This window comes from Nelusetta ayraudi, unplaced genomic scaffold, assembly GCF_046127955.1.
Source record: "Nelusetta ayraudi isolate G7.1 ecotype Tasmania unplaced genomic scaffold, CSIRO-AGI_Nayr_v1 ptg000135l, whole genome shotgun sequence".
Taxonomy (NCBI): Eukaryota; Metazoa; Chordata; class Actinopteri; order Tetraodontiformes; family Monacanthidae; genus Nelusetta; species Nelusetta ayraudi.
The window spans coordinates 4,828,011-4,972,189 of NW_027466185.1; the positions used below are offsets into that span (position 1 = coordinate 4,828,011).

At 43.0% G+C, this 144,179-nt stretch overlaps 3 protein-coding genes and 1 long non-coding RNA gene across 12 annotated transcripts in view; 3 read left to right on the top strand and 1 right to left on the bottom strand.

Annotated features, from left to right (window-relative positions):
- The window catches only part of LOC142877058 (uncharacterized), a 5,888-nt gene extending 1,638 nt beyond the window's left edge, over positions 1-4,250 (top strand). Inside the window, exons 2-7 of one of the 3 annotated variants that reach the window (XM_076011405.1) lie at positions 1-148; positions 239-308; positions 425-515; positions 1,744-1,880; positions 2,801-3,021; positions 3,073-4,250. The exon at positions 1-148 is cut by the window's left edge and continues 73 nt beyond it. In XM_076011405.1, the coding sequence (XP_075867520.1) occupies positions 1-148; positions 239-308; positions 425-515; positions 1,744-1,880; positions 2,801-3,021; positions 3,073-3,189 (784 nt within the window). In that variant the 3' untranslated portion in view covers positions 3,190-4,250. Of the gene's footprint in view, positions 149-238; positions 309-424; positions 516-1,743; positions 1,881-2,800 lie in introns of all 3 variants that reach the window. The other 2 variants (XM_076011403.1, XM_076011404.1) reach the window with 2 other exon arrangements.
- An 888-nt stretch (positions 4,251-5,138) lies between these two features.
- On the top strand, positions 5,139-6,198 carry LOC142904996 (uncharacterized). Its single transcript, XR_012929484.1, has 2 exons — positions 5,139-5,768; positions 5,865-6,198. It is a non-coding gene; the product is annotated as an uncharacterized LOC142904996 (long non-coding RNA).
- On the bottom strand, positions 5,860-12,624 carry LOC142904993 (etoposide-induced protein 2.4-like). Of its 4 annotated transcripts, none has more exons than XM_076051443.1 (11): positions 12,485-12,624; positions 12,041-12,351; positions 10,238-10,383; positions 9,306-9,366; positions 8,828-8,894; positions 8,613-8,737; positions 7,292-7,411; positions 6,931-7,042; positions 6,727-6,838; positions 6,516-6,548; positions 5,860-6,437 (listed from the first exon to the last, which is right to left on the bottom strand). In XM_076051443.1, exons 2-11 carry the CDS (start codon positions 12,182-12,184, stop codon positions 6,275-6,277), a joined length of 1,083 nt encoding a protein of 360 aa, XP_075907558.1. In that variant the 5' UTR covers positions 12,185-12,351; positions 12,485-12,624; the 3' UTR covers positions 5,860-6,274. The 4 variants fall into 4 exon arrangements, with proteins under 4 accessions (XP_075907558.1, XP_075907557.1, XP_075907559.1 ...); XM_076051442.1 differs by having other exon boundaries at positions 5,867-6,437; positions 6,516-6,590; XM_076051444.1 differs by lacking the exon at positions 12,041-12,351 and having other exon boundaries at positions 5,870-6,437; positions 6,516-6,590.
- An 8,212-nt stretch (positions 12,625-20,836) lies between these two features.
- kcnc2 (potassium voltage-gated channel, Shaw-related subfamily, member 2) lies at positions 20,837-98,158 on the top strand. 4 transcript variants are annotated; one of them, XM_076011565.1, is made up of 5 exons: positions 20,837-21,811; positions 85,727-86,660; positions 88,401-88,571; positions 95,077-95,171; positions 95,640-98,158. In XM_076011565.1, the coding sequence occupies exons 1-4, from the start codon at positions 21,254-21,256 to the stop codon at positions 95,136-95,138; spliced, it is 1,725 nt and encodes a 574-aa protein (XP_075867680.1). In that variant the 5' UTR covers positions 20,837-21,253; the 3' UTR covers positions 95,139-95,171; positions 95,640-98,158. The 4 variants fall into 4 exon arrangements, with proteins under 4 accessions (XP_075867680.1, XP_075867681.1, XP_075867679.1 ...); XM_076011566.1 differs by lacking the exon at positions 95,077-95,171; XM_076011564.1 differs by lacking the exon at positions 95,640-98,158 and having other exon boundaries at positions 93,829-95,170.
- Positions 98,159-144,179: the final 46,021 nt, after the last annotated feature.

Genomic DNA, 144,179 nt, shown 5'->3' on the forward strand with positions numbered 1-144,179 from the left:
TGAAAACATGCAGCAGATGCAGAAGCTGATGGAGCAGGAGCTGAAGAGCGACAAGTATAAAACCAACAGCAACAAGGGCTACGTGTTCACACTCATGCCTCTCTACGCTATCGGCGTTGGAGTATTTGCAGCCTACAAGTTCCTAAAGGTGAGTGCGTATGTTTGTAACCTGTTCCCCTGACAAGTAGTGATAACTGAAGCCAGAATCAGTGTTTGAAGTTTTCCTCTGTCTTCTCAGATCAAGTCTGCAGACGATCAAGCTCAAAAAGACACGTTCACAAAAGGGGCCAAGAAGTCGGTGGAGGCAGGTTAGTATCTGTGCGCTGCCAGTTCTGCTTGCATTTTTTTTTTCTAACCATTTATTTCTTTTTAATGCGTAGTTGTTTGGGTTATGGGTGAGTAATGAGTGTTTGCGCATCTGCAGAGAACCAGCTGAACGAGCTGGAACAAAGGTTGGCGCAAACTGAGAGGATGCTCAACTCCATCCTCACGCAGCTGGACCCGCTCACCAACTGGTAAGCACGGGCAGCTGTTGTTGGCTTTACACGCGGTGTGGTCTCCAGGGAGATGAGCGCCACGCCCTGTCATCACCACTCTTGTGTAAACAGCGGCGGCGCCGGAGCGCCGCTCCTCCAATGTCCTCTAATGTAAATAACGCTCACGTTTCGCAAATACGTTTCGTCTTCTAACCGCACAAAAGATTCTGCTCAGGCAGCCGCGTTGGCACATTTCCTGGTTGATAAAATGTTTTCTAGATGGCAGACGTGTTTCCGTATTCTATGTTTTTGTGCCTTGTTTGGAAAGCTAAGTTCAGATTTGTTGTTTCGTCTCGTTATTTTAAACTTCCTCCCTTGCTGTTTAATCTGTCTGTGAGCGAGTAGAGGGACATATTTCACCCACAGATCGAAATATTTTTTGATACTCTTTCATAGAGACTGTTTATGCACATATGTTGTTTCGGTACAAATGTCTCAGTTATGTAGATACCAGCTGTCGAGAGGTTTGCACTCGTTACAGATCTCAACGGAACGACAGTGTCTTTCTGTGTGGTCACAGTGAGCTATTGGAATTGCCACCTTCTTTTTCTTCTTCTTCTTCTTCTTTATCAAGTTGGGTTTTCTGCCCCTGTGGGTAAACGGTGCTTGCTGTTTGGGTTTGAGTTTAAACCAATCAGAATATTCACCACAAAAGTAATTGAAGCAGCACTTCTTCCAATTGGAGCGAGAGCTAGAGGTGATTTGGAAATAAAATCATAAACAGACGCAGCACAAGCTGTGGGACAGTCAGTCAGCTGTATCTATGGCAACACTGTAAGACCTCTGGACTGTAATGCTTCCCAGTCCTGCTCTCGTGGAGTAATATTGCTCTCAGCTTTGGTTTCGATCAATGCTTCCTCCCCACACAGAATTGTAATTTCTAAACACTGAGCGTGCCTAATGGTTACAATCTTAAATTCGGGGCACTGCAGTTTGAAGCATTAAGGTCTGCCGCAGACCCCTTCCTGAGCATGTCGCTTGGAATGCCGTTTGGGTGCAGTTCTATAGCATTTATTTTTCTTACGATAGAGTTCTTGTCTGTCTGATGGCCCATGATGGACCTGATGAGATGCAGAATCTGATCCAGTGTTTGCTGGCTTCTATGTTCACAAAAAAAGATGAATGCATTCTGCATGGTAATACATACAAAAGTGTATAGATTTTTCTTCACCCTCGTGTTGTTAATCGTCGATTCATTCCTCTGCAGTGTGAAGTCAGTGGCCCAGGAACAGAAGACTGAGATCATGTCTCAACTCCAGACGATCCGGTACCTGATGAAGAAGAGAGGGATGGAATGCCCCCCCCTGAACAGCGGTGAGGTCACTGGCGCCGACACACTGAAGGGTTCTCGCCTCGTTCACACTGGCACTTGGTGTTCTGCACTCACTTCGAGTTTAAAGTTTAAGCGTGTAATATTTGGAGATTTTTAGATTAAACGGTGACATCAAGTGGTTACATTTTAGATTGCAGCGCCATTTCGCTCAACCCTCCCTCCCTCAACCTTGCCAGTGAACTACGGTGGCCTGCGCACCCAAACCTGGATAACTTGTCCACTTTCTTCTTTGTTGCTTTATTTGACGACGCCAGCGTTCACCTTAAATACGAAGTGCGCTGTCAGGCAGCTGGATTGTCCACACCAGGCTTCCTTAGACATATGGCGATGCAAGAAGGCAGCTGACTGGGAGCAAGAGCCTTGATCTGTGTATGTTGTTATATATAAATAAGAACCGTTGCAAGGGTAGGAAAACTAAATGACTTTTATTGTACTGTGAGTATACACATTTATTAATGTATTTATTGGCGGTATACATATAAGTTTTCCCAAATGAAAATAGTATATCAGGCTAAATTTTCCACACTGGACCTTTAACAGTGACAACGACGAGAGTATAACATTTACAAACCAGTCGACGCCACAACAACACCTGCAGCCAACTTCTGAAAAGGATGTTTGTTAAAAAAAAAAATAATAAAAAAACATACAAAAAACAAACGTGTCTAAAGTTTAAACCGTCACAGATTGCAAACAATGTGGCTTGCTGCTGGCGCTGTGTGCCTCCACGTCAAAACCCACAACTTTGATATTCAGACCGAGCCAGCCACGTTGTCATATATTTCTAGAGGGGCCTTTTGCATCTAATTTACACATGCCAAGTGTGGTAGATGTTCAATTTGCAAAAAGGCAGCATGCACGACAGTGACTGCCAACGAAACATTTAACACAATATTTTTTGTGTTTTGCATTTTCTTTGTTGGACCTCCAGAGTCCTCTTGCGGGCGTAACCTCGACGACCTCATTCAGTCGCTCGGAGCGGCGTCGCTCTCAGCGGAGGAAGCTCCTCCGAAAGAGGCGAAGGGTCTGGAGGAGCCGGAGGAGAAAGCTGCGGCCCAAGACGAAGAGGTGAAGGAGCTGGAACCAGAAGAATCAGACGAGGAAGAGGAGGACGAAGAGGAGAAGGAGGAAGAGGAGGAGGAGGAGGAGGAGGTGGTGGAGGAAGAAGAGGAGGAGGAGGAGGAGGTGGAGGAGGAAGAAGAGGGAATGGAGGAGTCTGAGCTCATGCCCTCACTAGAGGAGGAGGATGTGACAAACATTGAAGAGGTGGGAGCCGGGGAACCTGCCTCGGGTCTCAGGCGGCGCAACAGGCCCGAATGAACTGGTGCGGAAACCTTTGCTCTCCACAACCACAGAAACTCTTGTACATTTTTATTACGTGAAGTGGTTTCTTATTTATAAAAAAAAAAAAGCATTTGTCGAAAAAACAAACAATAATGGCATGAGGACAAAACACAGACTGCAGTCTTGTCACGTTCAATGCTCATCGGTCAGAAATAACTGCACAAGGACAAAATCAACTAGGTTTTGTCTCTCGCTTCTCTCTCTGTTCGTACGTCCTCTACCGATTGCTATGCAGACTGACAGTAAGGCAAAATCCACATTTTCCACTTAGGTTTAGTTTTTGCTTTCAACTGGAAGATGGAGCCTGGTCCTGCTCCTGTCCCCAAACAATTTCCCTCAAAACATTCTTGACTCTTTGTGAAATATTGCTGTTTGGTTTCTCACGCTTCATTTCCACTACGGTGAATCCAGCGCTTTCTATGCCAAGGACCTTGCTTAAATCACACACATACTTCCCATGAGAAGATTGTTTTATTTTTTTTTGCCACATGCTATAAAGGTTGGCCTCTATTTTATTGCAGGAAGTTTGTCTCACCTTTTGCCAAAGTAAATATGATTTTATTTATTCTAATGGTTTGCAGATCATTTCCTCAGCAAGCATAAAGTCAATTTTATAGTTGGTTAATTGTTAATCATTTTAAATAGCCAATACTTGTATAAACATTTAGAATTAAGAAGAAAAAACAACTAGACAGTGTTAAAGACTGAATTAAAATCTTTTCTTGAATATGGGACCCTAGCTCTTTTTTATATAAAAAGCCTGCAATCAAAGAAAACTTTTATTTTCACTAATTTGCACTATGAACATTTGGCTTTATCTCTACTTGACAAACAAGCTGTAGAAAAACTGATGACTGACATGACTTTTTTTTGGCGTAGCGGGGGCCTTAAATGGAACACTATCATGCTTTCATGTCCTTCTCCCTGAGCAGATGTATTTATTAGCTTTTATTCTTTAAATAGAAGTCTCATTGTATACTGTTTTTCCCTTAGCTTTATTTATACATGACAAAATAATGAGTTTTTCAAAACTTTAATGCATGCTTTTGTTTTTGTCATGATACTTTTAGTTGTAGATGTTGAAAACACAATATCTTAATGTGGAGTATGTTTGCTTTTGGGATAGAAAAAAATGCCCAAACACAGACCATCTTTGTTTCAATCGTTTCCACCTTCACATTGTTACATGTTGCTCAATGTGTTTTTCACAAGTCTTCTATTGAAAAACTGATTATCCAATCAAGAATTGAGGGTGAGAGTCCCCCCCCCCTTTTTTTTTTAATTTTATTTTTTTACTGAGGCTCATTGTCTTGCATCAATTTCACGTTGCTATCTGTTACATGTGAACACTGCACATATTTATACATTGAATTTATTGTGAACTCTATTTTAAGTGAAAAATGAGCTGCCCCTGAACTCTGACTCTACTCTAGTGATCATAAAATATTCCTCCTGTAAGTCTCTGAAAGCCTTATCAGTAGGTCACTGTTAGAGCTGCGCCTACAAGGTGTTTTGTTTCAGCCTTTTGTACCACAAAGCTTTGCCTTAACATAGATGTCACTTCCTCCTCCTTTATTCCTAATGGTGGTTCTGTTTGGATTGATGTGTGTTTTACGTTGAGGTCTGTCATCTGAGCTTTTGTGTACAACTGAATACACGATGAAATCATTTATAATAATAAAAACAGTTCTAGTAATCTCAAGCGTGTTCAGTAAGTTTCTTAGGATGGCTGAATACTTCAACTTGACTTCAAAATGACACTATACAACAGTCTGCCGTCTTTTTTTCTTTTTTCAATTTTAAGATGTGTTGCATCCTATCACTTTGATAGGACGGTCATTTCTGTGACTTTTGGGTGGATTAAAGTTTTTTTACATTTTTTTTGTCTTCGACAAAAAACAGCATAATATAGTATGTCGTTTTTATTTATTTATTTTTTGTACTTGAGATATTGCATTCTACCTCTCCGTCTCATGCAGAAGTATGATTGCATGGTCATTCTGGTAAGTTTTGGGCTGATCTGGGAATTTTCATCTCCCCTGAAGATGACTTTTATTCTGATTTTGGCATGATTTTGTACTCTTTCCCTCTTTTTCATGCTCGGCTGTTCTAGAACAGTCATCCCTGTGGTTTTAAGGCTGATCTGTGTTGAGATGTCGCAGCCCCTGTACAAAAAAGAGTATAGTATGAATTTTTCTGATTTTTGGATATATTGAGATTTTGCCTTCTACCACCTCGACTCGTGTTTAAACTATAATAGGACCATGATATTTCGGTGTGAATTTCGGACATGTTTTGCATGACTTTGCATGGAACAGCTCCGTCTCATCCTGTAGTATGATAGGAGTATGGTTTTGGTGCATTTTGGACTGAATAATTTTTTTTTTTTTTTTTCCAAACTATCGTATGTCCCTTATGAAGAACGTGACTTTTTATTTTTATTTATTTATTTATTTATTTAGATTGGATCCAAATACAAGACCAATCTGTCACTTTTTCAAGCCCCTTAGAAGCCCCCCTGCACCTACAGGAACCGAGGTTGCCGTCACTGTGAGGTCGTCCATGAATGCTGCCGAGTGCCACATCTTGACATGGGGCCTCTACATTCTTCCTCAGCTGATAAGAGATGCGACCACTACATTTTTATCCAGGTTTGCTGACAGAGACACCACCATTTTATTTAGCCTGCAAATAAGGAAGGTGACTTGCAGTGTCACAGAAACAACATGTAGTGTAGTTTAATAAGCGCTACAAAAAAAATCCTTCAGCCCAAAGTTTGCTTTGACATTAAGCCTGTGAAATATTCAAGGGGAATGATATATGGGTGCTATATGTTTTCTTTCAATAGAAGAAAACATAGCAAAATAACAGGTCACAAGCCAAGTTTAAAGTATGTGAGGAACCTTGCTGATGATTCTGTGTCCCAGTAAAGGTTTGTTGGTTGAAAGGAAAGCGCAAAAGGCCTAAGGGTTTAAATACTGGCCATCATTTGAAAGAAAATAAAACACTGTCATTCACAGAAATCACAAGATGCCTCTTCCATCAACTTGAAGCGGCTCCGTCACGAGGTGGACGAAGCTCTTTGGCGGACTGGGGAGGAGTGAGGGGACGAAAGCCTTTCTGAGGGGGAGGAAGGTGTGAGAGCCGACTGCAGGTGGACGGTCTTGTGGAAGATTTTGTTACTGATCAGAACCACAAGGGAGAAAAGACGCAGCTGAAAGTGGCTGAAAGAGCGGAAAGCACAAATGAAAATCTGGTCAGTTTGTTCAAAAATACCTGAATGAAAACCATTTTGGACTTACTGAAGTGTTGTTGGGGTCTTGGCCTCATAAGCGCTGATTATGAACAGTGGGAAGAGGATGGAGAACAAGGAGCAACTTGGTGAAAACAACAACAACAACAAGATACCATTAGTGAGACAATCACTGGAAGCAGTATGCAGTAAAAATAACTAGGTGTGCTTTTATGCTACTTTATCTGGTACATATTGCCAGTTCAAGGTTTGAACCTTACCTGATGATGTAGGAGGAGGGCTGGGCAGTCAGCAGAGCCATGGGCAAACCAAAACCAAAGTAGTATGGCCAATTCCTCTCTATATTGGACAGCCGTTGGTGCATTTCAATACCTGAAACGGCAACGACAGCAGCAACAGCTTGAGCACATCGATCAGAATTTGCTAATTGCCGTGGCTAAAGAGATTTCGTGTCAGAATCTCACCGTGGTTGAACCAGCGATACTCAAAACAGTACAAAGAGTAAAGCAGAGACATGTGGAGAAGACCAACCACCTTCCCAATGGCGTCGATGGGGAACAGGCTGACGACCATGCCCTAGAAAATATAAAAGAGAGAGAGAGAGAGAGAGAGGGAGGGAGAGGGAGAGGGAGAGAGAACCCCCTCCACCCCCACACGCACACGCACATACACACACACACACACACACATATTTACAGGCAATTTATAAAATGTAGACCCAATTTTGTGTCGCGGCTTCATGGGCAGCCACATTGTGAAGTCTCTATGAATATAGGATAAGACCGACAGAATTTCGGCCCAATAGAGACAGTCACCCGATTGTACCTGAATTAGGAAGAGTGCCTGCAGGAGCAGGTTGAAGAGCATGTCTGCGATGTTCCTGCTGACGCTGGGGAATGGCTGAGCTCTACAGCCCGACACTTCAAACGCTAGAGCCGCTATGTCCTGCAACAGAGAAGTAAAACATCTACGTCTGTGTGACTGCTTTCAACTTCTATTGCCATTTTACCGTACGGTGGCTTTATGACAGCAGCACAAGACGTCAGCAGGTTTTAAACATGAATGTGCTTCTGTATTTTAAGGCAAAGAACTGGAATGTTACACAATGGCCAAGTCAAACACTCGACCTGAATCCGATTGATCATGCATTTCTCTTGCTGAAGACAAAACTAAAGGGAAAATGCCCCACAAACAAGCAGGAAGTGAGGACAGCTGCAGTGGAGGCCTGGCAGAGCATCACCAGGGATGAAACCCAGCGTCTGGTGAAGTCTATGCCTTCCAGACTTCAGGCTGTAAGTGACTGCACGGAATTTGCAACCAAGTATTAAAAAGTAAATGTTTGATTTATGAGTGTTAATTTGTCCCATTACTTATGGTCCCTTAAAAAGTAGGAGGCACATATACAAACTGTTGTAATTACTACACCATTCACCTGTAAATACCCTCAAATTAAAGATGAAAGTCTGCAGTTAAAGCACATCGTGTTTGTTTCATTTCAAATCCAATGTGGTGGTGTTTGGAGCCGAAAAAGATGCTAACTGTGTCGATGTCCCAATATTTATGGACCTGACTGTATGTAGCGTTCTCTTTTGAAGTGAAGTCACAATCCTTTCTGTCTAATTAGAATTTCATCAATATTGGTGGCGAAAAGTTTGTTTCAAAGCTCTGTGTGTGTAAAAAGCAAAACCGCACGCGCAGAACTGAGATCCATAAATGTTTTTTTTTCCACAAGTAATTCACAAATACATTAAAGACTGAGCTTCCAAACGCGTGTTGGAAAGTTGTGAATGTTAGGAAGATCGTTTATTTTCCAATTTGTTTTATATTTGCAAAAGATTTTGTGTGAGTTTACAAATCTTTTTTTTTGAATGTGCGGAAGATGTTTCAATGTGCAGATTACACATTTACATACAGACAGACGATCTGCTCACACACATCATTATGAAACAAATCTACCTCCATATATTGGGCTTGCATCAGAGAGACAAACTTTGCCACACTTACGGAGATTCATTTTTAGTCACAAAAGTAAAATAAATAGAAGAAAACTTTGTGTGTGTCAACTGTAAGAAGATGGTGTCAAAGCATCAAAGCATCGACTTGGAATTTCTTCATATCATCACAGTGTGTAAAAGCGCAGCCTTACCTTGAACCAAAAGGCATTGACTATCCTGCTGATGGCAAACAGAGGGAGAATCCAGAGGGCACTGAAGACGGAGGTCAAGAAGAACTTCAGCCAGGACCAAATGCTGTGATGAAGGGAGGGGTCACCTTTGTTTAAAAAAAGAAACAAGTTTGTTTACTGACTGCTTAGGTAGCATAGTTGGGTCTTGTTGAATTTCTACCAGCAGGCAAACATACTGATGATCTTTGCTGTCTGAATGTGCAGCCAGGGGATGAACAGCTGGTTGATGACCACAAGACTAAGCTGCAGGGGGGGGGAATGAGTTACTTCTCAAGTCATGCTTTTACACAATTTATTTTATAAATTTGACTTCAAACTAAAAAAAGAAATACTTTTTTTTTTTTTTTTAGAAATGGTTAAAACATTTGGGAACGTTTGTCTAAGAAAAGACAGCCACTGTATAATGATGTAGAATCATTGCATGCCGGCCCATGACCTACTTCTTCACCTTTCAGAAGATTGAGTATAAAGGAATATTGCTCATTTCAATATCTACTCTCACATTTATTTGCATGCATGGTTTAAAAGAGTGGGGAAGAAGATGGTATTAGCAGGAAATGAGTATTATTTGTGTAACTGATACTCACAATGGACACATAAGAATTGTAATCTTGTATCATAATGATGAAAATGAATGAATGATGAAGATCTCACCCAGACGACTCCTGCATTCCAGGCACAACAGTAAAACACCCTGCGGACGATGCTTGGCTCGCTGAAAAAAGAAGAGGAAATTGAAGTCACGTCTTTGAGGTCTTTAACAGTCATTTGGAGTGCCTTTGTGTGAAAGAACGGTCATAGATTTTTTTTTGACCAGATGGCCAGACGGCGCTTTGCCAAAACAAAAGTAGTATGCTGGGAAAATTCATGTATCTGAAATTTGCGCAGAGGCGTGATGTCGTCACACAGGCTGTGTAGATACAGCACATAGCTCAGCTATGTACTATAGCTCCATTTGGCACCGTTCTGCATTGCAAAACGGGGAACGGTTTTGTTGGATGACCTGTGTTCAACGATCAATGAAAGCATGCGTTTGAACGAATGTGAACAAACTTTGTAAGCAGTCTATTTTTCCATAAACTGAAACAACCAAACTATTTACCCATTAGCGGCAGAATCAGAGGACCTGGCTCCATGGCACTCAATGAGTTAAGCAATGTGAACGAAAACGACTTTGCCTCATTGTGCATCGTTTGCTATCTAGGAAACTGGCTGGCCCACTGAAAATTCCAGTTTTTGGTGGCAATTTACAAGCATTGTGGTAAAAACATGGATTTATAGAACTTTTCAATTATAACCACATTAAGACAATGTGGCACAATGACCAAATACTCCTACTTTTAGCAGGTCACAGAGCCACAGCACATGCAGAGTGAAAGTTTAGTTGATGAGCCTGAGTCATTAATTCATTCAAATTCAATAGCAGTTTCTAATCTAAGAGTAGATAATTTGGTTGCTTAAATATGTGAAAAATATACAAGAGTATATTGTCCGTTGTTATAAAAGAACCACTACTAGATCAGACATTGATATTCAACGTTAATGTGTGTGTCTGGATTTGATCAGTAGACTGTCGTCTGGCCTACTTTTCCATGTTGCGCTTTTCTCTCTTTGCCCGTCTTCGTGCCAGGACCCCATTGACCCTTTTTTTCCGCTGCTGTTCCCTTTTCTGCTGGATACGGGCATCCAACTTGTAGATTGTCCCAATCCACAGTATGGAGTCCTTTGCACCCTAGAAATTCAGAAAATAAAATGGAGAGAGGAGAGAGAGGACTCTTTACAAGAACACTTACATAATCATACACAATTAAAAAGATGAAGAGATGATTGAAAAGATCTGCAACCTCTTACAGGACTTACAACAACTTCAGTGAAAGAGTCTCCTCAGGCCAAGTAACATCTGCCTGGCACCGCCTGGAGAAAGGCATCATCACTGCACAATCTCGGTGTTACTCTTCTCCTCTCTGCATTGAACATGACTGTTCAGTCTGCCGATGCGGAATGCAGAGGACCATAGTCAGCCCCCATAAGAAACTTCATGGACGACTTTAACAGTGATGACCACATCTGTTCCTGGGCGCAGGTGTCTCCTTCAGGGGCTAGAACAGCTTATCTCTTGGGCAAAGATGAGCTTCAAGCCAGCTAAGTCCAGGTCTCTGGCCTGCTTTACTCTGGAAAGGACCAAGATTCCAACAGTGACCGAAAAACCTGTCAAAAGCCTCGGCATCTTTGACTGCTCCCTGAAGGTTGCAGCAGCACTACAGCAGACCAAGAGCGACTTGTCATCTTGGCTCACAGCCATTGACAAATCTGGACTTCTGGGAAAGTTCAAGGCCTGGATGTACCAGCACAGAGTCCTACCTAGAATACCACTATGCCCCTGTTGGTCAATGAGGTACCAGTGACAACGGTAGAGGTACTAGAGAAGACCATCACCCAGTTTCTTAGGAGATGGCTGGGGCTCCCTCTGTCCTTGAGCAGCATGATCCTGTACAGCCATCGCACCAAACTGCACCTCCCTTTCAGTGGACTGACAGAAGAGTTTAAAGTCACCTGCTCCAGAGCGGCGATGATGTACAGGGACCCGTGAAAAGTCAAGGTGGCCTCAGCAAGAATCCTTGTGAAGACCCGGAGGTAGTGGCTGGCACAAGAAGCTGAAAACAGAGCAGAGCCACAGCTGAGGTGCAAAACCTTGGTGGCAACCGTGGCAACAGGGAGGGCAGGCCTTGGTAGCTTTCCGAAGCCACGTTACGACCGCGCACATGGAAAGGAAAAGTGCCAACTGGTCCTAGATGAGATCTGTGCAGAGGTAGAGGAAGAACATTGCAGCAAGATGGTCTGCATGTCCAAGCAAGGGGCGTGGACAAGGTGGGAGCATGCGGAACTTCGCAAACTCAAGCCCGGCCAATCTGCACACCCGGGGCCTGGCAGACATTCCTGAGTGCAGGTGTTCCAGAGGAGGGACACCTTTAAGCACATTTTGAGCTGCTGTCCAACGGCGTTTGGAGATGGGCGGTATTGCTGGCGACCAAGTTTTAAAATCCTTGGCAGATTACATCTGCACAGAGATACAGAACAGCAAGAGCCAGGTTGCCCCGAAGCAGTCAATCACCTTCTTCAGAGCAGGGCAGAAGTCAAAACACCGGTCCAACTCCCTTCAGGAGGGCTCCTCGCCACCGCTTGGGACTGGCAGTTCCAAGTTGACCTGGAAAGGCAACTCATGTTCCCAGTCAACATAGCTACCAGTTCACTTCGCCCAGATGTGGTTTTAACATGAGTCCACCAAGCAAGTGGTGCTACTGGAACTGACTGTCCTGTGGGAGGACCAAATCGACGAGGCAAACGAGTGCAATACGCCGGCCTAAAACGGCCTAATACGCCGAGTTCACCACTGAGTGCCAGAAGAATGGCTGGAAAGCCTGCTGTGAGTCAGTTGAAATCAGGTGCAGAGGATTCGCTGGACACTCACTCCACCGTGTGTTTAAACTCCTTAGAGTGAGAGGACTGCAGTTGAAGACAGATACCAAGAACATCCTTGAGGCCGCATAAAAGGCCCAAATGGTGGCTGTGAAACCGTAGGGGGGACACGTGGGGCGCCACTTGGTCACAAGTCGGAGACTGATCACCGCCGGCTGGGTCGCCTGGGTGAGGGTGTATGATGATTAAAGACCCGAAACACCCTTTGACCCAGGGTTCATCACTGTAGACGTGAACAAGTAGCACCGTAAGGTGTATTAAAGTTCATAAATAAAGCTGGAAGATATAAAATATTTTAAATCTTATGAATTTCCTGTCTTGCATTCGAGCTTTGTTTGTGTGTAAAATCTGCTGACCATCATGACACTGCGGAGGAAGGGAACAATGCTGTCTGCCATCTCTGGACCAGCTACAGCACCATCAACTGTAGGAGGAGGGCAGTGTTGTGACCTGGTGCTCAGCTCTCATTGCAAAGCAGAGCTCACCCACGAAGCAGCTGCAGGCCAAACAACAAATATAGACTTAAGAACTTAAGGACAAGAACAAAGTGGTAAAATTATAAAAGCACATTAGAATAGAATGGGAGAAGATAGAAGAAATCTTTATTGTCACTGTGCACAGCAGTGAAAATAAAAGTGTAAAAACGATTAACACGAACAGACATAAAGGCCTAAGAAAAACTAGCTGGGTGACAGAAAGAACTTTGTTTTATAATAAATGGTATAAATAAATAAATATAAATATATGGCTTTCATCCAATCATATTCCTGCCGGCTTGTCTTGTCAAGTTCTATGAAATCTGCCTTAGGCCCTCAGAATCAACACTGCAGGTGAACGGACTACAGTCTGTTATGATAGCCAATCAGATCAGCTCGCTGGCCTTGCGTCTCACCCTGAACTCTTATTGGATAAGCACCTACGAGAGGTCAAACAGACCAAACTAACCTCAGAGGTCCACCACCAATCAATCATTTTGTTTTTGTCTTTTTGGTGTCTTAAACGGAACGGCAACAATGTGCAGTTTGATTGGAAAACCTGTTCAAGCTCACATATTGAGCTTTGCTGAAATTCTTAAAACTTTGTTAACTAAGGTCTCAGAATTGGCGTTTACTTTGGAGTTTTGACAGTGTTGATGGTATCATGAGGTGTATTAATTTAGGCGTGACTAAGTATGTCAATAAAGGCCTAGAAGTGCGCCTGCCACTGATATGTGTACACACACACACACACGCGGTTACTCATGTTTATGTCTTCTTGCCCCCTTCAGACAACTTCCTTTAAGATTCCCTTTAATTGCATACTTCTAAACATCTATTGACATGGCACAAATTACTCCTTTATCCATTTGGATCACACATCACCTACTTTAAACTTCCCAATGCCCCTCAATCTACACGCCCTCCTCGTTGTTTCTCATTATTATTACATATTATCATCAAATTCCCATCTCTTAACATTTTTTCAGCGTTCTTTCAACAGGTGCCATTAATTAAGCTAATGAGTCTTCTGACGTCCTATCCAGTGTAGTGGATACTGGTTACAGGGAGCATTCCTGAGAATAAGATATGCTAAATTTGCACAACAGGAAGATTTACCTCATTATTTTGAAAGAAAGATGACGTTTCGACCACTGCAGTCTGCTCCTAACAAGTCGCTTAACGTTCGCTATGTTTCCTGCAGATGGCGACACAGGCACACTTATGCGGAAGCATGAATTAAGTGAAATTGTTCAAATACTTTGTAGCGGGTGGCCAGACTCTATCCCCATGTAATCAAAGAAAACTTTTTAATACTCCCATTTCAGATATGAGTGATGGAAATAGCTCAGTTGATAATCATTCATTTTAAATTAACACCAAGCTAAAGATCAGACCCCTCTCTTGCATTAACTCCCGAAAATGGATTTTTTTTTTTTTTCTTTCTCTTGAGTTCTCTTCTTGTCATAACTTCTAATTACACACGCAGACTTCATTAAACTTCCTCTTATGCAGCGGTAGAGGGAGGGAAAAAAAGATCAGGGATTCCTCTCAAATTAGCTTGGCTTTCTCAATTAGCTAAGCAACATTTAATCAGCTCAATGTCACTCCGCTGGGATTCCTGTCTAATTCCATCCATAGGCCCGTGGTTAGTGCCACAGTGTGAGTTTGTGAGTGAACTTTAATGCTTGCGAACAGAACTCAGTGTTATTAAAAGACAATAAATAAATGAAACAAACAAAATTGTTGTGGAACAGTGTTTAAAAACGTTTTGTTTTTCTGTTGTTGTTTTTTGTCTCTTAAGTGTGACGAGAAAATGGTACATTTAAAAAAAAGAAAGAAAAAAAAAAGACTGTTGGTTTGGTTTTGCATGCTTTTGTAATAAGGTTCTGACAGAATTTTGACACAAGCATTTTGACCATCTTATACCTTAACCCCTTTACTGGACTTCCTGTTAATCAATGTCTAATGTTTTGTCTCTGGCAACTTTTAACAAAAAAAATCTTAAAATAATGCAAAATGCAATTTAAGACACTTTACTGAAAATCACGCAACAACATTGTCTTCCAGATCATTTGATAAAAGCATCCCTGCTTTGATGCCAATGATAAGAACTGATGTTTTCACAATGTTTTAATACAACTATTTAAAATGCAAATGACATCCGAATTTTAAACGAGGGAAGGAAGACATCTGATTATAGACTCAGAGGCAGGAAAAAAACAACAACCTTTTATCACGACTACGCTTCAGATTTTTGCATCAAAAATAGTTTTCGGAGAGAGAGAGAGAGAAAGCAAGAGAGAGGTTATTCCAGAGTTTATTCAGAGTTTAGCTGTTAATTGCAGACAATTTAAAGTGTAATTTTAAATGCACAAAGTCACAAGTACAAGGATGAAAATGGAGATTGCATCTAACCAGAAATGGAGACTATGCGCAAACAAGTATGCATTATGAATGGAAATGTACAGATACAGATAAAATGTCTATATAATGATTATGTAATGTCATCTATAACATAATGTCATCTCTCTTTTTTGATTTCTTTTTTTAGTTTGAAGTCAAATTTATAAGAATTTGTGTAAAAGCATGACTTGAGAAGTAACTCACCCCCCCCTCCTGCAGCTCTTGTGGTCATCAACCAGGTGTTCATCCCCTGGCTGCACATTCAGACAGCAAAGATCATCAGTATGTTTGCCTGCTGGTAGAAATTCAACAAGATGAGAATTTACATCGGTATCCCTGGGCAAGGCACGCTGCTTCCCACATGCTATTACCCTTTTTTTTTTTTAGTTTGTTGGCCAGTAAAACATGAAAGGCCAAAATTGATATTGAGTTATGACATTTACATGGGCCCTGCGATGAACTGGCGACTTGTCCAGGGTCTGCTGGAGCATCTCCCAGCTGTTAGTGCGAAGGCAGGGTGACACCCTGGACAAGTCGCCAGTTCATCACAGGGCCACATAGAAACAAACAACCATTCACACTCACATGCACACCTACGGACAATATAGAATGTTCAATTGACCTCACATGCATGTTTTTGGAGTGTGGGAGGAAGCCTGAGAACCCGGAGAGAACCCACGCAGACACAGGGAGAACATGCAAACTCCACACAGAAAGGTCCCAGGCCCGGGCTATAAATAAATTGAAACTTATAAAACACAATCATCAATCACCAAAAATGAAAAGAGTTTAATTGCACATTCCATACTACATCCATAAGGATCCATTCAGTGACTATGAGTAAGACAAGAAAATGTTGGTTTCATGCCAGAGCTATGGCAAGAGTCATAGGAAAGCAAAGGCTCAAAAACGCTGCAGTCAGACAACCCTGTGAAAATCCACCATGCAAGCCTTTCACTTTGCACCATCACTTTGTTAGGAAAGACATTTGAAAAGACTGTGGCTTTCATTTTAGGTTTTAATATAGAACAACAACTAAAAACAGGTCTGTATCTTCAAAGTCAGCAGGATTGTGTCTTCAGAGCTCTGGGAGCAAGGCGGAGGAGGCATTCTGCTTCATCAGATATACAGCCAGCAGACAGACAGCCTGCACAGGCAGAGCAAAGAGTTGGGAGTTAAGAGGCAGCAAACTCTGCCCGGCGCAGCCTGACAAGGTCGCCGCTTTGTTGCTCGCTGAAAGAGTGTCTTACAGGCGGAGGGGGATCTCTTTTGTCCCACTGTCTTAGCGTGTTCTGGATCACTCCAATGTGACTTTGATTAGCTTTCCTTTCACAAGCTAGTCGTCGCGTGTATTGGCAATTGTGACGTCTCAAAGGGAAACTGATTCATGAAGTCCAGATGTTTGTTTCGCCGTGCACCCACTTTGCCTCCTTCCAAATGACATTAAATAAAACAGCACAGAGTCTTTTCACCATTAAACCAAGAGTCTGGAATGAAAAAAATTTAGCTCGACAAATGGGTATCACAAGATGTTCAAAATGAGACATTAAAATGGATTTTCTGAGTTTTCTGAGACCTTCTACTCAAGGAATTATTTTCTTAGATTTTGAACTTAAAGTAGAAAAGTTGTCTGTTTGGCCTTCAGACCCCACTGGGATTCATCTTCATGCTTTTTTTTTTTTTTAGGGGGGGAGAGAGGGTCAGGCTGGGAACCCTGGCTCTCTAATAGGCCTTTAAAATGATATTTTTTAAAACCTACCCTTACCGATAAAGATCCGCAGTCTGCCTACTTTTAGCGAAGATAGCATGTACTGTGTAGAAGAGTGTGAGAGACCAGCGAATCCCACATGGGTCAGTACAAGGGTGGCTGTTTATAGGCAAAGAAGCATCGTCTTGACCCACTGCAGTCCCCAATACTTCATCTCCTGTGATGAATGGCCCCATTAGTGAAACATTAAAAGGACCCAACACCCCAATTTTAAAAACTCGCCAGCTGCTTCATTTTAAATTGAAATAGGACGCAGCAGCTCGTGGAAAATGAGTAATGTCGCCACAGTAGATGCGTCTCAAAGAGTTGGTCTACCCTTTGACTGATAATTGACCTCCGCTGCGGTTCCAGTGACATTGACGCCCTGACAATGTAATAGATGTAGACCACTTTATTTTTCATAAGGCACCATTCAAGCAGGGGCTTCAAGTACATTAGATTTGGTCTGCCAGGTGTCAGGTGAAGCTGAAATCCAGCATTATACATGACTGCAGTTTGAACAGTAAACACGATGTTGCGTTATTAAAGCTACCTGAGACGGCCGATTACACTGTAACATGCGGTTTTCACTTGCTTTGGAACAGAGATGATCTCATAATTTACCGTGGGGGCAAAAAAATAGCTGGGAGGAAAAACAAAATACAAACCAACAAAGTCAACAACAACTATACTATACCAGAGGGTATTTTGGAGTTGAGGGCCAGGTCTCTTTTATCTATGGCATCCCTAGATTCTGTAATTCTAGAAACACCCCTAACTCAAGGTTGACAAAACTGCTACGTTTCACCTAAGTCACAAGGATTTCAAGTAACTGGTCATTTATTTGTGACTGCTAACAAGTGTAACTTGTTATCCAGGAAATAGTGTAACGTAATCTTGGGACGTCTCATTGTCATTATGCAGAGGACAATACTGTGACTGTAGCTAGAATATTAAAACTATGGACGTGCGCAGACAACCACAGCAGCTGTATATAAAAGTACAATTACAACAAATATATATGTGTGTGTACACACACACACACACACACACACACACACACACACACACACACACACAGGTGGGTGGTGCCATTGATCTTCTTGATGAAGGTCCCCTGTAGGTCAAATACAGTGAGGGTGCTGCTATTCACTCAGAAAAGCTCTGCAACCTAATAGATCTACATGTATTCTAGTTTGGTTGTTCATGCAGAAATAGATATGAGGCAATATAGAATGTGAAATTACTTCCTTTCAGTGCTGAAAATTCTAAGTCTGTGTGTTTTTGGTGTACCTACCAAATTATAAAAATGCAAAAACAAAACAAAAAAATATTGAACAAACAAACAAACAAACAAAAAACCATATGGCTGCATTGTTACATTGTTTTTCTGTCAGTTAATCTTTGCATGGTATTAGTATACCACTATACCATTAATACTAATATTAGTTTTCATGCTGTTGGAAAAATGTAGTGTCACTGTGTAATGGGGTGAATGAGCAGCCGCTAAAAGAAAACCCCTCTGCATCACTGTCATACACTATAAGACGCTTCAGACACTTTAGATTAATTAATCTAAAAAGTTAATTAGCTTTATTCCAGGTGGGATTGGAGACCAACTTTCTCTAACAGTTAAGACACAATAATTCAGTGTAAAGAGATAGATAGATAGGTGGATAGATAGATTTGTATTGTTCATTCATATTTTCCCAACCAGGGACATTTGAAAGACAGAAAGATGCATCTTAGCAGATGTGGTTAAGGCAAATAATGAGTTTTACAGAACATCATTACATCAGGGAATAATGATGCATGTAATTAAAGGCTAGCTTCAGGCCTGCTGTGCTCACCCAGCACTGCATAGACAGACAAACTGTGTCAAGGCAAATAGCAGTGGAAAGATACACCATTTAATGCACTTTAGAGTTTCAGCAAACTCTGTGTAACACATTTTTACTTAATATTAAGTTAATAGCTTATCATTCAGACCTTTACTCAGTTTTTTGTCCAGTGTTACCTAGTGGTTACCGTCTGCATTGCAGTGAATTCCTTTTTGGGAATGACAATTTAATAAAACATTTTCCATAAAGATGCAAAAACTGGTCAGTCAACTCAAATGTAAACTTCCACAATTTGTAGTCATTTTGATTTATTATTATGTTAAGTCAGTGCATTGGATAGAAACTTGCAACGGAGACCATATATTGTTACTTTAAGAAGAACCAGATGATGCTTGGATTACTATTGCAGTGAAAGTTAAGTGGCAACATTCTGAAGTAGAATCATTAAGGTTAAAGTCCCAGTGATTGTCACATCCCGAAGGATGTGAAATCCGTCCCCTACATTTGACCCATCCCCTGAGGGAGCGGTGGGCAGCAGCGGTGCCGCGCCCGGGAATCATTGGGTTATCTAACCCCCCAATTCCAACCCTGAATACTGAGTGCCAAGCAGGGAGGCAATGGGTAGCATTTCTACAGTCTTTGGTATGACTCGGCCGGGGATCGAAACCACAACCTACCAGTCTCAGGGCAGACACTCTACCACTAGACCACTGAGCTGGTCTAGCGGTAGTGGGTAGTCTGTGTGCTGCAAGGCCTTCTTGATATATCAACATGCCATGTCCGCACTGCTGCTAAATCTACAAGATTATCTCGCACCAGTTTATTTTTTAAAAAGTTTTCTAGCAATGCCTTGGTTAGCACTGTTGCCTGACAGCAATGACCCAATGAGTTTGCATGATCGCCCCGTGTCTCTGTGGGTTCTGTCTGGGTTCCCAGGCAAACTGGGAACTCCAGGTTGTCAGCAGGTACCACTGATGGCGTTCTACATGGGTGGCCCTGTGATAAACTGGCAACTTATCCAGGGTGTGACCCCCAAACCTGTGACATCAACAGTACACCTCTGCTCCCAGCAATCACTTCTCCATGCTGGTATTAATAGAGCATCGGGTTGGCTCCAGCAGAGTGCTCAGCTCACACTCACACTTCCTTCACACTTCACCATCACTGACTCACTGGTGTCCTGCTTTGCTAACAGCTGACTTGCATGGTTAAATATTATTGATGTAGGTGTGAGGCCTGGCCTTGTTACCTGACGACTTGTTTCTTTAGGTTCAAGTACCTGCGAATTTACCCACCTCGGTCTCCTTCACGGCCTGGATGACGAGCGTTAACCCAGTGGTTCATAGGGATAAAACAACTTTTGCCAATAAATCATGAGGAAATAGTAAGAATAATGTTCAACATCTCAAACCTCATTATAATATATCATAATATATCTTAGCAACTGTCCAATAACCACATTCACAGTATTTACAATGATGCGGGAGATTCAGTTGATACGATCGTGATGTTTCGCTTATAATGTTACACAAGGAACAAAAGCCACTTTAAGTTAGAGCAGCAGCGAGAACTGGTGTCTCCGGCATGAGAGATAGAGAAGGATGCGCTGATGGCCAAACTGGAAGATTCATTTGCACTTTCAAACGGCGTGTGAATTATTTATGTGCACTTGAAGAGGATGTTTATTCTCTGCAATGCTGGAAGGGGGAAAAAAAAAATCTTTATCCTCTGTCGCAAAAAAAGAAATCAATTGGGGTGTTACAGTGGAATGATAAAAAATAAACCAGTGGAAGGATAAAGTATAAACCAGAGGATGTTATCAATGCGTTTAATGCTGCCTATTTATTTAAACATTGTTTTTTCTTCCTAGAATCAAAGTCAACATTTACTCACTCCTCCCAGCTAAGACAAAATAAAACCTCCGTCATCCTCTTGATTTTGCTTTTGTGACTTTTATGACTTAATTTCCCCCAACCAGTTCTCCCACACCCACCCTCCAATTCCCTTCAACAAAGAAACATCCGCATCGGGGTGTGACTCCTGTGACGGAGTGATGAGTAAACCGACCTTGCGTGTTTGTTTGTTTTTTCCTTTTTTTGTGAAAGGGCCGTTACGTTTTGGGTTTTGTTTTTTGTTTTTTGGCTGGGTGGGGTCAGGGGTAGTGGTGGAGGTGGGCTGGGATGGAGTAGCGCGCTGACGAGCGGCTGCGCGCCTTGGCTAGAGGCAGGGACGCACAGCCGCGGCAGACGCGCGTCGGCAAGAAGAGGAAGGAGGCGAGCAGCGAGCAGCGGCGGCGCAGTCGGTGCGGAGCCAGGGCATCATCCACTCCTCCACTCCTCTTCAGGCTCTCTCGGCGGAGCCAGCGGGGATCCACGACCGGGCGGAGGAGAGAGAGAGAAAAAAAAAAAAGAAATCACGGCCGACAGGCAAAACGATGGACGCGCCTTTCGCATCAGCTACAAGTCGCGGGTGCGACGGCTGAGCCGCTGCGCAACCCTGAAAAGAAAGGAAGGAAAAAAAGAAGAATCCTCCTTGAACCAAGGCTGCCCGCCGCCGCTTCCTCCAGGACCGCCGCACTCGCTCAAAGTTCATCCACCCTCCCAGCCACCGCCACCCCACCCCCGCGCGCCACCGAGTCATGTCTGATACAGAGCGATGGGCAAGTTTGACGACAACGAGAGGATAATCCTCAACGTCGGCGGCACCCGGCACGAGACCTACAAGAGCACCCTGAAGACCCTGCCGGGCACGCGCCTGGCCCTCCTCGCCTCCGACTCGGACATCGACTCCGTGCTGGACCAGCTGCAACAAGTCCCCGGCTTCATCGAGTACAACGCGCGCACCAACGAGTACTTCTTCGACCGCCACCCGGGCGTCTTCGCCTACGTGCTCAACTACTACCGCACCGGGAAGCTGCACTGCCCGGCGGACGTGTGCGGGCCGCTGTTCGAGGAGGAGCTCTCCTTCTGGGGCATCGATGAGACGGACGTGGAGCCGTGCTGCTGGATGACCTACCGGCAGCACCGGGACGCCGAGGAGGCGCTGGATGTGTTCGAGCTCAACGTGGACAGCGGCGGCGACGAGGACGAGGAGGTCGGCAAGCGGCTGGGCATCGAGGACGTGGCCGCCGACGGCAACGCGAGCCTGTGGCGGAAGTGGCAGCCGGTGATCTGGAATCTATTCGAGGACCCGTACTCCTCCAGGGCGGCGAGGGTAAGGAGGGCGCACCGCCGCGCCGCGCCGTGCCGCGCCGCGCCGCGCCCGGTGCGCGCTGCTCACGTCGCCTGATGGCACGGCTACTTTTAAACACTCGAAAACAACTTTATGCTTCGCAAGTCAGTCAAGTTTGGTTGGCGTAATAATAATAATAATAATAATAATAATAATAATAATAATAATAATAATAATAATAATGACCACAGTGACAATCTTCTTCAACTTCTGATTTGTAACATTCTCACATTTCATCCCACTGATTGACTCTAATCTGCGCCTGCTGTCTCAGCCAGGTGTCAGGTGTAATCGTGCAGTTTCCAGCCTGTTCTCGAATCAAGGCGCAGTTGTCACCTCGGGGATAAAAAGAAGCAGATTTTTCCACTTGCCAGCAGCAAAACGAGGTGTTAACGCAGAAGTTCTCAGCAGCGGTGTGTTTTCAGTGTGTAGGCCTGTGCCAAGACAGAGGCTGCATAGCCTACATTGGATGCTGCTTATTTTAGCCGGGCGTCTTCCAATCCACGCTGCCGCTGCTGCTCCTGTTACTGCTAAAGATTTATTGTATCGTGGTTCTATAAAGTTCACATTTCTAGATCTCATTCCTCATCCATCATGCCCCCCCTCTCCCATCAGCTTCTGAAACATGCCGACGAATACAAAAAAAAAGTGTGTGGGACTTTTATCTTTCCAAAATTAGTGCAGCGCCTCATGCTGGGAATAGGAGAGATGTAAACTCAAAGGCCACATGTGGCATCGCTGTCGTTTCCTTTTTGATCAGCCCACTTTTACTCTGGCGCCGTGGGAGGCAGTGTGACCAATACGTTTTCTCAGAATGGAGCACAGGCATGAGATCACAGTTGAGACAGATAACAAGTGTTGTTGTTTTAGTTTTTTTTTAAGGGGGCGAGGGGGGGGGGGGGGGGGGGGCGTCTTAAACCTGACACACTTCAGATCTTTGTCTAACAGCCAAAACAGCGGTGAGTCAGACCCCCCCCTCCCCATCACAGTGAGATACACAGGGTCTCTAAGCTTCAGATGAGTCCGCACGATTGATAGGCAGTCAATCTCTGATTGGCCTGCTCAGGCTTTGGAGGCATGAACAGTCGCAGGCCACGTGGTCAGCGCATGCAAATGGAAAGCAATGCCCGTGACGTCACCCTCAGTGATGTCATAGGCTGGAGACGCAATCCACGGACCTTCCCAGACGGCGAAAGGTCAAAGTGACAGGCACAAAACAGCCATTTGAAAACCAGTGGAGGATCTGGCATTGTGGGAGATCCAGGTCTCAGGCCAGAAGGAGGAAAAAAAAAACTATGCACAAATATCTCAATTTTTGTTGTTGTTGTGACACAGAAAACTTCAACTTCGCAATTTTAAGTAGCGAAAAGCACTGCCCTGAAGGACCCACAGGCAGTGTTTGACACAGACTGTAAGAAAATACAGAACACAAAATGTGTTAAGAGGGACCAGAAGCTTGATGTTTTATATGAAAAGCATGTGGCAGTGCATGCAATCCTGATTGGAAAGTCAGAAACTTCAGAACCTAAAAACAAAAAATGGCTTTATTACTCGGACTGGCTGAATTCCAAGGACTCCAATTCTGAGTCTCCTGATCATTTCTACCTCTTGCCTGTGTTTGATAACCAGTTAAGTCTAATGTTTAAATGACAAAAGTATTTTTGAATCTTTTAGCTTGAACTAAACATTCACTGTAAATAAAACGTAAACGACAGATGGTCCTGAAGGCAGCGCCACGCAGAAACCAAAGTGTGTGTGTGTGTACAAAGAACAAAATTCTACCTTTTCATTTTTTAATTTGCTGTACCTAAATTATGCCTCCATCAGGGCAATTATAACTGCACTCAGTTGTCATTTAAGTCAGTGGAATTATTGTCCCACTAGTCTCTTCTTCTAACAGCAGACCTTATTTGAAAACAGCGAAAGAAAAAAGAGAGAGAGCATAATGCAATTTCGTGACAGAAATAGCACTGGTTTCATTTCTGCTGCGGTTACATCATTCCTCCTCTTCATTCATCTTCATAGGGGCGGCAGCTTTAACGGGAATACGTGCTCTTTTACACCAGATCTCACTGTTTTGGAGGTGAGCTGAATAGCGAGAGAAACCTAATATTCTGCGCTGAAGCTTCAAACCTGTTCGTTGAAGTCACAATGTGGAATCAAGCTGGAATCACTGCACTCCCAGTGTTTTTGTTGATTTGTTTGTTTTCTAGCGGCGTCGGTTGCTCCTGGAAATCTTGTGGTGAGTCAGACTGACTGGCATCAGTGATCAGTTTGGCCCGTCAGTCCAATCAGTATTTGATTCTGTCCTCGGCTGCACAGTTTGTTACTTTAGTACTGAATGTGTGTGTGTGCGTGCGTGCCTGAGTGTGTGTGTGCGTGTGTGTGCGTGTGTGTGGTTGTCTGACAACCTCCACCAGAAAACTCCCCTGCAAAAGGTCACACAGAGGTGAATATTAAGGGCTAAAACAAACATCACAGCAACTTAAAGGTCCAGTGTGTAATATTTGGCTTGATTTGTGATTTTTATATTGTTAAAAAAACTTCATATACGGCCCATAAATACATTAATAAAAGTGTGTAACGTACAATAAAAGTAATTTGGTTTTCCTACCCTGAGAATGTTTCCCATACATATACAGATAGATGTACAGGCGTGTCCAGGTTTGGGTACGCAGGCCATTGTAGCTCACTGGCAAGCTCAGGAGGGGGAAAGAGAGTGAAAGTAATCAATTGATGCCTTCAAAATCTCCAAATATTACACACTTAACCTTTAAACTGTGACACGTTGATTCTCGGCGAGGATGGACCACTAAAACCAGCTGTAAAGGGAGCAAGTGCAGTAGTTCCCTCGTCTCCTTCAGGCTGCAGACCAGGTCGTTAACCACTTCGCTGCTCCAAACAGGGTTACATTTTCAGCTACTGGCAGAAATAAAACTGATGTGACCTGCATAAGGAGCTCCTATAAACCTCCTCAGCTCTCATGTCTGTGATGATTTGGCTTCTTTTTTCAGGAGAAAGTGACGCCGTGTCATCCCCTCTATATTTACGTCAGAACTTCACAGTCACGGCTCACAAGTGCCTATTTTTAAAGGACAAGCTGCCACATTTCTCGGAATTTGTTGCCTTTTTTCACATTTGTTACCCAAATATCTCTCACTCTCTTATTTTTTTTTTTGGCGAGTCCTCAGCTGACAGAGGCGTGAGCTGAGATGGAATGGAGGTAAATATTGAGTTGGTTCTGGCGAAGCTCCCTGGCAAACGGGAAAGCCGCTCGTTGTTGGAAGGCTCCGCGTTGCTCCGTGTCTCCGCTAGCCAGCAGAGGTGGGAAGTAACTTAGTACAAATACTTTGTTTCTGTAGTTGAGTAGATTTTTCAGGTATCTATACTATACTTGAGTATTTCTTTTAACAATGACTTTTTTAACTCCTAACATTTGGACACAAATATCTGTACTTTCTTCTTCTTCTTACATTGGAACAACATGTTTGTTACTTTTCTGATTAAAATATACAAGTTCTGTTTAAAGTAATTCAATTCTTCTTATTTTTTTTATTATAGTTTTTGCTAGAAGTGGAGCTATTTGAACTATGTGTAGTTCAGTATAAAAGTTGATCATCTATTGGAGGGAGGTTGTTTTAGAGTACCTCCTAAAGTTTAGACTACTACCTTTTGGGTCACTGTTCAGTACATTTTCAGTACAGAGAAAAATACCTCTGGTGAGTTCAGTCCAGATTATTCTGTCACAGCTTTTTCATTTGACCAAAATTATTAACAAATTTGTTGAAAAAAATATAGTCTTATTAATGGCAAAAAAACCAAAACATTTTTACTTTTTACTTAAGTACATTGAGCCTGTACTTTCTTACTTTTACTTGAGAAAAGGAGTTGACCGAGTACTTTTACTTTTACCATATATTTTTACCATAGTATTTTTTATTTTACACAAGTATTCATGCTTTTACAGAATGTACAGAATGTGAATACTTTGCCACCTCTGCTAGCGAGTAGGACACGAAGACGAGCATTCGGACGTCGCTTCTCCAGGTCAAAGGTGTTTCACCCACGGGATGACAAAGCTCAGTTGCAGTAGTGTTTAAGTACAAGGTTCTGTGAGCCAACGGTAAGTTCAGGCTGTGAGCTTCCGTTCCCTTTAAAAAACAAAACAAAAAAAAACTGGAACACCCAAAAACTGCGCGGGATCAGCTGTCAGCCGGAGCTGTGTTACTTTAGCGGAATTTAAGCAAGCGAGTTTTAATGAGAAAAACATCAAAAGTCTCACTTGTGTTGGTGCTGCTAGCAGTCCGTGGCAGCAGGCGTATTTCCCAGAGCCCCGCCCCCTCGCTGCTTCCACGCCTCTCCTTCCACCACCCCGCACATGGAGACGCAGTTCCTGCACGATTTTCCTCGCGTACGTGTCCGTCTTTGTGGAGAGTTTGATCCTGTGTGTTGAAGCGTGTGCGCGCAAGTGCTCTCTTATTGTGTTAACCTGTCTGTTTGTCCCCCCCCTCCTCTCATATCTCTGTAGTTGGCCGTTGCTGGATTGGGATGGTAACACAACGCAAGGTTTTCTTTAAATTGAGAACAAAAAAAAAGAGGCAGAAACACACAACACCCACCACCTTCTTGCATTTCCCATATCTGTGCTCAGAAGCAATAGGTTTAGCTGGTGCCTGACTTTGTAGTCCCACAACCCCACCCCTCCGCCCCCGCACCTCACCCACGCACTCTCCCCGCAACCCGACCCACGTCCCCCCTCTCACCCTGCCCCCCCCCATTGATTCCATCCGAGACTGCAGCTTGCTTTCTTCCACTTAAGAGGTTAAAAACCTCAAACCGTCTGGGTGCCGCCTGCCGCACGCCTGAAGATACCAAAGCCAGGCTGCACGCTCAGCCCGCCTGTTGTCATGGCAACATCATCGCTCATCGCCACGGCCTGTTTTCATTCAGATTTGTCCGGTCCGTGAGACTGATTGATTTAGGGACCTGCTCGAGCGTGAGTCCTCATTTCTCAACTAACCCCTTGCGTGCCAGCTTTGTCGGCTCTGAAACGGGCCGACTTGCTGTCGCTGTCACGGCCGGTTGATGCTTGCATGTTTTTTGTTTGTTTTTGTTTTTTTTAAAAAGCCGCCCTGTTCAAGGTGACACAAGGTGATGTGCTCGAGAAAGTTTTGACCCCCCCTGTTCCACTCCCCACCGCTGCCCAGCTGAAGCTACAGGTGCTGGGTTATATTTAGTAAATGGTTTGAACTATGAACTCATTTTCCGTTTTTTTGTTAAAAATTCTAAATATTCACGTTTCAGTTTAAACATGGAGAGCAGACGCACAGTGAGGCAGCAGCGAGCAGAGCCTCACCTTGGATTGCGCAAACCCTCACACTGTGAGTGGGTCCCTGTCTCTCTGTATGTCACCAATCAAATGTTTTAAACAATTTTACTATACCTCAACTCTCAATAGTTTAGCTGATGTTTATAATATATGTAGTAACCTTTCACGTATGCTCAGCGATCTTACAACGGCAGTAAAGAGGCATTGGGTGAGGTAGGCAGTTGTCTTACTTTGAGGTAGGGGGCAGTCACGAGTCCAGATATTCTTATGCTACTCTGCAACTGCGGAGCAAGCAGTCGTCATTGTTGTATTGGAATTGATGGAAGTAACATTTTCATCTAGTGATTTCTTCATTCATTTGCAAGGTTTTCATAATGAATCTCTCAACATCTGTCTCAACCGCTGCCGCTGTGTGGGGCAGCTGCCACTGACTTGCGGCAACTGAGATATAAATGAAGAAAACCAAGTGAATGTAGAAATCACATTATGAAATGCTGCTGCCAGTGAGTCTAATGCAACACTGAAGACTGTTTTACAAAATAAAAAAAAGGCAACAACTGATGCCCATAACAGCACCAGTAGTGTGGCAGGTCAGTGGTAACTGCCTCGGACACCCGCAACTAGAATGAAAGTCAGGAAGCAGGAAGTGCCACAACTAGCTGCCACTGCCGTGAACTGACCCAGCCCCTGCTGTCAAATGGTGAATATTGTCCTCTAATGGTTTCAGATACATTTGTAAATCTGATTCTGATGGGAGTCAGTGGTGCCTCGCCAGCAATGAGCCTCACCGCACGTCACTGGTAAACACAGTCTGACGTGTAAACAGCAGCAGACCTGACACCGGGTGGAGGAGCGCGGCGAGTAGCTGGCCAAACGTGGGCGGTGAAGACGCACTACTGGGCATGTTTGCAGGCGCTGCCAGTCACGTTAATCTCGCCCGCCAATCACCACCAGTCGGTAGTAACTCGCCGTGTCGAGGACCGGAGAATCGCAGGCCACGCTCATTAGAGGAGCGATTAGGTTGAGGAGCAGCTCCAAGATCATCATCATCGCCTCAGTGCAAGGTCCCTGGAAATGTTTTGTTTCTCTCACAGGGCAGGAAAATATACGTGAATCTAAATATTACATTGCATTATTCAGTTCATTTAAAAGTTTAAAGTAATGTATAAATATTCTTGCAAAGGCTAATGATGGTCAGGAGTCTTGTGAATAATCACAAAAAATAAAATGCTCGCATGATTTATATATATATATACATATATATATATATATAAATATATATATATATATATATATATATATATATATGTATATATATATATATATATGTATATGTATATATATATATATATATATATATATATATATATATATATATATATATATATATATAAATATATATATACATATATATTTTTTTTTTTTTGGGGGGGGGGGGTTATTTATTCATTTTTAAATAGATGCCCCTAGTACACATGTAATGTCTCAAATTATCTCAATTAATTTAGTAACGTAGCATCAGAGAAATGCTGAAAATACCAGGTAAATTCAAACATATAGCATCATGCACTTGATACTGTATCAGTATGTGACGCTGGCTGAGCCACAGCCCTAGTGTTTGTGAGAACAAAGAAAGTATAAGACGATGTTGGTTGTATGATCAAAACAAAAAAAAATATATAAGTACGAGTGCGCAGCAGCCATCACGACCAACAGGAAGAGGCTGAAATACCTGTCAATCATGTGAACATCTGCCAAAACAGACTTCTGTTTGAGGCTATAATACAAATGTCCAATTCATTAGGTCTCTTTTCCATGAAGGAAATCAATACTGACATTACTGCACAGAACTGTTGTTCAACTAAGTCAACTAAGCCAGACTCCAGTGGAGCAGTCTCACATGTTATTATTAAAAACCTATATAGATCTGCAGAAAAAAAGCACCTTTAACCTTCTGTTTACAGAACCTACATCAATGTTTGAACCTCCTGATAAAACTGATGCATTTGTAGCATTTGTTGAAGGGGATAAAAACAAAGTGCGTTCATCATTTAGGGCAAACTTGGCTTTGTGAGTAAGTGAGTAAGCAAATGTATACTTTTTAAAAATGAAATCATCCTTTGTTGCTGGAAGCAAACAGCGATATGTAACTAGGGTTTTCCTTTTTGCATAATCCCCCAGTTTATTTTGAATTTTAGCTTTGTAATAAAAATCCAGTGGAGTTGACTTAAAATCAATTCAATGTGGGCAAAGAAGTCTGTTAACATCCTGGCAATTGGGTTGTGAACCTCGACAAAGCCAAAACTACATGGCAAAATAAAACTGAGCCCTGCAGAAGCTATACGTACATTTGTGCCATATTGACAGTTTCAGCAGGAAGAAAAGCCACAGACTAACCAATATATAAAATACGATTCCCATCCTTGTGAACATGAAGACGTGGATCATGGTGCAATTTGATTTCCATGAAACGACATCATCTCGAAATCCATCGCCCTTTGAATTCTTGATCTCTTTGAGTTTTTCTTGGGAATGATTAAAAAAAAGTGATTGAAAACGCCACAACTGGCAGGTGACTAACGATGCTGCTCGTTTTTTTTTGTTTGTTTGTTTTTTTTTACCCGTGAAAGACTTTTCTCTTCCCCTGGCGTGGTTGGAACAGAAACCTTTTTAAGTGGCATCTATGCTTCAACACGGCGAGGGGGCAACATCAAGCGCAACAGCGGGATGGCGGGGAAAGCATCATTGTCTGCATACGGAAGCAGCCGAGAGCGGCCTGTTGGATAGTTAATAAGGTGGAGACGCTCAGTATGCATGATTGGAGCCCCAGCGTCCCAGCCAGCTACAACACGGCATCCCGTCAGGCCTCGCCCCCTTCTCTCTCTCTCTTTGTCTGAGTGTCTCTCTCGCCCGCCCAGAATGAAGAAAATGCTCTTTCTTTGTCTCTCCCCCTTTGACTCGAGGTGTTTTAAATTATTACGCAGCAGATTAAAAGCGCCAGATCCAACATACATGAAGCCGCTGACAGAACCTTAAACTGCTGGAACTACTGTGCCGGGCGACTTTATTCCCTTTTCTATTTTTGAGATAGAACTGTATTGGTATTTTTGAAACCAAACTTTTTTGCCCTCTGGTTACAAAAAAATCCCTGTCCACTACAATGGTGTGATAAAAACTCTCTGTCCACATGAAACCACAAACTCAACCCCAAGCAATGTAATTCATATGCCAAAGCAGAAGGTGGCGATATCACTCCTTACAGGAAGACCATTTAGGCCAATCACAAGGCTGGAAACACAACGACCCCGAACCGAAGCAGGGTGGATTCTTTCGTACGGACTGACGGCGAAGTGGAGCTACTGTTCACAGTATAAAATCAACAGAATTCAGCAAAATGTGGATTGGGAGTCGTGTCAGTCAAAGTATGGCGACGTGCAAGCTCATAAGATACACAAAGCACTAATATGTTGCTAAATAGCACCAGTGTTTCGGCGAACACCTCAATAACAGCAACATCGTCAGGTGGTCACGTCCACGGGTCTCAGTTGAGACGCCTCACTGTTTACCGTCACACACCGTGACACCGTTTAACAATGCAGACAAGAGGTTATTGCGGTTTTCCTCGGTTTTCCTGTCCACACATGGCTGCTGCAACCAGCCCGGACTCCAGATGCCAAAAAAACTCCAAAGGAGCCAACAACCTTGTGTGTTACATGTGTATGAAAAGCCTCACAGGAAGGAGGTTCACTCTGCTGGTTGGGAATCAGCTCTAAGTCAGAATAAAGCTCTTTGACTTCAGGTGTGTCATATTATATTATATACATGATATATATTTGCCCTTGGTGACATGCAAGGAATGGAAAGTCCTCTCTTCTCCTCCCCCCACTACCCCTCTCTAAAAAGCTCAGTTTTATAGATGTGAGGCAGGTTTGAACACCAGTCAGCATGGTTTGCCTTTGACTGATTCAAGCATTTTGAAGCATGAGTGCATGTACGATTGACCGCAACGGCAATGTTTCTTCTTTTTCTTTTTTTTTTAAATCTGTATTTATGTGTATCAGCTCAGCGTCCTTCCTCTCCTTCCTAATATCCTGGTTAATTGTCAGGAGTGATTCCTCGGGTGCTCCTCAGTTTTAGGGAATCTCAAAGTTTAAAAGCATGTAAGCAGATAAACTGAGGTGCTCCGGAGGGGATGTGCAATTAAAAAGCTTTTATTGGAACGTGGCCATCGCTTAAAACCATGCCAACGTGTGTTGTTGCCATGGTGGCCTTCTTCAGGGGAAAGCTTAAAAAAAGTGGCTTGCAGTGTGAAGCATCTCATAAGTATGGACGCAAATAAAAAGCAAACAAACAGGTAACCACACAGACAGGTGGGCTACATGACATTAGCAACACAAAGACATTGATGTTGGAGAGGAATAGCTGAATTGGAGAGCATTCAAGATCAGTATTTCATAATGGAGAAATGAGTCCATTGAGATTTTTAATGCTAGTGTGTGATACACAAACACACAGGCACACACTGACATATATACACATATGCTGTATGTTGGAGATGGGTAACATCTACTTCATCATATGCAGTTGCAGTCATGATTCACCTAATTGAAAGAGCTTCATTGGTTACTGCAGCAAAAAAACCCAAAAAAAAACGAAAAGAGGGACAGATGTCACCCTCGGTGAAGAAGTGCTGCCAGAGATGGAACAGATCAAAAAGAGGAGGGCAAATAATCTTGGACGTCCATCAGTGCCGAGTCTCCAGCCGTGCACTGGATTATGCAGCGGAATGGACACGCTTCGGAATCACTTAGGATCGGCCCAGATAGGAGTTCTGTATCTATGCATTTATGGATGCTGTGGCCGAAGGCGTGCACCATCCGTAACCCCTGCACGCCACCTGCCGGCCACCAGGAGGAGCCCTGACGAGGCCCCCCGCCCACCGCCGCACCCTCACACCCACCCCGGGGCCACGTGAGTTCTAGCAGACGTGCCGTTTGCCGTGTGAGCTCAGTGCTGAATAATTGATGCTCATCCAGTCAGTCTGAAAAGACGGAGCGCTTCCCAAGGACAACGGATTGACTCCAAGTTCTTTTGTCTGGCACCGTTTGTACAACCCTGAGGTTCCTGCATTAAAAGGTCATTAATAAAGCCCAGTTCGAGGCCTAGCTCTTCTGCTCTGCTGAGTCGCTAATGCTAGTTCAGTGAAAGAAAGTCAATTATGCTTTTAACTAACTGGCCCCAGCTAACAAATGATGGGCGTAATTAACTGGCCTTGTTTACCTCAAAGGATATTTTCCCCTCTATTGTTTATCATGTTAAAATGTGTTGTTGTATTTTTTTTTTTGAAAAATTGGAGCTTTCTTTAAAACTATGACTGCCTTACTTCTTAGCCGAAGATTTCGCTACACTGTCACTTAGCAACTTGAGCCTGGCATAATCTAATAAAATGGCATGGCCTTCAAACCTTTCTCTCCTAGTGCCATGTATTGAAAGAATTCTTCCACACTGCACGGATTAGCATTTGGTTTTGTATGCACTCCGGGAGCCTTCGCAGACTTTACAGGCAAAAGGCCAGGCAGCGCTTTCGGCGAGGCGTTTACTGTTTCCTCCAATAAAACTGTCGACAGCCACATTTAAAGTGCTCGTGGACACAGATGAGGGCGAGAGGGAAGGAGTTGTCATCGTGTGATAATTCCTGAGAAGTCGCTGGCTAACCCCATTTGACAGCTTTGGATGCAGTTGCAAGGTGCAAAGAAAGTGACGGTTCCGGCTGTTGCAGAGCGCCGGAATCCAGCGTATCCTTTTGCCAACATTAGCGTGCGGTCACCTCACCAGTATTCAGCCGTGGATGCAAAGGAGTGCAAAGGGGGAGGCATTAAAGAGGATCCACCGTTTATAACGTCGGCATCTACGCAAGAGGTTTGCAATTACAGGGCAAAGTGACACAGTCGATGGAAACAGTGCCGGACGGAGATCAGCTGAGGATCTCTCACTGCTGTGAAAGGCCCAGTGTGTAAAATTTGGCTTGATTTACAATTTTTATTTTTGGGTTGCAACCCACAAGTTGAGGGCGCTGCTCGAGATGTAGTGATTTTAGTTGTTGAGCTGATGGCTTTCAAAATAACAGGGCATTGGATCTATTTTTGCTCATCTGTAAAAAGGCAAAAACAACGGTGATGTAGAACTACAATGTAAATCAGCCCCCGCCCCACACACACACACACACACACACACACACACACACACACACACACACACACACACACACACACACTTTGAGACGATGTAAACATAAGTGGCCTCGCCTGAGCGACCTATAAAAACTGTCAACTTCCTTCACTGAAGCCTGCTTCACAGTTTTTTTTTCTCTCTTTTTTTCCTCTCCCGCGGGATCCGGAGTTTGTTTAATTTGAAGAGTATTGTTGGGTTAGTCTTCACGTTCCGCTGAACATTCCTTCACTCCCTTTGAACTCCTTGAAATGGTTTGGCACATTTCAGTTTCCAATTGCTCCGGGATTTGCGCCTTCCAAGGAACAGTTGAGAAGTCCTTTAAGTTGTGTCGATGATTCTTTCTTCTTTCCAGGGGTTAACAGGGTTGAGGTACCTATATATCTATTTACATGTCTATATATATATCTATCTATAGATATATATATCTATAGATAGATAGATAGATAGATACACTATTGGTTGTCGTTTACCAAGGGCAATGCAAGGTGTCGCAAGGTGTTTAACTGCAAAGCTCGAGTGTTAAAAAGTTTCAAACAATTCTGTAATAGTTTGGGGTTTATATCTGGAGCTAGTTGAAGACCTCGCACCCGAAAATTGAGGACCTAACATGTGAACAACTAGCTATGAGTCTGCACAACATGTGAAAGGCCCTGAGATAACTCTGTTATGACTTGGCACTAGAAAATAAAGTCGAATTGAATCGAGTCAACTTGATTTAGGGGAACGATCTGTTTGCTTGGTTAAGGTGAGACAAATGATTCTATAGAAATCTTTTCAGGTGATTGCATTTGTACCACTATCGCCTTAGGATAGAGACGCCGAGGAGCAGTAGCCCTGCTGCTTCTGAGGATGCAGCTGAAGCTAGTTATTCATTTCCTCCAGGCCCTCCTCCAGCAGTAGTCGCAGTGCCATAAACTCAAAGGAGTTAAATCCCCACTGTTACATCAGGAAAGTAGGTTAAGCAAAGCCTGATTCTCCCAAACTTTTCAGATATTTATGGAGAAAAATATTATTATTATTATTATTATTATTATTATTATTATTATTATTATTATTATTATTGTTATTATTATCATTATTGTCAACAACAACACATTAAACAGTAGAGGCATGCATCTACAGATGTTTTTTGTACTGTGTGAAATTTAAAGCTTAGATGCGCACTGCACTGTGTGGTCATCTGCCATCAAACCCCAGTATACTGTAAAATAATTTTGTCTGGTTATATCATGAATTATTAAAAAAGCAAAAAGTAAAAATGCATGACTTGAGGAGGGAACAAGCAAAGTGGGTGTGACAATTGGTCTAAAGTCCCTGAAAGTACATTCATTAAATTCTGCATGTCCAAGGCCTGCAGAAGAGAACAGTGTGTGCTGGTGGAATGAATAAAAGAATATGTGGCAGATATATTTTTAATTGAAGCCTGACATGCTTCCGCATTCCCGCAAGTCTTGGGGAAGAGGGGAAGAGGGAGGGGGGGGGGGGGGGGGGTTGAGGCTGCTGTCCATCCTTGCAATGGTAGAGAGCGGTTTCAAAAAGGAAAGGAAAAAGTGTGTTTACCTTGAAACATAACTGTGAATCCCTGAAGACTTTGACTTAAAGGTTAAGTGTGTGCCCTGCGATGAACTGGTGACTTGTCCAGGGTGTCACCCTGCCTTCGCCCTGAGACAGCTGGGAGAGGCTCCAGCAGACCCCTGTGACCCTGAATAGGAATAAGCAGGTATAGAAGATGAATGAATGAATGAATGAATGAATGAATGAATGGTTAAGTGCAGTGTCTTTCGCTCTCTCTCCTCCTCCTGCACTTTCCCGTGAGCTACTGAGGCGTCCACCTTCTTCTTCATTGGTTTGCTTGAAGATGCGAGCAGTGACCCTAATTACGAAACGCGCTGTCAGGCTTTAGAAACATGGCGGTGAAAGATGGCAGCTAACTACTTATATTGTTAAATATAAATAAGAACCGTTCTGTGGGTAGAAAATCAGATTACTTTTCATGCACTTCAAATACACACCTTTATTGTATTTATGGGTAGTATATTAAGTTTTTACCAATAGAAATCATAACTCAAGTCAAATATTACACACTGGACCTTTAACACTGTGATTCCTGTTGGAGGAGTTGGGGCTTCCGTTTTCAAACGCCTTGATTTGCACGTTGTGTTTGGCCTCACGGAGCCACTGGTTTGAAAGCGAGCTGACCCACAACCTCGCAGCATCTCTGCTCCGAGACTCACTGTTAAGGTTCACCGACGGCGACCCGGCAGAAGCTGTCCTATTAGTAATTCTCTACTGGATTCACTCTCCTGGGAAAGCAGCCTACAGCTTCCTACTTTTCTCCGGGCGTGCAGACAGCAGGATATTCACGCCTGAGTACATTTTCTCTCTTACAAAGACAGTGTCCTGTCTCTGAGGCACAGAGGTTGAAGGCCTGAGAAAACCCTCACTTTTTTTTTCTGTACGCAATTACTTTAAAAGCTGACAAATGCAGACGGACAGATGCCTCGCCTGTCTGTTCATGGAGGTCGATCAACAAATTATAAGTTGGCTACAGTGTCATTCGTCCTGCATGCTTCTTATAGTGAAAATCCCCAAAGACTGACCCCCTTTTTTCTGCAAAGAAACCTTTGCCAGCATTTTCCCCCTTTCCTGTCCAAGATAAACTCCGCTTTTATGTTGTCTTTTGAGAATCAAAAATTGTGTAGCTCTTTTTACTTAACTGTCATGAGAGAAGACAAAATGCGCAGAGGAAAAGACAAAAATAGAAAGGGGTTAGTTTATTAAATATATACATTAAAGAGAGAATAACTTAGAATGAACACTCACCACATTAGTACTTCTCATTGTTGTAAAAATGTCATTTTGGAATCAAGTTACACTTAAGCAATTGTCCTTCCCATGCGGCTAGATCATCAGAAATATCGCAAAACTCTAATATGGTTGTTAAGTGTGTGAATGCTGAATTCATAACTGTTACCCACTAGTTTGTTATTGAAATCAGCCATGAAAAAACCTTTGCCATGCAGTATGCTAGTTTCATGTGCAAACTGTCATGTAGCGCGCAATAGCCACCGCTAGTAGCTAACAATGATGACAACAAGAACAAAGCATCTGTCTGTATTTTCTCTCTTTTAGATAGGCTAGTCGTGACTTTATGTGTGTAAGGGTTTGGTTTGGCTTCTTTGCAAAAGGGATGCAATTTTTTCAAAGTCCGGTCATTTAGCTTATTGTGGAAATCTAAAGTCTAAAATTGTGGTAACACTGTGTGCTACCGCGGCACGCCGCACATTAAAAAGATGAGGCCCGGAGTTTGAATAAGAAAATGACTCGCAAAATCTCTCTCTTACACTATCAACATTCAAACTGTCCAAACAGTGAGACTCTCCATTATTAACTTTCACATCTGTTTCTGCGCCGGTATGACTCACGTTTCTCAAAATGAGTGTCTTCCTTAATATCAGCTCTGGCAGGCGAAAACCCTCAGTGGGTGTTGAGTGCAATCGTTCATTTTAAAAATGTGACTGGGAGAGAAAAAAAAAGAAGGATTTTTTTGAATGCAGCCCCGTCTTGGTGCAAATATTTTTAAACCCAAAGTGGTAGAAAATGGAAAAGGGGGGAGGAAAAAAAAACGTGGGTACCAAAGTGAAATGGTGACTCACTCCCACACGGGCAATTTTGTCATTGACTCACGCATCTTGAGCAGATGAGAACATTACCCCGGGCTCTTGATTTCAAAAGGTGTTTATTTTGGTGTTACTCTAATAGTCACTTTAAAGTGCAAATGGCTGAATCTAATCCAGTGACGTCTCACCGCAGAGATCAGCCTTGTGTGTCTGTCACAGGCCAACACATTTATTTTGGATTCAGGAAAATTACCTTCCCGTCACGTTGTCAATGCGCGTTTGCGGGGGAAACGAAATGACTGATGACTGATTCATTTGATGTGAACTGTGTCCTCAATCGCGTTAAAAGGTGCTTTATTGTAACCGAAGCAATAAGTGCATTGATGGGAAATATGTGCATAAAGGGAACAGCGCAGCAGAAATAGAAACAAAGGCAAAGTGAGCCCATTTTAGCTCGTCACGTTTTGTTGACATTTACGATAAATTCATTCATTCATTTTCAATACCAGCTGTTGTTTGGAGAAGGCAAGGAGTGTTCAATTCTATTGTAAAACGTTTGCATTGGGTTTTAGCACACAGTGATTTTCATCAAATCGCCTTTCACGTCGGAAATGCAAAGTATGCTCCAAAAAAATGGGGGATAAACTGACAGTGATGAGGCCTTTTGCCTTAACAGTTTGCAGGTGCAAGAAATGACCATACAGCGTCTGAGGAGTCAGGAGAGAAAATTGCATTATGGTAACCTTGCCGCAAATTACCCAAGACCGAGAAAGAGTATTGAGGTTGTGCCGAGACTGCGTAAAAGTGGTCCCAGTAGTGTACTGAAGACCAGGAACAGTCTCGAGTACTACAGTGCGACTTTTTCATTTGATAATTATTAATTTTTTCACTCTCGCATCAAGTGCATGAAAATTCTAATTGCCGATGTTACTCCAGTGGCTAATTCCCACATGAACGTCACCCTGTTTTGGTATCAATCGGGTCGAGGTGACTTTCTGTCCAAGCTTGCCCACCTGTTCGTTGCCACCCTGCGACTGTTGACCTGAATGTCTGGACAAATCAGATGGTCCCAGTGTCGAGGGTAACCAGGCGAGAGGCCATTTTAAGAGCGCGGCTTCGGAGTCGATCGGACGCAAGAGACGCTGCCTCTCAGGAGTGAGGCCTCGTTGTTGTCCATGGACGTTCATGTCTCTCTGAGGCTGCTGCGAGGGAGGGAGAGTGTTTGGAGTCAGAAGCGGGTCTAAATGGTTGTTAAATCCGCCGCTAGTCAAGTGGTCCACCTCACCTGCAGCTAGAAGCCTTTTTGTGCTAAAAGCTCAATTTAAACAAAAGTCCATTGGGAGAAATTGAAAATGGTAACGCGGTATATTTGCCTCGACGCAAAATGAAGTGGAGGACCCAGAACCGCAAAATTTATTTACTGTTGAGTGGTCGTTAAAAAAAAATGCATCAACCACTTAAAAAAAAACAAAAAACATTTTGCAGTAGCTTATTCCATCAATAAAATATCAATAGAAGTCACCACTGAAATCACACATTGACAGCTTATTCCACAGCTGTCCCGACTTACTGACTTTGAAGGTGGTGCTTACGTTAAATCTTTGACTTCTGACCGAACCAACTCAAGTAGATTTGCTCTGTTGGCCTCTCTAGAAAACCAGCTTTTCCCATTCACCTTCTGTCATTATAAATGCAAATTACATTAGAAGGGATCTCAAAACAAAGACAGAAATTCTCTAAAGTCAAACATAAAGCAGTTGCAACAGAACACAATATTTGTGTGTGTCAGAATATCCAGTGGTAAAAAATGCCACCCAACGACTATACGCTGTATAGAAAGGACTTTCTGTGCTATACTTTTAGCACATGTGGATATATTTTTTGTATAAGGTAAAAAAAAAAAGAATGATCAATATTAACAGGAACAGGCAATTATGAACAACATCTCAAAAACAAGACACAGTCATATTTTGATTCCAGAAAATTACAGTTGTTGTTGTTGTTTCTATTTAAAATCTAAACATTACGGTTAGATATTGGGCTTTGGAAAATTGTAAATTTTAAGGGCTTCTCACTTTTAAATACAATGTGCAGGGGGTATACAATAGACACTGGCATCAAAGTACAATTGAGAAGAATTGTGATGGGATCAGAGTCAAAACACAATATTCAATGTCCTCAGAAAAGTGAAAAAGAAAAACCTTGAAAAGTGTTGAGCGCAAAAACGATGCAGTGTCTGATGATGAGCTTTTGCCATTGTGTAAATGTGAATAGTGGCAGAGAGAAAGAAGAAGGTCTGAGTAGCGTGCAAAACTGCTTTTCATTCTGCTGATCAGCTCACTGTGTAGACTGCTGCAGGCTTTAAAAAAATGAGTGGGAAGAAGTGCACGTAGTAGCAGCGAGGCGCTTTAACGCACCAATAAATAAATAAATAAATAAAAAGGGCGGGGTGCACGCAGATACTGTGCAACGAATAAGCAATAATAAGAATGGGAAGGGGTGCCTGGAAATGTCAGAACACTGGTGAGAGGGGATTCTTCCTCGAGAAGCATCAACACGGACAAATGCAAATGCAAGTGTTAACAAACACGAGTGCACAATGGCATTGTAACACTTATGTGGTGGAATACCAGGCGAAATCAGCTGCAGAGAAGCACTGTTGGAGGCCGTCCAAGGCGCATACACACTCTGGAAACAAATAGTGCAAATCGATAAAAGCAGAGGCTGAGATATTCCAGCCTTCAGCACCTCAGGACTCCTTCCAGAATGCAAAGCCAGCAGCGTCGCTCACCCGGGGCCTCGCTGTTCTCAATCTGCCCTCGGAGCTCCATCTAACATCCGCTGATGATGTAGAGAGAGAAAATCTCTCTCTCGCAATCAAAACAAAAAAAACTTTGAAGGGTCAGAAAGGAGGCCGAGCGGCACTCCTGCAGGTGATGAGCCGACGTGAAGGGTTTCCAGGACGGCGGCGTTTCTTAGAGGAACACTGACCTAAAACTTTCAAAATGTTTCACCTCTGATGGTGGAATGGAGGAAAGAAATGAAAAAGATATTCTTTTCCTCCAAAACCTTGCGCTGAATCCAAATGAGAGGACCTTGACTCAACTTTCTGCAAACTTCTTCAAAGTCGTTTTGGGTGAGAGAGAGATTGTGGATCTTATCACTGAGTGGGAAAGAAATAATAATGAGGATGTACTGTCTCTTGTATGCAAGCAACATACGCACCAATTACAATCTGGGCTGTTTGTTTTTTTTCAAGCCTGAAATCTTGCACATCCGTAGAACATTTTCTATGGGCCCTATTTCTTCTTCTTTTTTTTTTTTTTTTTAATGAAATAAAGGCTAAGAACACCGAAGGGAGACTGAAGAGAGATGTGGTCTGTCAGGTGAGAAAAACTGGAGCTCAAACAAAATCAGTGTGATGGATTTATCGAGCCTGACAGTGTCCGCATCCCGCCAAACACAAACACACAAACCAAAAAAATGAAAAACTTCTGCTTCCATAATAAAGGGAGTCTTTTAAACAGAGGCAGACAAGAACTCGTGTCTTACCTCTGGCAGTAGACGTGGGCCAATTTAAAGGCACACCTGAACACTTACGTTTGTGTGAATTTTGTGATCTCCAGGTGGTGGAAGAGGAATTTCATCCATTCGTCCTTAGGAGTTATCCTTTTGAATCAATTCAGTTTAAAAAAAAAAATCCAGATATATTTTGGAAATATGAAGGTGAGATTCTGTGCCAGTTGTTTGAAAATTATGTTTTTGCTTTGGCAAAATTTACAGCAAAGGCCTGGTGGTATCAGCGTATTTTGTATTTTGTAACCTATGTGACAAACCATTTTTAATTGTATGTGTCCCTACTTTCATAGGTCTGGCTATGTTTTGCTTTTTCTGTAGTCAGTGGCTATCATGAATGTAATTGTGGGAATATAATTTGACAAATTATTTGCTTAGTAAGTATTTGCTTTAATAAGCCCATGATGGCTGGGCACCGATCATAGTGTTTGACACTTGACTAAAGTGTCTATTAATAAATCAATTAATCATTCCAAAGAATATATATTTTAGACTTTTTGTTGTTTGTATCCAAAAATAACAACATTACCCAGGGAGGCAGGTGCTTAGCAAACGCAACGCAATTGACCTGACAAATGAAAATAAATGATCCTTGATCAACAGCAAAACCCTGTGCGTCGACATCTCTGGAACTGTCTTGTTATAACATTTGAAATTCTAATCAGCGGCATAATCAGAGATATTAATATTGCAAAATCCCAATTCCAGCAATCAGCCGGCACTACATCTTCAACTGACTGTTGAAGATGTCAGTGTTCTCTGATGGCAGCCCAGAAGCCACGCTCTCATTTGGAGCATATTTCACGAAAGCAAAAGTCGAGGGTTCAACGTCCTTAAAGGTTAAGTGTGTAATATTTGGAGATTTTGAAGAAGGAACAGTGATATCAAGTAGTTTCATTTTAGATTGCAGCGTTTTTCACTCCCCCACCCTCTTCTGAACTTGCCAGTAAACTACGGTGGTCTGACAACCCACACCTGGATACATTGTCTACCTTCTTCTTCGTTGGTTTATTTGAGAACGCTTACCCGTCCAGACTGGAGTTAAAGGCCCAGTGTGTAATATTTGGAGATTTTGAAGAAGGAACAGCAACATCAAGTGGTTACATATCAGATTGCAGCACTCACCCTCGATCTCCAGTGCTTGCCAGTGAACTACGATGGCCTTCACACCCAAACCTGGATACCTTGTCCACCTTCTTCTTTGTTGGTTTATTTGAGGATGCCAGCATTCACCCTAATTACCAAACACGCTGTCAAACAGCTGGATTGTCCACACCAGGCTTCCTTAGAAATATGGCGGTGCAGGATGGTAGCTAACTGAGCGCAAGACCGTTATTGCTCAATGTATATTCTCATATATAAGTAAGAACCGTTCTATGGGTAGGAAAACCAAATAATCTTTTATTGTACTGCCAGTATACACTTTTATTAATGTATTTATGGGCAGTATGGTAAGCTTTTACTAATATAAAAATCAAGTTAAATATGACACACTGGACCTTTCAATGCCTCCTGTCCCCTGGTCATGGTAGGAGAGGGAAGGGAGGCGAGAAGAGGTAACCCCCCTGACCCCCCCCCCCAAAAAAAACAACAACAAACAAAAAAAAACAAACAACAAAACAAAACAGCGAAGTCACCGTGTTTAGACTTTTTATCCCGGCGACCTGGAGTATCACTTTTCCCTCTCCCCAAACATGCTGGACTTGGGCCTGAGCAGCTTGACTTTGGGAGGATTACATTTTGAGCTTGCGGTGGTGAAAAGCAAGAACTCTTGCGAGAGCCGAAGCTGTGCTCAAGTGTCAGCCAGCAGGGCGGGAGGAAACAGAGATGAGGATGTCTAGGAATGACTCTTCAAGGAATGACGTAAATAGACTCAACCTGCCACTTGATTGTGCAAAAAGTCAGCCTATCACATGGCAGAACTGCAAACGCACCTAGACATGCAGACGTGCTGAAGCTCAAACTGAGCACAATGTGGATTCACACACAAACATGCTGTAACAGAGGAAGTTTGTTTCAACAGAAAAACAAACGACTTTGTGATGGTTTTTGGTAACGATATGTACATTATTTAACGCAACATTTTTGGGTGTTTTTTTCTTGAAGTTCACGAGATGCTTTAGTTACTTTCTGAACATGTGTCTGTTCACTTACAGCAAACAGGAGCCTGTAATGTTGATTCTGCTGGTCTCAGGCAGATTCCACAGATTCTGACGGCACAAGCTAGCTGAAACTAGCTTGTTGGTGTTATTTGATTTAAAAAAGAACAGACTAAGAAGAATAACTTTATGATCACTTATGTGTTCACATAATAATCTTTTGATTTTAATGTGCCAGGGTGCCAGGGTTTACAGGGTGAAATATCTCTTCAGAAAACAGCCACACTCGCATACAACCCACACAATATTCAGGTGTGTGTGTGTGTGGTTTCTGATCAATGTGCGAACTCCTGTATTGAACTGGCAACCTGTTCACCTCGCCAGCCTCCTCCCGAGTGATTTCAGCGCAGGATTCCAAAAGACGCGGCTCTTGGGGGGGAAAACCAATTACGTGAGACCTCACTTTGGAAAGAAAACAAAGATGGTTTAAGAATCTCAATGTTGCCAGCTCGCAGCGCGGGAGTCAAGGACCTCTCCTGCACCCGCATACGTGCGGCACGTATATTTCCAGATGACACATCCCGAGTGCCGCTCCAGTATCATTCTACTATTTATGCAACAAGCGTTTTCATCAGAGCGAGGAAAACAATCGACGCGAGCTCTCCTGCTTTTCCACCAGCTGCGGTGTCGGATTTAAATGCCGTGGTGTGTCTGCTCGCGCTCGCAGCCCAGCATGTAAATACAACCCTCTCCTCTGCAGCGCGCTCGCCTTTCCCGCCCTCCTTAGCACACACGCAAATTATGCTATTCACTCTGTGCCAGTCTCTGCCTCCCATCCATGACTCTCTTTCTATTAGGAGCCACTTAAGCGACGTTCTGGAGTGGCGCCGTGAAGAGGCTCCCCCTCACGCAAAGCACACGCATGTGCATTTGACTTTTCTTTTTTTCTAATTGGGCCTTTTGAAGGCAGCAGTCTTAACATGAGCAAGGGACGCTGATGCTCCATCCTTTGCCCTCCACGCTTTGTCTGTCAGCACCTGGTAAGGCAGCACGCAAGGGCATTCAGATTGAGCGTCCAATTCCTCCAACAGGAGGAACTATGTTACCTTTAACCAGGCTTGGAGTTAAAGGCCCAGTGTGTAACATTTGGAGATTTTGAAGAAGAAACAGCAACATCAAGTGGTAACATATTAGATTGCAGCACTCACCCTCGATCTCCAGTGCTTGCCAGTGAACTACAGTGGCCTTCGCACCCAAACATGGACACCTCGTCCACCTTCTTCTTTGTTGGTTTATTTAAGGATGCCAGCATTCACCCTAATTACAAAACACGCTATCATGCAGCTGGATTGTCCACACCAGGCTTCCTTAGAAATATGGCGGTGCAGGATGGCAGCTAACTGGGCGCAAGACCCTTGATATGTGTATATTCTGATATATAAATAAATATATGTACAGTCAAGACTCAGTCAACATTACAGTGACAGATATTAGCGGAAAATAATCTAGCATTTGCTGTTTTACGCTCTGTTTGTGACACCCAGAGTGACACACTCCCTTATTCCTAGTTCATTTATTTTTTTAGAATTCTATGAAGCAGAGTTGGTTTTTTTGAAAATGGTTCAAAATAGTTGGCAAAGCAGTAAATTGAAAATTATTAAAAGATACCTTGCTGAATAGAGGTGCTGCTGTTCCATTTAGAAGCAAATTTGAATTTAAAAAAGATTCTGGTATTTTTTTTTTCTGTTTTGTTGTAATTTTCTTTGATATATAAAATCTTGGTCTTGTCTCGATCTCGATACTCTCTAGTCTTGATAATGTCTTGGTCTCAGTTGGTGCGGTCTTGATCACAACACTAGTATGTTAAACATTTACCAATACAAAAATCGTAAATTAGGAAAAAATTTACACACTGGACCTTTAATGAGATCTGGAAAAAAAACAAAAACAAACCAGGAAGCTAAAATAGTGTCCCTACAAAATCACATGACAACAAGCAGGAAACGTGTCACTCCTTCAAGAGAGTCTCGCAGACTCAGCCTCAGCTTTGCCGTTTCTCCCATGACTCAGCCCTGCGCCGGCTCTGTCGTGGGTGATACACATTTTGGTTTGGATCCAACGTCGGCGCGCTACAGATGCCAATAACTCTGCATGCCGTCCGCGCTGGGGGATGCTTGTTTGTGCTTGCAATAGAATAAGTAGGTATATTAGCGACTAATGGATGTGTACCGCCGAGCTCGAGTCTCTTCCGGCTGCATCTGCACAGCTGCCCTGTAGAAAAATATCCGTGTTGTAGGAGCCGGATGCTGAGAAAGTTCACTGTAAAAAAAACCCTATCATGACAAGACAACGGCGTGAAGAGTAATTGAGATCTAACATGGCTTTCACTCTTTCCTCAAAATTGCTTGTCAAGTAACCAACAATAACATTTGAAGGTTAAAATGTGAATGACTTCTCTACACTTGCATCTAAAAGGCTGGAAAACTCAAAAATAATGTTTTGTTAAATCCATAGAGTTTTATTCTCTTAACAAATGGGATTAGATCACAGTGTTGAAATAATAATAATAATAATAATAATAATAATAATAATAATAATAGTAAAAACAACAACAACAACAACAACAACAACAACAAATAAATTGACCAATCTTTCCATTCAGAGTAAAGTGTTTAATAACAGAATGTGGAGACTGAGAGTTGAAAGACAAAATTCAATCTAAATGATTTAGGCTTTCCACCGGTCATATCGGCTATATCGGATCGGCCGATATTTGGCATTTTTTGAAATGTTCGTGATCGGGCGTCATGTCATAAATCACCGATCCGATCAATGACGTCACGGTCGTGTTGAAACTTTTTTCCTCTGTCTCATTTACTCCAAAGTAGTTCCACAGCATCGACATGTTTATTTGTTTGTATCCGAGAGCTAATGATTCATGATGCAAAAAACTTCTCGTCTTGGTGCCTCTTCCTGTTTTGAGGACTGTCGCTATGTGACGGACAATAAAGTTTCTTTGAATCTTCACAACAGCATCATCCATGGGCGACACAAACAAACATGTCGGAGGTGTGGAAGTTTTTCAAAGTGAGAGAAACAGACATAGCACAAGTTATCTGCAATATATGCAACGCCACAGTACCTCAAGCAAACAACTTTAGACAGTGCTCGTCCGTATAGTCGGGAAAGTGAGAAGGCAAGGGGTCTACATAAACAAGTCATTTAAATATTGCTCCTCACGTGATCGTATCGGTGATCGGTTATTGGTTTATTTAAACTCACTGATCGGTGATCGGCACAAAAATCGTGATCGTGTAAAGCCTAAAATGAGTTGCTAATGTTAGAAGCGCTGCGCATACCAGAAGACAAACCTGTGACCATTCAACTGAAGGGGCCTGGAGCTGTTTTGTCCTTTTTACGCAAACATTTATTTGGACTATTATGGATAGAAAGGCAACCCATGATTTACCGCTCTGTCACTGGAACACAAGGGAGAAATTTTCAGAGGCTCTGGCCTGTGTTTCCTTTATCTGAATCGGAGTCAGACGGCTCAAACCGGCTGAGCAAAATGGTTAGTTAAAGTCACCAAAATGTGCTGTTCCTTTATATTATTTAGCTCATTTCATTGGTTTAGCATACCATGTACTTCTTTTCATTCAGAGTTTCACAGCTACGTGGACACTTTGATATTGTACATACACATTTTCTCATTCAAGCCAAGTTCTCAGAGGCTTGACAGATTTCTTGCCAAAGGAAAAAAAAAATGCTGTCAATGAAATTTTGTCAATGAAGTTGTGTTTTTTTTTTGTTGTTGTTAGATTTTGTTGTCGTCATTGTTTTGAGCATTCAACATTCAACTCACTGGGTGCGTTTGATCTTTGCTCCCCCGCTTGTGATCGCAGACAGCCGGCGGGCAGTGACACTGGAGGATCCCTGCCTGGACACCATCTGTGTCTCGGGCCCTGGTGCTCCACGCTCACCATCACGTGAGCCCGCTAACGTCAACGCACTGCCCGCAGCAGCCGCGTGGACGCGCACGTCTAACCTACGAGATTTTTTCCTCCGAGACCCCCGGATGTTCATCAGTCACAGCCACCTTACGCGGTTGTGAGCAGGCAGATTGAGTTTATCGCGGCGCCCTCATCCATCTAAATCATCGGCGTGTCAGTTTCAAAGACGTCCTCAAGGGGGTTTCCAATGCAAAGGCATTGGCATACGCGCAACACAAATACAACCCCAAAAATCCTGGTGACAGCAATTTGGAAAATGACTTCAGATGTATTGCAGACCTTCCAAAAGCACCTTTTTATGGAGAAAATGTTAGGTATCTATTTTGCAGGATGCACATTTCAATCAATTCAATCATTCCAATAATTGATCTAGCTATGATTGAAAGTGGGCTAGCTATTTTTGTGGAATAAATTTGAGTGCTGTGGAATAAATTTGGGTCGTGACTTCATTATAAGGAAAATAAATTTGGGTCCTTAGACTCCAGCTGTTGAGAACCACTAATTTAAATCATAAGGTATTGAACTATATCACTTTCTAGTTTGGCAACAGTCGTGATATGACATGCTGGGGTTTTATCGAGACATTTTAATAATTCTATCTAATTTATTCATCGCATATATGACAGAAACCTGCGTGAAAAAAGACTTATTTTAAGCGGCAGCCTTCATTAGCAGCAGGTCTGTTCATTCTGAAGAGCCCTGATTACACACCAAGAGCTTCCATTTGTAAAAACACGTGACTAATAACGCACGTTAGAGATGACAACTCTGCTCAGCTTTGCAAATATTTTCCAAACATTGGTAAACAATGGAGGCTTTTGACAAAGTCTGCCAAATGTCTTTTTAAAGGGTGAAATCAATCCCGGAGCTCCTCACCGGTGGCACTGCGGGGTGAGTCATCGGTGCCTTAACCGCTCTCGGATCATGACTCACTTCCCCGTTATAGTCAAAAGGTTTTCCTGGAGTTGCCTTCACCTTGACAGGGTTACAATACTGCTGGAAATAGCAAGTGCTTCAACGTGACAAGGACCGTTAACTGACACTTCTCAGATAAATAAATGAGTCTCTCTTTATTATTCCACCCCACCCCCTCTTGGATGTGAGTAGCTGAGCTTAGCTGACACCACCAGGACCTTCACCCTTCTCCAACTTTCAGCTGTTTTCTCCTGCCTCAGATCGGTGATTCCCTTTGTTTAAAGCTGTCAGATTTACTCCTGTCAGTCGAGGAACAGGGTCAGCCACATCCGAATCAAGTAAACATTTCAAAAAATATACGCGACACGTCACCGATATTACATGTATTTGAGCCGACATTCTCATCTGGAGGTGAAAGAGAGAGAGAGAGAAAAAAAAGAACTATGAGGTTGCCTGTCACTAGTGATGACAGCTGCCAAGCTGGTGCTCCAAAGAACTTAAATCAAACAGCAAACCATCTCTCAGCTACCAGGACATTTCTAGGTCTTAGATCTGGAGCTGTCATTTTCTGAAAAATAGGCGGGCCTTTACATAGTCATGTGACAGAAAATATATCTTCCCTACCTTAATGACCCAACAGTTTCTGTGCACAGATAGAAACCATTAGAATCTAGGTGTACAATATTTCACTGACAACCAATGATGACTGTTCCAAGATGCATTTTGATAGAATTGGTGACTCACAGTTAAAAAATTGCGTCTCTGACAAAACCGGTGTATACATATATAGGTTATAGGTATGTGTGTGTTTCAGTTTTTACTGTTTTCATTTGCGTGTGAAATCTTGGTCGCTAACTCGCTGCACGCAAGCTGATAGCATGTTCAACCTGTTTGCATGTACAATAGACTTCTTGTTTTTTTTTCCCGCCATCCTGGATCATAGTAAATCTGGTCCACGGAGTTCATTTTACCCTCGGGTTTTCCTGCTGCATAATGTAAGACCCAAAGCTCCTTGAGTGGAATTGTTTATGTGCCTTGTCCAGTGAAGTTACTCAGGATCAAGAGAGAACAGGTGGCCTGACAGAGGGCCCTTTTATTTGTGATAGAAAAACTGTTTCAATTTTCCTCACTCCGGCTTTTTATGCATGAATCCCAAAAGTCAGGCCAGACCTGCACCGACAATGTCTTCGCATTAAATATGGATTCGCTTGCACCATGCGCAGGAAGCAGCACTGCGCCTTATGAATTAGGGTCGGTTGCTTTTAATTGCCTCCATGCAACTCTGCTATTGTATTAACGGGTTTTGTGTTCGGAACATGCTCACCATCACCATTGTCGTTATTACGTTAAGTAACCAGAAGCTGATGCAACAATGCGGACACTTAACGCTGATGCCATGATAATCAGGGAGTCTTATTTCACTCCAAGGTTTGGCCCTTTTCCAACTCTGCTACATTCCGTGAAATACAACAGTAAAGCAGTATAGCCAATAACCAACCAAAAGCCACATATTTTCCAGAACTTCGGAGGTCACATGCTCTCAGTTGTCTGGCTGAAATCATCAAGAGTGCCATAGTCCTCATTGTCCCACAGTGCTACTTCCTCTATATGGGCATATGGCCCAGCATCTCCGCCAAGAGCAAAAAAAGAAAACATCGGTTTACCCTTCACGCAGCACAACTTTGTGATGTGTGTCCGAATGTTGATACGCCTTTCTCACAGAGGCTATTCTTGGGAGTTGCTCTAAAAAGTTATGGAGAAAGTAGTGCAGAAAGTAGAAGACAGGAAGTGTGTGGCAGGAGAGGACAGGAACATCTTTCTCTGATGTCAGACAGAGGGCACCGTGAGGCTCCAAACAAAGGCCTCATGGTTGTTTATCTGAACCAAAAACCACATAAGTCACTACGACGCTGCCTGGCGTGACACGGTGTCACTCCGTCCGTTGTGTTGCAATTACAATTACATTATTATACATTATGGTGAATTTGCAGGTCACAACTTGTCTAGGAGAGCGTTTTGGAGTTGTTGGATTGTGTATTTGATAAGTTTTGAGGGATTTGGCTTACAAAGCAGCTTGTGTCTGCTAGAACTGTAGTTACTGAAGGTACCATATTATCATATGAACATAACGATTGTGGCAATAGGCAAAACTACCAAAATGTTGAACTGGATTCTAAAATTTGGCAGAGGGGCTGGACCAGGAGCAGATGGATGGAGTGTTTTGGTGACCCACCTCATAGGAGAAAAAAGTGTATTATGGGATACGTACAAAGGTGCATTAATATCTAGTGAAAATAAATGACAAAATATCTTTCTTTAAGCCACACAGTATCTAGCTCTTCATTGCAATGACTCTTAAAACACTTTTTAAAAAATGGATGAAACAGCTATTTTAGATAGATAGATAGATAGATAGATAGATAGATAGATAGATAGATAGATAGATAGATAGATAGATAGAGACTTTATTGATCCCTTTGGGATGACTCCCTCAGGGAATTACTTACTTACCATTAAAACCATTAAAATCATTTCTTCAAGTTCGGCAGGCCGGATAAAAAAGCGCAACGGGCCGCATATGGTCCCCATGACGTAGTTTGCCCACGCCTGATTTAGTCTCACGGCGCGAGGTTGCTGCCTTTACAACATAGCTTGTTGTATTTGAACTTCTCCATCCTTCTTCATCCCTTTGGCCCCCACCACCTCCCGTCCTTGTCTTGCTGGCCTGTACTTAAGCCTGTTCAATGTCCCTGAAAGCAGGCGACGGTGTCAGAGGGGACGTGTAAAACTGTCACGGTGGGAAAAGAAGATGATTGGCTCCCGGGGAGAGCCCTTGCAGGAATGGAAAAGGTCATGTTTTATGGGCCCGTCTTTTAACCCCTCCAAATAGAGGTGATTACGGGAGAGGGTACAAATCCAGTGACCTGCCCTCCCACCACAGTTGCTCATGTTCCGACCGGACCTGATGTTTGCACAATATTAGACCCGCAACATGCAACAAGAGTTGCGGCTCCCACACGTTGCGCAGCAATGCGTGACGAAATGCTCGCCAGCCATTTGTTTTTTTTAAAGATCAGGATGCAGCTGTCACGGATGACTTGTTTTGTTTTGTTATCAGATACGGCTGCGACGAGGAGCTGATATTTCTGTGTCAGCACTTGCGGCCTGCCTAATTTAGCATTTAGACCAATGTGTTGAAGGGGAGGCAGAGATTTTCTTCCTGATCCCGCAGCGTTTCTCAACTGGTGGGTCGCGAAGCCGTTTTGATTGGTTCACAGCTTCGTGGGCAGTTTTAAAATATATATATTTGTAGAGAAAATGTTGGGCTTTTATTTTGTAGGACACACAATTCAATTCAATAATTTATTAATTTATTTACTAGACATACGAGAAAGTGGGCTAGCATTTTTATTTTTGTAGAATCAATTTGGGTTGCAACTTCATTATAAGTACAACACATGTGGGTCCTGGCACCCATTGAGAACCACTGCTGATCTCACAGCAATATTTCAAGCATTGTTTTCTTTTAGTTTAGCTTAGTTTAGTTGAAATCGTTTTGAGCCATAATGTATGTAGAGAGTTATAATGACAATTTAGGGGAAAAAAAAGTGTTTTGATTTGAGGAGCGCTGTGGGGATCGCCAGACAAACTTTGAGTCAAAGAAGTTTCCCCAACATGCAGCCCTGAAAGCAAACTAATAGCTCTATCTCAAGACTTGGAGGCCGAGAGCCAAATACGATCAGTGTCCTCGCACCACTTTGAAACTAAAACTCTCTGCAAAGTCAGAGTTGCCTCAGAGGTCAGCCGAGTTCGATTTTTGTCTATATTTGCAGTTTAACAGACAGGTTTGGAATTTTAGCATGAGAAGGGATAGGGTAAGAGGAGTCTTTTGTCGCTGGGACACAGAGGCCAATTAAGACACAGAAAGCTCAGACTGGAACCACATCTGAGGCCGCCGTCCACTTGAGCCAAGAACCTTGTGCCACCAACAACCAACCGCTGCTTTCTGCACCCGAGCCTCATTCCTGGAGTCCTCATCTGTCACTAGTTTCTAAAGTTGCCTTCTGGCCATTTCATTAATCATGGGATCACTGCTTAATCCCACATTTGGCAGCTTTTAGCTCATGTTAGCACCCCAGACTGTTTGCCCACATCTAACAATAGCGCCACATTTATAGCTGTAAAGAATCAGCAGCATGATTTTTCCAAAACCAATTTCATGGCCGATTTGAGCAAAGCAGAGTAAGTAGCTGGAATTCCACTGAAAATTAATGCAACGCGTGAGTAATAATTCTGAAATTCTGGTTAACACCATTGCTTGATTTAACACGTATTCTTGATGTACAATATGTCAGAAAAACAACAACAATAGAAAGAAAAGACAACATATTCTAAAGTTGGGCAGGTTTGTTTGTTTGCTGTCACCAAACTGACTTCACAAGAGAAATTTCTGCTTTGTCATCTTGTGACTCATCAAGAGTAAACATTTTCATTTTTATCCTTCAATTTGTTTTCAACCTCTTATATTACTGAGAAATATCTGTATGCACATACCATGTCTACATGTTATCTGTACTTGTGAAGAAAGAGTTTCCATCACAGTTAGGGGGACTATGCCTTGAAATGTTATCTCATGTAAGTTCATGTTTTTTGTTGTTTTATACAGCACACGGGTTTCTTGTTTTGTCTTGTTTTTGGTGGTTGCTGTTCATATTGTTTTAAGTAGGCGCATTTTTATCTTTGCAGCAAGCAATTTGCAGCAAGCTTTCATCAGGATAAAAAAAGACTCAACCAAAAAGTGAAATGAGCAACAGAGGCTTAGATAAATGTCCCAGGAAAGAAGGAAGTTGGACGTTAAAGCGCTTTAAATTGCAGGGATCCCAACGATGGCGGCAGGTGTGCCGGTGCATTCTAAACTGCCTCCTGCTGAGAGGAAAATGGCAATTGATATATGACCCTCTCACTTTTGCTTGCGACTCGTCGGTGGATTGGGGGAGGGGTCTGATCGTCACACGGAGAAAGCCTTTGCACTGGTGATCACTCGTCAGCAGGATCAATTTTTATTTGGCACAGCGACTGTCCCGACGAAATGTAAAGGATGGTGTTGACTGTTGTAACAAGATAGATGAATTCATCGGGGATTTGAGGAAGACGGAAGCGCGCCGATTGTTCCAAGACGTCGTTCCTCCTCCTGCGTATTAGCAATTTCGTTTTTGCATTGCAAAAAAACGTTGCTGAGTCCATTTCGGAAGTTGTCAAGCTCGAGTTGAACGGGACATTAAGAAAACCGGCAATTCCATCTCAGCGGGTCCCTTAATTGCTATGAGCTGGACGTTAATGGAGGAAGTCAAAAGCGAGCTATAAATAAGGTATCAGGAGAGAGAGGGAGAGAGAGAGAGAGAGAGAGAGAGAGAGAGAGAGAGAGAGAGACATTAAGTTATTTGAGGGAGCTGGAAAAATCGTGGCCGAGGGTTGGGATGCTCAGAGGGAGAATTGGCCGGGGAGTAAGAACCTCCTCGGAGCGGATGTGTCCCGTCTTCTGTTGGTTCCACTCATTTCACCCTCTAATGTGTGCTGAATTGCTACCTAATACTGGCAAAGCTGGTGCAAATGACTGACTTTGGCCTATATTCGCAACCTTTTTCTATAAGAAGGGTTCTCTATCGATGCAACCCTTTTTAGGTCACCCTGTTCTCCTTCTTCTTCATCCCCTTGGGAGCATAGGGCGATTGGGCTAAGCTGCCACAGATGGAGTTGGTCTGGTAGTCCTCTACCCTTAACCTAAAGTCCTCCAGGCAGTGGATTACGGTCTCATGCCACATGAGACCGGACAAGTTATGGGTCGCATACAGCTGGCCCGGAACATCAAGACCGACCAACTACTGTTACCATCTAAGAGGTAATCAAGATTTCCAATTTCTGGCAACACTCATTTTGCCAGTAATTTCTCCCACTGGTATGTTTGACTTGACTTCATGCGGTTGCATGTACATAAAGCTGTTCTCAAGCAGCGGAGGGTCCGTAGAGTGAGGTAAAGGAGTGCTAAATAGGGAGTGTTCACTGCTGTTAGCAATATAAATGATAATCAGGTGGCTGGGGTCCCAGTAGGGGTCTGCTCGAGGTTTCTTCCCACTTGGCCGCTGTCGCCTTGAGCTGGCGCTGGATGGATCAGTTGGTTTTCTCCTCTGGTTGTGCAAAGTGGTTCAAGGTGCCTTTGGATGTGGCTTTGTTGTTTGGGAAGAGAAGTTGATTGATTGATTGATTGATTGATTGATTGATTGATTGATTGATTGATTGATTGATTGAGTTTCAGAGGTTTTTATGGCCAATCCGCTACAACAATATCCTTTCCTGGCTCTATTGGAATCTGATTAGTTTCTATTTTCTTGGATGGCTGGATGACCGCTGATAGTTGTGCCACATCCAATCCATGTTTGAAAAACAGGGACAGGAACAATCGTGACACTTAAATCTTACAATATTTTCAGTTAAAAACAAGGGGAGACCCCTACACCTCCTTCTCTCTGCTACCCTTTCCCCCAAATTTGCTGAATAAATAAATGAGCAGTTGATGCCATGGCCGCTTCTTGTAGTTTGACATCTTCTCTGTCTGTTCTCAGAAGATTAAAGGCCATTTGGACAAAAGTAATTGTGAGCACATTATCAGTCGTGCATTATTCAAAAACCCATCTACATAAAATCTGCTGAACTGTCCTTCTGGCAGACGTGGAAAATTCACATTGTTTAGCGCTCTCCCTTCGCTGTGCTCCTCCCTCATTATTCTCGCTCCGTGCTCTTTATCTTCCCGTATAATCCCCACTGAAATGGTACATCCTCTTTCTAAGCAGGGTAACGACGTGATGTGTGGCCATGTTGCTCCGAGTCTGCCTGGCATTAACCCTGCTGCTGGTGGAGCCTGTTTTCCTTTGAGGTAAAAGCTTTTGCCCCCCCCCCTTTCGTTTTAGCCACACACAGGTGTCTGAAGCGCCCGAAGATCCCCGCTCCGTTGGGCGCCTGTTGGGTTGCCTGTTTGGCTGCGTTCTCCTGCTCAACGCAGTACAAGCTCTGGATGTGTATGCTGAAATCCTTTGTCTTTTGTCAGGTTGTGTTGTGCAGCTGGCGGTGATCATCCCCCCACCTCCTTCCCCCAAATTCCCAACACACCCCACGTTCACACCCCTCGTAGGCGTGCTGTTGTTTGAATGCGGTTATTCTTAGAACATTAATGAAACGAGTTAGGGTGTAAAATGGCTTCCACGGGAGGTCAGTCGCTGGTCATTTGTCATCGGGACGAAGTGAGCGAGCTCCGAAGACAGAAATAGCTCTGTTTGGAGTGCCAAGTCACCTCAAGCCAATCTACTGGAACCACAGGCTCCACTTTTATTTATTTATTTATTTTTTTGGAGACCAGATTGTGGAGGTGGGCTCTTCATTACTTTCAGAGTTCCCTTCATCTTTTTTTTCTGCCAAGACGTGGCCCCAAGGCATCGTCTGCCACACACAAAGACATAAATATTCCCACCGTCGGAACACGTTTCTCCCAAACGTCAAACAGTGCCTGTAAGCGTTGAACAAAGTGTATAGAAAGTCCTTTCAGTCCCCAGAGGCACCAAGGAAGCCTTAGAGGGGGTAAAAATACTTTTTTTTCCCATCTTTCGACAGGTATATCGTATGCCGCTTTTCTCACGTCTTCAAGGGAAAGACGTTTCAAGTTATGTTGCGTCAGGAAGGAGTTGGATGTTTTGAGAGCTTAACCTTTCAAAAGACACAGCCAGGGGACTCAGCTAAGCCAACCAGGCACAACCGAGTGAGCGTGAGAATGAAGAAAACCTTTCAACGAGAGCAAGATTTCTTCGAAATTTTGCCGGCGTGCTTGTTCTCTCGGTTGCTGCTGATGACTACAGATGGGAATAAAAATAACCACATAGAGCACAATGCGCACTACCAAATGTGAACAAAAGTAATTGCAGCAAGGTTTAATGGAGCCGAGCAGCTCGGAACTGCTCTCAGCAGGGCAGAGCGGGATGTTAGCTCCGTGCACTCCGCGCCCTTTATTGATTTCTTTTAACACAATGTACCTGCATCATGCCACTCACACGACTTACTGTTCATTTTCTCTGTTTGTGAAGGTGGAAATGCTTCTCCATAAAAAAAAAGAAAACAAAACTAAAAACAAACCCATAATACTCAGCGACAAGAGCGTAGCGCTGCTGATGAGAGCACATGACTCAGAATTGAAATATATATCAGCCAATGGCTCAATTTGCCCCAAGTTGCGGTCTATTCCCAGACCGGTTAGGATTCAACCCATTCTAGGGCAGCACAACAGTGGCAGTATTCTCCGATGTGTTTTTTTTTAAATCTTTTCTTTTAACAACAGAGACGTCTTGGAGCCAATCGAGGAGCCTCCCGTCCGTGCGACAGCAGTCCCTCAATCTCCCTCAGGGTGTTGCTTTAAAGAGGTGACGGTGATGGAGGGAGGGTCGGCGAGGGAAGGGGAGGGGGCGGACGATGCGAGGTGTTTTTCACCTCAGGTGCAGTGAAGTGTGGCGTCCACTCTGCGCTAACATATAGCCTCATTGGTCACAGTTTACTCTTAAAGAAAGGCCATCGGCCACCGGTCATACATCTTGTTGCGAGCAGGGGCAGAATCTGTTTCTTTTGGCACGCTACAAATAGGAACTATTTATTTACTGTCCCAGCCCTCAGGCTACTCTTATTGCTGGGACCTCCTCTTGCACTGTGCAGCCGCATTCAAATACAGTTTCTTTGTTTGCACAGAGGTACGGCCATTCTTTTTAAGACCTTACTCGCAGGTTAGCTCAGATGTCGTTCTGCTTCCCATTCAGTTCTTTTGCAGCTACATGCGTCGGTAACGGAATTCAACACGCAGGGCTTCCTGTAAAAACTAACAAGACAATAAATGTCTGTTACCACTTATCAATTTGCACTTTTCAAAACTGTAGCATATAATGCCACTATACTAAAGGACCACTTTCGATCATATTGTTACCATGACCTCTCGCAATTGAAATAGATGCCACTGACGCCACTGTAGGTGCGTTTTTATTGACATTTTGTCAATCTGACTGAATTGTTTCAGATTGAGTGATCAGATTGATACGTTTACATGAACACGGAATAAAGTGATCAGATTCATTTGTGGGTTCTCCGAAAGCCGTGCACTGTGTTGCTGGCACGCCCAACTATACCTGGAAGTCGGTCAGAATTTAAGCTGGTAGGGTTGTTAGCTAGGCTAACAACTAAGTGTGTTCCGTTTCTTTTGCATTTCTTTTGGAGCTGCAAAACATTAGAGACGTCCTCCTTTCGTTCGATTGTTAGAATCAAGATTCCAATTGGATCGGGCCGATTTTCTCATCATCAGTGGTCCCCAACCACCGGGCCGCAGACCGGTGCCAGTCCGTGGGTCATTTGGTACCGGGCCACGGACTGGTGCTGGTCCAATCGGCCGTTTCATTCATTATCTTAGTGAACAATTTTATTTTGAAAAATTACCGGATTCTCTCCGTTACGTCCATCTAACGCTCAACTCTTCATGCATGTCAAGGCGCTTGTCTCGGCCATCTGATACGTTACCGCGAGACTAAACCCACAAGCTAGCAAGCTAGCGAGCAACATGAGTTTTGATCGCCATCTCCTCCACACCCCCCGTCAACGATCGCGCGTTCATGCCGGTCCGTGAAAATATTGTCTCATATTAAACCGGGCCATGGTGCTAAAAAGGTTGGGGACCACAGGTTTACAAGACACGATTTTAATCAGGTCCACTTACTTAGGGTCTTTGTAACTGCACCTGGTGTTACCAGCCACTAATCTCTACTGTTAGTAAGTAAGACTTCTAAAACGCAGCACTTCCCATAATGTAATCAATTATAATACAACGATACATTCACTGATTAATAAAGAGTAATAGCCTGAACTTACTTAAGATTAGGAGGTATTTATGTTAAAATGCAGTTCAGTGCAGCGTTTTGTGAATCCAGTGGTGGGCCGGTGGTGGTGCAGCAGAATGACTGTATTGGTCCTCAGGCTACTACTGGTTTAATATAACAGTTCCTGTGTAGGCTCATGGCACAGTGCAGTAATTGACAATCACTGTCAGCATCAAAAGCAGATAAGGAATCAAAAGAACCAAATGCGTTTAAATTACAGTGAAGCATTTGTGCCTTGTGCCTGTCGCCAGTCCTGCTGCAGCAACAGAACTCGGCAGTAAAAATGAGGATTTTCATGAACTGATTCACTCAGAATTGCCAAGAGTACATATATATGTGCTATATGGTCAAATTATATTGATGGGTATAAAGAATATTTTCAATCGTGGTAGTTTAGCAAAACAAAAAGCATTGGAACTAAACACGACATAGGTGTTCCGCTATTTACGTTTCACTTAGTGGCCTTCACTAACACCAAGACTTTCTCAAATAACCAGGATGAAGTAATTAATGTTAATTTTCTCTCAGCTTCTTCTGAAGGTTTTTTGCCAGATGCTGACAGATGAGTTTGTAAAATCCATGTAACTTCCGTCCACATCCCTCACTTCCTGCAGCTCTTCCATGGACACACCCACGTAACTTTGTCCACCCCGACTCACAAACTCGCCGACCTTCAATGAGCGGAAGAATTTAGAAATCACAAACCGACAGAGGAGTCGCGGGAGGGAGACGGATGTCGATACGTTTTCTTGGCAGATCCAGCGCCTGATTTAGAAGTTAGGGAGTGGAAGCAGGGGAAACAAGTGCTTTCATTACAGAAGGTGATACCCTGAGCCACCGGGGGGGAGTGTCAGTTGGCGGGCGTTAGGAGGAGGAGGGAGATTAAACAGGAACATTCGAAGGTAAAAAAACAGGAAACAGCAGCAGAATCCTACATAAAGCAACAAGGAGTTTACCGTTTACTTTTACAATTCTGATTTTCGAATCCCTCCTCGCTGTCTACTTCTTTGTCTTTAACTCCCGGTACTCTCGGTATTCTACCGTCTGCTCATTCATAAAGCAACATACGGCCCCACACACAAACAGACAGACAGACAGACAAACGCACAAAACAGACTGACGCACACGCGTGCGCCCTCACCCTCCATCTCCGCTTGATCTGCTATCATATCCCAGGACACTGTACAGCTTCCCTCCCTCTGGCAATTCATTTCATGTTAACGCAACATCAATCTGTGGCGCTGCCCTCGCGCTCCTCCACATCAATCCATCGCCGCGCCGCTTATCACAGTCACCTTCAGGGAAAACAAACGATGTTTGTATCCATCCCACCTCGCCGCTCAGATCACCTTCGCCGCATTTCGCCCGCGGATGCCGACGCACGGCACGGCACCACTGGATTGCTCACGCTCAGCGGCAATGTGTAGACAAGTGCAATATATCTGTCATTCTGAGGCGTTGGCAAGCCAACCCTTACTTTTCTTCTTTTTTTTTTTAATGATCGTGACGGCAGCAACCAGACAACTTGAAATGGGATGTTGTGAGATGCAAAGTATTCAACATGTGGTGACTATTGAAGAGTCTGGGATAGGAAATCATTGAGTTAACATGCCTAAACCGAAAGATGGTGATGGGAAAAAAAAACTTTATTCAAAGAGGCTAGTAGACATCATGTGTTTAGCACAACACCTTGTGTAGAACATAGCAAAGCACTCGTCATCCTGCTTTTACTGGTGATGCTTGTTTTTCATTCTTCAGTGAGAACAATATGGATATTATTAAAACTGCAATAACCAGCTTCCATTGGTCCAGAGGATATCTCAGTGCCATTTTGAAATCATGACACTGGCTGCGTTTCTTTCAAAATTTCATCTTCCCTTTAAGCTTTCAACATATTCAATATAGCTAAATCTGCATCAAAATGTTGTTGCTGAAGGTGAGCCATGTTGGTTGGATACGGGAGAATAAACAAGATTTTGTTACTAAGAAAAGCCCAGATACTTGCATTCATTCATTCCTGTGCTTTGATTCTTCCTGCATACGCAGCAACATAAATATACATACCAATATACAACAAACATGCCAAATGTCTTAGTTTTTCTAATTATAATTAAAGCTATTCAGTGTAATTGGATGCGCTGCGGTGCACGCAAAGAAAACACACACTTTAAGTCCTGATTAAAATGTGGACACCACTGCTAAACAGCGATACGCACGGCCAAGTTCGTCTTTCGTGCATGTAAACGCCAAATCTAGAAAGTGATCCATACCCCAGAAAAAACTCCTAACCAGCACGTGCACAGTTGAGTGAGACGTGTGCAGCGATCAGATTACTGTTCTGTCTTGTTTTAAAATGAATGCCACCATCAGAAAAATGACAGTCAATTGAAAAAAAGTGAAGAAATCTTTGCAGATCATTGCAGCGCGTCTACCTGGAACTGATCTATAATTAGACTGACGGGTAAAAAGTCAGCTAGCGAAATCAAAGCACTCTCAGAATAGACTTCAGAGCGGAGCATGATGGTTTTTTTTTATTTATAGACACAGGTTGGACAGCAAGGATGTGAGCGAGTGGCGGCTCTGCCGGTAGGTTGAGTTGGTCACCGCTGCGCTCGGTGCAGGTGGGAGCGCTCGGCCCTTCCGTGCGCGCGGCTTCCCATGTGACGGCTCCCCCTCAACCCCTGCAGGCTAATTGGCTCTAACTTGATCTGAAACGGCGGGCAGGCTCACCCATAATGCCAAGCGTGGAAGTCTATCCGCTGGCGACGGCGGTGGCGACTCTCCTGTGCTTCACTAAAAACAACTCGCACACTCTGGGAAACACAGTGTAGTTGCGTGTGTGCTTGTGTGCGCTTGGGGGTGATTGCGATGTTGGGGTTGAGCGAACGCGGCGATTGGGCGCCAAAGTCACGTTCCAGAGGAGTCGATGCAGAGCATTTTGCTCAGTCGTATCCAGATTGGCTTGATTTCAAACGTTATTACAGAAGATTAATGCTAGGAATAATAAATCCATTACGGTAAGTGCCGTAGCCTGGGAGCTGTACCGCAGTGCTGATTGGTGGAATTTAGTTGCTGCTATTATCGACACAAGACTTTGGCTGAAAGCAGGCATGGACATGTTCACCTTTCTTGATAAATATTCCAAGACCAATTTAATTGGGCCAAGGACCAATTAAGGCATCAGCTATGGTGGTACATTTGATTTAGTCCATCATAATGGACAAAAGTGTAATTTTTGATTCACTGTAATGCCCACACCAACTCACGCAGGGATAACTACCACCAGCTTTATTACCAATGTTAATAAAGCTGCTTCACCTTTTACATTTACATTACAAAAGCAGAAAAACTGTATTTTCAGTAGTCATGAGGGTTGAGTTGAGACAACTGGACCAGTTTGTGGCATCTTGAAGACATTTCGCCCCTCATCTGAAATACTTCTTCACTCCTGAAAGAAATGGATGGAGAGCCCCAACCTGGGGTTGTCATGGGGCTGTCAGAAAAACGACCTACATGGGTTTCATAGGATGATAGGATTGGTGAACTTTTTAGGACCACCCAATTTTCTTGCCTCCTATTGATGATTCTATGATGAAGCCTTTCAGATGAGAGGCAAAAGATTAAGATACCAAAAAAAAAAACCTGTCCATTCAAGACCAAGAAGACCTCAGTGAATGACAGCCTTCACAGATATATCATAGCTTGTGTCTTCATTGTTTTCCCACGTTGCTTCAATTGAGGCCTGAAGGTGTTTTAAAAGTTTCCAAAAGATCAATACGCAACAACCTTAATATATAAAATTAATATGGTACAGGCTGTTTCGCAGAAGCGTGAGCACAGATTGCAATCTGTGCTTAGTTTGAGAAAAAAAACCTGATAATAAAACTTGGATTTTGCCGCAAAGACCATTAGAGGAAGCTAATCCGATGTAATGATGTAACGTGAGACTGTGCAAAGACCTAGAAGTGCTCCTTTGTTGCTGTGCGCCCAAACCAAAGCTACGGCCCCTTCTGTTTATCTTTCTTTAATGAAATTCGGAGTGGCTGCAGCCCCGTCTGTCTCCTCTCCACACGGTCCTCGCAACTGTCCCTGGAACTTTTGCGCAGTAGTAATGGGAGCTCCTTCATGAATCATTGAGTGCATTTTTCTACAATGGAGCGCAATTTGACTAAATGGGCGCGGACGATGAGAGCTTTTCCCCATTGCAGCTGTATTATTTAGCAGGGATCGGCCACCGCGTGGCGGACGGCCAGGGCGGTGGCGTGTGAGCTGCGGCGGGCGGCCACCTTCATTATCGTCACTTGCCGTCTCCGCCTTTCCCCTCCTTCATCATTTCTCTTATCTTGTTTTTCCTGGGCCCCTCCATCGCTCATGCCTCTCTGTCAGCGTCACCAGTCATCCTGCGTGCGCCGTCTCCTTATCTCCATCTCCGCCTCCCAGAGGGTTTCCATCTAATCAGTCCTCTGACAGAAATGTAATTATTGGACTAATGGTATATTTTATTCCGCAGAGCTTTTGAGCTAACTGCTGTGATACTAGGCATAATAAATTGAATAATTCTAAAATAAATTTTGAGTACGAGTGCAAGAACGAGTCAAGCAGTGTGGGAGTCTCCGCCACTGCTATTATGTGCAAAGCTCACAAGGAGCTTGGTGGTGCCAAATACAGATCAGTGGGCGGGGTTTAATTAAGATGCACACACTCACCCAATGGCATTACATGGCAGATCAACAAAATTAAAGTGCAAGGATACAGCTAAAGTCACGTTAAGGATGCAAAGTGTTTGTTTTAGCCAAGCTTAAATGGGAATTGTGACATCTAGCATTTAAACCTCACAGTATATGTGGCCTCATAGTGTGTCTGTTTCACATGTGGGAAGCATGACTCTTAAATCAGCACCTGGGCATTTCATAAGCAGCCTATCCTGAATATATCTGACTGCAGGGATGTAAAGAACGCAGGAAGAATCCGTTTATACAGTGAACCTCTCAGGTTTACTCAATAGCGATTTGGACTAGTTTTCATTTGATCATTTGAAATGCTTTTCAGGAGACTCCCCAAAATGTTGTTACTGTCTCTAGCAAAAAATATTGCAGCCTGACCATTGATTGATCAATATTCCGGCTACTGTTCCTGCCACGTTACAATTAGGGTCAATCCTGTGGAAGACTTAAATATACTGAAACTGCACCCAAGAAAAAATAGAAGAAACATGGTAATTTCAGGACCACTGAAAAATGGAGCTCTGAATTGACTGAACAAGAGAAATTTGTTAACAGGAATCCTGCTGCGATGGTCCTAGATTCCAATAATCAAAGGCTAAATGTGGATAGTAGAGATGTAGCTCTTCATGAGTTCACTACAGCCCTGTTTCATCAAATTCTGCTGTGCATACTCGGAAAGTTCCAGTTACTTTTGGCAAGTGTGGACGTGCAATCGGACTGACGATCGAAGAAGCAAACTCTGGTCCACCTAAAAAACCCAAGTGAAACAAGTGCAGGAAGCCGTAACAATTGCGTGATTAGCAGGTTTCCCTGGGTCAGCCAATAGTTGAACAGGGTTTCTTTCACTGTTTGTCTCGTCCCAAGTCGTTCTTGACGCAGCGCCACCACAGGCGAGGAGGGAAGTGTCATTCAAAAGATTCTGTTTGTGCAATGCCAAAGCAAACGTGGACCGGCTGAATGTTCGACTCCATTCGAACCGGGTCCTGAATCGTACCGACGCTTTCGGACTGTCACGTGCGAAAACGATCCCTCAAAAAAAGAAACCAGGAGGGAAGGAAAAATAAACATCCTGGGAAAGGAAGTGCTGGCGGTTTGTTCCGCTCTGTGAAATTGGAAATGAAGACCAACCCCTTGCACCTCTTCATTGAAGTGCCAGAACGCTTCAATGTGACACCGCTACCTGAACGATCAGTCGGGACCAGAATACGCATCTCAAATGAATAATTCAGCGGGAGAGCCACAAATAGATTTAACTGTAGTGGCAGCAGACGTGACGCTTTGATCTCTCCTCAACAATAAAAGGCGGCAAACACCTCCCGGCTGTTGCATCAGACATCCAACAATGTTGAAGATTAGTGGACGCTGTTGAACGGAGGTCATTCCGCCACAATGTGCCGGTTTCAGCTGACAGGCGCCGCCATCACTGCGTATCTATGCAACCTGGAATTCTTTTTTTTTTTTGACCTACACGAGGCACCCGTTGACTGGCACATGACACACCTTCAAATGATTGCGCAGGGATGGAAGACACCACGACAGATAAATAATTCATCTCAGGGCCAATTATTTTGTACATAGCTCCCGTTGGGCGATGGCTGAACTCAACGCTGCATTTCCCCCTTGATGCAGGAAACGAGGCCGCGTCTGATTGGAAAGGTGGTGTTTCACATTTAGCCGCGGGGCGCTCATCAGTCACGAGGCTCAGAGCCCAGGCTGGCAAAGAGCTGATACAAAAAAAGAGAAGAAGAAGTGGAGAAATACTGCTCCGACCTTCCTTAGCATTAGCATTCAGGTTTCTGGGCTTCCTGTCCGCCTCTGCCAGACCATGTTTCACGTCCCTAGAGCTGGACAAGGTGAGAAATGCATTCATTGTCAGGGGTTGTCAACCCCTGGGAGGCTTCGCCACAGAAAGAGCCGCAGTCCTCTCTAACTGGCAGGGGGATCAACTTCAACATTTTAAGAGCTGTGAACGGTGATGGTAGGCAGTCTAAGCCTAGATGGCGCCATTTATAGAAGTGAAGTCGTCGTCGGAGATATGCACAGACCATTTTTGCTTTTTACTAGAGTAAAGGAGTGTGAATACTTTTGCCAGCTCGGGCTACTGGTGACATCATATGAAAAAGGGAAAAATAACAAAATTAAAAAAACAACAACACTCATTTTTAATGGAAGTTTGGATGAATGGATATTTGATGGATATTTCAATCTCACATTAGAAGACATTGTCACAGTGTGACAGATTGACCTTGTTCCTTCCATCAACATCACTCAAGCACTCCTGTCCTATCAAACGCCTACGTCTTCGGGGTCCCCACGATTTGAAATCAGCCGCTGAAGCTGAAACTGGAGTCAGTCGTTTATACTCCGTTGCCCGCCTTTCATTCTCTGCGACCTTTGGCGGGTCAACAGTAAATCCCACGTGCACAGGATCAAATCTCGGGCTAACCCTCGGCCCACGGCACGCTTCTACGGTTGTCCTGTGGGCGTCCATCGGACCGTAGTGGCGCCGGCAATTTCAAGTTGCCCGAGGATGGAAGGGGGAGGGGTGGGAGTTGTGTTGGGAGCCTGGCTCTGCTCTGCTCTGCAATCAGACTCGAGCAGGAGCCTCCCTGCTGTCCAGCTCGGGCCGGGGACACAGAAGAACACAGTGATAACACAGGTCCTGCTGGGAATGGTCTCACCGGACCCACTAGAAACGACCGTGTCAATCAGCCGGCTCTGATAAACACACCTCTGTTCTCTTTAAAGCAGAAGGCAGACTGGTTCCAGTTTGCTCAAAAAAGTCAAAGTGAATGGATGCAACAACAACAGCGTTTTGATTGTCAGTTATGTATTGGTTTTTGTTAATTTTGACGCTGCTCTCCAGTCTGATGGTACCGTAGAGCGAGGGCTGCCAGGGGGCAGCAGAAAAATTGGAGAATATTCATTATTGTTAAATATAATCTATAATAATATATTATATGAATGCCTGCTAGTTAATAAAAATATTCATGGCATCGTGTGTGACATTGGTGCCATTTATCAAGGTTTGCAAATGTGCTCCTCAAAGGAGCCCAGGCTGTGCAACATGGACAACAGGTTTGTGACAATGAGAGTGAGGGAACAGACACACAGCCCAGCTGTCAAAGACAGCATAAAAAAAACAAGACTTATAGAATTAGAGTAAGAAACTATGAGGCAGCACACTTTAAGTGAGGCTTTACAGCCATACAGAAAGATGGCCGTGATTATCAACATGGTTAGTTTGGAGTGTTCTTAATCGAAACAAACAAACATTTATATAATAGCAGATAAAAGTAAGAAAAGTGTAACTGGTTTGCAAAGGGGTTCCAGCCAGAGGCTGATGCCTTAAAGTACGCAAACCCAGCTGTCATCCCATTACAGAGATGAGAGAATTTTATCGTCACAAAATGAAAAAAAAATCTACCTAGCTACCTTTGCAACTAAAATATATTAAGTACATGGCATTAACAAAATGAAAGAACTTGGTTACATTGGCTGCCAGATGGATGAGTCTGAACAGACCCAGACCCAGACTTTAAATGAGTGAAAACTTAAACAAAAGCCCTAAATCCACGATGACGGAATCAAAGAGTGGTGTATTTATAGTGGCCCGAGGATGAGAAGACGTTTGATCATCTAAAAGTTGACACGTTTTCCGCACTGGCAAAGCGTGTGGAACAACACGGGAGTTGTGAAAATTGAATTGCCAAGAAAGAGACAGGACACATCACTGTTCTATTCAACAAACACACCTGTTTATTGATAGGAGGTCTAACGCCATGAATAAGTCAAACAGACTAAAAAAATAATCTGATCTTGATTTGATTCACAGCCAATTTCTGTTTTTTTCATTCTCTGGCAAACACAAAAAGCAGACTGAATGGAGCTGTGGACGTTCTCATTACCCGCTGCGGACCAACCGACCGCTGTGTAAACGCCACCCGCCGCTCGGCCCGCTGACACGCCTAACAAGCACAGAGTTTCAGGTGCGAGTCGCCGGTCCAACGCCTTTTGCGGAAGCGGCGTGATGTGAAAACGCATCAGCATTCCGCGCAGGGCCAACGGGTGCAGGCATTGTGGAGATCCGGCCTTGTCTTTTGTCACCGCGCTCCTCTGCCGCCACTTACACGTTCCTCATTGCCATAGCAACAGGGTCCCCCCCCTACCACACACACACACACACACACACACACACATCTACCTCGTGTCTCTCAGTGAGAGCCGCGGCCCTGAAGCTGTTGAATGTCTGCTCGGGGAACCGGTGAAAAGAAGAAGCACAAATGACGTGCGGCGAAACGACGGTCACGACACGAGCGCAAATATGACAAATGGGGACAGAATGTTGCAAGTGGGAATCCAGGTGATAAAAGCTTAATATACTGCCCAGAAATACATTGATAAAAGTGTATTCTCGCAGTACAATAAAAGTAATTTTGTTTTCCTGCCCATAGAACAGTATTTATACATAAGAATACACATAGAGCAAGGGTCTTGCTCCCAGTTAGCTGCCATCTTGTACATCACACTAGTGCTGTTTCTTCTTAAAAACGTCCAAATATCACACACTGAACATTTAGTTCAGGATGTGTGCATATCCATTTCTCCTTCGGATGATACAACCAACTGTAAAACAGTGTTACAATGGAATCTGGAAATTAATTGGACGCAACAGAGGACTTAGCAACTGGCACCAGACACCCACTGTACGCGTCGCTGCCGCTCCGCTTGCCGCACCCAGTCACATCCCCAGCGTGCAAATACCCAAAAATCTGGGATAATGTACCTGTCACACGTTTCCAGAGGCGTTGAGCACTGCTTGTACTCCAGTTTATTTCTGCAAAATCCAGGAGTTCAAAGTGAAATTGCATTTTTTTTTTAAAAAATGGGAAAAAAAAAGTGTCTCGGCTCTGACCTTGAGCAACACACACACACACACACACACACACACACACACACACACACACACACACACACACACACACCCTCTATCAGAGCCTGGAGCCCAACACATTGGAATTATTCACATCTGAGGCTCATATTAGGCTTTTGAATTCCAAATCCTCTTGTACCACCTGTGTGACAGGCAGGGGAGGGCAACCTTTCGCACCCAGGACACTCCAATTTGTGCCCTGCCAGCGCCCATATTTGACAGTGCCATACTTCCAGTGAGCTTTTGGCTGAATTAGAGCGGGCAAAATTTGGAGTGGGGGAGCTCGTCCGGGCGCACAAATACAAGCAAAGAGACAGATAACAGTCCCATCAATTGCAGGAGCCACTTATTTGTGGCAATTGAAGGGAAGGGCAGCGGGAGTCTGTGCCGTCATGCACAAAGGCAGGAAGTGAAGCGGTTTGACTGGGCTTGGCTCTCTCTTCTTGCTCCCGCTTCCCCCATATAATTGCGTGTTTGTTTCTTTTAAATGACAATAATGTATTCATGTATTCAGGAAAAAGCTTGGGAGGGCTGAGCAAACGCCTGCCAACTAGGCTTTTAATCACAACAGGAGGAAAAAAAACAGAAGCCGCCGCACTGACACCAATTTTCACCCCGCAGCATGGAGGCAACGCCGACAACAACGACACACACGCGCACGCACACACACCAATTCATATGTTCCTCTCCTTTCATCCATAGACGGAGATGGGAGGAAGGAGCACTCCAATCACCGTTGCTCTTTTCCAATCATGCCCTTAAACAGTGTGCCAAAAACACTAGACTATTTTTTGTTTTGTTTTGTTGTGTGTTTTTTTCCTCTGTGGGCTCTATTTTCTGTCATCTCAACGCAGCTAAAATGAGGCGCCCTCACTCATAAAGTCTAGTTTTCTGGAGGGATGCACCTTAATAATGGTTGTAGTTTTTTTTTGTGCCAAAGATAACAACATAAGAACAAAGCAACAATCCGCTCACACTTCACTGATCCAGACAGAGCAGAACTGTTCACGGATTGTAAATGTCTCTTTTTATACTATTACATGATGTGCATGTCAACAGACCTCCTGATGTTCGGACCATCACAGCAGTCTTCCTCGGAAGGGCCATCAACCGCGTTGTGACGTGTTCTCAAATCAGCCGATCTTCCTCACTTGTGTGAACAGAAGAACAAGAAAATTGTCTGTCATAAAATAGACAAAATGAACTTGGTTTGCAATGGAAATCTATTCCATTCAAAAGTTAAACCACCACTGCTTCTCATGGTGACCACACTTATCCTATTCACTGCGAAAGAACACACCATTAAATGTCCTATCTTGTACAATTTCCTGGTCCTCATTTTTCATTGGAGAGTCTGGTGGACGAGTCTCGCACGATCAATTATCTCCACTGAAGAAACTCTTGCGGATCCCCAGACAGCAGCATCTGTTCTCGGCCTGGTGGCGGAAAAACACTGGCGCCGCGCAGTGTTCATCTTCTTGATGAAGCTGAACCATGGGGTGTTTGTCGGCGACAAAAATCAACAGGAAATGGTGCCGCGGAATGGTGTCAAGGTGGAGTGAACACCTGGTTGAGGGTATTTTCAAATCCTTTCCTGAAAGGTGACGCTCAGAAAAAGAAAGGGATGCACCGCTAACACATTACCGTTGTTGTACCACGTTTGTAAAGGAAACTCTGCATAACGGGAATTGAGAAGTAGACACATTCTTCATTCGCCAGACTAAACTGGCTAAAGTCAACCAGTGCTGAGAGATCATCGGTTTGAATTAGTGGCTTCTCAACACATGATAAGAATGACATTTGTGACGGTAACTCAACACTTTGCCAGACGACTGTAATTAGACTTCCGCCTGACGTCCTGTGCAAATGAGCCATGACTCATTGGTGGTGGTTTCCACATTCATTTGATTGTAGGTACGAGTTGGGATAAGACTGGTTTGTTTTGGTTTCACTAGCCAGGTAAGCTAGCAGTAGACCGACGCCTGATTCTGCAAGTCTGAGCCAAGCCTGAGTGTTTGAGTGTTCAGCTCCCCACTATTACCATTCTGACAGAAGCAGTGGGTCGGATGTGGATCAAACCACAGGCTTGTTTGTTTCGTTTCTGCAGCATTTCACGCTTTTCTCGCAGACAGCCCGCCTTGCGTGTTCTCAAACTTCTGCTGCTAGCATTGCAGCCCCATAATCCCGTTGTCAAAGCGAGCCTTCCTCCTGCAACTCAAGAGACAGCCGCACCCCGAGCGCCTCTTGCGAGTCGAACCCGTCACACGTTCATACCGAAATATGTGTGCTGCTGAGTTCAAACCAGACCACGCGTCTTCCTCGGGAGCTTTGTTTTTCTGATCCTCCTCTGCCTCAGATTATCATGTCGCACTGTCAAGACGTGACCAAACCCTGAAATGTGATTAATGTCATTTAGTCTCTAAGGATTTGGGATTTGAGCCAAAGGCACTGCGACTTTTATAGAGTCTGGGAAGTCGGCGTCTTCAGAAGGAAATGAGCGTCTGAATATGAAGAAATATGGGACCTATTCCTAAAGACAACTTTTCTAGTCTGACTTGCTGTTATAAAGATGGGCACCACTGTATTCGCTTTTTTTGTTTGTTTGTTTGTTTGTTTTTCTTTCGCATTTTTTCACTTTCACCCAGTCACACTGAATGGTACTTTTCCAAAATCTGCTCCAAAACCTTTAATATTCATCTGACAAATTCAAAGCTTGGAAAACACAGATCTTCTGTCTGTCTGATTCAACCTTGAGCTTTCAGTCAGGTCACTGCAGCTCGAGGCTTCCCATTGGTGTTCGGGCTGACATGTTGGCATGGTAACCCATGGTAACCCATGGCAAAGCCTCTAAAAAAAAGAAGCAAAAGTTTATTTTCTAGCAGGAAAAGCCTTTTTCAGTTTTGACAGAAGTGCTGCTACCTCACCATCAAAACTAATCTCTTAGAAATCAGCCATATACTGAATCACTCCCAGTCGCTCCTAACTCTTCTTCTACCTTCTGGGAGCTTTTCAACAGCACCTTGCTTTTGAATGATCTTGCTTTTGTCACCGTTAGTAGTAGCAGGGTAATTAACTGGTCATGCTGGTCCATCCACCTAAATGTGGGAGCTTTTAGAGGTGTAAACTGAAATTTTGAAAATCCTTCAATGACATGCATTTTAAAAGAAAGATTCATTTTTGACTTGACCATTTTCTAACACAAATGAAGTTAGTTGTATTGATCAAAATTTGGTCTTTCTCTTATTTAACAGCAAAGCTTTCTTTTCCATTTTACATGTGCACGCACCAGTGAATCAAGCACTTTATCTGTAGTTGCGTAGTTTTTAGTGGTTACTTCAAGGTGTATTAGATTTTAAATTTCGCTTGTACCAAGTCTAAAGTCCAGCACTTTACTCATCTGGCGTATATTTTTTGTCTTTTCAATTGAGGAACATCTAATACACTGTAAAACTCTCGAAACACTCAAAAATGATTATATCAAAAAATGTATGACCAACCAAAAAAGTTGGTAGAAACAATCAACTATTGAGACAATTAGATTTTTTCTCTACACCCCAACACTCCTGTATGAAGCTCCACAATCGGAGCGGGAGTTTGTTTTGTCATCAATGTGGCGTTTCTCACGGCGAGACTCGCAGCGCACGCCGGCTCTGGAGGCAGCTCACATAAACATCGGCAATCAAGAGTCAATGGCGCATCTAAGCTATAGGCAAAGCGCTGAAATATTGATGTGCAGAAGAGCGGATGAAAGTGAGAGGCGGTGCGAGACGGGTTGGGGTCGGGGGTGCGGGGAGGGGGATGTGGTCTATTTTTAGCATACCAGTCTCCTCGGGATCTTCACTCTGATGTATTTTTATCCGGCCAGGGGGGCTTTTGTCTTATTTTGAGTGATGTCATGGACACGCCGTCTGCACGCTGCTCCATTTAATATCTCACTTTTTTTTGTACTTTTTTTTATGAGTCTGCCTGTTGTTGGAGGCAGTCTGGTCAGGAAACGGCAGGGGAATTTTTTTTTATACCAGATCACGCAGGATGACCCACTTTAATATTTGTTTGTTCTTATCCTTGTTGCCCACATGCAAGATGTGGCTGGTTTAATCACTGGCATCTCTGTTTACTAAAACTCTGCTCAGTATCGGCTATAAGGGGCGTGGGGTGGGGCCGGCATTTCAGGTGATGATTTGAAGTTGCACTGGAATTAGTGCATGAAAAGCTCAGTTCAGAATTACTAGTTAGCTTATTGAAATGTTTTATGTTGAGTTGATTGAACCGAACTTTGATTTAATAACCTTCTACTATTAGTGAACTGACATCTTCCATCTGAAGAAAAAATGTCCAGCTAAAGTCTTGTTCCTAAGCCGTTTCTCTGGCAGTTCATATTCTTCGTTCATTAAACCAGTCCATCATTCATGTTCCCTTTATCTGTCTTCCACCGGCTGCCCCGGGTCTGAGGACTTTAATGCCAAGAATGATTCGCTCACTTCTAACATAAAACCCCAAACGATACCGTCAGTGTTTAACACTGTTCTTTGATCAATTATCTTTTTAGGGATTATCGCTGGTTTCTTCTCCCGGGCGGATTATCTCCGTAATTACACGTAATGCGGACGTGGAGAAACTTTAATCTGGACGAGCGACTTTCCTCTCGGCCGTCCCTGCTCCCTGAAGTGAGGTCGTCCTTCTCGGGGGCTCCTCATCGGCCTCCATCTGACTCTCCATAATCCTCTGCATCCCCTTCTCTCGCACCAAGTGCCCAACTTCCTTTCCCTGAGGAGACGCTGCGGTGTTAAAAAAAAAAAAGAAAAAAAAAGTTAGAAATGAATTCATGGAATGATAGAATTTTAAAAAATCATTAATAAATCTGCCCTGCGATGAACTGGCGACTTGTCCAGGGTGTCACCCTGCCTTCGCCCTAAGACAGCTGGGATAGGCTCCAGCAGACCCCCGTGACCCTGAATAGGAATAAGTGGGTATAGAAGATGAATGATGAATGAATAATAAATCTGTCAAGATTCAAGATTTTATTTGTCACATGTCACATTACATTGCAGTGAAATGTTGATGTGGCACCGTGAGAACATGATTGTGCATTTCCAGGAATAAAGAACGTGTAAAAAAAAGAGAAGAATTTAAAAAGTGGCAAGTGGCAAATAATTTTACAAAAGTACAAGTCAGTCATTATAAAGACATACAAAGCCATTACTGTTTGTCATTATGACAGGGCAAAGAAAAAAAGAAAGAGTCAATAATCATTAGAGGGTTTCCAGCTTAGCGTGCTAACCGAAACTCATCTGATTTTCTGATTTCAAAATAAAACAAAAGGCAAAGTGCCTGTTTAGTCTCATCCCATCGAACGATGTCGTACCTGAGAGCGGCAGCGGCGAGGCTCGTAAACACAGGACGATAACAAGGGAACGTCAGATGGCATCAACATCTCCGACAGCGTCCTCAAAAGAGCTCCACGCGCGCGCACGTGTCACGGAGACACACTTTTCCCGTGCATTCAATCGTGGCTAACGCCGGAGATTTGCTAGCACTTTAGGCCGCCTCGATAAACAGAGAGCGTTTTTAAATCCTCCTTATCTGCCTCCCGACCCCTCGAGTCTCTTTGCAAATGAAGACGGCCATTGCCTGGCAGGGATTTCGCCCGGCCGCCACTACCTCGGCTTCCCCCCCCACCCCCCGTCCCGCCTGCGTCGAGCTCCGCTGACTTAAAGCGACAATGAATTATTCAAATGAGGACGGCTGGAAATTTTTGATAGGTCTATTTTCAGCCGCAGCCTTTTGGTCTGTTGCCAGAAGCTACGGGATCCCCCCAGCGAGCTGGCTGTCAAGTCACGGCGAGCCGTGTAATGAGGGCGCGTGTGTGCGCGTGTGTGCGCGTGTGTGCGTAATGGTAGAGAGTGACGGAAAGTGGAAATCCTCCTGTCATGTGCGGCCTTTGTTTGGGTTCCTTCTTTGTCAGCGAGCCGGGGATCCGTTTCCAGCAACAGCCGCTCCTCCGTCGACATTGTTGTTGGCGTCGCTAAATTAGCGGCGAGATGTGTGTTTATTGAAACCCGTCCTTTCAGGCAAGTGAGTGACAGTTTGTTTTTTCCCTCTTCTGTTTCCACTGAGGAGAATTCTAAATGGCTTGGTGGATAATGAGAGGAAAAAGCCCCCCAAAAAGGAGGAGGAGGGCGAACCTGTGTGCCAAATACCTGTGAATGTTCAGGAGGGGGGGGGTTCCCCATCCTCCTGATTGTTCCTCAATACCAATCTAAATTTCCTTAACATTCAGGAGGCCTATAATAACCTTACACTATTTCATGGATGCAACTTTGCAGCTATTTGGCATCAGAGCTGATAACATCCCCTTTTATTCATTCTTCGTGGTGTAAACGCAGTCCCTTGATCTTGAAGACATTTTAGTGACCACTACTGACAATAATATATATCATTTCAGCTTTTTCAAAAAATATGAGACCCTCTTATAATGTTGCTTTGAGGCTTTCAGGGGGTCACGTGGGTTAATCGGGGGGTTTTGACCCCCCAGACCCACCTGTATTTCGCACACTGGGGAGAACCTGTCTTTTTTTACCTTCCCAAACAGCACATCTGTGTATTTTCCAATCTGCCACCTCATATATTTTCCTTCCTTTTTTCACCATCTTGAACAGTCCTAAAAAGCCTCAGAAAAGCGGCCTGCAGATGTACTTCGCACAACGTCAGTCAACTCGTGACCTCACGGCATCGACGGTCCTCGATTGCTTTATTTAATAAAAAGTAACATCACAGCCCGCCCCCTTTGTCTCTGTAGACGAAAGACCGAGATGGAAATCAATTACTGGGCGATTTAATTATGCATGCGCTGTGATAGTCTGTGAATGAGCCATTCAGCCCGGCGACGCTGCATAATGTTGATTTAACCGCTGCTCTTTTTATTTTTTTTAGGAAAGGGGAACGTAATGACGCGACACTACTCCCCTCTCTCTCTCTCTCTCTCTCTCTCTCTCTCTCTCTCTCTCTCTCTCTCTCTCTCGTTGTTCTCTGGGTCACTGTGCTGGGTGCTTATGAGGTCAAAGGTCAGGACAAGTCATTACAGGATCTGTTTGGACAGTTTTTTTCACAGACTTTGTGATTCTTTGTTGATACACTTAAAGGTACAATTATTTTTTACGTCAGCCTGGGAAAGAGTCAACAGAAGCTTTTGATGGACGGCCGCTATTTCAGCATCCATTCTAAACTCTTTAGCGGCTGCCAGGCTAGCAGTGAGTTCTTGTACAGGCCTTTGCTGCACTTCCTGCTTTTGCCCTTAAACAAACTAAACAAACAGATGCTCACTGTGCTGCAAAGTTTCCAAGACCATTTTAAATTGCTTCAGACGGAACTTGGCAAGATGGATGTGCAAACTTCACGAGCGATGACTCATCGTGTGTGTGTGTGTGTGTGTGTGTGTGTGTGTGTGTGTGTGTGTGTGTTGTGACTTGCGCTTCTTTTCGTCCAAAAAAAAGTTCCCAATAGTACTCGCAAGGGGTCAGTGGATTGTTTTACTTCCTCCACTGGGTCGTCTTGCTCCCAGTCGCATAGTTATCAGTCTCAGTATCCGTGATAGATGGTTGTTTGTGTCTTTGTCGTGGCGAGCTTGTGACCTATTTAACCGCCATTAAATGCGACGCAACTTTTTAGAAAAGAAAGAACGTTCCTCCCGCCCACTGCTGCTCATTATTTTGGATCTTGTGTGCATCGTGCACCGCAGAGAGCAGCATGAATAAACACAAGGACCTGCAGGCTTTCCCCCTTCATTCACACTTTAAAGGTCAAACAAGTAAAGAAGAAAAAGGATGCTGTCACTGATTCCTCCGCCACTCTGGTTACTTATGTTACACTGAAAGCGGAAAATGGTAGGACAATGCAGATTTGGAAGGTTTCTTTGGAGAGGGGTTGGGGCCGGGGGGGTCGTTTAATGTAACACTGACAATATTTTATTCTTGCGTCACTGGTGAACAATTTCCGTTGATTAACGACAGACTGAGGGTATCGTGGCTGCCTCGGGGACAAATCTATTAATAAAGGGAGCATGAGTATGTTGTTGTGATTGTATTCTTTGACTCGTCTTGCATGTAGCCAGTGAGGAGGTGTGCAAACCTCCTACCGGAGGTTTTTCTTAGCACTACTGCCAAGTCCAGTGTTTGACTGACACGTAACTGTGAAACTTGCAGAAGTTTCCAAAATGTCCCCACTGCTGTCCTTTACTTGACAGTTGTACGTATTTATGTTAACACAGACGTATATCTGTGCCGTTTTATTAAAACCGTGCGTCACGCTGTGCCCTTACCTTTCAGATTTTGTATCACACACTTGTCACTCTGAGGTTTGGCTCAGCAGCAAAGGCTGCATAAATGTTTTTCCCAGTCATTTGATTTAAATGTAATTGGGTACATGAACGGTTTTGCAGTGATAAAATGCTTGGGTTTATTATTGAGCACGATCACACGGCGAAAGCAGAGGTTATGGGAGGGAAAATGATTTGCAGAACAGCGGGCCTAAACTGTGAGACCACTCAGCATATTTAAGAGGTTCCAGCAGGACTGCCTTTGCCCGGTGTTTGTTGTGCTCAGAGCAGCCATCCGCACATTTCAAGAACATTCGGAATATTTATATCAACATGAATAATGTCTTGGAAACTCTTTAATATATTTACTTTAATATGTTATTTAATCATACATGTGTGATGCGTCATTTGGCTTCTCCTCAGGAAACGAGAACATGATTGTGCAACACTGACAGTGAAGGAAAATGACCTAAATCTCTTAACGAGGGCTCAAGTTGGTTCTTTACAGAGCATTGTGATGCCTTTTTAGATATCGCATTTGTTTTACGGGTGTTTTTATGGCCAGTTTTAACTAAGTTTAACCGCAGAGACCTCTTGAACATGCCGACCATGCTAAATGTGTTGCTATAGGTTGCCGCTAACAACAGAAACTGGGGTTTGAAAGAAGTGTGTGTGCGTCTAATTCAGAATGTTATAATGGATTGACAACAAAATGATGTAATTATGTGTTTTTTAGAGGCAGTTGAGAAAAGTATAAGGGTAGTCGGTAAAATTCATGCCTAAAGTTGGGCTGCTTGTCATCATTGCATTTTGCTGCCAAACGTAAAAAAAAGAAAAAGAAAAAGAAAAAAAAGAAAAAGAGGGAGGAAAAAAACCGTTGGGATCGCGCCCTATCAAAACTTATCAGCAATCAGCCGCCGAGTCTATTTGGTTTCTTTGTTTACAAGCGCCGGCTCGCCCGGGTTACCAGGCAACAGGGAGCGGACGGCGGAGCGGGGATTGATTCATAAACAGAGCGAAGGAGACGCTTCTGTCGTTAAGCAAGTGATCAGCGCCACTTCCCCGGTGCGTCGTCAGCGAGGACGCTCGGCGGCGTCGGCGGCGGCATGGAGGGCGCGCGGAGGAGCCGCCACTGCTCCCTTTGAAGAGAGCGGACGCCGCTGAGCGACAGACACGGGGCAACAGATGGAGGGCGATTTCTCACCCGGGGGGTCTCTCTTCCCGCCGGAGCTGAGAGAGGAGACGTGCGGCGCTCTTAATGATCTGCGAGCAGATTTGTGGTGAAACAGCGGCCGACTGCCACCTTTTTGCTGCATTAAAGGTCCAGTGTGTTCAATTTGACTTGATTTTATGATTTTTATATTGGTAAAAGCTTAATATGCTGCTCATGCATAATTATCTAAAGCTTTGAATCAGAACACTCATGTCCACCCGCTCAGCATCGGTTCAAGTTTGAGTAAATATCTGCCTTTCAAAGGTGCTAAATAATGACGCAAAAACAGTCAGTGCGTTTACATGGCACTAGAGAAATTCAAATTATTGCCTCAGTCCGATTATGATCGGAGAACTCACGTGCATGTAAACACCTTAGTCCGATTCCAATCGGAGTTTGAGAACTCCGATTGAGACACCCAGATAATGCGATTGGAATTCGAATTTCTCTGCCATGTATACGCCTTAATCGGACTATTAACTGGACAACGCGAGTGCGCACGCGCCACGCCTCCCTCTCGCGACTCATGACCGCACAACTACGTCGTCTAACAAAACAGACGGCGCGAAACAACCTGGCAAATGCGAATAAGAATGTTGACATTTGGAGAGAGGATGAGACCGGGGCGGTGCTTTCTCTTCTAAAAGAGATGGACATATTAAAATAACACACAACGGAGACCTTTTTAAAAAGGGTAGCGCAGCAAATGCAGGGCTCCGGCTTTGCGCACCCCTGAACAAACACGTATTCCTTCGTATTTATATTTCTACCTTTTCATTCACATTTTTTATAAGTTAGAAGAATTTTAACTTTGTAAATAAAAGCACAGCAAAGACATGTTTTTCTGATTTGTTTTTATTTTGGTAATTTCGCTGTTATTCTGCTGGAACCGGCGTGCAGCGGCACCAGTTTCCTCCACGGTCGGCACTTTAATGAGCGTGTGTATAACTGAAGACACCGTTCCTTTGCAAAACCTGTACACAAACTCTCCCACCAGTCTGCTCCGAACCCGAATCCAACAAGAACGAGAGTTTCGGGTCCGTAGCGACGGCACAAAGCGTAGCATCGAGGACAGTGACTGCAATCAGTTTCACAGTGTGCACTCAATAATCTATTTTCAACCCGTACGTAAAAAAAAAAAAGTTTTGTAACATTCGGAAAGACCAGGACCTGCATTTCATTACAGTGAACATGCTAAATGGACTGTGTGCACTATTTTATTATAATGACCGACACAACATTTGTTCCGGCTCAGTCAATCAGTTTTGTCATTAGTTTGCGCATACAGTCACAATTGCGTACATTTTTGCATGCGCAAACCTTTGGTATATGAGGCCCACCATGTGTTAACACAGAAGAACAATGCCAATTTAACCAATAGTACATCGAAACAGGACTTAACCAGGAGATTTGACTCATTTACTTCTATTGATTGTAATCAATGCGGAACTCACGCCATGATGAAAAGAACTGGGGGCAAAATACTCCCTGGTACTTTGGTGGGAAATCATCAGTAGACCGCATTCCCATAATTCAACCCTTTGAACGCACAAACCTTTTCCATGATTCCATAAGCATACCCAAAGACAGGAGACCCAAGGGGCTGAAATAATAGGCACCAAAGACAAGCAGCTGTTATCAGTAATGAAGTTATACACGGCCCTGTAAAGCCATGGTCAATAACCCATTTACTAGGCTAGAAAATATGGGTAAACAGGCTCAAAGTGGGGGTTAGTAATGCATGCACGCTGTCACAATAGACAACACTGGCTTCATCAGTGCAGACGTGCAATCTCTCATGGCTCTGGGCTTTGTGAGTACACGCACAAATCCCTAAATCCAGATTGAAATTACGACCGGGCAATCATGCAGGAGCAGAAGGCAAACCAAACCCCACAGGTTTAATTATGTCAGTGTGTAGATGAGTTTTTTTCAAGTGTGTGTGTGTGTGTGTGTGTGTGTGTGTGCGCGCGCGCGCGTTTGATATCCTTTAATATTATTGCCTTTGCCTTTTGGGGCCCCTTCTGCCCTGATGACGTCATGGTGGCTAAACAGAGGAGCGAAGCTGCGTTGCCGCGGTGGTCTCAGGCCAGGACCCAAGCCCACAGGCTCCACTCATAGTGTCAAACAGATGGCGGCAGTCAAAGGGGATAGGGGCAAAGAGGCATTGTGATTGGACGAGCCAGACAGCCAGGTCGGTTTTTAACGCTGAGCCTCAGCAGTGTGATATCGGATTTTGGATGTGTTGTGTTGTTGTGTGCGATGGGGAAGGATGCCAAGGTTTTGCCAATCCACTGCGTTGCTGTGCCAACAGATGAAGAATATCTTTGGCCCATGAGAATTGCTCTATTTTTAGCTCTGGCAGTGAGTGTTGGCGTTAACCAGGATTTACCACAGTATTCCAGCGCTGGTTTTGAAAGTTAAGGATGCAAATTGTGTCTGTCCCACTGAATCTGTGGCTTCTTATTAGCCGTTTGGCAAACACGCTTGTCTTGTTTTGAGTTGTTGTTGTTTTTTGTCGTTGTTGTTGGGAGACGGGGTTGGTTGGCTGTGGCTCGGTTGCTAAAACGGGTCGTCCAATGACCGAAGGGTGGTTTGAATCCCAGTTCCTTGGCAAGACATTGCAGTGTAAATTGCTCCCAATGGGCCTGGGAGTGCCTTGTATGGCACTTGGACTGCATGTAAAGATAAAGATGTAGCGTTTTCAGTTTCAAAAAGGGAGACCAACAAGGAAAAAAACCTGCATTCTATTTATTGGCCAGCAGGGGCTACCAAAAATGGCTGCAGAGTCACTGGCTCTCAATGCGGAAAGCAGCACTGAATTCAAACTTGTGCAAGCTTGCTCAAATTTTCTGTCAGTCTAAACTGCTATAAAAAAATTTAAAAAAATCTTGAAATAGGACCTGATGTCCAGTTTGTCCAATTTGGTGCGATTTCTAGTTAAATTGCCACAAAATTGTGGGTGGAGCTATGGGTTAGGAGCCAAGTGTAGATGGCTGACCAGCCAATGGCCGGGCGCTTGCGCACACACTGCACACACGCTCCAATCATTGCCCACCCCCAGTACCACCCACACATCTAAACATGGAATCATACGGTTTCAAAACTGGAACTAGAAACCGAAGACCCTGAAACCAAACTCTGGGCTTCCAGAAGGGTATTTGCAAACCAATGGGCGACGTCGTGGATGACTTTGTCCCTCTTTATATACAGTCAGTGGCGCGACCACAGTCGTGTGTGAGTGTTTGCGGGTGGTGGGGGCATTGAAAAACCGCTTTGGGGTACGACAAAGGTGCTGAAAAGCCCACTAGAGGTGCAGTTTGTTAACCATTTACCTCAGAAAAGAAAATGATAAATAGCAGGGATTATTTTCTTCAGGAAACCAAGACGGATGATATCAGATGTTTGATCTGGCAAGCTGTGATGCACTTGAACAAAGCCCAGGCTTTTCCTGTTGTGTGCAATAGGAGTGCTAATAATAAAGTGTGGTCCTGTGGTGAGATTTATTAGAATGTATCTGATACAGATCAGGTTGCAAGTTTGTTTTGTTTTGCGTTGACATAGATCGTGTGGGTGTGTTTTGGTTTTCTACGCACATATCTTTCGTTTGACAGGTATATCAGTTTCATCCATGTTGATTACAGATGCTGGAGATTCCAGATATTAAAGCAAGTAAGGGGACTAAAGCCTGACTGTTGACAGGTCCTTTCATCCTCATCATCCTTGCCCGCAGAACAACAAGACTATTTGTGGCGCTCATTGGCAGACTTTACACTGGGTCTATCAGTTGCTGTTTTTCGACGTGACTAAGTTTAGCTGCCATCTCAGAACCCTTGTCAACCATCGGGACCAGGGCCCAAGTGGCAAATGGAATCCACCAGGGCTCATGTGATCAGCACCACATCTCTTATTACGGTCACTACATATGTTTGCACAATGTTCTTCTAGGTGCAGAAAGTCTGTGTCAAAGCTAATGCAGGAAGCATTTAAAGAACATCATGGTCAACAGAATCAACTATGCCTAAGTAATGTCTGCACTTGCAGTTTATACAATAAAAACGGTGACAATGACAAGATCTGAATAACCTGAACAAATTCAAACCACTGAGAAAACATAATTCTGCTCAGTTTTACCAACAAACTGGAAGCATATCATGCCAGTTATGACCACGTTTCTAAAAAAAAAAAAAAAATGTCACTTACTTTGGTTAGGGAGAATATGTAACGTTTGGAAGCTTTATAAGTAAGAAGGACAGGATCAAAACACAGAAAACACAAATGGACAGAAGTTGTTGCAGGAAGTCTTGACACAGGTGTGCACAGACAATCTGGCACACAAGGAAAAGGGTCCCTTCTCTGTGCCCCTTAAATACACGAGGCAGCAACATAAGGAAAGATAACAAACAAAACAGGAAATAGTTTGTGTTCAGGAGTCGTTTTCACCATCTAACGCTCTCCAATACACCTGTTGCACATCCTACCAGAGGTTTCTTAGCACTGTCACCAAGTCCAGTGTTTGACTGACACATAGCTGTGAAATTTCCAGAACATTCCAAAATGTCCCCACTGGTGTCCCTTACTTGTGGATGTCGCAATCAGCGAAATCCGCCAAAAGACGCCGTTTCTATCTCCACAGCAGCCACCCCAGCCATTATCACCCTTTACTGCCGATGGGAGAGAAACTCTAAATGCTATGAACGGGACGGCTGAGGAAACGGGGCGCATCGGTGGACTCAAAATTAGATCTGCATTGTTCCGGGTCAGACTGTCTGCGCCACATCCACCTGGTGCCGCCTTCAAGGAGCAATTGCTACAAGTGACGGACTTAGTTAGCATGCAAGACGCGTGCGGAAAGCACGTGCCTGTTGCAATCACATGGTGGTATGCGCCTTTGCAATTTTAATGCACGTCATAAATAACCTTGGAGCTACAGGGGAGTTTTGTCTTGCGTGTATAAACAGGGGCGGTATCATTGTGAGCGTCGGCAAGTTAGCGATCTTGGCATGTTAGCTGCTGCCAGCTTTTATTTCCGTCTTTTTTCCTAAACCGCTACCGTCATTGAGCTGCTGCGGGTCGCCGAGGCACAGTGCCCGTGGCAAAATGAGGGGGATCAGCGTCAGACAGCAGCTGTCATTAGTCGGGCGCAGCCGTCGAGCACCCTCAGGATTATGGCTCAGGTAGTTCCAGCTGTTCGTTTCGGGGCCGTAATGATGATTTTGATGAGAGATTGGCAGAGAAGAACAGAGGTGGAGAGGACATTTTCCGTTTCAGGCAGATGACCTTCCGCCCTTAACGTAAGGGCAGCTTCATACCTGTAGTCTGGTAGACTGTCTGCGATTGGGGGAGGGGTTAAGTGGCAATGTTTTATTCATTTGGCTCCGTGAGCATTCACATCGCACTTTGTCAGACACTATTGTTGTGTCTCACACGTGAATTTCCTCGTTCCACAATGCCTCTTGTTTTGGGTTACTGCCTTTATTTGGGTCGCATTGCAGTCACACCTACGGCAGCCCGAAACCGGGGTGCACTCGGAAGTGAACCTGTGTACTTGATGGGATGAGCATTCACTCCATTGCAAAACAAACCAGACTTTTTGATGATGCCCTCCAGGTTTAATTTTAATCAAAGGTTGAGATGCAACTGCAAAGCCACAAGGAAAATAAATAAATAAATAAATAGAAAAGAACCACAAACGTTTTTTTGCTGTCGGTGAAGCATCAGCACATCGGAACTGAGGCTTCAGTTTGCAGTGACCAACCCTAAATTCAGACCAATTATTTTCGGCATTTTGTTCAATAGAAGCGTGTGAGAGAATGTAGCGGTGCCGGCTTTGTGAAAATATAATCACTTTTTACCTACCTACACAGAATGGGTGCGAAGGAAGTGTGCAGTTATCTAACCCATGGCAGTCACTCTCTGGTTAATGGCAAAAAGTCATTTTTTTAATAAAAGAAAGCCATCTGGTGTGGTTTTAGAAACAATGTAGCGTTAAAATAGAACTGAGATTGTGCTGTATTGTACAAGGTGATATTGGTGTTGCTGATTCCTATTGCCTGCTCTGTTTCTGACGTGCCACATTTCAGCGTTGATCAGTGCCTCCACACCAAAGTGATCAAAGTGGCGAAATGATTCACGTGGAGTAGCAAACTTTTGCTGCACAGAGTCACTGCACACACTTGCGAGTGGTCTGAACAGCACAAATGGAGGAGTGTTTACTTCCGCCTACTACCTCTCAGTCTTTCTCTCTCTCTCTCTTTCTCTCGAAGTCAAACACAAAGCCACTCAGTCCTACATTAACAGAGCAGATGCGGTACAGTCAGATGCCATATTCAAGCTTGAAACGTGAAAACTTGCGTGAGTTGTTGCGTGACACTTCTGGTGACGTAACACTGTGCTGCAGTATTGCAGGTTTGGCAACAGGTGCAAGTTGCTAAATTTTTTAAATGAAAGTAAAAGAAACATTTAAGAATAATTGCAGATGAAAAAAAAAAAAAAAAAAAAAAGCATGGACCCAACAAATTGGATCTCTCCTCTTTATGGAACAGTTCTCTGTGAACTCTAGTTAGTTGCGTGTGAGAATCCCGGCAGTTTGTGTTCAGCCAATCTGGCGGTGTCTTCTCCGCGTCTACACGTCTAAATGCATCGAGCTGCTGCCATGTGACTAGCTGGCTAGCTAGTAACTGAACGTTGTTCTTAATAAAGTGGTCGTGGTCGGTCAGTGTGTTTAACCTACATATGTGGAGAAGAGCCTCGGCGTGTTTCATCTCTAGGGTGAACGCTTGCATGCTCAAAAAACCAACAACGAAGAAGAAAGTGGACAAGGTATCCAGGTTTGTGTTTGCAGGCCACCGTAGTTCACTGGATAGCTCAGGAGAGGGAAGGTATGGAGTCCCAAAAGGGATCTAAGTGAAAGAGCACTGCAATCTAAATTGTAACCACTTGATGTTGCTTTTTCTTCCTAAAAATCTCTAAATATTAAATGCTTAACCTTTAAAGAGAACAAACACGGTGCGACAGTGACGACAGCGACGATGCAAAATGGGAAACAAAAATCATGACAACAACAAAAATCAAGTGCCATTTACGATATATAATGAGCGAATGCACACACAGTTCAGGACCACAGCGACCCGAGTAGTGGCAACGGTTTATTTTGAGCCTGCATGACTCATGCAGACTCAAAACAAGGCAGGGTGTGAAACGACTTCTTCGGCACTCGGCACAGGCAGAGCACGCCGGTGGAAGGAGCGTGGGAGGGATTTGGAGATGGAGCGTAGTAGGCCGCCGGTGTGGAAATCTGCTCCGTCTAACTCTCGTAAAAAGCCGGCGGTGTTTGCAGATGGGGCCCAAAGTCTCTTTCAGGGGCGACAAGGAGAAAGTGGAATGTGAGGCCCGGCATCTGACAAACCTCCTAAAAAATACTACCCAGGAATGATCAAACCAGGTTTGGCGCACACGGAACATCATCAAGGACTGTTTCCATACACGGCCGACTGCAGAGAATCAAAGCATGTTTCATGATTTTTGGTAAAATATCTTAAAAATACAACCATTGCAGGTGGGCCTCCTTCGTTTGTTCCTTATTAAATATCTGAATCACAGACGGACGAGGTTGATGAAAGGAGCATCTTTCCAGTGGCAACATACATCTTTTGGGTATTGTTTGTCACTGAGGCGATGAAAGTGTGAATGTTTTTGTACCACAGAGCGGACTGTGTCCCCCATGGCACTTGATTTCCCTTGTTGCCAGCAACACTGCAAGAAATTCAGCGTTTCCATTGCCTTTTCTCCTTCCCAATGCCTTTCCTGAAGGTGGTTATTTTTATTTGGTCCCACTAAAGTTCTTATTTCTATGGATTACACAGTATATATCAGCCCTGGGGTTATTTTATGAGAGCCAGGGGAGCTGTTCCATGCTCCCATCGCTGACTGACTTTGCATTTTGGCGTTGTCATCTGGACACAGTGAGGGGGGAAACACTTCAAAATAAAAATCCTTTCAAATTTGTAAATGTAAAACACTTCTATTTTGTGTTGTGGTGCAAAAAAAAATTAACAGTTACCATGTGAATCTAAGGCATAATTTAAGATTTAGTCATAGACTTACTCCAGTTTTGGATTCGCTGCAACTGAGCAAACCTTTTACTTTTCAATTTATTTCATTCATATTTGTTTTAAGCCTCAAACATTCATTGAAAAAAGTTTGTCAGCTTTACCTACTTAATATACTTAAAAAATGACGCTGTGTCTTAATGCAACATTGAGATCCACTAAACTTATTGTCGACCCAAAGCATTAGTATTCTTCTTTAAGGATTCTTTTTTATAATAAATTCTACAGGAACTAATAATATAAATAAAAACAAAATTCACTCATTATTGTGTTATCTTTCTGGTGTTTCTGGTCACAGTTGTTAGATACTTTTGGAATCTTGGATTTAAAAAGAAAACAGAAAAGGGAAAAGTCAGCATTACTCTGCTACTATTGTTAACATGTCAAAAAAATTTGGTTTGGTCATGATTAAGGCGGATGACAGCAATCATGTATGTCTTCACAGCTGTGACAGCTGTTGGATCGCATGGTTTAAAAAAATATTTTATGCTGCATTCTAACAAACAAAAAGAAAATGTGTCACGCTCGTCCTTGCTTTGTTGAGTTTTCCACTCTAGCTCTCGCACTCATGCCAGCTGCTGAACGTAGCAGCTCCATATTCAGTTAAACCTGACCTCATTTGCATGCTGCATGCTACGTTCCCACAAACGGCAAGGGGGAATTACGTGTTTACTTGTTGCTTGTGCTAATAAATTGCCTTTTTCTCTGGAGTCCATTCAAATTGATACAAGTTAATTAGACTTGTCTAAACTCACTCTCTGCCACAAGAGTAAATAAATAGATTGAGTACGTATGCTGAGCCAGGGTGCACAATGTCACGTGCCAGTTTGCTAACACACATTTTGTCTTTCTTGTCTCCTCTCCTCCAGTTCATTGCCTTTGCCTCTTTGTTCTTCATTCTCGTCTCCATCACCACCTTCTGCCTGGAGACTCATGAGGCGTTTAACACCATCATCAACAAGACTGACTTGATGCGGAACAGCAGTCTGCCGGACCCGGGCCCTCAGTATGAGATAGAAACTGACCCGGCACTCACGTACGTGGAGGGCGTCTGCGTCTTCTGGTTCACCATTGAGTTCCTGGTGCGCGTGACCTTCTGCCCGGTCAAGTTGGAGTTTGTTAAGAGTCTTCTGAACATCATTGACTTTGTGGCAATTTTGCCCTTCTACCTGGAAGTGGGACTGAGTGGTCTTTCTTCAAAGGCTGCCAAGGATGTGTTGGGTTTCCTCAGGGTGGTGCGCTTTGTTCGCATCCTGCGTATCTTCAAGCTAACGCGCCATTTCGTGGGGCTACGGGTGCTGGGACACACTTTGCGGGCCAGCACCAACGAATTCCTGCTGCTCATTATCTTCCTCGCTCTGGGAGTGCTAATTTTTGCAACCATGATCTACTATGCCGAAAGAATCGGCGCCAAGCCCAATGACCCCACTGCGAGCCTTCACACCAAGTTCAAGAATATCCCCATTGGCTTCTGGTGGGCCGTGGTAACCATGACAACGTTGGGCTACGGAGACATGTATCCAGAGACTTGGTCGGGCATGGTTGTGGGCGCACTGTGCGCCTTGGCTGGCGTGCTGACGATAGCCATGCCCGTGCCTGTTATTGTCAATAACTTTGGAATGTACTACTCTCTCGCCATGGCCAAGCAGAAGCTGCCCAAAAAGAGGAAGAAACACATCCCCCAGGTGGTGCAGGGAGGATCCCCTACCTACTACAAGGCTGATCTCAACACCACCTGCAACAGCACCCAAGGAGACCTTTGCCACATTAAAGGGACCCGGGTACTAGAACGCAACCGCTCAGGTGAGTCCACGTGGCAGCGTGAACAAGCATGAAAGAGCAGCAAAGACACCGCAGTAATGGTGCCGCCAATGGTAAAACGCACACAGCGACAGTGACACAAGTTCATCAGAGACCTAATCTGAGGTAGGATGCCGTGACAAGTTGACAGACTCCCTCTTGAGACTGGAAAAGGACACGCAAGAGCAGCTCCCCACAGGAGTTCTTTTGCCTTGCAGCCTTTGTCAGTGGAGGAGCAGTGATGAGGAAGGCAGGCAACACAAAAAGCACTGAGAGGAGGAGATGATGGTGTGAAAATGCTCCTGCTGAGAAGAAATAAGAGCTGAGTGCTTTGTGTCCAAGACTGGTTTTTTTTTTATCTGGTATTGCTCATTTGTTGTTCAGACCATAGGTGGCTGTTTCTCCCCTCTGGGCTCCAGTCAGTAATTTACATCTAATATTGATGGAAATTAGTGTCAACAGCCAGATACTCATTTCCTTTGAATTCCAGGAGCAGCCATTCCTAAGGGTAGGTTCACGCTCTGGGTCCTTCACAGTCAGTTTGTTTATTGGGTCTTAACATTTATTTTGCACGGAATAATTCATGTCTCAGATGACTGCGCAGCAGAATCAATCTGTAATATTGCCCGGGTTTTTCCTCAGAGGTCGTTGAAATTACGCGTCCGCAAGGTTATGTGTCTCCTCCATGTCCATGAAATTTGCCTTTTCGACATGAAAGGACACACGTTAGAAAAAAAAAAAATCACTTAATGCCCAACCACGCCAGGGTCTCCATTTGTGGAGTAATTCCCTTAAAACAAAACCTTTTTATCGTAAGACCTTAGTGGCATCTCAGCGGAAGAAATTGATTCGCTTAATTATGAATATTGAAATAAATTCAGCATAGCATGAGGTTAACATTACTGGCCTGCTTTTGTTTTCCTCACAAACAATTTCCTGTTGTTCAAGGAAGGTAAAAATCACCCACTAGCAAGACAATAGTGCAGTAGGACATAAAGGGGGCTGCAATTGGTGCAATTATGGACCTCTGTGACTGCCATCAAAAAGTGAGGAAGAGTTAATGATAATTTGTTCAACCTAGATAACATTAATTTCTGTCTAAAGTACCTGCAGATTAACTTAAGACCTGGCACACATCGTCAGGACTGCTGGGCACAGGCCCCTTATTTGCTTATATGATCTATGATGATGACACATGATGACATAATCCTCACATTTCAATTCTTTCTTGAAATGTTAAAAACACACACACACACACCCAAATAAATTGGTGATGTCGTGTGTGATGGCATATTTATTGAGGTAGGAGTTTCTGTTTTGAATTCAACTTGGTCTCAAGACATCCCTTTCCACTGTATCCTATGTTTCATGTCATAAGCCTTCAGGTCTGACCTGACCTGAATAATGAAATTGTCTTGTCTTCTAGAATTCATTGTTAAAATATTATGCCGTGCTGCCGCACAGAAATGTGAATGACATTAAAGTTGCATGAAGTTAAAAGCCAGACTGGAATGGAGTGCTTAAAGTAGAGTATCGCTGAGTGGAGTTATTTGGCTAAAATATGCATGACTGTCATATTGTCTAATGATTTAGTGAGTCTGTTAAAATAAGGCTTCAACAGTAATGTAAACTGATATCTTTCAGTTCTATTAGAGGCTGTAGGTTCAAATACTGAATGCTTTTGTTTGGCGGGAATAGAAACTGCGTGTTGCCTGAAAACCTACCCTGTTTCCGCCGCCGCAGTGCTGTCTGCCGACTGCAGCGGTGGTAGCGACCTGACCATGTCTCCGGAGGAGAGGGTCCCCATGCGGAGGTCCAGCACCCGCGAGCAGGACCGTCTCAGCGGCGGAACGTGTTTCTTGCTGGCTGCCAGCGACTATTCGTGCCCTACAGATGGAGGGCTGAGGAAAACAGGTAACGGCACGAGTGTCTGAGTATTTGAGTACAAACAATGTGGAAAAATGAACGTGATTTCACTCTGATTCAGATTCAGATTCAGAATGACTTCAATGAGAGTGATGAAGAATGACTCTGCAGGTCATTTTCCTGCCAGAAACTTAGAAGCTTAGAAGTCTAAGGCTTGCAGTTGCGCATCGTTTTGGGCCCATGAGTCGTCACTTAAAAGCCCAGTGTATAATATATTTAGTGGCGAACTCTAATCCTGGTTTGCCCACGTCCGATTTCAGCTTGAAGTATCTTCTCATGCCAGCTCCTACTTCTGGGTAAAATCTCTAAAATCACCTTTGTCCAACTAAAACATGAATTGTATGAATATTTGCAAATAAATCTTTAATATTTATTTATTATTATTTTGCAGCAATAAATATCTCTAAATGTTATGTACTGGGCACAAGTTTAGGGAGGCCAAAATGTTCATAAGTACGTGTAACATATTACCTGAAAAAAAGAAATGACAACACCGTAGTAATATGTTGAATATATTTTTGCTGTGAATAGTGCAGACATGCTCTAGAATCTAGACCTTAAAGTCTCGGACATCGGTCAGAATTCTTATCCGCTGGTCCATGTCCTTAGCATCCAGGACTCCATCATCTGTGGAGAGTGGAGGGCTGTTTGTTCAGGCCTAGTCAGCTCGGGTAAAGCAACCTGTGGCTCTCTGCAGCGACACGCCGCGCAACTTCCCAGACAATTCTGAGTGTCAACCGCGTCCATGCCAGCTGACTCAGAACTGTGGCTTCCCTCACAATTTATTTGTGTTTCCTTTCCTTCTGGAAAAACCCGAATAAATTCCTCCGACAGCTGTCTCTCAGCTTTCAGTCCGGTATTGTTTGGTTCCGTGACAAATTCATGTGAAAAGATTTGATTTGTTCATTTGTAGCAGTTTGTTTGTTCTATTGTGTTTTGGAGCACCGTGGAAGCTTTTTTAAGCCCAGGAGTGGGACTGTAAGTGTCAGTCATAACGGAACTGATCTCCTATGAAACATTCAGCACCTTAGGAATCTTAATGTTGATAACAAACTTAGATGAAGTGAACCATTAGTATTCACTTAGTCATTTTAAGTATGCATCAAAGCAAATGTAAAGAAAAAAAATATGATTACATTTTTTTTTTTAAAAAACCCTGCTCTCCTGCTCTATGAGCCTCAAGAAGGCAGTAGACCTCCAGACTAAACTCAATATTTCATGCAGCGAATTTGAATGCCATTTATGAATGAAGAACTCAGATCGTTAAGAGTTGACAGATTGAAACTTTCCCAAAATTCCTCTTCATAAATTTTACCTTTTAGGAGATAGATTCTATGAGGCTCTGCGCGGCTGTCATCGTGAAACCTTTTTCTGAAAACATGCAGGCAGGTCAGTCGGCAAAATAAAGCAGACAGTCTGCCAGTCGGTCGTCAGCCTCCGTCTTGTTGTGATGCGTCAGCGGAAAGGTCACATCTGGAAAAGGCCCCGACCTTCAAAAAGACTTTGCCCCGACCTAAAGGTCACCATGGAGCCAAACTCGCCCCTAATGCGCAAATGCAAAAGCAGCAAAGGTCACAACCAAAATATTGAAAGTGAAGGGGGAATTAGTTCAGCCAGCGGATGACGTTTTCCACATACAAAACAAACATGAGACAATATCTTTTTTTCAAAATTCCTTTAGCTCCGCCATGCTTTGGACCACATTAAAACAACCGTTAAAATCCATGCGAGGCCTGCAGCACGTTTTTCACTTTAATTCCTCCGTTTGATCTCGAGCATCTCGAGGCACATTGACCGCTCTAATCTGCCGCCACAACGCGCGAGCCGAGCCTCGGCTAATTGCCTTCTGTCACAACTTAACTGCGTCTCCAGAAGGCAAAAAGCAAAACACTGCGTGCCGCTCACTGCATCTCACTGCTCTATAAATAGAAACGGTAGACAGTCAAATCAATCGCTTTGCATCGCTAAAGAACAATGACAAAACCTGCTCTTATTTTGAAAATCAAATGTAGCTGTTGATGGTGATGAGACCAACAGGTTCAGACCCCAAAACCGAGCAGGTTCAGGTTCTCTCAGGAGAACATCGTGATGGTCCTCCTCCCAGTGGAGGCCGTCGTATTTTCTTCCACGTAGGCGGCCGAACAACTGCGCTCTCGTCCCCGCTGCTTTAGCACGCGCCTGCAATGCATAATGCATAAATCATCTCATCCCTGCTACCTGTTGGCACGGAACCGGGCTTGTCTGGCAGTGTGCTGAACAGCTTCTAAAGCATGGGTGGGCAAACTTTTTGACTGGCGGCCAAAATGGGCTCTCAAATTTGACAGAGGGGCTGGAGCAGGAGCAGATGGATGGAGTGTTTTGGTGACCCACCTCATAGGAGAAAAAATATATCATGGGATATGTAGAAAACATTGGGTTCAATGTCTACTGAAAATGAACAAAAACGTTACAACAAAATAATATATGTTAAAAAACTACGGTATTTAGCTCTTTATTGACATAACTCTCAAAACACAAAAAAAAAATTGGATGAAAAGTAGGTATTTTATTACTTGCTTCCTATTAATATAATTTCCTCAAATTCGGCAGGCCGGATTAAAAAGTTTAATAGGCCTCATATGGCCCCCAGGCCGTAGTTTGCCCATTCCTGTTCTAAAGCGAACGACCATCCTCTTCCTCTGGTTCAGGGTTGGGACAGCAGTGAGGCCGCGTTCCCATTGGCTGTTCCTCATCAAGTATTCACAGCAGCTGATTGGCATGCTCCATTAATGACCTGCCCTGCTTTGGCCTGCTTGTGTATTCTGCAAAGTGACCTGATGCAAATTTAGTGATGTGTGCTGCAGCATTATGTTGTATGGATAGTGCCGATTCCCTGATACTGTGTCATTTTCCCTTTTTCCTCATTGCCATCATCAGTATGTATTCATCGCAGCCTGAGTTATGCGCACACACAGCAACTTACTTGGATTAATGACTGATGAAACATTCACTTCACCGTAAACAGGAAGCATAAATGTTTCTATACACATAGCTAGGGATGCACCGATACCACAATACCACAACGATTACTTGCTTTTCAGTACTCACCAATACCGAGTACTTAGCCGTTAGACACTATGGATTAAAAATAAAAAATTCATCTTGATGTTCTGTTATCTGAACAATATTCCTCATCATGCTTTTTCTGAAACAGGGTAACGGTCACAAGTTTCATTGCAGTGAAACACAAATGTAAATGTAAATTTAACAAAATTGTCATGTACATACATAACAACTGGTATCAGTGTTGTGGTATCGGCACGTATTTTACAAGTATGAGTAAAGTATTCAACCCCAGTATTGGTACCGATACCAGATCCTGGTATCGGTATCAGTGCATCCCTACACATAACTATCAGTGTTGTGACATTCACTTCACTGTAAACCGGAAATATAAATGTTTCTGTGCACTCCACCATCAGTGTTGTGACATTTAATTCCAACGATGCCACGAGATGAATGTGCTAATGTATGATTCTGTTCTTCAGGCTGTGCTATTTTAAGAGTAACAATATTTCTTGTGTGACTAATGGTTCTCTACACAACTGTGGCAGACTGGATTTTTTTTTCTAATCCCACGGGTATTTTCTCAAAGGCAGACTGTGTGAACGTGTGCACGCATTTGTGCGGCGAAGGACGGGGGCGAGGGTTAATCTGGCCAGATAACTCAGTGGGCGGAGCCAGACAACCAATCCTGAGCAAAAATTGAATCACAGACAGAAGCGAACTGGTAAACAGATGCTGTGAGACAGCCTTGTGCCAAACCAATGCGTCTACGGCAAACTCATGCACAACTTTGCTGTTTCTCCAAGTCGGCGATAAGTGCAGAAATATCAGAAAAAGAAGAAAAATGATGATAATGAAATACCAATGACTTTTTTCTCCCTGCTGGTTAGTCACCAGTTTCTTGGTTCCATGCAGTGACTTGCCGAAGTTTTCATACTGTCATGAGTAATGTCTGACCGTTCAAAATCAATTGGATTTTCTAGTAATTTTATCATCATTCTCTCTCTTTCTAGAGAGAGAATGCAAGTTTTTTTTTTTTCCAATGGCGAGTATATGTATGGTAACTTCTGTCACTCTGATTTAGCAGAAAACCGAATCATTCAGTCACTAAAGAAAACTTATCTTCTTATATCCTCTAGTGACACTCCAGGATTTAAGTATTCAATTTCTAAGTATTTCTTTTGAGTGTCTTCTAAAGTGTTCAAATCTTACATAAAGTAGTGCCCCCCTTTTCAATACTCGTGCTGTGGTGCTTCTGTCCTTCTGTCCTAGCTAGCTTGACAGACGTCACTTGACGCTTGATTCCAAGTCGAGTAAAACCGAGCATGTTAGCCTTTCCTGCCACTGCGCCGCATTCACGACGAAGGCTCTGTTTTGATTAGCTGAATTGGCTAATTCAGAATTTTGGCTTTGCTTTGACACTCGGCTGAATGACGAGTGAGTCATGCGTGGCTTGACTCACGCTTAGCAACAAGCGGCAGGCTGAGTCAACTTTCTTTTCTTTTTTTTGCTCAGTAAGATTGAATGACGTGCTCTCAGTCAAGTTGCTCCAAATAAAAAAGATTAGAAACACTTTGATGAAATGATCAAAATGCACACGTGTGTGTACGTCAAAGGCGGCAGTGAGCGAAATACAGGTGGGTTTAGCAAAATTTAAGGGGGGTCTCATATATATATTTTATAATGAAATATTGTTAGGTTATAATAGGCCTTCTGCATTTTAAGGAAATTTAGATTGGTATCGAGGAAGGTGCCTACGAATATTGATGGGTATTTCCCAAACTGTTCCAAGGTAATCATAGTCTTAGAAGTACGGTCCTGTAGGGTCTCCACTGAGGATCAGCTGCCTTCAGATTTGCCCATTTGAGATTCCAATCTGCTTCAAGGCCAATTGTTGGGAAATGTGATGTGCATGTTTCCGCTGCTCTCTCTCACGCCCCCCTCCCTCCTCTGTCTCTTGTCTTGTCTGGGTTCGCTCGGCCGGCTCGGGACCCGGACCGTTGCCTGCCTGGTTGCCTGCCTGGTTGCCTGGCTGCCTGCCTGCCTGCCTGCCTGCCTGTGTGTGTTCATGTCCCGTTCCTGCCACCACCACCACCTCCACAACCACCACCACCTCCACCGCCGCCACTACTCCCACCGCCTCTCTGTCACACGCCACCCCTCCGCCCACCACAAAAACCAAAAAAAAACCCTTCCGAAGGCTACGAGAAATCCCGGAGTTTGAGCAACATAGCGGGCGTAGCCGCTAACACCCTGAGGGTGTCTCCTGTGACCTCGCCCTACGGATCTCCCTGCCCCCTGCGCCGCTCCCGCTCCCCTATTCCCTCCATCCTGTGAGATGTCTGGCTTTGGGCCACCATTGTATCCAAATCCCCCTAGAAAAAATAAGAAGAAGAATAGTAATAATAACACCCCACCCATGGCATTGTGGAATTCTGTTCTCGATATTGTAACCAGTGGATAAATCCTTCACTTTGTAGCCAAGACTATTGTTGCAAGTCCCTTCTTAAATCCACACTCCAGTCCCTCCGTGTCACTTATCTATGGTTTGATAGCCTCATATCGTAGGACACACAACAGACTGGCGACTTCAGGAGTAGCGACCGTACTATTTCATAAAGGACCGCGTGAATAATCAGGGATATTAGTTGTTGCTATATTGAGATACTGAAAAAACAAAAACAAAATGTGCTTCCATCGACTATAGAGGACGAATGAGAGATGTCACCTCACGTTTATTGACCCCATCAGACTGTCGTGTTGTTGCCTTCGGTTTGTTGCCTTTGGTTTTCCTTTTTTTTCTTTTTTCTTTTTTTTCTTTTTTTAAAAAGGGACAAAAATAGGGATGGTTACATTTGTCTTTCCTGACTATGTTTGAAGTCCCATACAGCTTAATTAGTGCAGCAGTCAGACACCGCTGCCAGGCCTGTTCATGTTCTTGTCTGAAAAGAATCATCCGGCAGTTGGGGGGTGGGGGGATAAAACAGAACTTAAAATAAATTATGGAGAGGGATATGTTTATATTTACATTTAATGTAATGCAGAGGTGTTATTTTATTTGAAACAGTGTTTCTCAACTGGTGGAGTCTCAGTCAGGACCCATATTTTTTTTCTTATCATGAATTTAAATTATTTATTCCACAAAAATAAAAATGCTAGCCCACTTTCTATCATGTCTGCAAATGAATAATTGAAATTCATTCAAATTTCAAAATTTCACAACTTTTTGTGACCCACCAGTTGAAAAACACTGATGATTATGTCAGAGGGGTGCATTTTGAAATTTTGTCCCATTTTACCACTGGTTTCACCATTAGAGGGCAAAGTTCTCTTTGCATGCATCCTGCTCTTGATGGTTCATTTTATCTCCAATTCTTCTGTTTTCTGTTTAGTTTTTGTTTTTTACGGTAACACCACCAAAGTGCTGTTGTGTCTCTGGTTGTCGCAGATAACTTCAAAGAGGTTGTCTTTACCGGTTTTACGCAAGCAGAAGGCAGCGTTGTGTCCTAGTGTCTTGCAGACGGGCGCCGCCATGTCGGAAAGGTAAACCCTCGTCTGTCCTAGCTAACCCCTGGTTACTCAATCAGAACCCTCCCTCCCCCTAGAAAAAAGACGAGCGCATAATTACCCAATTAGACTGAGATATAAGTGTGATTAGTGGCAATGACGAGACGATCGCTGGGGAGAAAAAACAGCACTTTGCATCACTTGCCACCCAAAGTGAATTGATTTGCACCTGAAGCGAGAAGGTGTGTGTTTTGCAACTTTTGCCCGTTCCACTGCGCATGCAACAGCTTCTGGGAAAAAAAAGAAAATCGGGCTAAACACACTGAGCTGCAAACCCCCCCACTACTAACCCCCACCCACGTCAAGACCGCCTCTGTCATTGCATTTCATTTAAACCAAAAAAAATGTTTTTTTTTTGTTTTTTTTAACTTTGTCATTTTCTTCATTCACTGTTTTTTTTTTTGTAATCGTGACCAACCATAAATTGCCTCTGTGCACCAGCAGGTGTGGGACAACAGCGATGCACTTCATCCATCCCTACTGTACGTCTACACCCGTAGCAGATAGTTGCTAAGCAACTGGCTCACAGCTCGACGCATCTTCAACATAGCTCTGCAAAAAAGAAAAAAAGTGAAACTATTTAAAAAAGAAGAGGTGTTGCGAACATCTCTCTTTGTACAGCAAATTATTGAACTCCCTCTCCCCCTCCGACTCCTTCCTCCCGACACGCCCAAACCGACTGCAAAATGCAGCAGAGCCTTTTGTAACTCCGGATATAAGCCGAAAGAGCACCATAGATTTGTACTATGTTCTTATTTTTTTGTGCACACGGCGAGACTAGCCCTGGCTAGTGTGCACATGGCTTGCGTTCCTCTGAGTGACAGACGATGCATTTCTGATATTTAGAGATGTCTTTATATTTTATTTAGACAATTCATTTCCTATTTGAGAGACGCGGTGGGATGAATGTGAGGACCTAGTGCAGAGGAGAGGAGCCACATTTGGAGCCACGCGGCCACCTCCGTTTCAGGACATTGTGGACAAGGAGGAGAAGCTAACGCTATCGACTTGACGGCCACTGGAGTGCGCAATTGGGGGGTGTTGATGGGGTTATGATGGTGCTGAGAGTGGACGCCGCCGGCGTCGAGGGAGAGCAATGCGCACCCGTTTCCCGTTTGTTCTTTTTTTTCCCGTTTTGAAATGGAGGACCTGGAAAAAAAAAGAAAAAGAGGAGAACTACGCAAACTGGAGACCTCCTGGGGACTCCTGTACATAGGACAGCAACAACAACAGCACGTCTGCGCCGAGCGGCTCCGTCCACTTGTGTGTTTGTTTTGTTCTTTGTTGTTTTGTTTTGTTTTTGTTCAGCGGCTCAAGTTGGAGTGTGAAAAAAAATGACGGAAAAAAAGAAAAAAAAACTCCAGTGAAAAAGGTGGTCAGTTGCTCATTCGCACACACTCACTCCTCTCGCTGTGGTACCCCCACCCCCAACCCACTCCTCCTCCCCCCAACCCCCACCCTGCCCACCCACCCCCATCGCAATAAGTGTAATAAGGTGTATCAGTTCAGGCACTTTGTGTTCTAAAAATGGAGTGTATTCATATATGAAATTATACATACAGTATATAAAGTGTAGGGAGACCAATGTGCTAAGTTGAATAAATGTGACATGATGGTCATCTCTGCTTTTGTTTCCCCTCTGTAAGTTTCAGTAGGTTAACTCCTCTGCTGTGTTCTTTATGTGTATGAGTGTGTGTGTGTGAGAGAGAGAGAGAGAGAGAGAGAGAGAGAGAGAGAGAGAGAGAGAGGGAGAGCGACAGTGTGTAAGTGTGTGCGTCCTTAAACTCCAGGGTATGATGTGTAGTTTTGAAAGACCAGCTCAGCCGATACCAATGACTGGACTCGATGTTCTGACTCTACTACTACTACTACTACTACTACCACCACCGGTTTACTTCTCAGCACAGAGTTATGATGCAGTCGCCATTGTAGAAGCCCAGCCCACCTCCACAACAACCACAACACACACACGCAACGTGCACCTGTTGATTTCTTCACACACCAAAATTAGCTCAACAAACAACAAACCAACAAATGAAAAACACAGCACAGCTTGACTCATCCAACCCCCGACCCTCCACCCTTCCCTCCGCCCCCACCTCCCCGCAACTCGTCGGGGGTCGGAGCAAAAGTGTAGCAGAAGTTTAGCCAGTTAGCCAGTTGGACTTCTAGAATGGCCGTGACTGCACAGTAGCAATCTCTCGCCCCGCAAAAAAAACAATCCGATCTGATTTGCAATAAAGCACCCAAAAAAACGAGAATAGCGCCGGCCCACACTGTGATTCCAACAGCCCATCGGACCAAAATGGGGAAAAAGAAACACGTCGACAGCGCAAACTGTAGGAGCTGATGGAAAGTACTGGCAGGCGAGACAACCTAATGGTGGCCACCTGCACGGTTGCTGGCAGGTTGTCACCCTGTCCTCCCCCCGACCCTCCCATCCCTGCCCTCGTGGTCTAGTACACATGCTGCTTTACCCCCCGACAAAAGGGGGGGTGTCGTTCTTTGTGTATTTTTAGAATGACATTTGTGACTTGAAGCAAAAGAGGAAAAATAAATCCAAAATAAAAGGTGTTTATTTTTTTGAATCCAGAACATGTATTTTTGTGTCCTAACTGTTGAGTACATTTGCTCTTACCTGTAAAAGTGACGCTTAGTCTGATTGCTGTGCTTCTCCATCGTGTCTTCGAGAAAACTGTCGGGCCTTTTTGATTCGAGTTTCATGTTTCGTATGTTTTATCTGTGAGGAAAAAAAAAAAAACGAAAAAACGACAACTCTAGTTTGAAGTCTGTGTTTGTGCAGCCTTTTGTTGGCCTTCTAAAGTGCATGCTGAAGAAAATGTCAAATTGGAAGAAAAAAAAGAAAAAAAAAGGAATAAGAAGATGGCATACTGTATATCATGTTTAAAACAATGTGTATAGAGTAAAGGTAAATACTATGTGAAGGATTCACATAAACTATCTTTTGACTGATTCTTTGATTCTTCTTTGGCCTCACATGAACACCATAAAACATGCTATTAACAACATCCACAACCACTGACTGAATGGTTAAGTCCACCATGAATTTAGAAGAAACTTACGTCAGTTGGAAGTGGACTTTTTTTTTTTTTTTCAATAATAGCCCCTTCTATTCCTCCAACCCCCGGATGGCAGAGAAAACAGACAAATATGATTCCAGCCAATGTACATGTCTTTAAAAACACACTGACAGAAAATCATACATCAGAACTACTATTCACCGAGGTCATTTGGTCGGCGAGAATGAGACACAACATGTCTGGGTGAAATAATGTTGACTGCTTAGACAATGGATTTAAGTCAGTTGAAACGTGGGATTTCTTCTACGTACTTGCAACGTGTGCAGCGAGACAAACGGAACATGGGGCGCGCAAGGAAAAGAAGGAGCTTCTTCCTCCAGTCGGGGCCGGAGATAATGGAGAGCCACCTCCTCCTGCGCAGCCTGTTCATTCTGCAACTCACGTCCAGCAATCAGAACCACGCGGCGCACCGGCCCTCCTCTGACACATCCCAACTATCTTTACTTCTGTCACCATGGAAACAGCCCTACGACGTGCCAAGGAGACGTAAACAGCCAGAGCTTCTTTTGTGTGTGTGTGTGTGTGTGTGTGTGTGTGTGTGTGTGTGTTCGTGCGTATGTGAGTGTGTGTGTGTTCGTCTTCTCCTCCTTAAACCTCCCGCCGTACACTTCCCTGCCTGCCTGCCTGTCTGCCGGGGAGGAGTTGGGATACCAGCTGTTGGAGGCACCAGAATAACAGATTCACAACACATTTTGCAGCTTTGCAAAACTTTTTCTCTCGCAGACGTGATGCGTCTCACCCAAGGTGACTTAGCAGGTGAGAGTACAGCAATTAGCACAAGTATTTTAGGGTTAAACTGTCAGAATTGGCCTTCGTTGAGGCCAAATCTGCTCCTGTAAAATGTAGTTTCCCGGAGAGCAAAAACTAAGAAAACAAATAGCTGCTAACAAGTTCAGTTGACCCCTAAACCTGACAATGTACAGTGTGTGAAATTCTAGAATCTAGTGATCAGATTTTAGATTGCAGCGCTCAATCACTTACCCTCCCTCTCCTGAGCTTGCCAGTGAACTACTGTGGCCTGCGCACACAAACCTGGATACCCTGTCCACCTTCTTCTTTGTTGGTTTATTTGAGGATGCCAGGCTTCACCCTAAATAGGAAATGTGCTGTCAGACGACCTGGATTGTCCACACCAGGCTTCGTTAGAAAAATGGTGCAAGATGGCAGCTAACTGGTAGGAAAACCAAATTACTTCATTGTACTGTGAGAATACACTTTTATTGATGTATTTATAGGCAGTATGTTGAGCTTTTACCAATATAAAAATCATAAATCAGGCCAATTTTTACACTCTTACTTTAATATCATACAATGGGTTTTGTCCTAATAATAGCATAAGCCTCACACACACACACACAAGCAAAGAGCATGAACAACTACTCTTAAAAAAATAAAGCAGCAATTTCACCATCATCCTCTCGAAACATGTTTATTTTATTCCACGCACGCAGACACACACACACACAGTTGTAAAAAAATAATAATAATAATAATGAATCCATAAAGATATCATGCTAACTCCGCGATGCCCTCTCTGGAGGGCCCCGATAAAAACACGGCTGACACAGATGATTATCTCGCTCTTGTGTATTCATGTGCGGATGCCCCGAAACGGTCACACTGCATCGTGGCATTTCAATCCCCGATAAGTGTCTCGTAATGACAGCGCCGCCGTTGACGGGGGGCAGCGGCAGTCAGGTGGTAAGAGGCGAGGGCTTCGCTTACGGGCTGTTCTGGGTGCGCACTCGAAAAAGACTCGAGCATGTTCTGTATTACTCACGCCGACGCGGGGGCCTGTCCGCGGCGGCCGCGAGGGCAGCGCGTAACGGCACTGAGCGCCGGTAAATAACAGCTCAGGGAGACCACAACAAAAAGAAAATCATCAACATCTACAGGTGGGAAGTAACAAAGTACAAATAGCGGTTGTGTTTTCTGATATGCGGTTGTGTTTTTGGTTGATGTGTTGTGTTTTCTGATTTGCGGTTGTTTTCTCTTTTGGGGTTGTGTTTTGCTATTCAAGGCCATTGTAGATTACAGTTTATTTATGTTGCAGTTGAAAAATATATATGGTATTGACAGTAGCAAAGCTGTTGATGATCCAGATGCCCATGCAAGACCTCTGGTCACTTCAGTCCAGATTATTCTGTCACAGTTTTTTGATTTATGCAAAATGGAAAAAAATAATAATAATTTTGACTCCTAACTAAAGGAGTTGAATCAGTACTTTTAGTTTTATCCGGATTATATGTATGTATGTATATATATATATGTATATATATTTATTTAATATATACTTTAAATAAGTATGCATACTTTTACTTAAGAACAGAATGTGAATACTTTTGCCATCTCTGTCAACATCATCATCAGCAACAACAACAACCAACCATCTACAACTCCTGCAAGAGGTGAGTCCTGGCATTGGCAGCACAGGAAGCTGGAGCTCTGGCCGACCCGTCCACCACCTCTCTGCCGTAAGTATGTGGGATACTGCTGCAACTCCTCCGTAGTTTGGACTTTAAATCTTTATTTAGCTGCAGGAGGAGGGTTGGAGGCAGACGCCGCCATGCAAATGTTCCCTTCAGCTACATTAAAGGCGTTTCATAATCCTTGTTTACTGCATCTGGAGAGGAGAGATTTCGGGGAGACTGGTCCCCCAACGACTCGCAGAGAGTGAATCTGGGGAGCTCAAACTATTAGCCCAGGATAGGAGCTGATCTCCTGAGCAGGAAGGGAAATTTGCACACATACAAAGTAAGAGGATGTCAACAGGGCTATGGTGTGGCAAGTCTGCTAAACTCACACAGACTCGTTTGTCTATCTACGCCACTGCTTCAGGTTTCGTTGAAATGCACCTCATGCTTAAGATTTGCTCATTTCTCTAGACATCTTACTGTTCTGTGGATTTGTTTTCCAAACTCCACAAAACAAAGACTAGCACAAAGGCCTGGACACTCTTCAACCTTTTCTGACATGGCTGTAAAACCAAATTAAGAGGAAGAAGGCCAGTATTGTGCAGAATCAATGATCGAAACATCATAAACACGTAAAACATAAAAGAATTCCCGAAGGTTGATTGCACAAGACCTCTGTTCATCATCCATGTCCCACAGTGCAAAGTCAGCCAAGGTCAGTCAGCACAGCAAAAAAAAACAAGAAAGCCTGCTGGAGAAGCTGTCATCATTATTCTTTGGTTATCTTTTAACATATTCAGAAAAGCATTTGTTTAATGTAATTGCAACCTTTTGTATAGGTAATGATTAAATGGCAATAAAAAACTAGAAAAATATAGTGGGTGGTGGGGTTGGGAGGCTGTCCCTTTATATGTCTCAGATTATAGAGAAAACATTTTGTCCTCTATAGCATATCAATATAGTATAAAAGACAATGCAGCGAGAAATATTACATTTCCTATCACTAGATCTGCCTAAACACACTAATGTGTTTCAAAAATAACTTTTGTCAAAGTTTTGTCAAAGTTAAAAGATCTGTGTTTTTGTGGATGGGTAAGGATTTGTATAATGCACTCAAATCTGCCACATTTATATAGATGCTCAAATCTGAAGATGATCTGCAATTCTACTTGAGGCAAAGATTTAATAAACGGCTCTCTACAGCAGCCGGCGACGTCAATGTCCAAGTTGTGCACGATTTCTGCCAATAAAAATGGGCCATTTCTGACATTAAGCAGTCCTTAAGCGTGCTGAATAGGTAAAGTGGCTTCCATGTCGAGCCATAAACCCCTAATGACGAGCAGCGACGAGAGCAGGACTGTTCAATATTTCACACCAGACGTTCCGACTTGATCAGCCGAAAGCCTCTTATCCGACACAGCTGCCTCCGTGTCATTACACAGACAGAGATCATAGGCTGGCTGCACCCCGGCAGCGTGTTAATGAGCCCGCGGAACCAAGGTAAGCCCGTGCACACCGTTGCATCAGGGAGTTGCGCTCGTATGAGTCTAAATTTAGCCCAACAGATTTGTGATCTTACTGGCTTTAATGAGACTTTGCCACCCAGCCTCCTTCATTCTCACCCTCGCTCTGTCGTGATGGAACTTCTTCATGGCAACCTGCGAACCCCCCTCCCCAGTCTTCTGATGAATGTGGACCACTGTAGAGGGGTGACCCACAAAGATCACCACAGACAGACTGACAGTAGGACAAGGGCCTGTCTGAACCTTTTCCACTATTTTCAGAGAGCAGAAAGACAAAACACTGAGGGCCAGATCCACAAAGCGTTTGCGCGGCTTTTGCGCCTGAAAATCCGTGTAAACAGCGGCAGAAACGGTGATTCCGATCCACAGAGGGGACGCAAACGTTTAAATTGGCGGAAAATGCGCCGAGGCGCAGGTAGCGGCAGGGCTGCGCCAGACTCATTTGAATGTAATTACGCGCAAAAGGACACACCCCCTTCTATGCAAAGATGCCTCATTCAAACAGCGGCAGATCCAGAAAGAGTTTGCGCTCGTGTCCGCACGCAGTTTGACAGACGGAAACACCGCCAGCCAAAACCAGGCGCAGCTTCTGTCTGTCAAAGTGTTTCTGGCTTCTGAGTGAAACTTTCCTCTCTGAAAAGCCTGAAATATATCCCCAAATCTTATATATAGCTCGGCATAGACTACAGTATATATGCCAATAATTTAGATAGGCTATGAAAAATACAAATGGTGCTCAGGTGTTGGTGAATGTCAAGCTTATATAATGACTAACGCGTCTTGCGTCTTGACTTTGAGGCTCTGCCCCTGAGTCCTGTTAACGGTCGAGATTATATCTATAATGACATTCATGTCAAAAAATATCATTTCTATTTAGCTGTTCTAGTTCTTACAGTTTGTAAAAGTCTTGTTTTATGGTTGTTGAACCACAAACAGAGAGAATGAAAACTCATAGTTTGCTTCAATTTGTTCCTTGTCTGAGATATGTGTAATCAGTATATACAAGTAATGTTTTATTTCTTATGTAAAAGCAGTTAAAGGGCCCAGTTAGGAAATGTCACTTCCTTTCTGCCAGAAAACAAAGTGGTTCAATCTAACACAGTACACATCCAGGTGAGAGCTACATGTACAACTGAACTGGACACAGATGAAACTTACATACTTTGCATGCCTTTGAGTCAATGTTTGAAGTACCTCTAAGGCATATTAGAAGTCATACGATGATACAAGTTCTACCCAGCAAAGTGATTGATTCAATTTCTGCTCAATCTTTCTACGGTTAACAATTACAATTGCCTAGTTACTGAAATCATACGATTAATAGACGGCTTCATTCATTGGTGTATTTCCGACAACTGTGCCTCTACTGCCAGGGTCAATCAAAGTATGTGCGGTTAAAAAGACATTTCCATGTGGGTTGCGAGAGTCCCACAGTTGAATGTGTTTGATGCCACTTTCCACATTCCAGCATTTACGTAATTTCTGTCTGAATTATTTATGAGGTGTACATATTTGCCTCCTAAAGTGGGGTATGTTAAGAGGGAAGTAAACCACTTAAAGAGGTAAAATATCAACAACATTATACAGCAAGAACACCAACGTGATCTTCCTTTGAGGACTTCGCTGACTGCCAGCACTCAAGATGAACAACCACTGACACTCACACCTATGACCAATTTAGAGTTCCCAATTTGCCTCTGTAACTGAGATTTAATTTGCTCTGTCATGCGGCTTTTTGGCCAAATTAAATGTTAGGAAAAAAAAGTGTGTGAAAAATACAGGTTTCATGCATTTATTTTCTACATCACGGTGCCATCTGGACACTTTTTTCTGTGTGCTCTACATAGGACATTGTGGCTACATACTGCCAGGAGGGTTGCCAACTGTAACGTATGGAGTTATGGACTCAGATCTCACGCTGTCACACCACACCTGCCTTTTTTCATGCTTATGTTCTGAGATTCCCTCTGATGTCAATACCAGGATTTTGAAGCAAGGGCATAATAGTACTTAAAGGTCCAGTGTGGAATAATTGGCTTAATTTATGTTTTTTATATAGGTAAAAACTTAACATACAGCCCATAAATACATTACTAAAAGTGTATACTCAAAGTACAATAAAAGTAATTAGGTTTTTCTACCCATAGAATGGTTCTTATTTTGATATTGGAATATCTATAGATCAAGAGTCTTGCTGCCATCCTGCACCGCCATATTTCTAAGGAAGCCTGGTGTGGACAATCCAACCTGTCTGACAGGGTGTTTTGTATTTAGAGTGAACACTGGCGTTCTCAAATAAACCAACGAAAAAGAAGGTGGACAGGTTTGTGCTTGCAGTCCACCGTAGTTCACTGGCAAGCTCAGGGCGAGGGAGGGTACAGAGTCCCTAAGGGGGCTGCAGTGAAAGACCGCTGCAATCTAAAATCTAACCACTTAATATCGCTGTTTATTCTTAAAAATCTCTAAATATTACACACTTAACCTTAAAAAAAGAAGAAAGAAACAATTATGTCGGTTAAGTGGTGGCTCTGTGTCAGTTGTGTGTCCAGTTTTGTCCATATTCTCTCTAAAAAGAAAGAAAAAAAAAACACCAAAGAAGAAAGTAAGTGCAAAACAGTGCGAAGATGATCTGCGTCTGAGCAAAAACCAACAAACAAAAAGAGTCTACCTCTTGTTGTTTCTAGGTTGTTTGCCAGACCTTGCTGGTAGAGTGACAGCGGGTTCTGTACACGGTCATTGTCTCGTCTGAAGCCTTTAAAGCACTGAAAATAGAGGAGCCGCTTTGTTATATACAGCGTACAACATCAGATAAGCACCTGAACACTGCCGGCCTCATACTGTGCTCTACTACCCACCAGCAACAATAGATGGCTAAAGACTGCTCAATTGCCCGACATTGCTTTATCGCACCTCCATCCTTTTCTCGTAAACGGGGTGCGTGTGTGTGTGTGTGTGTGTGTGTGTGTGTGTGTGTGCGTGCGTGCGTGTGTGTGTGTGTGCTCAGTGACACACAGCTCCATCTGACAGCTGTAGTCACTCCTCGCACCACAACCAACTCCTCCTTTATCTTACCTCGATGTCTGCTAGGACCGACTCTGACAAAGAGAGAGAGAGAAAATTCCTTGTGGAACATTCATATTAAAAAGTTTCTCTTGCTGTGTCCCTATCAAACTCATGTGTGGTTCGTTTATTCTCCTTTTGTCAAAATTGTATTTTGGCGGACAAAGAGATTTAGAAGTATGAAACTAAAGTGTTTTGTGGCCCTGCGATGAACTGGCGACTTGTCCAGGGTGTCACCCTGCCTTTGCCCTATGACAGCAGGGAGAGGCTCCAGCAGACCCCAGAAGCGGCGATTGAAAATGGATAGATGGATGGAAACTAAAGTATCCACAGTAGATTTAAAGGGATCCTATTATACTGGCCATTTCCAGTCTGCATAGGCATTACTAGGATAATCGGGTCGGCTTCTTACATACTGTATGTAGTAGATCTCACACACTCGTACTTCTGAAATATAGCAAAGCAAAGGAAAAAAAATCACCATCAAATCACAACCTGACCTCACAAATCATTACCTTCTCGTCAGGCCTTCTTCTTGGCCCTCACAATGTTTGTTAAAAGCACATTGTGAGGGCCCTATAATATAAAGTTCAAACAAAAAACTACCTGGCTGTTTCCAAGTTGGGTAATTAAGTAATAAAGAGTATGATGCACTTCCTTCTTTTGCATCCCACGCAAGCTAGCCCACACGATAATGGCTCTTTATGGTCAGTACTTACCAATGTTTATTTTTCCCTTGACATTTACAGCTCATATCCTAACAGTTTTTTTCTCTTAATTACCTCCAAGGTAATTGCTAATAAGTGACGCAAATGTGTATATCCAATATCAGAGTGGCCAATACTGCACCGGGTTTCGTCAGCTATTTCTATTCTCCTTGTCAAAGGAGCGTATTTGGTCATTATTGGTAATTAAAAATACATTTATTGCTTGGTCTACACCTGCAACACAGGAACAGACTAAAAACCTTCACCACTCCATGAAGCACTGCAGCACAGCAGGGTGTTAACTTGTATTTACATTCACTGCACATTGTTTTGCTTCTTCTGCAGATTCTGAGGTTTTATCTTCCATTAGCTTAACACTTGCTTAATACTCAGCACACTTCCTGAGCATTTTTTTATGGTTCCTTTCTTACGCATCATCATCATCAGACGTTTGCGCGCGCTTGCACACGCACACACACACACACACACACACACACACACACACACACACACGCAGCAGTACACAAAATCAGACTCAGTGCCAGCTGGAAAAGGCCCAGATCATTTGATGGCTCTCTGTGAGGCAAAGTTGCCACTCTCAAAGCGATTATGTTTCATTACAGTGGAAATGGGAGAGCGGGGTTTCCTGGCGCCTGGAGATCAATAAAGCCACCTCCTCTTCCTAACACACACACCCACACACACACACGTGCGTGCATGGTCTCTGTCTGGAGTGTGCACACTTTACAGTTTTCTTGTGAACCTCCTCTACGATAAGATTACGATTATTAAAGTTTATTCTAGTAGCGGTGCTCCTGCGTCTTTCGTATGCTTGCCGTATCTCCTGTCTTTGGCATCGCTCACGGGCCACTTTAATTTTATGCCTCCAGTGTTTGTGTAGTTGCAAGAAGCTGTGGGCATGAATGGGTTTTTGTGGCTGAGGGTGGAAGCGGAGTCGCTCCATCAGGTCCAAAGGGTTGATGTGACTCAGGGTTTGTTTAGTCACAGCTGCAATATCGACCATGTTTGCATTTTAGCGAGGGTTAAGAAGTGAACGCAACACCAATCAACAGCAATCTGTAGCGTTGAAAGAACGCACGCAGGGGACGTTGTACTATTTGTTTTCCAGCGCAAGTAGTGAGTCATTAACCGCACACACGCCAAATTTTTAATGTTTCACATTTCCAGAGCGTGTAATACACGTCTAAGGCAAAGCCTGAAGACTGTTCTGGATGTGGCTTCCCTCATGAAAACAAAACAATTGCAACAACGTGAACTTGGATGGAGTACAGATGAACCTACATCTGCAACATTTAGAAATAAAAAAGGCCAATCACATTTCTCCATCGCCAGTAGGCACTTCCTATTAGGAGTTTTGTTGTTTGAAGGCCCAATGTGTTATATTTGGCTTGATTTATGATTTTTACATAGGTAAAAGCTTAATGTACTGCCCATAAATACATTAATGAAAGTGTACTCGCAGTACAATAAGTTTTTGATTTCCTACCCTTTCTACCCTTAAAACGTTTTTTTTTTTTTTTTTTATATGTAAGAACTGTTAAGAATAATTTAAGAAAATACATAGACCAAGGGTCTTGCTCCCAGTTAGCTGCCATCTTGCATCACCATATTTCTAAGGAAGCCTGGTGTGGACAACCCAGCTGCTGAACACCTTCATATTCAGGTGAACTCTGGCGTCCTCAAACAAACCAACAAAGAAGAAGGTGGACGAGGTATCCAGGTTTGGGTGCGCAGGCCACCGTAGTTCACTGGCAAGCTAGGGAGAGTGAAAGACGTCGCAATCTAAAATGTAACCACTTGATGTTGCTGTTGCTTCTAAAAAAAAAAAACTCCAATTATTACACACTTAGTCTTTACGTTAAAACCATCCCCTACCTTATTATTTTCAACAGGTTTCGTCCAAAAGAAAAAAAATGGAGGCTGATTGGTCGGTTGGATGACATCGCGAAGGACTATACGCCAATCAGACGGAAGATTCGTATGCCGGATCAGATTTAACACTAAAAATCTCCGCAATGCAGCTGGGTTTCCAAGATAAACAGTCCTTGCCAAATCATTACACTAAGAGGCACGTCGTTATTACACAAATAGTAGCGGAGAAGAGAAAAGCTTTCATTTAAAAAAAAAAGAAAAACAGTAAATGTGGCCATGTGACGATCTCCCAGTTTACGGCTGTTTGGCTTCCTTTAAATCAGCGTCATCTGAATAATTCAGCGTTCCAAGGAGGAGGGGGAGTGGGAAGCTTATCTGCTGTAATTAGTGCCGTTCTTTAACCTGGCATACGGCTGCAACCATTATATGGAGTACATTAGGATTAATCCCAGAGGCTGCCTGTGGCGGCAGCCCAACAGATAATTAAGAGCAGTTAGGTTGAAAAATGAGATCGTTCAAATCACAGCTCCTGCACTTTGAATTCCGTTTCAAATACAGTATCTATGGGTCTATCTATATTTTATTTATTTATTTATTTAAAAAATCTTTCTTACCGTCTTTGCTCTGGCTGTAATTCAGCTTCACGGGAAAGGAATCGGTCGTTTTGTTGTCGGATTCATCGTGTTTACCTTTCATGCTGAGAAGAGCTGAGCCAAGCCGCGATGTTACATTTCTAAAAGTATCGATGCTATGCTGTGTAGTTAAATATAAAAGTGGATCATATTTTAGAGAGAGATTGTTTTAGAGCACCTCAAATTTGCGGTCACTATTCAGTATGTTTTCAGTACAAAGAAAAATTACAATGTAGAAAATAACATTGGTTATTGTTATTAAAAGTGTCAGCATCCAATAATTGCTGTCACACACGCCTGTCAGTCTTGCCTGCTGGTTTCAGTGTGTCATTCTCTCTGCCGTTACTGTGGCATATAAGCCCTGGTCCTACACTCACTCGTTGCCAGATTGTCTGCTAATACAACCTTCCAGCATTGCCTGCCCGCCCGACCGACCCCGACCCCGACCTCGACCTGTTTTCTGCCCCTGACCTGCATTTCTGTCCTGGTAAACCGACCTCGCTCCTGTGTCCGACCACGAGCCTGCTTCTCCTGCCCTGTTACTGCCGACCTGGAAAGCCTTGGACACGAACCCTCGACCTCAGCCCCTGACATCCGACCTGCCTTCCGTCCCTGACCACGAGCTTTTGCCAAACGCCTCGTGAGCTACAGGCGCAGAGGTCTAGCAGCGAGCCACCAGGCTGCTTGGCTGCCGCTCTCCGGCTCTAGCCCTCAGCGCGACTCTCCTCTGATTGTTTGTCTGTCCAGGTCTGTTCCACACCGCGGGGTTCCGACACCAGTTCCAGATCCAGGTCGCCACCCGGCGGCCTGCCTTCGCCGTCCGTGGTCTGCTTCCGGAACAACTGCTGTTAGCCTGCTGTTGGTAACCGTCGCAAAATAAACTCTTTCCCTAACCTCCTCGTGTTGCACTTGGATCCTTACCTGACACGTTACAAACGGTGCTAATGGTCATAACTGTTACTGATTATAGTTTGGTTGTGCTGCAACCAAACTATAGTATTGAGAGTAGCAAAGCTGTTAAAAATGATCCAGATGCTGACGAAGACCTGTGGTCAGTTCAGTCCAGATCATTCTGTCTTCATTTTTGCAAAATTCAACAATCAACAAACCCACTGTTACAATAATAGCAAAAAATAATAATAATTTTGACTTTTAACTTAAGTACATTTCAGAACTTGTACTTTCTTAGAGTATTTTTTCACACAAGTATCCGTACTTTACAGAGGTAAGGTAAAGTACAGAGTGTGAATACTTTTACTATCTCTAATTATTCACAATCCCTCCTTCTTCTTTGGCCCTCCGAGCAGACCTGACCAGACAAGATCACTCAAAATCTGACACAATGTCGTCTGCAAACCTCTGACAATCAGGCCTTTGCTGGTTTTGATCGGAAAGGCGAGAGATCAGGACCAAGAATCGGCCCAATTGATCCTGTAGTGCGTGTCCGCCTTTAAACGACTGGCAGGATCAGATGAACACTGACATTGGCTCCAAGAATGGCTGTCCACTGTTCTCACAGAATTCCCACACACCCCTCTCCTCCTACACACACACACACACTCACTCAATTAAAGTGGTTTGTGATGGCACGGTGTGGAAAGGTGGGGGCGCCCACGTCGGGTTGGATTAACACCAATGCGCAGTCTATTACTGGAGACCCTGAAACGGCTGACAGCTTCATTTCCTGTTACGGCTAAAAGGGGTGAGGGCCAAAGAGAAGTTCCACATCAAATTAGTGAATTCAGTCACACTAAAAAAAAAAATAAACAAACCTTTGTCTCTTCTTGCGTTTGCACAAAGGGCAGCTAAATCCTTGTGGTGCACCAATTTATACAAGCAAGCAGGCGCACCGCTTGTGTCTGAAGCCGTCGGCTGACTTGTCGACTCTAACAGCCGCTTTTACTAATTCATAGCAATGCAGCCGCACTCTCGGTTTCTGCGCGGCCCTTTTCGTTCAGAGCGCGGTGGATTTTCCTCCCGCTAATGGCACGCCAGCCGAGAGTCAGTGGCTGCGGAGGGATGAGCCGAGAATAGACACTACACAAACATATTTGCTTGCGCTCCGAGTTAATTTGGAGCCTGGACGCATCGCATCACCAAGTGAGCAGCAAGCGCCAAAGTGTCTCGTGGCGTTTAATGTTTTAGGGCGAAGCCATTAAGGCGCCCGGGTTGCGAAACAACAGTCTACACATAAATACAAACAATAAAATTAAATCTACATCGGATTTTTTTTTTTTTGTATTAGACCAATAAAAATTTGCAGTTTGTCTTGTTGCTTTTGAGGGATTGGTGCTCTTTATTCAAATGCATGACAGGAATATTTTCTAACAACAACAAAAAGGAATACTCGCACATAAAGTAAATGCAGTATCATTAAATTTATTTCACATATGAAGGAGTGACTAGAAAAGAGTCCGAACAGGAATTCCCATTCCAGAAAAAAATCAATAAAATCAGAGGCCGCCGGAACGGGCATTTTGTCTATTTTTCTGACAAACAACCTTGGATTTTTAGTGCTACTTGAGCCAGTTTTCTCAGAATCCAAGGACTAATACTTATCTAAAATCAATTCCCACTTTTCATTCTGTTTGAGCCCACTATTACAGAGATGAATTTGTGTGGCAAAAAAAGAAAAGAAGCAGATAGATCTGAAATATTGAAGAGAACGAGGGAGAGAAAGGGGGAGGGAGGTATTTGGCCTTAATAACTGATAACTGTGGGATTTGAGACAATAGAAACTGTGACAAGCCTGCAACATCTATAAGAGCAGACTGCAAAGTGCTTAAATAAAAAAAAGCAGTATAAACAACTCAAATAGCCTGAGCTATTTATAATAAGCACCTACAGACTGCTGCGCTTCAGTGTTAGAAAAGAGTGCAGCCAAGAATCTGTGTCATACACAACCACTCTTGGGAAACTCCCAGGAAAAATCACTTGTTTGAATTCACACCAGACCCCTGTGACAAAGGAATTGCACCACTTGCACTGACAACAAAGCCACTATTTGCAATCAAGGGCTGCTTCAAAAAAAAATGGGCTTTTGAATTTTTAAAATGTGGTGTTCACTTCATGTATGTAACAGTAATTGTGACAACATTTGTGATACAAACACTCACTTTTGTCAGGAGATGTGAATCTAAGGTATGGTGTTGCTCAGGAAGTTGGTTTTGCATTCATCTTTTTATCCGGAAGCGTTTTTCTTTTTCAAAACTGGTAAGCAGAGCTGGATTGTGATTAATAACCTAAACTTCACCCCTGAGTTGTATTTCAGCTGTATTCATTCCTTTTCCTCCAAGCTACCGACGGAAGCAGGTCATTCTCAGTTCTAATTCAAATTTTACACCCTTACTTTTTCATTCCTGACAGCCGGAAAATAGAGAACCTTGCACCACCCATACTTGGATTTTTCCCTGCTGTGTTTCTCCCTACAGCACCTCATTGTAATACATACCCTTCATCGGAAGTAATTCAACCTCCATCCACTCTGTTGGCATATCCCAAAACAGAGCGGTTCAGTCAATGTGAAGCCAAACAGTAATCAGCTTGTCTATTCATCATTATCCACCGCTAACAGTTAACTTCCTTCATAATCATCCATAACCGTCTACCACAGTTATTGGGTTGCTCCATTTTTCGTTTTTTCTTTCTATTCTCAAAGGCCATTGAACCATCGGCTGACAGGCGGAGACGGCAAACAAATTGGGAAGCAAAAATTAAAAGCAGGCAATGATTAATGAAGGCGTGATTGACTGGCAGTTAGTGATGTAGTTAGGACTATCTCGACCGAGACCGAGGTACGATCAAACCAGAGGCAGCGACCGTCAAAACCGAGATGGTTAATTGTTAATCAAAAGTGTCATATTGGGGTGTGTGACGGAAAATGGAGAGAAAATGCACATTGTAACGTGCACACATCTTATTTGTTGCATTTGAAAAAAGGCCATAATAATAATGACACTGCACCAGGACCAGCTTGCCTGGTTTTTGCCAATCCCAGTGAGACCAAGACAAGGCCAAGACCAGAGTGTGTCGACGCCAAGATGACAAAAAGACCAGCCTCAAGAACTGAAACACTACTGACGGTACCAAGTGATTCGTGATTTGTCTTTATCTGCAGTAGGGTAGTACAAGACGTAACTACAATGGTCCAAGGCTGAAGCAAGAGTCCCTCATTGCCGTGTGTACGATGTTTCTATATCCATGGGACTGATATGGCCAGACTCAACGTCACTTTGCGCAAATAAGAGCATAGAATCTTGAAAAAGAAAGTAAAAGCAAAAGTGACATATTGCAAAAAGTTGGACCGGCAATGCAGCAAGTCAGGGCACAAAAAATGAAAAATGGCTTTAATTAAATGACACTGATCTGTATAAAAAACCAGTGGAGCTTTGAGTATGAACTGCTGCTTGTTTGGCGAGAAGAGTACATTTCTCACTATCGGGTGTGCGGTTTTAGTGTGTACAATTGTACATACTGTATGTCGATCATGAGAAATACTGGGGGGAAAAATGCGTCTGAGGCGGCAAAATGTCTTTGCATTGAGCTGGTTGATAGTAGTAACTTCCACAGTTAAGGGGAAAGATGTGAACTGTCTTATTTTGGAATGTCTATTCCAAGCCATATGTAGTTTAAGCTATGTACAGTGCCTCTTCATTTTCAGACATATGACTGGACGCCCTGCTGGGCATTTTCTCCTCAATGCATAATGTATGAGAACCCCGCAGACTTCAGCCTATTCACAACCCATGTGACCGCTCCATCCATTCAGTTTCACCGTCAATGGTTTGTGTCCGAGGTGTTAAGCTGTCACTACTCACATATTTCAAATATCATTCGGGGGAGTTGGCTAAAATCCCCGAAGGGCGCGTGTTCGCTCCGAGCGGCTCTACGCCCATGTGTTTCAATTACAGAAAGAGCTGAAGGGCAGTGAAGGACAGGGTATCTAAAGGAGGACCAACGGGACCGGGGACCGCCCACGCACGCACCCATTCGTAGCTCCGGCTTCTTTTGCAGGCTACACTTTGTGTTAATCAACAACAGGCTCTATAGTGCAGTGGTTCTCTGCTGGTGGAGTCTCAGGGCATACATTTTTTTTTCCCTTATCATGAAGTCGCGACCCAAATTCATTCCACAGCACTTAGATTTATTTAATATATATATATATATATATATATATATATATATATATATATATATATATATACCTATATATATATTATATATAGATATATATATAGAAATATATATATACATATCGAAGCCGGAGCTACGAATGGGTGCGTGCGTGGGCGGTCCCCGGTCCCATTGGTCCTCCTTCAGATACCCTGTCCTTCACTGCCCTTCAGCTCTTTCTGTAATTGAAACACATGGGCGTAGAGCCGCTCGGAGCGAACACGCCCCCTTCATTTATTCTACAAAATAAAACCGCTAGCCAACTTTGAATCATGTTCAATAAATACATTATTGAAATTATTGAATTGAATTGTGTGTTCTGCAAAATAAATGCCCCAAAACCTTCTCTCTAAATGTATATTTTATACATCCATTTTTTTTTTTTTTTTTTTTTGGCCCATGAAGCTGCGACCCAATCAAAAAAGCTCAGCAACCTTCTTTTGGGTTGCAACCCACCAGTTGAGGAATACTGCTATATCGATCTGGAGATTATCAGTGGTGACAATAAAACAGTGCAGATGGCTATTGGAAAAGCCATTGGGCAGCACGTTGTCTGAACATGCGACCAGCGTGTGTGCGTGTCCTTTGTTTGGAGTCGTGGCTTCTGGTGCTGGAGGAGGACGTGAGGAAAAAAGAAAAAAAAAAACTGGGCAACATTTGTTTTTCAAAGTCCAATTGCTCATCGAGCATTTAGCACGCTGTCTTAGTCACGGTCTTGATGTCTCTGTGTGGATGTCATATTTTTCTTTTTTTCTTTTTACGAATGACAAATTTCACTTTCACTCACCCAGCCGAACAAGCGTCCCTTGTTTTTAATGGCTGTATTAAGACCGGCTCGCCCTCCGACGGGCAGATCAAGCAAGGTAATTACTTCCATTAGCCCCCTTTCCACCTGCGCCGATAGTCGGGATTCATTAAGTTTATCAGTTTATTAATCCGCATGTAATTAAGCACCCGGGACCTCCAGGAGTCCTGCTTAACAAAGAGGAATATCACCTTTCCCTTTATCAGCAGGTGACATTCACTGAACGCGACCCAATATTCCGGCCTGCTCCAGAAAACAGTCAGGACTGGGTCGTCATCCTCAGACAGACACAACAGCCTCGGGGTCAGAGAAAACTTTCATTTGTGTAAGGATGTAAATCAAGGTACCTTCTAAGTTGATCTGAAATAAGGTTGTTGTTTTTTTTCCACAGCAGAGTTTTTGTATCCTGCTCTTGTCTTAAAGATCAAAAAGTCGTCTCGTTCGTCCTCCGTAAATGACCCCAAGCAAAACAAAATATCTTGTTATTCAATTTAAAATACAGAGAAGAAGGTAACATAATGCACCTTTTTAAACCCTTTAGTTCTTCAAGGCATTGTAAAGTTGACTGACTAACATGGACTTGTGTTTAGTGCTGCAGTACTCAAGAACGGTGTTGGTCTTGCAATCACTTCAACATTATTTGGTCTTGGTCACCGACATCACGGTCACAGTGGGTTTCAAAAAACCAGGCAATCTGGTGCTGGTGCAGCATTGCTTTCTTCAAATGCAACTAATAAGATACTGTACATCTATTGGTCTTGTGTTTGGTCTTGTCTTGGTCTCGATACCCCCCGCCAGTCTTGGGAGTGCTTTGGTCTGTTTTATGAACAGCACCTCAGGTAGGATCACGGTGGTCAAACGTGATATAATGTGAGGATATTCAAAGTCTTTCAAAGAGAGGACGGAGCTGAACTGTTTCAACTAAAACCACAATAAGGGTCAACTTTTCTGAAGGCTTGCGCCTATTTGAAAGAACAAGACCACAACGTCTCATATGTAAAGGCCACACAGAGAGCAGCAGAAGGTGACCTTGCACCTCATGAACACAGGGTCAAATCCAATCAACTGTGCACTGTGTTTTTACGATGACTGCGAATCACTATGCGCAAACACGCACACGCTCTGTCGGTTAAGCAGGAGGTTCTGCTGCCAAAAGCACCTCCAGCTCTTCACAGAAACCCCTGTGACAAATCACAGCAAGGGCTTTGAAGCTGAGAAAGATCAACAGTGAAAATGTTAACTGGATTACAAACAGCTGACAAGTTTGTGCCGTGTAAGACTTGCAGGTGTTAGACTTGGCATCCCTGTTTGCTGCACGTTAGTGGCTCAAACAGTGGAAAAAGTGATGCTGCTCAGCTATCACCATAGACCCTCATGCTGTGGATTCCTTAAAGCAGCTCTAGGTAACTTGGACTCATTACTACCCCCTGCTGGTTGAGAACCGCAAATACTCTTTGCCGGTGTCGTAAAGAGGAAAAATACCGGGGTTTGTTGACACAGCCGGCATACTGAAGAATCGCTTGGAAATGTGTCCACCGACAAGGTAAAGTAACATGCGTTGTTATATTGTTCTTTTGAACGTGACAGACAACTACAATTACACAAACAAGGACAGTGTATTGCTTAGACAGACGGCAGTGTCTTGCGCTTGGTTCGCATCATTCTCGTCATGAAAATTGCTTGGAAATGATGTGGTGTATAATGGCCATAATATTACAACAGGTTATAAACTCGTGTAGCTGTAATGCCTACAACAGCTGTTCAGACGGCGCAACGTCGCATTGATTGGGTGGAAATGGCGAAGTGACGAAGTGAACACGCTGCAGCGCTAAGTTTATTGATGTGGGGAAATACAAATAGTGGCCTAGCTGGAGCGCTCGTAAGTGTTCAGGAAAAACACCAATATGAAATGCAAAACAGACATTGACAATAACGTCGTAGCAAACATTCAACACTTCGTCTTTCATCGAGGTTACTTATTGGGTTCCATTCCGTCATTTTACAATCTTATGTATTTTCAATAGTGGGACGTAAGACTGCCTCTAATAAACGTGTGACGTCACCGTAAAGTGGTTCGTCCGGCGTGTCAGGTCGCGCTTGAAAGTTACGCAGTGCAGTTACTGCCGGCACAACCCCCCCTCTCGCTGCCGAGGCGGCACCATTGATCCTATTAATCGGTTATGTACCGCTTTACTGAGTTTGGAATCATAATTTTATGGTCGAAAAGTTACCTTGAGTTGCTTTAACTTGGTGTGTTACTTCAATAGTGATGGGACGAACTAATGATTAAATTAATGAGATCTATCTATCTTTATTTTTCGTTATTAGAGTTGGACTTTTTGGACTCAATTTGTATCTAATTTCACAGAATGTTGTTTGGAGAACACAAATGTAGTAAAGCTAAAATAGTACAGTTATAAACTGGATAGGGAAAAATAAGTCTCCACCAAAAAGGAAACTGTGAGCAGGAAAAGTTAAAGAAGCATTCACAAACTTTCACAAAAAGTGTTCCTGTCTCGAAAACACACTCCCGTATCGTTTCAAATCATAATACGTTGTGACTCCTCCCTTCCCCTGCGATAAAACCTTGGAAGGATGAGAGAATGGGAGCGTGGTGATTCTTCACTGGAGCCTGACATTTGACCTCTCTTTCATCTTTTATTATCAAGGAGGCTGTCAACAACCATTTAGCGGTGGACACAATTACTTCTGCGTCGATTATTGTGTGACGCGGCGAGGCAGACGATTTTCTACGTTGCCATCGGGGGATGGGGTTTGGGTGGGGGGAGGGTCAAACTGGCCCCGTGTGTCCAGAGGAATCCTAAATTCAATCTGTCAGCTTCTCCCACCTCGGTGCCGCACAGTTGCTCCGGGGCGGCGACCTTTTCTGTTGCTTTTCCGTCCGAAGGAGACGGGACGGGAAGCGGAGCGAGCACGTTTATTAAATGTAAATGTAAAAGACTTTGATGAGTTCACCGTGCTGGCATTTTTTGTCAAGCTGAAAATGCTCACTGCGTTTGACAACGATGCAGTGAGCGGATCTGACCTTTGACCCGTCTGAGAAGCGGAGGGGAAACACAATGACAGCAATGGCGAGCTTCTCCGCCATTAAATCCACAAGAGCTCCTAATATTGCATGTTTACATTCATTCTAAAAGCTTATCCTTGTTTTTTTAACAGATTTTTTTCCAGTGACTGACTCTGATGTCACATATTAATAATAATGGCACCCAAAGCGCTTCACATTGAAACCATTATTCATTCACAACACACTGATGGTGATCAGCTACAAATGTAGCCACAGCAGTCACATTCACTAAGTGTCTTGCCCAAGGACACAACAACAAACTGGGATGGAGCAGGATTTGAACCAATAACCTTTCGGTCATTGGACAACCCGCTCTACCTCCTGAGCTGCAGTCGTCACACAAAAAACACAAGTAATTGACACTGGCAAAGCTGGCACACCAGATAGAAGAAGTGCTAGCTCCTTTTTATTTGAACGTTCCTATTGAGAAAGCCGATATAGAAAACATTTTGAAACTAGAGATCCTCCCAAAAAAAACTAATTGGAGCATCTCAAAGCAGGCTAGTCAGATCTCGTTGCTGCCAGTTTAGCAGTTTAGTAAGAGAGCAAGGCTTCCTTTCGCTGCCATGGGCAACACTTGACTCACATTTAAATTCTGTGATGGACTGACATACAACTAAACTCTAAATACTAAAACCAAGAGTTGGGTATGGAATAAACATCTCTATCTCCAATAAGGGAAGGTTACATCTGACAGATTTGCCAGCATTTTTCTCATTTCACTGACTTTGGTTTTTGCAAGTGAGTTGGTTTAATCAGTTTTGTTTACAATGGGCCAAGTCAAGTAGAAGTGAAGAGTCAAAATTAGCATAAAGCATTTGTTGTTCAGTACCGATCAGCCAACCTCAAAAACACATGTTCCACGTCGGGGGGGGGGGCATTGTTCACCATGGACAAATGAAAAACAAAGTTTAAAATATGAGCCATTGTTTGAAACCACACACGCACGCACACACACACATAGCGGTATAGAAGTCAGTCATCACAGAAGGCTGCTTGGTTTTGACAGTAAATTCCAAAAATTGTGCATCTGTTTGGACACAAAGAGAAATGGTTGGCTGGTTTTCATTCTTGATGTGGAGTAGCAGATGTGCTATTTTTATTTCTCTCTCATCATCTTAAATGAACTAATCTCTAAAAATAAACCTCAGAGGCAGAGACGGAGATTGTATAATGTTTGATGTTACAGATGAGGCTAACAAGACCGTCTCTTTTTTAGCACACGTGTAAGTAACCTGCCGTCCGTAAGTCAACGGTAGAATCCACACTGAGGATCAATAATGAGAGATATTTGAAGAGACATAAGAAGATGTTCATTCATTCATCTTCTATACCCGCTTCTTGCTGAGCTCAGGGTCACGGGGGTCTGCTGGAGCCTCTCCCAGCTGTCTTAGGGTGAAGGCAGGGTGACACCCTGGACCAGTCGCCAGTTCATCGCAGGGCCACATAGAGACAAACAACCATTCACACTCACACTCACACCTACAGACAATGGAGAACGTGCTTTAATGTAACAAACAATGACTCTTAAACACTGAAAAAATGGATGAAATACAGCTATTTTATTACTTACTTACTATTAATATAAATTCTACAATTTCGGCGGGCCAGATAAGAAAGCTTAACGGACCGCATATGGCCCCCGAGCCGTAGTTTGCCCATGCCTGCGTTAGAATGACAGAAGTTGTCAATACTTGTCTCATAAAATAACCATCATCTGCCACAGTCAAGTTAGTTTCACTTAAACGAGAATGCTTCCATCGACCCAAAGTAAACAGGCCCAATTATTAACTTGTTGACACCCAATCAGCCTTCAAGTTTTTGCTTATTCTCTGCAGCCCAGCTCTGCCGTTATTCATTTACTTTTCTTTTTTTTTATTATCTGCGGTCAATTTATTCTTGCTACTTTCACAGTAAAATCAAATTTAACGCGAAACTCAGCGATGCACTATGGTGCCTTCTGCATTCAGTCTGCATCCCCAAAGTGTCAGGAGTTGCCTGGCAACAGGCTCATAGGTGAATTGCGATGCTAAAACGGTGGCATCTGAACAGCAGAGCCAAAGCCATAATCTGCATATGCAATGATAGATGCTCTCTGCTCTGACCGAGCTGACACTGAAATGAATAAGTGAGCACAACAGAAACTGTTAGCTGCAGGGAGGCAGGGCTTTTCACACTATGGGTGCCGCACAACTGAAAGTAGCTTTTAAAAGCGTATTAAGAATAAGTGAAGGAAAGATTAAGGTTTTTACTCCGCCACACTTTTGCTTTGGTCCTGGGTTTTTGCTGGATTTCAAGTATTCAAGTGTTTAAAAAGCGGTTAAAAAAAATCAATCAGCATTGATGACTCACAGACAAAGTTTGTAAAACAGAATATATGACGTCATTATGGTGACCCAATATAATACAAATGGAGAGATTTATAGTCCCAACATAGGATTTCATCACTTCATGTCTATGGAATCAGTATGTTGTCACTGTAACTGTAAACTATTGAAACTTGATTTATAATGTTCACGAGGTCTTCTTTTTGAAAATTATAGTTTAAATTTCTTGTGATCATCAAGTGATTTGGGAGTCTCAGAAAATATGATGATGGAGTAAATGATCATTGCAAGTGTTATGAATACTGGTAACGTATCACAGTTATAGTCATTACAGCAATGACTTTTAAAAATATCAAACTGAAAATTTAAGAAAATAAAATGCTTTTTTTTATTTTATTTTTTTTAAACAAAAAAAAAACCCAAATCAATTTACAAAATCTGTCACTCTCCCTTACCAAATAGGGATATTTAATAAATAATGAACATTTGGAAATGGGGTAAAAACAAACCAAAATTAATCATCTTGTCACATTGTCGCTAAAACAGCTAATACTATCAACATAAAGGGAAAGTTATATAGTCAATATAGTGAATCAAAAATAGTGTAATTTTGTCAAGGTGTAAAAAAAATAGTTTGAGTTTAAATCAAATATGCTTTTCAGTTCATTTTGAAATCATATCCACAACAGCAGGAGTAACTTTTGCAAAGCCAATGAGAGCCAAAGCAGAGTTTCATTGATCTAATAAATGTCACTTTACATCTTGAAAATCTACAACTAGAGGTACCAGAGGGAGATGGATGGAAACACCATCATCTGAAAGCATTTTGATTATGACTCCGCCCAAACACGTTTACACCGACAGGCAATTTGCTGTCAAATAATTTGTAATGTGACTGTCTTTGGACAGAGAAAACCCATTTTTCACCTACGTTTCAATGCTTGTGTATTAATCTCCCGATAATAACCTCCACTCTGCTGGAGACGTCTTAATCTGTGAGATTATCGCAGGGCAAAGATTTTATCAGCTTGGCAGTATTAATCAAGTGAAACACACACTTCCCCAGAGTTTGAAAAGAGCGGATTAGGGCTGGATGTGTTCAAATCGGGTTTGCTCGAGTCTTTGACTTCTTGGAGATCAAAACTCACACTTTTCTGATAGGTGACATTTCCGGCGACTCCGTCCCGTTCCAATGGAAACCAAAATAGCCTCTTCAAAGAGCAACAAACTCAAGCGGGCTGCGTTCCTTTTTACTTAAACTGCCAATCTGCCGGGATGAAAGAAAGGCCCTGGGGAAAAAAAATACCGCCATCGGAGTGAATCCACTGTGCACCTTGAATAAAAAGAAATTCTTTATCTTGCATCCATGGAGACCGTGACATATTGATTTTGCGCTGTTAACCTTTGGTTGCGGAGACTCTCTCAAACAGCACAAAAATTCATCCATGGCGCTTTTAAAGAAAACCTCCGCCACAGAAACGTTGTCTCTTCAGTCACAAAGTGAGTTTGACTCGTCCAAAGTTAAAAATCCAACCCTTTAGGCGAAATTTCGAGGAGTTGTTGGGGAACTGCGAACTGCGGTTGAAATGACAAGTGAGATGATGAAAGAGTCGACCCAAGTGGGTCACTCGGATCGAAGGATGGCTGCACTCCAAATAAGTGATCGCTTAACGGAGAGAGCATTCACTTCTTTTCCTAGTCATGGATATTACATTAGCTTCGTATGTAAATATACACTCTCTGGAAGCATTGGTGGTTAGTCACAAAATACAAATACTGTACTTAAGTAGATTTTTCAGGTATCTGTACTTTACTTGAGTATTTATTTTCCTTTTACCACAAATTCAGGGATGCCTGCCAAAGATCCATGGGCAAGGATCATTCCAGTTCTGTAGTTGAATCCACCGTAGGTAACATTCTTCGCCAGACGCACATTGTCTAAAGTTGGGTGTTTCAGCCGGATAGCTTGTGCAATCTCGTCTTTTAACAAATCTACATGAAGAGTTGAAACATTGGACACTTCCAGAGGAGTTTTTTGAGGGTACATAAATACCTGCTGTGCCATGTGAAATTGGTGTCGCTCTGCCAAAGACAACAACACATTCCTGAAAGATCTTGTATGGTGAACCACTCTTTTAAAAAAACTGTGCTTTGCCTCAAATCTCAAAGTCCAAAGACAGACTAATGGTCCAAATTTACGAATAAGTTGAGGGTAATGTTCCAAATAATGATGCTTAGGAAGCAGGTTGTAGTCTGGGAAAACCTCTTGAAGTCGTACTCTGTGCTCTGAGATCTTGAAATTCAAATATGCGATTGATTCCTCTGTGTGAACAAGTGAGACAACAAGGTCCACAATATCCTTTAAATCAGTCAGTATTTTCCATGCAGGTTCTTCAGCAGGCACCTTCTGTCCAACAAGGAATGGTAAAAACCTCAGCAAACTCCAATTTTCATGGGAATTGCCACCTATTGTCTTTCGAGATGCAAAGTTCAATGGCACTTGATGAGGACAATTAACTTTATCAGTCCATCTGAAGGGAAACCGTAATATAGACTCATTTAAATATGCAATTGTAAAGTATTTCTTAGATGTGAATACGGACAGACACAAGGCTATTTCTGCTGGAACAATGCCTTCGAATAAGTCGTGGACCAGATCTGGGGGGAAACTGTTGGTCACTTTGAAATGACTGAGTTTCTCAGAGAGGACACATCTCTTCTTGACACCACAGAAATTGTTCAGAGAATCTTCCTCTATGGTTTTCAGATGGTCTGAGTGAAGGTCTTCTGTTCTTAATGTAAAAGCTCCACTGTCTACTTGTTTATTTTTGTGCTGCAGGTGGGGGGGGTGGGGGGGGGGGATGAAGTATTGAGACGAGCAAAGCAGCAAAAAATAATCCAGATGCACCTGCAAGACCTCTGATCAATTCAGTCCAGATTATTTTGTCACAACTCTTTGCATTTATACAAAAATTATCAACACATGTATTGTTTCATTAATGGCAAAAAATATATATATAATTTATACATTGTACTTAAGCACATTCCAGAAACTGTACTTCCATCTTCCAATCAGTGTCTTCTTAACATAAGTATCCGGACTTTTACTTAAGTACAGAATGTGACTTCTTTTGTCACTTCTGCTTGAAGTGACTTTCTCTAATAGCACGTTCAAGAAACAGCAACTTAAAATAACCCAATCATGTTTCTCCATTCATCTTGGCAGTTATCTCAGAGGAGTTGAAATTCCCGCTAATGAGGAGGCCACCTTTGCGTCTGCTCCGCGACCCTGGCGGTTGTCATTGCTGCGCTCCAGCAGGAATCCATCTGGCACAATGCCTGATGGCTTCCTGCCACGTTCACAGCACAGCTGAGGACACGGCCGCGTCATACGTCTGCAAAACACGTAAACATGCCTTAATACTGCATGAACGGTTTGAAATGCTCTCACGTTTCATTTTGTAACACTTGGAAGTTTTTATGGTGCTGCATAGATACTGATATTCTGATGATACTATTTAAGACTCAGGGGTAGATCCACAAAGCGATTGCGCGGCTTTTGCGCCAGAAAATCCGCGTAAACAGCGCCAAAAACGGTGATTCCGATCCACAGAGGGGACGCAAACGTGAAAATGGGCGCAAAATGCGCCGAGGCGCAGGTAGCGGCAGGGTTGCGCCAGATTCATTTGAATGTATTGAAATTAGTCATTGCGCGCAAAATGACACCCCCTTCCATGCAAAGATGCCTCATTTAAACAGCGGCAGATCCAGAAAGAGTTTGCGCTCGTGTCCGCACGCAGTTTGACAGAGGGAAACACCGCAAACCAAAACCAGGCGCAGCTTCTGTCTGTCAGAGTGTTTCTGGCTTCTGAGTGAAACTTTCCTCTCTGAAAAGCCTGAAATATGTATATGGCTCCCCAAATCTTATATATAGATCGGCATAGACTACAGTATATATGCCAATAATTTAGATAAGCTATGGAAAATACAAATGGTGCTCAGGTGTTGGTGACTAACGCGTCTTGCATCGTAATGCCAGGTGCGCACAGGAGCGCTTTTTATCCTAGCAGAGTTTCGCTGTCAAGCACACGCACTCACGAACAACCTCTGGCGCAAACTGCTCTCAGGTTGCCAGACCGCAACATTCGCACCTGTTTCAGGTGGCGCATTCGTGGGCGTGTTTGCGCCTGCATGTCATTAGCGCAAAAACCTTTGTGGATCCCCGCATCTGTGGCGCAGATTGCGGGCGCATTTTAGCGCTGCGCGGCCTTTTTTGAGGATCTGCCCCTCAGTTTGTTTCAGGTGAAAAACACCTGTACATCCTTCAAATAAAAAAAAAACATTAACATAGTTAATTTTTCAAATGTTTTTCAGTACCTGGTTTTAATGTCAGTGAGACACAACAGGGACAGCAAGAATGTTTACATCTACATCTTCTGTTATTTGAGGAGGTCAGCACTCTGCAGGATAATTAAAAGCGCCACGAGTTGTGTATGTTGCACATTCCAGCTCCCACAACCTCCTGAAATACAGCTCGTCAAAAGTCCACTTCCTTTTTACATTTAAATCATTGCTCCACAGCTGCTGCGCAGTGGTATTAATGTTTCTGCCCTCATCAAATTTTCAGACAAAGTTAACTTCCTGATGTATAACTCCATGATGTATATCGACATTGCAATATAAAAAGGCATTAAATCATTTAAAAAGGCTGGATGAGGCATCTGAAAAAGCTTCCTAAAATATGCACGTTTTAAAAAGCAGTCCCAGTTCGAATCAAAGTAAGAAAAATGGGGGAATTGATTGGGTCTCCAGCAATTATGTGGGCCACCAAAGACTAGCGTATACTCAGAGCTGAACTTTAAATTAATATCTGCATAGCTGCATTCCGCTCCATCTATTTCCTGTCCAGACCGCCGCGAAAGCTGTGGATTCGCACATTAGCGAGGGGCTACTTCTGTTTGAACTGCGGACGGAGCTGCAGCGGCGCACGGAATGCAATTTACTTGCGCGCTGTTTCCATCAGCGGTGCCACTTTGTGTGCGCGGTAGCATCGTTCACTCACTCCAGGGGCAAACAATTACACTCCAGTGAAGAACCAACGATTTTCTGCGCAAGTAGGGGCGGGGGGGGAAAAAAGAGACAGCACCACGTTGCTCAGCCTCCCAGAGGAGATAAATTCTCAGGTGCTGGAAACCAAATAAAAGCAGCTTATACAAATTAACTACACTTGGCAAATTAATTAATCAAACGAGATTTCACTTAATAATAACAATGGAGCATTTCCATAATTAGTTGTGATAAAATGTATGTCGCCTTCCATCATGAGTGTTGACCTAAACTGAATGGCGCAGTGTTCATTTACAAAGACCTTCCTTTATTTTATTAGTACTGCCACTGCCACGTTATGCATGTTAGTGAAAGCTCTGTTTGTGCACGTTCAGTGAATTTTAAAATCTAAAATTTTCTGTAGGTGTGAATGTGTGTGTTGATGGTTGATGGTTGATGGCACAGCATTACATCAAATAGATTTCAAGGTCGGTGGTTGGGGGAGTAACACTGGTGATTTTGGTCTGGGACCCCCTCCAATACATATCGTCTTCTGAATATATAACGGTATCTTCGGGGGGCCCCCATGACTGCTGGTCTATATTTTCCACTAATGAACATTGCCTGAGTGCAGGAGAAGTTGTTACATAAGTGGATAAATGGGTAAATTAATGATAGGATTTGCCTAAAAATCTACACTGGGGATTTTGTTGGGGAGGGGCTGTATCACGCAGAGGTATGTTGGCAGGACCCAAGTGCAGACAAACTTATTTTGACAAAGCTCAACAAAAAGTGTCCTCATTGGTAAAATTGTAATCAAAATAAGAGATTTATACTTAAAAAAAGAAACAAAACTAAGACTGACTTACACACCTGGACATTTTATGGAGTAAAAGTGCAACATAGATGAAGTTTGATTGGTTGATTGATTGACTGACATGTTTGCCCATTATCAAGGTGCGAAGAATAATGCTCACACAAGTAACAGGCTTCTACTGCTACACACATGATAGCACAACGGCACCTGAGAGAGAATCCTGTGCTGCCCCACATAAGATCGTGTGTGTGTGTGTGTGTGTGTGTGTGTGTGTGTGTGTGTGTGTGTGTGTGTGTGTGTGTGTGTGCGAGAGTGTGTGTGTGCGCGTGCGCTTGTGTGTGTGTGTGTGAAAGAGAAACAGTGGGCAGAGGTTAGACTATCCTTCATGCTGCTCTCCTTCTATTTAGCCGAATCCAGTTCTTTAAATCCTTTCCATTACGCACATGGCTAGCCATGCACAACGTATATTTCCAAGTTTCAATTTGAACCAAATACACTGAGAACGGAGGAATTCATACTGGGGAGAGTGGTCACATTGAAAGGTACCCGAGTATTTGAGAAGGTTGAAAGGAGAGGGGAAAAAAAAGGCTCCATCGGGGGTTAAGTTATTACTCTGTAAATGTTGGCAACGCACGACGTACAGTGGGCGATTGCTTCTATTTTCATATATCTCGGCTGCAGTCCAACCACCAGGGGTCGTGTTAGTGGGCAAGCAGGGGGTGTTATGTCACCACGCACCAGTAAAATACCTTTGTGTCTCGCAGACAGCAATATGTTACACTTTGTATTAACAGGTTTAGGTATGTGTGTGTGTGGATACGAAAAAGTTGGCATACCTCTTAATCATCGGCAATCCACGAGTTTTACAACTGAAATATAAGATTCTCTATTTTTCAAAACGCATGTTCTCTTTTATATGATTCTATCTAGAGCAGAGCAAGGTTCTAGAGAAGGAAGGCAGGGATACGGAGGCAAAGCAAAACTAGAGAGAAAGCAAAACGAACAAAAGCAGTGAATACTTTAATGCTAGAAAATGACGTGATTAAATGACTTTTTAAAAGATTTTTTTAAAAGTGTGATTATTATCTGACATGAACTTAAAACTCAATTCATGTTTTAAGGTTTTATGCATGGGGAAAAAATTAGGATGTCATTCCAAGCCCCGCGATTCTTAGGTAGACAACAGGAAGTCAAGTCTCATGGTGTTCCACCATCAAACCTGTAAATATAAACCCATCTAAAAGCTGTTCAATATTTTTTAACTACAGATAATTTCCTTGCACTGCTAATGGCCTTTTAGCTCACTGTTACGGCACCACGGCCTAAAACGTTACATCAATGTCCTGGTAATGGTCAGAGAGCTGCTAACATTTGAAGCTCTCTTCTCTTCACTACCCAGTTACAAGCAAACTTTTCACAGACCTGTACTGAAATGAGTCCTGCCATTTCCGACTGATTTTCCATCAATTACGATATATACATATCAGTGGTCTAAAAAAGTCTAGTGCGAACTAGACTTTTTCGTAACCGGTCATTTTGACCATTAAAGTCGTATGACTTCAGTCACCAACATTAAATAATTATCGACAATGTTATATTCCTTAAGGATTCATTGTGTTACACCTTTAAGTGTAGCTTACTCCACAGCTTGCTCACTAGCAAACACAAATTGTACCGGTATGGTGAATAAAAGCCCTTCTCAAGGGTTGACTGTCACACTCTTTTTAGCAATTGTCCAAATGGGATCTGGCTCTGTTCAGAATGGGCCACATTATTGGCCGATCTGACAGGTTACTGTAACAATGACGTCGGAGTGGAGGCGTTGTCCAGCGCGTGGAGTGTGTGACGTCCTATAATTGCGACAGCGGCAAAAACTAAATGGACTTGTTGCGCTACATGCCCTGGAGCTTGGCTTGAATGGAGCTATCTCCCCACAGACTGATGAGCCAATGAGTTTCCTCCTCTGTCCAGGCACTGCTGTTTTCTACTTCTTCTGTGTGCTCCATTATGTCACAGCTCCGCACCTCGAGGGGCGCTCTCTGGTCTGGCACATTGGGTCTTGCGTCTCATAGAGTGACGTCACTGATAGTCAAAACCGATCGGTGCGTTTGGAGATGTTCAGACTGAGACGCATCTGTCCAAATGCGATTTGAAACTACTTCCCGAAGGCGATTTCAATCCGTTTCGTAACATTGGATTTCATGTGATTTGTGACTGTTCAGACTACAAAAGGGCCAAAATCGGATTTTGGCTGGCAGTCGAACCAAGTCCACACTGACTCACGGGTTTTTTCGCAGTCAAACAGTAACACACAATATAATTCTCCCAAACACATTTACCCCATGATTCCTTGCGACTCTGGGGGCAAATATGAACAGTTCAGCGGCGCTGCTCTAAACACACCGTTTCACACTTTGCCCCTGGTCCTGATCTTGTGCCTGCTAGTGCGTTGTCAAACTGGGCTTTTCAAAAAAACTCCCGACAGTCAACTGCCGGGACATTTTTCTTCTGAGTGAAGCCACCGAGGTCAAACGTCAAGAGAGACATTAGCCAATTAGTATTGTAACGGTCGGTTGGACTGTGTTCTCTTGTGTTCTGTTCTGCTCAGTGTTTATTTGATGTTAATCATGTTGGTCGGTGGCGCTGTGGTTAGCGCTGCCGCCTCACAGCAAGAAGGTTGTGGGTTCGATTCCGGGTCTGGGACCTTTCTGTGTGGAGTTTGCATGTTCTCCCTGTGTCTCCCTGGGTTCTCTCCGGGTTCTCCGGCTTCCTCCCACACTCCAAAAACATGCATGTGAGGTCAATTGAACACTCTAAATTGTCCGTGTGCATGTGAGTGTGAATGGTTGTTCCCTGCGATGAACTGGCGACTTGTGACCTGGTGACCTGCCTTCGCCCTAAGACAGCTGGGAGAGGCTCCAGCAGGCCGCCGTGACCCTGAGTTCGGCTAGAAGCAGGTATGGGAAATGAATGAACGTTGTCCGCATTTGAAAGGAAGTTGCATCATAGCACTGCGCGAAGGCTTGTCCCAATTCCCAAAAGTCCTTAGGACGCTCCAAATATACATATATATATATATACATATATATATATACATGGAGATATATATATGTATATATATATATATATATATATACATATATATATTTAGAGAGAGAGAGAGAGAGAGAGAGAGAATTTATGAGAATTTATTTATATTAATAATATTAAGAAATATTACTGTATTTCTATATTAATAATTATTCTTATTAAAGAAATATCCATATGATGATCACAATGTAGTTTCACCATTAAAAAAAGCTCTTATTGGGTAAACATCACTCGAGTTCTGATGTATTGCAAGTTCTGATGTGTCCAAATTGTTGACGTTTCGTGTGGATCGCATTGGTCCTTGTAAAAGAAGGCTATATATTAAAGAAAAAGGAGGCAGAAGTTTGCCGCAGGTGGTTGTTTTAAAAATGTATTATAATCCACAGTATTTTGTTGTTTTGTTCATTTTGTGTTTGTGTTTCATTTGGTCGTTTTGTTTTTTTTTTGGGTTGTTTTATTTTTAAAATAAGAGTCACAATTTTACACATGGGAAATAGCAGACAATCACTTGGAAGGTTTATTGCGCCCACTTTTTTTGAACAGGAGTAACTTTCCTCCCTTGAAGTGAGTCGTAAATGGAGGCAGAGAAAGGAAGGTGGCCGATTCTCGCCTTGGCCACCGCTTTTATTTTTTCACCACAAAGGGAGGTCATTTGTCTGGGATGAAAGCCTGCTCTCAGATGACTCTTTATTTTTGTTTCTCCATCACCCAGGCTGGTTTCTCTATCTTAGGCCCTGTTTGCACTTGCCGTGAAGCTATAGTTTTCATACAAATGTGTGTGTGTGTGTGTGTGTGTGTGTGTGTGTGTGTGTGAGAGAGAGAGAGAGAGAGAGAGAGAGAGAGAGGTATAGAGAGAGGGGGGGGTGTGCAGGGGGTGCAGATGACAGAAGGAGAGCCGTGGGGACTCAGTCAGCTGTGTTTTTATTTCTGGCCGTTTGCTGGGCCTTTGCCCTCTATTTGCCCTTCAGAGAGCATCCATCCTCTCATAGGTCGCCATGGCAACGCGGTCCACTTTTAGGACCGAGCAGCAGTGAATAACCCAGGAGAGGGGCAAAAAAAAGAGGCGCTTCCATTCAACAGTGGTTTTGTTGTTTTGTTTTGTTTTTAAATAATACAACTTCCAAATGTAATCAGGGGTTGGACAGTAGTGAAGTAGATATCATTTTACTGCATTTTTCGTGTGACACAAACTGACCAGTTGTGAATGGCCTGCAGAACTGGGCTCTTTGGATCAACATTTCTACTTAAGCGGTTCTCAACTGGTGAGAGTCACAGAACCCACTTTTATGAACCCAAAATTATTCCACAGCACTTAAATCTATTCCACAAAAATAAAAATAAAAATGAGCCCACTTTCTATCGTGTCTAGTAAATAAATGATTGAAATTATTAAATTGAATTGTTTGTAAATGCCAAACATTTTCTCTATAAATATATATATATATTAAATCCCTTTAAAAAAAATAATTTTAAAAAACGCTGCCATTGGAGAAAGGCTGCCTTTGTGGCTGATGCTGAGGCCAGACACAGGGGATGGACCTGTTTGCTTTTAGCAGACTCCTCTTCACTGACTGATTCAGGGGCCTGACTGAGATTTAACCGTCTTCAGTGATTGGTTGCTTGCCGACCGCCCTGACTCCTCCCTCCCACGGCCTCTTCTGGAGCACACCAGCCTTCCCAATCTGGAAGAATGATTGGTGCGCTCTTTCATCCCATCTCTTCCTCCAGCTTCGCCCCCTCATCACCTCAGCCTTTCGAGGCTAGCAAAGCCGATCAGCCGTTAATCGGCCAGCAGCAATTAGAGGCTGAAAAAGGCTACAAAAGTCATGCGTACATTTTGCGTAGGCAGTAGAGAGTCTTTAACGTGATTCTTAGACATCCACTTCCAATTTGTTTTTCTAGAGTTCTTTTATGTTGTGACATTTTTAGTATTTGGCAGCAGCCATTGGCCCTTCCAGTTGGAACTTCTCCTCTCCCTTTGCTAACTTCTGCTTTCTTCTCCAAGCAGGTTTGTAACACCTACCAGCAATGATCCAAGCCAAAGGCATTTGTATTTTAAATTGTCTTGTCCAATTAGATGCTGCAGCCAATTAATGTTTGGCTGTAAACCCACATGGAAATGAGAATTAGTGACAACATCACTATCACCAGAGCAGGAAAACACACATGAATCAAATGAAATCATATATACAGTATATATACATATATATGTATATATAAATATATATATATATATATATATATATATATATATATATATATATATATATATATATATATATATACATATATATATATATATATATATATACATATATATATATATATATACATATATATACATATATATATAAATAATATAATTCACACACGCATATATATACCAAACAGTGTCATTGTTACAATAACCAGTGATGCCTCCTCACGTTCACTACGGCAGTGTACTGTTTGAGCGGCAGTGCATTATTATGAAGTCATGATGCGTTATTTATTGTTTGGCGCGTGGGTGCTGCTGCATGACATTGCTCATCTTAGGCTGCGAGCTTGGGCCAGTTGTTAGAGTTCCAGTGTTGAATATTTGGCTTGATTTATGATTTTTTTTTTTTCTATTGGTAAACACTTGATATGCTGATATACATTAGTAAAAGTCATTTGGTTTTCCTACTCTTGGAACGGTTCCTTTTTATATATAAGAATATCCATAGATCAAGCATCTTGCCCCCAGTTAGTTGCCATTTTGCACGACTGTATTTCTAAGGAAGCCTGGTGTGGTCAATCCAGCTGCCTGACAGCGCGTTTCGTATTTAGGGTGAACACTGGCCTCCTCAAATAAGCCAACAAAGAAGAAGGTGGACGAGGTATCCAGGTTTGTGTGCGCAGGCCACCGTAGTTCACTGGCAAGCTTGGGAGTAGTAGGGTGAGCGAAAGAGCCCTGCAATCTGAAAATGACTTGATGTCGCTGTTTCTTCTTCAAAATCTCTAAATATGACCCACTGGACCTTTAAGTCTTGGTCTCTGCTGCTGCCTTCTTCAGTCTCACCTCTGCCAAATTGCACCAATCTCTCAGTGCCCCATCACTATCTCCACTGGTTTCCATCTATTCCTCTTCGCCTCAGTCTCGCTACCTTTTTCTGCGTTGCAGCTTTGACCTTGGTATAAATCGGCAGTCATCGGGGCGGACCACTATCAAAATGTAAATGACAGCCAGGTAGAGGCAAGAGAGAAGTGGGACGCGGCGGGATGGAGAGCCCAATGAGCCATGTCTTCAGGGGAGCCGCATCAAATTGATCCGATGAGAAGACGGCGGCGGTGGTTTCCCAGGAGGCCTGTGGTTGACGATGTGACTGTTCTATCTCCCCCTGGGCAGCAGCACCTTTCTTGGTTAGCGGAAGCTCTCATGACGGGGCCTAATAGATGGAGATAGCGTGTAGTTTTCTAGCCGTCATGCACAGCAGCATCTGTTTGTTTGTTTCTCATTCATTCCCTCCGTGCTGAAAGAGTCAAACATTATGTCCCCATGGTCCCATCACCTTTCGACAAGGATTCTGAAGATCTATCTAGGTGTTAGAATTCTGCTCTTTGAATTGTGTTTCTTTTTTTTTTTTTAATCTAATTTTGTTCTACCTCCCTTTTAAACCAATTTCCAAGGCAGACTGGTTTATATGTAAATTGAAGTGAGTTGTAGATAAAAAAAAAAAAAAAAAAAAGGTGCAAATTGTAGATCTAAACTGTTTTATGGATAGTAAGCCCAGCAAAAGCTTGACAACTGGAGCCCGTGAGGAAGTTTGATTTTGGTAAAGCAATATAAAATGGGAACGATGTTTACATAGCACTGCTGAATTATGTTCCTTTTGAATTTTTTCTGCTTCACTTTGTCATTGGCCAGGTTGTGTATACTCCTTTATTGAAAAAAAACAAAAAAAAAACAGAAAGAACAGCCAGAGTGAGATTGGCTGGCTGATTAACCTGCATTCTTTGATGATTTTCTGTTAGTTATTTCATGCCAGTCTTGAACAAGACACTCTTGCAAAATACATACTTAATCTCACTGTGGCTTTCAGAGTCAAACAGTAGTTGGGGGGAAAAAGGGGCAAAACAAAGAGAAAAAAGGAAAATAATCAAAAGCTCACATTCATGACAAATATATTCCCCAAACAACAAACTAACTTTTTGCTAACTATAAGTTGATGTTGCATGATCAAAACTAAATATTGCTAGTTCCCTTTGGCCGTGTGGTGGCTACAAGCAGAAACCCAGTTAATCCAACCCATTCACAGAAAACTCCTGTTGGGTTTATGATGTAAACAGCTACACACTCACGCAACTTCACTGTGTTTTTTTTCTTACAGCAACCAAAGATAAACAGAGACTGAAGAACACCCATTATACGCATCAGTGCCGTTGCTGCTTTTTCAGGATGATCACAAATGACTGTGGCTCACCTATCAGCACTAACTGACTTGAAGCATCATCAAGTGTTATGGATGGATACGCTGATGACACGCTCGTGTGTCAGAGTTCAGAGAGTTAAGAGTTTAATTTCACCAGGCAACAGGGGGAAAAAAGCGTTCAATAACGTCCCCATGAGGCCACTGGGATGCACTGAGCAATACAACTGGAAGCACAATAGGGCAGCTGCCATATCACTCACTTGAACACTACAACAGTACAAGATCAATTTTTGATGTCCACGAGATCCACTCCTGATTCTCAGATGTGTCATCAAGCCAAGTGAAGCGTATGAGTACCGCGACACAGCTCACTGACTGGCAACACGCGTGACTGCAAGTCCGGTTCGGCTGACGTGAATAAGTTACTTTGTGGAAGGGGTGGAATCGAACGTGTCCGTGGCGTAACAATTACTGGGAAAAAGCAATTAAAACAAAGTGAGGTCTGTGATGTTAGCGTACTTGAGACTGCAAAAAAAAAATACATTTTCACTAATGGAAACCAACAACAACAAAAAAATTCTCAAAAGGCAAGGCAACCAAGCACAGCCATGAAAATACAACAGAAGCAAACCAAGCCAAGCAAAAACACTCAACTACTTAGCTTTAAAAACAGACAAATAAACATTTGTATATGGTTAGCGCTGTCACTTCACTGCAAGAAGTTCTCTCATTTCAGTCCTGTTATCTGAAAATGTTTTAGATGTTATATGTTTATTTTAGGAATACTACTTTTTCACTTCATCACAACTTTGTGTTCGATGACACTATTTTGTGTATTTACTAATTTTAAGCAAAAAGTAAAGTCCTGTTACTCACTAAAATATTTTTTTTCTTCTACATAATGGAGTTCTAAGTAGGTAACATTTAATCTGATTATCAAGTTTTTCTGTTGACATTTCTCAAGTTAACATTAAATATCCATTTCATTTTGGAGAGTCGCAACTTGCAAATGGTACTCATGCGGTAGAATCCATCCTATAATAATCTCCAGTTGATCCCTCCTGTGAGAGATGCCTGCATCCACCTGTGTAAATCGTCACCCCCACTGCTACAAATGTTGTTGCTGCATTGTGCTTTAATATCAGCCATCACTCTGAGGCGCTGTCAACCAACGCTAATGTCACCATCCACCACGGACACTGCGCAGGCTGCTGCTGCTGGCTGCTTTATTATAACACTGCCCCCTGCAGCGCAGGAAGTCACCTGAAGGTCTTCCTTAAATCTCCCCCAGTTAATAACTCGTGACTCTGAGTGGCCACTGAATCCAGGGGGATCATTAGCGAAACCCGCAGCTGGCTCCGCTGCGTTCAGGGGCCGCTTTGTTCCACTGACCGCTTCTGCTATAGGCGCAATCGCCGTTTTCACATTAGCGCTGCGGCAAGGCGACACGGGCCACTTGGAACGTTGAGGGAGCGCGGCAAAGATGTCGACTAGGCAGCTGATAGGGACACATTCAGTCTTCACATCCTGTAATGAAGTACAAATACTTCCTTACTGTACTTAGTTGGTTTTTCAAATATCTGTACTTTATTTTTCAAAAGATGTTTTCCTCCCTACGTTTGTACACAAATATCTGTACATTGTACTTCTTACATTGGAAAAAGTATGCAAGATACAAATTCTGTTCAAAGTACTTTACCTACTATTTTTGATTAAACTTGATATTGTTTCAAGTGGAGCTATTTGTACTATGCTGTTGTGTAGTTTATTATAAATGGGTCATATTTTGGGGGGAGATTATATTAGAGGACCTCAGCTTTGGGGTCAGTGTTAAGCACGTTTTCAGTCCAGAGAAAAATAAAAAAAAAAGTAAAAAATAACATTGGTTATTGTTATTGAACGTGTAAATAATAATCCATCTACTCACTGGCCATATCTTTCATACTGATCACAGAGTGATTGTGCTACAGTTAAAAAAAAAAGCATATATATAGTTTTGAGAGTAGCAAAGTTCTTAAAAAATATTCAGATGCTTATGCAAGACCTCTGGTCAATTCAGTCCAGATTATTCAGTCAACTTGTTCATTTTTGGAAAATCTTCAGCAAATGTATTGCATCAAAATGGCAAAAAAAATAATAATAATAAAAAAAAAAAACATTTCAGAACCTGTGCTTCCTTACTTTCACTTCCATTAAGGTGTTGAATCAGTAACTTTTACCAGAATATTTTATTATTTCTGCTTCATTTTATCATTTCCTTCATTCATAAGGCCATCAGATGAACAGCAGAACAGAGAGCCATTTGAAGTCCAGAGAAAAATGTACCAAAAATCTCCGTCCAATCATCATCCGCCTTTGCTTGAACGTACCTCATCTTTTCAGGAATTATCAGGGATTATTCTGGCAAAGTGGCACCCAAGGTTACTGTGTCCCTGTATAGTTAACAGACCTTTATAATGACTTTGCTCCGCACTCGATGCAGCAATTAGCTGGTCTTCAAACCAGATAATGAGAAATCATTAAATTAGGGTGTGTTGTCATGATTCACTGCTGAGAAGCAGCTGGAATCTCATCTGGTGCAGCTCCACATAAACACTATACCAGCGACGCATACGTTAGTCTCACAGGCAAGTCAAAACTCATTTTAGATACGCTACATCGGAAGAGAGCCATTTCGACATGGAAATAACACATTTAAAACACACTCTTACGAATTTTAATCACTTTCACTGGTCAACAGTAAATGCAGGTGTACGGTGTGCAAGTCAAGCTTGTAGCCTGACGTGAGAAAACGAGAACGTGGAGAATTCACTCTTCAAAAGACTTTAATCAAAGAGGTTGCAAATGCAGACGATTTGCCTTCCGCAGGCAAGAGAGGCTTCTTTAAAATTCTCAAAGAGCGAGGACGGCCCTTCCCTCCCAGGGCTTGATGTCTCCCTGCAGGCTCAGAGAAAAGGGGGGCTGTCGCAGCCAACATGTCTGGAGGTGCTACAAAGCACTTCCTAACCTCTTAGTTTAGTTTTTTATGGTTATCCATCGTTTAGACAGCCAAAGATTTGTAATTGTTTTAATCTTATATCTGTATAAAAAAATATATATATATATATATATGTATATATATATATATATATATATATATATATATATATATATATATATATATATATATATATATATATATATATATATATATATGTATAAATATATATATGTATATATATATATATATATGTATATATATACATATATATATATATACATATATATATATATATTTAGGGCCAAATTGGATAATTGAACTTGTTAGTAATAATTACAAATAAAATCATCTTTGTCATCTTTGCGATATGTGCCACTAGCTGATCCAAAGCATGCCGCAATTTTTCCACGCATGACTCAAGTCATGTGGTGACCCTATTGTTCTTAATTGACGTGTGCCTTAGACAATGAGAATGTAATGGGAATGTGATGAATTCTGTAGCAAGTATTTGAGAAAATGAAAAAAAAAATCCCCCTCAGACACCTGTAGTGGGGAGAGCAACTTCATCCAGCTGACGCGTTACTGCTGGCTCATGACCTTCACATCAGACGTCCCATTTGGATGACACCCCCCTCCACCCCTCCAGCCTGATGCAGGAAAATTCCATGAATTGCGTAGCTCTAAACGGGTCAAATGACAGGTTGAGCGAAGAACGCCAAGAGGTGACATCGACGATGAGTCGAGACGCCACAGTATTACAGCGCTACGGGCTCACTTTGCGTCATGTGCTTTTTATTGCTCCACCACTCAGGGCCGTCGTTCATCAGTCATGCAACGGCAGCCTTCAAGCCAAAATGGATAATGAGACAAATGTGAGATCACAACAAATTTTTTTATTTATTTATTTTATTTTTTGGCCGGGCGCTTGACGGTAGGTAAACAACCCAGAGAAGGCGGGGGAGGGGGGTTTAGGGAAGGGAGGCAAGGTCACCTCCATGTGAGGACGATGGCAGGTGGAAACAAGGCTTAAGAAATACACCACTGGTCATTTCACCAGTTTGCCCACACAAAAATACTGATGTTATCACTGTTACGGTACGTTTTCAGTTCAGAGAAATAACATTGGTGATAGTTATTAAAAGTGTAAACATCCCAAACTGGTCATAACTATTACTGATTATAGTTTGGTTGTACTGCAGAAAGAAAAAAAAACTGTAGTGTTAAGAGTAGCAAAGCTGTTAAAAATGATCCAGATTATTGTGTCATAGCTTATTCATTAAAATATCAACAAATGTATTGTTTTGTTTTTATTAGTATTAGTACAAATGTATTTGTAAAAAGAGGGGCTCTCTAAAATATTCTCCCTCTAAAATATGAGCCACTTTTATACTTAACTGCACAACGGCATAGTTCGAATAGCTCCACTTCAAGCAATAACAACTATAGTAAATAATAATAAGTTAATTACTATGAACAGAAATTGGTATCTTTTAAACAAAAACAAGTAACAAGCGTGTTTTTCCAATGTCAGAAGTGGAAAGCACAGATACGTGTGTACAAATGTAGGGAGTAAAAAGTACCTGAAAATCTAATTAAGTACAGTAATGAGCTATTTGTACTTTGTTTCTTCCCACCTCTGACTAGAACGGAAGCAATTTTCTCCACAGTGTGGAGATGGAGTACGTGGGGGTGACGGCGTTAAGATGGAGGCAGACGACTGGCAGAGAAGAGCCTGAGGAAGATGAAGATAATGTCAAGCACGATACATATATATATATATATATATATATACATGATAAGCTCGGGTTTTGTGTCCAGCCTGAGCTTAAAATACACTTTAGAAAGTAAGTTAGTGATGTCAGAGTCTTGAGGACTTAAGGTTAATGGAAAGGCAGCCCGCTTTTCTCAAGTGGTACAAAACAGAATGACTCTGTCGACTCTCTGAAAACACTTTGCCATTGAAAAGCGTTACCTTTTTCAATGGCATTCCTCATTGCTTGACGTGGTTGAAATGTTCCTAGCCTAGAACTACTGCGGCTACTACTTCTCAATATTTCCTTCAAAAAAAAGAACGAAAAAAAAGTTGAAAGCGCTCGTGACATACATCCAAATAAAAGCACCGTCCTTAGATGCATTTTCTCTCCAGTGACGTGGGTCGGCCTTGGTTGAAGTCGACTGAAAGAGAAAATTCGGTGCTAAGAAAATCTTAAAAGAGAATGTGAGTGGCTGAAATTTGGTCAATTTTTTTTTTATATAATCAGTTTGAAGGCTGATTCGAATGGCTGCTGCTAAGTTTCAAAGGTCAACGGAGAATTTAGTACCAAAAATTGCTGCTACCAAGAGTGCGCTTTTTAAAATTGCCAAAAAGAAAACATTGCAAAAAGGTAATCAAGCATGAATAGGTATCACCAATGAAAATGAAGATATTATTTTTCCATACAAATTCACCATGACCGAAGAATTTACATAATAATCTTGCAAAATTGCAGAAGGAGCCAGAACTGAACGCTAAACCTAACGAGTCTCCCTTCTTTTTTCTTTTTTTAATAAGACTAAATGCAGGGAAATTGCACATTATTTCTGCAGGTACATTTTTCAACCAAAAATAGCCCCTACAATTCCGCAATGCCAGAATGGAAAACCGATAAAAACGAATGCAAATTGTTCAACACGATTAAGGATTCATTTTTCATATTAATTGCTACTAATCTGAGCAGCTCCTCTGTTTAACATTAATTGGCTCATTAAATCAGTGCCAGCAGGCAGACAACCGGTGCCAGATTAATAAACTCCATGTTTTAGGCTCCGGTGAGGCTGGATCTTGAGACGAATGAGGACCTCAGGTAGAAACGGCTACAAATTAAACTGACTTTGGGGTGTACTTGCGTTAATTAATCAGAGCTGGAAATGCTTAACGTGTATTGTTCTTTTTAAATAATGGGATCTTGGCACTGTGCTAGAAACAACCAGATTGGTCAATTGAGAGGCCAGATTAGCTGCCGGTTTAGTGATTGCAGCCTTCAACTGACTTTTTTTGCCTTTTCGGTGGAAAGCTGCCATGATGAGGTTAACTTAAGGTCCAGTCTGTAAAATGTGGCTTGATTTATAATGTTTATGTTGGTAAAAGCTTAACATACAGCCCATAAATACATAAGTAAAAGTGTATACTCACAGCACAATAGAAGTATTTTGGTTTTCCTACATTCTTATATGAGTATCTAAGAACATACATAGAACAACAGTCTTGCTTCCAGTTAGCTGCCATCTTGCGCCGCCATATTCTAAGGAAGCCTGGTGTGGACAATACAGATGCCCGACGTTTAGGGTGAACACTTGTGTCCTCCAATAAATCAATGAAGAAGAAGGTGGACTAGGTTTTTTGCACATAGGCCACTATAGTTCACTGGCAAGCTTGGGAGAGGGAGGGTACGGAGTCCCTACGTTTCCACCTCCACTGTTGTCGTATACAGTATATTTTGGTCTCTTGTTCATTCAAACAACTCAAACCATGAAAACCTAAGACTTTTGAAACGTCCAAATCCAACCCATGTCTTAATGTGTCTGTTTTTATGTCTTACGTAGTGTGCGTTCAGAAATGCTATTTTGTCGACCTCGATTGTAACCAATTCCTGTTGCCTTTCTATGGTCGCTAACCCTCCTCTGCTTTGCCTCTGTTTATTTGTTTTTCCAAGTTTCAAATTTTTAATGATGTCCAACCAAAGTCAGTTATAGAAGGATCTCCTTGGTGCCACGTGAGTGTTTCTGGAATCTTCTTCCGTTGGTTCAGTAGTTTTGCGTTGCATGCTCCACATAATTTCAGCATGCCCAATGTGTCTTATCTCGACATTCATAATGCATAAATTACCATCATAAACACACACCCTTAAGCGAGAAGGGGAAGTTTCGGAGTCAGACAGTCTGAGTGCCTCTTTCGACTCGGAGAAAGAGCTGCAAGGGATGTTTTGGCAAAGTAATTAGGACGAAATAAAAGAAAGAATCTAAATCTGTACATTCACCTCATCTGAAACATATACAGGCTAAAGTAATTAGAACACACAGATGCAGTCAATCTATAGTTTGCGGCAAATAAACAAAGCCATCAAATTTAGGGGCAATGATGGTAGCCAATAGGAGACGTTCTGAGGCAATGAGGGCAGCCAATAGGAGACGTGAGTGGATGTACTATTATACTACTACTACTATACGATTTGCTCAGCCCCAGTATTGAGTGTTTGCGAAGCAGAAACAATATTGCGACACCAAGTGGACACATTTAGAATGGCACTTTCTTTCACTGATAAATTGCAGTTTTTATATTTTGCAAAATCATCTCACGGGCCGGAAGAAAACAGTTTGCGGATCTCGATCATCCTGACTTCCTGGGACAGCAAGTTTCTACATTTGTTTGTATTGTTTTGTTGTCTTCCACAGCTCGTGCTTTGATATATTCTCAGGATATTGTATCCTCAGTGTTAAGCAAAGACATTTCAGTCTGGATAAACAAGGAATAATGAGCGAAACAAGTGGATTAAGGTAGAATATTTATTCTGAGTAATATGATTCAAAAGTTTTTGCAGCTGAGACCCCGCAAGAAGTAGATAATCATGAGGAAAAATGCAGAAGTACGAAAACTCCATCCCCAAAGGAGAATATTCCCCTCGACACGGGTAGTGGTAATTGATCAGTTGATCTTCAAATTGATAATCAAAGGTTTCCAAAATAATTTGTTTGAACGCTTAATATCTTGCACACCCTCGAACCTTAGACCCTCAAAGCAGATGAGGAAAAATGTCACAGAAACCTCAGAGAGACCACAGAAGATGGATCCTTGTCTCTCTAGGACAGTTAGAAGAAGAAGAAGTCACATAAACTGCAATTAAACAACCATCAGCATAGCATGAAAACATTTATGCTAATCGTGGAGTCCATGAACCTGATTCAATGTTAGTCCATGACTTTGGAAGTGTGAGTGCTTTGAGGAATGGGGAGCCAGGTGTGCATCTTCGTTGTCACATTGGATGTGAATTCTATATCATCGGTCCGACAGCGGCAGCGTGTTTGTGTAACGGCTTGTCATTATCAACAACACGCCAAAAGAGAAGAGAACACACTAACTTTAGCTCATAACTGCTTACCGACTAGCGGACCTGGCTATCTAGCCAACTGCCAGCTAACACAATTAGTGACAGTAATACTTAACGGTTCAGTGTGTAATATTTGGCCTGATTTACAACTATTATATTGGTAAAAACTGGATATACTGTCCATAAATGATTGATAAAAGTGTATACTCACAGTACAATATATTGATTGTATTATTTATATGTTGGAATATAAAAAGATCAAGGGTCTTGCTCCCAGTTAGCTGCCATCTTGCACCGCCATATTTCTAAAGGTCCTTACACACCGGGCAAAAGGCAAAGCAACGCGAATAAGCCACGCAAAAAGGCAAATGTTTCGCCAGCGATTTTTTTCTGTACAAACCAAGCGCGATGTTCCTGTTGCCACAAAATATTTTTTCGTTTTCCTTTGGATGTTTTTATCATTTAGAAAGCTTTTCCCAACAGATTTAAACCAAAGAATAAAAGATATGATTTTTTTTTTTTTTGGCGACCGAGAAGTTTTGTTTTACGTGCGTAAAACGAAACACCGCTTTCTACACCACAGCTTACAAATATAAAAAGACATAAGAGCAGATGGGTGAGTTCAACACGACCATCCAGGAGCTTAAATTTGACCCAGTGAAATTTGGTCATCGACCATCCAACATCATTTTTGATTGGTCAGAAGTCCAGTATTCGCCTTTTCGCCTGTGAATAATTCGACATAGGAGCGAAAAAATTACCGTCGCTTTTTCGCTCCGCGAACATTCGCTGCCAGTGTGTACGGTGCCATTGACTTCAATAGGTTTTAAAATAGCATGTAACCAATTGATGTTGATCTCCAAAAAATTACACACTTAACCTTTAATACGAATGTCAAGGTTTGTACAAAAACCTTAAAACTTTTTTTTTTTTTTAAAGAAAGAAAAATCCAAATATCACCTTTGGCCTCTTTTCCAGATAAACATTACACAGATGGAACGATCCATCTGCTTGTCAGTTCGAGAGCTTTCATACAACCGAGGAACATCTGGCTGCATTTTGCTGGCGTCATCCAAGCAGGATGACAGCGGGATAAATGCTGGACGCGGGCGCGGCACGTCGTCGGCATCTCGTCGAGGAGCTGCAGGTCCCAGATGACAGCAGCAGCGCGGCTGCCGGCAGTTGGACACGCCCCCTTTAAAAAGCTGCTTCGGTGATGTAGTTCCCTTTAAGTCCTGAGGAGCAGGGTGGAAAATTCAAAGTGACTGGAATTATGTAAAGTAACACACTCCTGGCTTTCTATAGGAGGTGCCTCCTCCCCGTCGGCATGGTAACTGGCCTCCATAATTGCCCCCCCTCTTTGCCTCTCATCCCCCAGTTTCGGGCATCCCTGCCTCTCGCCGTCTCGTGCGTGCCATCGTTCGGGATGGTTAGGACGGTGACAGGAAGATGAAAGTGATTCGGCTCGCCCTGCCTCGCTCGGTCGCTTCCGTCTTTCTCCTCTCTATTGGCGGCACTGTGTTGTTAAAAGCTCCTTTATGATTTGCCCCCACTTGTCTGACGGCTTCTGCCTCTGTAGGTTTCCTTAAGGGGCTGCCATCTTATCAAGCTCTGACATGTTTTCATCCATCCATGGTACGCTGCGTAAAAACCCGACAACAGTGCGATTTCCTTGCAATCTGACTCGTTTGTGGTACAGACCTGATATTTTGAGTTGGGTTTTAGCAGCAATGGGACGCAACAAAGTACAGAGACTTTGTGACTGTACTTAAGTAGATTTTTCCAATATCCGGACGTGACTTGAATGTTTTTTTTTCTGATGACTTTTTACTTTCACTCCTGACATTTATACACAAATGTCTGTACTTTCTACTTCTTACATTAGAAAAAAAAAACATGCTCTTTACATTTTTTTTAAAGAAGATTAAAAGATACAAATTTTATTCAAAGTTGTTCTTTTTAACATAAGTATCCGTACTTTTCCTTAAGTACAGAATGCGATTACTCTTGCCACTTCCGCTGGAAGTGACTTTCTCTGATAGCACTTTCAAGAAACGGCTACTTAAAATAACCCAACTATGTTTCTACATTAACCTTCGTAGTTACCTCGGATGAGTTGAAATTGAAATTGCTTAACTCCATTTCAGAACCTGTGCTTTCTTACTTTTACTTGAGCAAAGGAGTTGAATCACTACTTTTACTTTTAGTAGAGTATTTTTTTCTGTGCACATTGCAAGCGGGAATAGTTATAAACAAGTTGTGAGAGTGCTCGGCAAGTCTACCTGTGATTTAAACAAAGTCGAGCGAGGCTTCCTTACACGCTGGCGCTGCACAGAAACATCCACAATATGACAGGGATCTTGTGTATCATGCACCTGGAAAGCAATCTTTGCTGGCGCCGTCAAAGCTCCTCTGCCTCGTTTCAGCCACATCTGCCAGCAGCTCTGCACACACTCATTACAGCCGCACCGAGCTCCAACACACACTTGTCTATTTATTGGCACTGACACGATAAAACAAAACCGGTGGAGCTTCCAACTGTTAGTCACTGTTTACAGGGCAACAATGTGCTAAAACCAAGATCCCAGGTACTTACACATCAGCACCTATGTTGTTTTTTTTTAAATGAGGAACAATAGAAAGTAATCTACTGCTCAGTACTGCAAAGTACTATTATGAAATTCATTAATTAATGTTAATATATTACTTAGGGTGGGCCAAGAGGGTTTTTTTTCACACTATGGAGGGTGTTTCCTGCTCTACAATTCATCCCGTGCATTGTGTAGACCAGTCACTCGTAAAAACACGGAATCTATCAGTACATAAGTCATGAGAATTTTTAGAAATCAGCCAG

Excerpts from the sequence above, each read along its gene's own strand:
- kcnc2 (XM_076011564.1), top strand. The coding sequence starts at position 21,254 with ATGGGCAAGTTTGACGACAACGAGAGGATAATCCTCAACGTCGGCGGC. Across the intron at positions 21,812-85,726 it reads ACTCCTCCAGGGCGGCGAGG|TTCATTGCCTTTGCCTCTTT; the intron begins GTAAGGAGGGCG and ends CCTCTCCTCCAG. Across the intron at positions 88,572-93,828 it reads TGGAGGGCTGAGGAAAACAG|GCTACGAGAAATCCCGGAGT; the intron begins GTAACGGCACGA and ends ACCCTTCCGAAG.
- LOC142904993 (XM_076051442.1), bottom strand. The coding sequence starts at position 12,184 with ATGTTCTTGGTATCTGTCTTCAACTGCAGTCCTCTCACTCTAAGGAGT. Across the intron at positions 8,895-9,305 it reads GGAATGCAGGAGTCGTCTGG|CTTAGTCTTGTGGTCATCAA; the intron begins GTGAGATCTTCA and ends CCCCCCCTGCAG. Across the intron at positions 6,591-6,726 it reads CCCTCCTCCTACATCATCAG|TTGCTCCTTGTTCTCCATCC; the intron begins GTAAGGTTCAAA and ends GTTTTCACCAAG.